Genomic DNA, 124,037 nt, shown 5'->3' with positions numbered 1-124,037 from the left:
TATATATATATATATATATATAAACCTAACCCTATACCTAAACCCTAACAAATAAAATACAACCTAACAACTAAAATAAGCTTAAAGCTCAACCCTAGCCACTAGAATAAACCCTAACCACTAACCCTACCCCTACATATCTATCATTTCTAAAACTCTCAATAACATACCAACATAAATATTAAACCCTAACGACTAAACTAAACCATTAGCTCAACCATAACCACTAAAATAAACCCTAACCCAAAACCCCAAGCTCAACCCTTGGCACTAGAATAAATCCTAACCACCAACCCTACCCATTTGCATATCTACCATTTCTAAAACTACCTACCAACAACATACCACAACATATATTAAACCCTAAGCCCCACACCAAACCCTAATGTCACCCCTAACAACTAAACTAAACCCTAACAACCAACCCTAACTACATACCATCATATATATTAAACCCTAACATCTCAACTAACACATACGCTCAACCCTAACCCTAACATAAACACTCCTCTATCCCCTACGCCCTACGCCCTACGCCCTAACCATACAGTCAGTCCTAGGCACCCTTAAATAAACCCTAGCCACTAACCCTAATTTCTATTTTGATGCAAATATATTAAACATCAAAAACAAAAATGTTACCTAATATATACTATTTTCATGCAAATATATTAAACATCAAAATTTATTTCATACACCATGCAATCATACATATTTTTTTCATTAAAAAACAAAACATACCTATTTTTAATACAAAACAAACAAATACAATTAAATTTTAAAAAAATTAACTAAATTATTAAAAAAAATTCAAATGTTCATACGGAAGAACTTCTTCCGTATGCACATTAACAACTCAACAACACATACGGAAGAAGTTCTTCCATATGTGTTGAACCTATTCATATTCCACAAAATCGTATCTCTTCTAACCTCAATGTCGTCTACCCTACAACCAAAATTCAACGAAAAATGCCATTACTAGGTGAGAAAGGGAACTAACCTCGACGATGGAGTCCAACCACACAAATGCAGCTCCAAAAACGCAGGAAGAAGGAGTTGCGCGAGGAAGGAAATGGCGGAAGAAGGAGATGCGCGAGGAAGGAGAAGAAGACGAAGTGGAAGAAGTGGGGTGCTGGATGCGCCTTTTTTATTTAAAATAAAACCAAGGACAATTTTGTCCATTCATCCTAATTGTTGGGTGCACCTAGCAATACCTTTTCTGCCTAGTTTTACGTTTTGGGCTAAATGAAGAATTTGAGCAGTAAATATGGCATTGATATTGACACTCCAAATTGCTATTAAAACCCCCCACTTTTTAGAAATATGTTTTCTGACAAAAGTACTTTTGACATTTGAGACAACCCCACAGTGCAATGAAATTTTCATTATGTATCTTAATTTAATTAGATACACGACAGAAACATGTGAAGAATTTAGTTAATTTAGTTAGCAACATTAAATTTGTTAATAATTGATATATATCTATAGTATTACCATCGAGGCTGTAAAAAAAAGTATTACCATCGAGATTTCTCTCTCTTAAATCCTTATATCCTTCTATCTAATTAACTAATCCATCTGTACTTTTTTTAGGTGCAGAATCCATCTATACTTACAAGTGTTTTTGTAAAAGAAATAATTAATGTAGTACATAATTTGAATGGAGATTTGTAAAAAAAAATTAAGACAGCCAGACATTCTAAAAAGTTTCTATAAAAAAGGATGAGAGGTAATATATAACTTTTCTACTTACATTCACATTTCAGAGTTTCACACCATGCTAAAGATCAACCCTTTTTCTGGATGAAAATCTCAACAATTGAAGTTTACCATGAAACCATGCCATGACAGCAAATCATCCATCTTACAAAAACTACCATTTTACATCAATCCATCAAAATATCATTCCAGGAAACCCAAATCCAATGACACTGACACTTATGTACATAATAGAGGATGTTCTCATCCAATCATAAGTTTCTCAAAAGAACACTTCACGCTAGTCATTCACCACTTTAATTTTCGCTAAGCCAAACGTTGTGATTAAATATAATTGTTTCCCTAAAGTCACCTTCCCGCAGTAACACAATTTCCTACTCAAAACTTAGCTATATAGAGTCCACTACCACTTCACCCTGCTGTTTGGCCAGGTATCTTTCCCTCCTCTCTTTCTGGAAACAAAATCAGAGATGTAGATGAAGACGTGAAGCATTTGTCAAAAAAGTGACATATTAAAATTTACAAGGAAACTTTTCCAATAAAAAACTAAGTAAACATACTCACCCATTCATCTACGACGAGCCCTTCTCCGAGAATCTTAGGACCTGCATCTTCTGGGGCTCTCTTACGTGCCTCAACAGCAGCATCAGCCTCAACCAGCTGAAGCTTCAGTTTTTCCAAAGCCTTAATAATACAATCATACGTAGGCAATTAGATAATGTATATATTATGAGTAGCAAGCTTACAAACATGTACATCAAAATAAGAAAATACTTTTTAACAAAGAAAAGTACTTAATGTCTCAAAAATAGTATGTTTGGTTGAAAAAAAGAGAAAGGAGGTAAGGGGAGGGTGATAAGAAAGTCAAAATCCATCTCCTCCCATTTTTTCCTCCCGTCCAATAATGAGAGGATTCAGAAGGGAAAGAAAATGCTCAGAATTTGAGGATTGTACTGACCAAATTATCCCAAGTTTGAATATTAAAGATAATGGTTTTACTTGTCTACTTATGGGTATAATGGTAAATTTACTCATTTTCACCTTACCCAAACTGCCAAACCAAACAAGGAGCCCCTTCAGATAAAATAAACTGTTAAGCAACAAATACTTGAGCGAATGCGTTTGGAATAGTTTATTTACATTTTAATTGGACCTATAGGTACTAAGGTAGTAAGAGAGAATAGATAGGGACAAGCAAAAGGTAACAATTAACATGCACGAATATTGCCACAAAGTACAATTGAAAACTTAAAAATTCAGCACTTACAGGACAGTTACGCTCTGGATCAAGAAAAACAACCTGCAAAATCTGCTCCACTGTTACTTGATCCTTCAGCTCATCAAACTGTTTACAGGAAAAACATACGCCCATGATTCAAAACAATGCTAAATAAGATTCTGCAAGGTGACAGCACCATCAATACTTCAAAGAAAAGCAGAAAATTGGGGACACTTAGTGGTTGATATATGAAGACAAAAACCAAGCAAATACAACAGAACTTATTTTGATTGTGTTCGAGACAGGGGAGAGAGAAACAAATTGAGACAACCGTAAGCTTGTATTGAAGTTGAAATAACTAACCATTTCAGGGACATAATCAATTGGTCCTTTGACCTTCAAGCTCGTGATTTTGAATTTGAGTCCAGTTTTTTCTGGCTTTTCATTATTCAATGGATGTTCTATAAACTTGAACACTAGCAAACCAAATACAGACTAGTGAGATAACTTGGCATTATAAACAATCTTATGGTCCACACAAAGGAACATGAAGAAATGAGACATTAATTTTTACCAGTTGCAATTATACTCTCGCCCGGTGCCAGAATGCCCCCAGGAGGGCGCATGAAACAACTCTTGGGTGCATTTGTTTGAAACTAAATACACACAAAAAGATAGAGAATAACAAATAAGTATTATTAAAAAAGATAGAGAATAACAAATAAGTATTATTAAAATAGACAGTTAAGTTCAGTACTGGTTCAGAATCAGAGACCAAAAAATGAAAATTCATTCATTCATTTGTACAGATGAATTGCTCTCTTGCAAAAACTGTGACAAAGTAATGTTCAACATAATAGACCCTTGGTTGAAAGTGCCTCAGTAACATGAATATGCAAAACAAAGGCATAGATAACGAGGTGGATATGTTTGTTTGAGTATACCTTGAAAGCTACGTTGGATTTGCTGGTGTTTTTAATCCTGATGGCACTCCTACCCTGCTTGCCCGGCTCATCTACACATGACAAGAAAGGATGAGACTTTCAAGCAATCATATGCATTTATATAATAATTTTTCTTATAGATTACTAGTAATTAATACAAGGATGCATTAGGAGGGTATATAGTTACTAAAAGAAGGTGCTTATCGTTATCCAAAAACAAAAAGAGAAAATAGTCTATTAGTAAAACAATTTTACAATGTGATCCAATTATAAATTCTATATATAATAAGCTTGTTGACTTTTAAAATAATTATCTAAAAAATCATGTTTTTGATTAGTTGATAATGTAAATAAATAAAAAAATTACATTGACAATGCATAATGGTTAAAATTAATTTTGAAGTGATATAATTTATATTTGGATGCAAGTTAGAAGTAAAATTCAATGCAAAATTTTGGATCGAACACAAAAGTAACTCAAAATTGCTTCAATTCAGAACTCTGGATCCAAAATCAATTCTAAACTCTTCCCCATGTATAATCAAACATGTCAAAATTGATCCAAAAATCTATGCTCAGAATTATTCTCCAACATGAAACCAAACAAGTAAAAGCCACAAATAAAATTGGATCATATATAATCATATCCCAGCAGATGCAAAGTAGTACAGTGAAAGATAGAAGACTGGATAAAAGAAGAATTGGAAGAAGAGGGAAGCATACAAGGGAAGTAGAGCTTGTTGGAAGGATCAAGCTTAAGACGACGAGGTGAGGGGAGGAGCGATTTGGCAAAGGAAGAAACAGAATTGGAGGTGGAAACTTGATTGTGATTGTGAGGAGTTGAAGTTGAATGGCGAAAGGGAAGCTTGAACAAATTCCACACTTTGCCTTCAGATTGTTGTGGCTGATTCTCATTACCAATAGCCATGAATTCCAACTCAAGTCTCAAATACAATAAGATCACCATTCACCGCGCACGGAATGGAACAAATATATAGTAAAGAAAAATACAAAGGTTTTGTTTTTGGTTTATCAAAAAGGTTGAGTGTCGGGTCCCACAGTTGGGGTGTTCATGGTGGGAAAACTTAACTAATTCTAACAACTCAAGTCCGCGGATTCTTAGTCTTCGTATTCAAATGCTACCCATTTCGTGCTTTCACATCCCAACTTTTTATTTTTGTCCTTTTCTTATTTTTCCATTTTTATATATTCAATTTTGATTTTTTATAAGGGTGGGTGATTATGTTTTTAGTGAATTCTTTATACATATAAATTGTTTTAAATGAAAATATCAATGTCTTTTAGTGCATGTTTCCTTGTTTAGTTTGATTTACCTTTTTATTAAAGTTTTTGACTCTTCTTGTGTTAAACATTTCATATTTATCACTTTTTTTTTAAAAAAAATATTTAATTTAAGGAGTAAGATTAAATGTAAAATTGTCAATTGTAAGTTTTAAAATAATATATCAAATTAATAATTAGTTTATGTAATTTCACCTTTATAACTTATTCCGTAACTTTTAAACTCTTATTTTGTAGTTTTTAATAAAAAAATTCTTTAATTTATTAATATATCACAAAATAAATTTTCTATTTCAAATAATAATAATAGTGCTTTTCATTATAGTTGGTTCTTTATTAAAACACATAACTTCTCTATTAATTAACAATGGTATTATTTTCTTTTATATATTTCTATTTCAAATTTTACTTAATTTTTGAAATTCTTAAAGAAAATATTGTTAGTTTAGCATAAAAACATAAGGTAAGATATAAATTACGGATACAATTCTTCGTTTTATTATTTATTTTTTTTGTCTACAGCGTATCCTTAAATGGATACAATTGCAATGAAACTGGACACGATTACATGGGTGATAAAACTCATCGTTTCAACTTTTAACGCAGTTAATACTAAGACTCAATACAAGACCATTGATTAATCTTAATCGACTTAAAAGAGATGTCTAATTCAACTTATTTTACATCCATAGTATTTGGTACAATCACCGTCTCTCATGTGATACATGTACATTATTCTTGGTAAAATTTTAATTACCACCCCATCAAATTAGAATCTTTTTCTCGTGGAAAGGTTAAGACAAAAACAAAAATACTTGTACACGCGTGGTTACATTATTACAATAAATTAGCAGACGGGGATGGGTGCGTTAATGTCATAAGAGTATTGCTATTTATACAATAATAATTCATATGATAATATGTTTTCTATTATATTTTATATTTCTATTTTTTTCTTATTCTTTCCCCTCATAATTATACAACTTATTTATTATAAAATTTGCTGTGTATGTTTGAAAACGTGATTGCCTTAAAAAAAAAAAAAAAAACACACGATTGGTGTGAGGAATAGCGTCTAGTGACGTGAGAAATCATTTATATTGATTGGCGGGGTATGCGCAACAAGATAAGTACCAAGCAATTGACATTTCCAAATTGACTTTCAGCTTTAGACGGTGGAAAATGAGAGAATAAGCAGTTAGATTTGGCTATTAGTAAAGAGAGAGAAAAATAAATGTTTATTGTCATTTTAATTTTTTTTAAATTAAAATTAATAATAAATTTATTTGGATTCTCTAATGTTCTTGAGTAATATGATATGCTTATGTTGATTTCCTCGGGAAATACTCAAGCTATTCAAGCATTACGAGTGACGAATCTATTGGGGAAAAGGCACTTTGATTTTCAAAAACTATTCCAGGCAAGATACGTTCGAGCCTATTAGCAAGTGTATCATATTACTAAACAACAATAAAGTGAACCCGGGTCCTCTCTCCTCTGAATCCTCTCCATTTAGAATTTTAGAACCGTATGAGTGACATCTTGCCCAACCACAATATCTTTTATAAAATAAAACATATATTCAAAAGAGTGTGTGTTGTATTGTTAACATTTTTCAATTAAAATATCCCTACAGAGTATAACTTTATATGCATTTAGTAAAGTTTTTCTTTTTGGGTGCATTCATGTTCAGTAATTTAATGCTAAAGAAAGTAAGAAACCTTGACAGGAATGATTAGATTTTGGAAACCCAATGGCATGAAACCAGGAAAGGTCCTTCAAATTACAACAGTTGTAATTAATTCAATACCTATGAAGAGGAGAAAATACTCTAAAAAGGGAACCTGAGCAGCATCAACAATCCGAATCATATACGATAAGAATTTTAGAATCGAATACCGAAAAAAAGTGTCACCCCTTTCTCGATAAACATAATCCCAAAAAACTCATGACTTAGAAAGAAAAAAGTATTAAATAGATAATTAAAATTGGAACTCTGAATCATCCCACTGAAGAACCGCAGAGCCTAAGTTCTGTTCTCTTTTGAGCTTATCTTTGAGGAACCAATCACATATCTTGGCAGCATTGAGCTCCTCAATTGGACATCCTTCTTGCTCTGATATCACTCTTAGCAAGTTCAGGGACGATATCTATAGTATAAACAGACAAATAAGAGTTTAATAATTATGTTATGTTAATGTAAATTTTTTTATATTGTGAACTAGTTAGAAATGTTTTACATTGTCAATTAATTAAAAATGTCGGTTGTTATGAGAAGAGAGGTACGTACCGTTAAACGGCATAGAAAGCGTTCATGTGTGCTCAAACCTGATATCTCAACCAAACCAGCTTCTTCCAGTGTCAAAAACGTTCGTCTCTCACCCTTGTTTTCTGCACCACTGCATTTCACTTGTATTCTACGTGATGTCTTCCTTGGTGCTATCAAGCATGTTTGTGTAGAGATTCCAAGCTTTGAAGGGTTGAAGAGAAACTTTGTTGTTTCAAGACATGTGTTATAGGGTCGTAGTGAAATCATTAGTTTTTCTCTGGGTACTAAGGTGCAGTACTGAGAGCAAAAGAGTATCAATGTTATGGATGAGGTATTTGGGGCTGAAAGATTAGAACGCGGGAATGGAGGCTTATCTGTTATTCTCTTTTCTTTCTATATTTTCGCTTCTAATATCTGTTTTCTTTTATTCTTTGTTTCTTTTATGTCATTTTAATGTTCTTCCCTCCTTGTTTTTTATTGGTAGAAAAATGCAAAAATATAGTTTTTTTCATAATAAAATTAAGAAATATAATTAAATTTTTAATCAATTTGTTCTCTATTTTTTTATTTACTACTAAAAAACTACTTTCTATTTAATTTTACGATAAAAATATAAAATAAGTGAAAGAAGGAATTCAATTAATATAATAACTATTAATGTTATCTTAAAATTTTAAAATTAAAATTAAAATTATTTTTTTAAAGAAAAATAACTTTTAAAAACAATAAAATAAGTGTTTTTATTTTTTAAGCGGAAGAAAACTACAGGAATTTCAAGCATCGGCCTTATCCCATTTATATTTGGACAAACTTCAATCCAAACTGGTACATAATTGAGCCTTGAACTTTATATAGGTAGCCCAAATCAGACTACACCTGATAAGTTTCTCCTTCATTCTTCTTTTTTCTTGAAAAAAAATTATGTAAAGTTTTCCATTGCATATTTAATTAGTGTTTTTTTTTAAAAGTCATAAGTTTAAAAACTCTGATTTGATACGTTAATGAATGAATTTTATTACTTATAAAGTGAAAGTTACACAGTATTATATTTTTCAATTGTATACATGTTAAATTTAAAAAAACAATAATCTTTTTTACTCTTCTCTAATTATGTCCATATTTTCTATAAATTACATGTGAATATTTGATTTATTTACTTTACCTAATAATGATAAATTTATTTAATTTTTAATTATTATATATACAGACAAATATATACATAACACATATTTTTTAATGTTATTTTATGTGTATCAATTATTTTAACAGTTAATCTTACCAACTTCAGTTAAAAACTTTTTCAATGCTGATCTTCTTACATGTTTTCAACAAAATTTGCATGATCAACTAACTTTTCAATCAATTTATGTTAAGCATGGCCATTGTCTAGACATATATGTTCGGATTTTTTTTATTTTTTTTTTATGATGGTGGCAATAAGAATTGAACGTGTTCCCGATTAGTTAATTTTTCAAATTAATCTTAATTTTTTTTAAAAAATAATATCAGTGCTTTCTGCATAAATCCCGGTGTCTCTAATTTCTGTCAAATTATTTGTGTTGTGTGGTGCTGAAATATTGAGAAAAAATGTTTAATCGAGTCATGTTAGCAGTAGCGAAAAATGAGAAAAGCTAGCTACAGAAATGGAGAGCAGTGTGTATATGTAATATATAGGCACTTGAATTATGGATGTAATCACGATCTGCAAATATTTATACATGGATAACATAGGTATATAATTAAACTAGTGGCTGTGTGTTTGTGGCTACTAACTCTGTGGGCGCCTTGGGCAGGATTCAAAAGGAATATTCAAGTAGGATTAATGAGAAGATATTTTGGGTCAAAACTTAGGGTTCAGGAACTTTGGTTATGTCTTTTTCTAGAACAATAACAGATTCACATAAGAGATATAAGAAAAAGATGTGAAAGAATCCTCAAAAGGGGCTTTCATGGTCATTCTCTTTGTTGTGTCATAGATTTCCAAAAAACCATTAGTCGTATTCATTGAGAATCCCTTCTCCAAGAGCTGACCCATAGTGATCACGTTACTCTTCATTCCAGAAACATAAAGCATATCTGAGATCATTGTTTGTCTTCCATCTTGTCTTGTGACTAACACATTCCCAGCACCCTCAGTCTGAATGACTCTATTGTCCGCACATCTTATTGTGCTCTTCTTCTTTGCATCAAAATTAACAAGCCAATCACGATGTCCTGTCATATGATTTGAACACCTAAAATCTATGTACCAAATTTCATTGTTATGAGATTCTGAATTGGTGATCATCATCAGCATCAAAGATTGTTTTTTAGGATTTGCTTCATTCTCTTCTTTGGCCATGTTTTCCTCATGATCACTATGTGACTGACTCCCCCGATGATCTATGTGACTTGGTGCAACTACACATTCTATGGAAAAATGTTCAATCCGATTACAGTTAAAACATTGAATTTTTTTTCCTGTCAATTACCTTTTTCTTTCCTCCTCGCCAATTACTGAAACTCCCTCTTCTACTGGAGCTTTCTGGTTGATCTTGATCAATCTTTCCTTAATCTTGGCTTCAAGTGTTTCTTCCAAAGCCACCTTTGGAATTTCTCCCATGGCCTCAACCTCGAAAATTTCCTTTGAAGTTATGGCCTCCTCTTCCTAATGTATGAGCCTGGAGTGCTTGATGATCACCAGACTTCTCTGAACCTCTTTCAATGAGTCTATGCTCATGTGCCTCAAGAGAACCTTGAAGTTCTTCTACCTGTAATTCCTCGAGCTTCTTTGATTCTTCAATGGCTACAACAATGTGGTCGAATTTGGGATTGAGTGTTCTCAAAATCTTTTCTATAATTGATTGATCTGAAATTTTCTCACCATAATTCTTCATGGCATTTGTGTGAGTAATGATTCTGTTGAAAAATTCAACTATCTTTTCATTATTCTTCATTTGCATCAATTCGTATTGACGCCTCATCGTCTGTAACCTCACCTTCTTCAATTGCTTTGCGCCTTCATTGCATTTCTCCAGGATCTTCCACACTTCTTGTGAAGTTGCAGTGCCTGCAATCTTCTCAAAGTGCGCCTCATCAACACATTGATGAATCGGGAAGGTCGCTTTACGATCTTTCTTCTTGTTTTCTTTGTGAAGCGCCTTCTATGCATCTGTGGAATCTTCAGTGAGCGTTGGATAACCTTTTTCAACGATTTCTGCAACTTCTTGATAGCCCAGGAATGCCTTCATCTGCACACGCCACCGATCCCAGTTCTTTCCAATGAGAACGAGAAGATTTGTTGAAAAAATCACGCTAGTTGATCTCATCGTGTGTGTCACAAGGATCCCTTAATCAAAACCTTAGCTCTTGATACCAATTTGTTAGAACAATAACAGATTCACACATGAAATATGAGAAAAAGATGTAAAAGAATTAAAATTTTGTTATTCAAAATCAGTACTGCATAATGAAAGAATCAAAGGTTATTTATGTAGTATATTCACTAAAACTAGCTTATTCACTTTCTAATAACAACCCACAATTCACTTTCTAATTGCTAGTTATTATAATCACATTCTAACATTTTTTCCCTTCTAATTATTTTAATCACATTCTAACATTTTTTTCCTTCTAATTAATCGCTGTAAGCAAATTTTTTATCCAATTAGTCTCGAGGAAGATTCTTTATTTTATAATAAAATAATACCATGTACTGCATATATATTATACTAATGCAAATCCAAATCTTGCCCTTTATTTTAATATCGGGCTCATCATTCGTTATTTATTTAATTGTTATATATTAAGACTGGTACACATGAGAGGTTTATGTTGCAGTGGGCTATATGTGTAATGCATGCTTCTGTTGTCGTGTGGTGTAATCTAGAATACCATGTCTGGAGTACGTCGCTCATTGGAGTTGACCTTTAGATAAATGGAGATTTAATTTGTTAATATGCGAAATCCTAAGTATTATTTGAGTGAGTGAGTTAGTACGTGACTTTTGCAATGAGCACAGGTTTCAAAAGAATTAAGGTTGGCCTTGTTCCTTGTCTAGTTCAATCTCTTTACTAGATGAAATACCGCCCGTTCACCAAATTATTTGAATATGAAAGGATATCATTTGTGTCTACTAAATTATTTATTAATGTAGATAATGTTTTTAAAATCATGTGTAATTTTTTTTTGCTAGAATTAACAATATTATTTGTCAACACTTTAAAGGGATTATGATTAATAAAATGATATTATAATTTAAAATCACTTAGGATGTAGTCTAACCGTCACATAATTATTTCAGTTTAATTTAGGGTATTTAGTTAAAAAATATTTGTAATCTCTAAAAAAAAATACATTTTTAATGAAATTTACATATTTCTCATTTTGCACAACATGATAAGAATTATAACTCCTTTATTGATGTAAGTTTTACCGATACAACATATAGAATTAATTGTATAATAAAAATAGAGGTAATGTTACTAGTTTCTATTTTTTAAAACCCCCGTCATCCATTCCTATATATATATATAACTTAAATTTTGGAATTAATTATTTTTTTAATAAAAAATTCATTTAAAAAGTTAGTGGAAAAAATTATTATATTTAAAAATAATCTAAATTATATACTTTTATATTTTATTTGTTTAAGCAATTTATGGATATTAAACTTTAAAAAAAAATGTAATTTAAATTCATTTTCATTACCAACCAGGCATCTCCTTGGCACTATTTTGTGTTTCTCCTCTCCTCAACGCTCGACAGTCGACACTGATGGCGATGGATATCCTGCGTTCACCTGTCTCCGCCGTCCGATTATTTAACGGTGGCGCAACTCGTAGTCGTCGCTTCAACGTAAGGTCTCTTCAATCAATTTTGTTTTCCATAAAATGAAAACTCTTCCATTTTCTCTCAAAGTCAAAGCCTGAATTTCCCCTCGTTTCGATTTACAATCCATTAGGGCGACCCTGCCATTTCCGCAGCAAAACGCAAAGCATTACAAAGAGCTTCAAGCCGCTATTGACGTTGTTCAGAGGGCTTGCCGTCTCTGTCTTAATGTAATAACCTTCTTTCTCTCCTTTTTTTTTTGTTGGTCTGTAGTTGTTCTTAATTTTTTGTGTGTATGGGGAATCGTCAGAATTGATTCTGCTACAATTGGATTTTATGCGCATTGTGACTTTAGTGAAGTGTCCGCACTCTGCAGGTCAAATCATCCTTGTTCTCAACTGATGGAAAGGTTCTTGAGAAAAATGACCAGACTCCTGTTACTGTGGCAGATTTTGGAGTTCAAGCACTCATAAGTTTCGGTATTAACTTAGTCTCATGTCAAATATAACAAGTAGCTTAACATTTTTCTTAATTGTGATGCCTATATAAATCAAACCAATATGGTGTAATTGTAATGTTTGGATAAACTTCTTCATAAGCACTTGTAAGAAAATACGAAGGAAACAAGAAATAAGCTTCTCCATAAGATAATTTGTAGAAGCTCTCTCATATTAGCTTTTTCAAAAAATTATTTTTAACTTACATAAGCTAATTTTAGTTTATGGGGAAGCTTGTTTGATTTTTCTTTCCTATTTTCTTCTACAAATACTTATGGAGAAGTTTATCTAAGCAGGCCCTTAATGTGGTCAATTGTAGTTCTACTTAAGTTTCTCTTCTATATGGGGATATAACAACAATATGATGAACGTTAATTTAAAGGACTCGGTGAAACTTAAAAACTGCTAATGAACTCTGATTAATCCTCATAATTTCTTGTCAACGTGAGTCATCTAAAGTGTAATTGTAAACACTAGTTTGCTACAGTATATTTTCCTTGTACTAAACTACTAATGTAATTAGCGTAGTATTAGGATTAGCATGTAGCCTTGAAAATGATTTGTCAAGTTATTATTCGTTCACAGGGATTGAAAATTTTGGTTTTATATCTTATGTGGTTGTCAAAACAGAGTTAAATAAGCTGTTCCCTTCTATACCTTTGGTGGCTGAAGAGGACTCTGCTTTCTTGCGAACAAGAAACTTGGCAGGTACTGTGCTTGATGCAGTAACTGATACAGCTAGCTCCACTTGTAAACCATTGACACAAGATGATGTACTCGAAGCAATTGATAGAGGGGGCAAGGATGCTTTCGTATTTGGATCAAAGCCGGCCACATATTGGGTGGGCATATCTAAGCCGTTCAATTAAATGCTGTAAAATGATGCAGTATAGCTTCTTAAAAATTTGATTCATGGCTTCATTTTCTATGTTGTTGTATGAGATGTTTGTTCACATTGCATTCCTGGAGATGAGAAAATGGTGGTAATTATTTTGGCTGTTTTATGAAAACTACATACTTCTACAAGTTGATTTCTATTAGCCATTAGGACATTATCTATTTAAAGGTTAATATTGGATATTTATATAGTTATTTCTCATGTTTGGTTTTTCCCATCATAACTTATGGGAAGTTCACTCCATTGAATAAATACAGGTGCTTGACCCAATTGATGGCACACGTGGTTTTCTAAAGGCTGGCAAAGCCTTATATGTGGTAAGTCATAATGTAGGTTATACCTTTTGAAGTTCTTTTCATATAGTAGTATATAACAGAGAGAAATCTTAGAGGTTTCATCTGGAAGAGCTCTTTGTTGTATGGTAAACCGTGTGATAGTGCTTGAGTTATGATGTAATTTCCTCTCGAGGAGTGGGTAAATAAGCTGTGCATGTATGTCTTTGGATAAGGAATTCTTGCAGCGAATGTTATTTTCTTCACAGTGCATCATATGTTGATCTGACTTGGTAATTATTATCTTGAAATTTGTCTAAGGCATTTCCAAAAATTACAGGTTGGTTTGGCTCTTGTGGTTGAAGGAGAGATTGTAATTGGTGTTATGGGCTGCCCTAACTGGGAGGAAGATTTATCTGAGAAATCCTCTGTTGAGATTGAGGAGGGTTGGGATTCTCTTGGTGGATCAGGAACTGTAATGATTGCTCATAAAGGCTGTGGAACATGGATGAAAAGTTTGAATAGCCAACTCAAATCATCTGGTGTATGGACCAGATGTTTTGTTGATGGATCTGACATAATACATAAAGCACGCTTCTGTATTCCAGATAGTCAAACATGGGAATCACTGCCCCTGACTTCTTTATTTAATGCCACAAGCAATGCTGACAATGTAGGGAGCAACCAAATTCTTCTTTTGGGGGCATGTTGTGGAAGGTCTCAAATATTATCTATATATGTGTTTTTACTTGATTACACTCAATCAACTTTTCTGATAATTGATGTTCTATGAAGTAATGTGTGGAGTAGCTGGCAAAATCCAAAGCAATCATTAGTTTGTGTTATTTCTTATTCTAATTTTACTGCTTACATTTCCTGAGGTTTGTTTTTTTTAGTAGAATTGTAGTCTGCTCTTTGAAAGGAAGTCTTTGTTAATATCTTATATTTGAAGTTTAAACAGAGAAGTTATTGCTCTAATCAGTAATTACTAATTCAATTAACTGGGATAACTATTTTGCAATTCGTTGATAGTTTCATCTCATGGTGATAATATCACCAATAACTTTTAGCTTCATTGATTTTTAATCTTTTCTTTCTTTCATTTGCTCATTTCTTGACATTGTTATGGATCGATGCAGTTTATGCAAGTATTTGATGGTGGCCTCTGGTAGAGCATCTATTTTCATTCTCCGAGCAAAAGAGAAGACTATTATAAAGGTATCCTATCAATATTTTAAGTTTATAGTTGGATGGATAATTTACGTAGTGATATTTTTTAATTTGGTCTTGTGTAGGCATGGGACCATGCTGTTGGCATTATATGTGTTCATGAAGCTGGTGGGAAGGTAATTTTTTTTCCTACCATTTTTGTGTCTGTTAAATTATCTCATACTATCATCTTGTATTGTTGCGCATTTTCGTTTTCTTTTAGACATGTTGAAGGTATGACCGCATGAATAATTTCTTCCAAATATTTCCACCGAAACTATTACTACTGTAGATAATTGTTGTGCCCCCTATAACTGATGGCAGGTAGTTTAAATTACGTTTTTCATCTAATTAAACAAGCGTTGGTTTGCTATTTGATGTACATTGGCATAGTGCATTTCTTAGTGCTGCAAAGGAATTCTCATAGTGATAAACCGATAATGAGGTGTAGTGGGTTGTGCATAGCGGTGCAAACCTTTTAATTCTGCCCTGTTACTCTGTCCAGTCTTGGAATTTGTGAAATGCCTGTCAGTTTGTTTTAGCAGAGATTTATAATTCGTGAACACTAGTATATGGTTCCAGACATTACTGTATGAATAAGTGTACTTTTTTAAGATGACCATTTTTTTTTTCCTTTCTTTTTAACTGTTTCATTTGATAATAACCAATTTGATCAGGTAACAGACTGGAAAGGCAGCGACATAGATCTTGCAGCGGATCATGTTGGCCGGCGGATTATATTTCCCTCTGGCGGTGTCCTTGTTGCCAACGGCAATTTACATAATAAGATTTTGCAGATTATCAATCAGACTTCAAGAGTTTGATGTTCGGGGAATTGCTCATTCATCCTCATTATTTTGTGAAATGATTTGTACCTTTTGATTAATTTTGTTTAACCTTTGTCACATGTATTCTTAAATTTTCATTTATATGAAATATAATTGATATCCGCCATTTTGTAGCAACATCAAACCCACTGCCTAATTCTTCCTGTTTATTAAATAAAAGAAAATGCTAGTTTTATATTTTATTTTGGGTTTCAAGATGCAAGGGTGAACTTTGGGTTTCACTGTTTCAGCCTGTGGCCCAGTTCAAAGTCACTACCTGGCCTTTGCTTCCTGCACCCCATAGGAAACTAATGAACAAAAATACCCTTTGTTTTTTTTTTTTTACGGATCTAGTTATAATTCCGGATTGGAGAGTCCAGAATAGACGAAAAAATTGAGCACTTTCGAATTACTCATTCCGGAATTATGTACACAATTCCAGAAACATTTGTTTATACATGTAAAAGCTTTGATTTCGAATTATGAATGCTTACACAAGTTTGTCAATTTGAGTTGAAATAACTCTTCTAAATAAATTGGATTTCGGCAGAATCCTACCAATTATTACCTTCTATATATGCAAAAGCCTTGATTTTCTTGAGAGATATACTACACTAAATTGTTTGAGCTTCTTATTCAGATGATAGTTGTGGCGTTGAATCAAATTGCAAACGGATTTTTCTGAATACTTAGTTCTAGAGTTTGCATTCCGTATCCAGAAATCATTTTTGGCATTCAACTATTGGCTACTCGATCGTTACCTATTTCATAATATTTATACGATTATTAAGTATATAATTAAACCCCAATTCATGCAGGAAAGTTCTCGAGCTCCATCAAGGGCCAGGTGTTCTTTATAAATTCAATAGCATTGTAGTTTGCTTATCTTTCACCAATTAATTGGATTTATATGTGATCGTAATCAATTAAATATTTATACTGGAATATAGTTCTTACCAATAGAAGTAGCTAGCCGAAGACGATGATGTGTGCGTGATTACCTTAAAATAGTAGTGCTAGTTCTTTATTCGCGCAAGCTTCGGATCTCGTATCTGGAAATAATGCCATAAAACAAATAAAATAAATTTTCAAAGTTTGTTGGAGCTATTGAACAGCTCATAACAAATATTAACAAATTCTGAGACAGCAGTCCACCAAATCTTTGTACACGAATGCCTGTTTACTACACGTGGACACCTTCTTGTGGATGGTTACGAGCTAAAAAATAAGATAAATGCTCTCTTTAGGCATAGGGAAGAAAAAAATAAAATGGAGACAAAATGTATTTAATAATTCACGCAATAAACTATATGATGATTGCGTTACATGACATGACAACGTCTCTAGGCTATCAAGCACGAAAACTTTATCAACGTATCATAATCTTTAGTAGATTGCAGAGATCGAAGTTGGGTTTAATTAATAAGCATACATGATTTAACAATGGCTCCCACACCATCAAATATTTAAGAACTTTTTAATATAAAATCTTTAACATTTTCTAGAGGGAGGTAAACTGTAGCGACCAAGCCGAAAAGAGTAGAGTTAGGTTTATATAAATGGTGGCTATCTGATAGGAGAAATGTTAAAAGAAAACATAAGGGGAAACAAATCATGGGAGGAAATCTCAGTACTTGATTAAATTAACGTTTGACTTTTACTTTCTGTGCAGTAGGCAGAGTTGGGTGAGACGCTTTAAAGACAATGTATCCGCAGTAACCAATAGTAATTTCACACCTTACCATCATTTCAATTCATGAATCTTGAAAAGTATGACAAAAAAACAAAAGTATCAATATCCATGAAAGCATCACAATTTTTTAGCAAACATGTATGAACGAAGAACACCAATTATTACATAAAAAACCCAATTATATGTATAACGTGTATTAGGTGAAAAATGACTGTGAAAACCGAAAAGACTAAATATTGGTCACATTCAAAATACATGGTTAAAATTAAACTTAAAAAATAATTAATAAATAAAAAATGCGAAATAAAATCTTATAATAGGGATAAAAAAATTATTAACTATATCTTATAAATAGGAACCGATGTAATATTTAATTAAAATAATGTTAGCATCTATATATATGACAATCAAGACTAACTCTTGTTAGCTTTCATATTTGTACAGACTATAGATCACCTCCTATATGTGTAAGTATGTGTTGACTGTTGAGAAAATTATTTTTATATAAGAATATAAGAAAAAATATTGATTATTAAAAGTATAAAAAATATATAGACTCCATGGTTTAGCAACATTCACGGCGGTGAGCTTCCAAAACATTTTATAATAGCCTAGTTAACAAAAATAAATAAATAGTAAAACTCAACTCATGAAATACAAGACTATAATGTTCACATCAATCCAATATAAAATTTAATTTCTTCTAAACATAATATGTTAAAAATGTCACAAAATAAGTAAAAGTATCTTTTGAAATTAGCAACAAATTAAAAAGATATATGAAAAGTATAGGAGTATGTAGGTCCCAATGAGATAAAAATGTCTGTTTGTTGGAGAAATCATGATGTGGTCGAAATCATTATAGTCCTTATTAATCTCCTGAACATAATAAAAAAATTTCCTAATTTCTTTTTGTAAATTTAAAAAGTTAAAAATATGAAACGTAAAAACTAGTTGGGATGGTAAACAAGTGGTAATCCTAAACTACTTAATAACTTCTTCTCCGGTGATAATCATCTAAAATTAGGCTTCATGATCAAGACCTTTTATTTTTTTTCCTTTTCCTCCAGCTCTGGCTAACTTTTCCATGTCGGACAATATGGACTCATATGGTGTCTCTATCGCTTTCGTTTTCTGTACGTAAAACTCATTTATATCAATAATATGGGAGAAGTATAAATAGACATTTGACTTGTAATTTGTTGTATAGCTAGCTAACTGTATTCTGAGACGAAGGTTTATGCCTACAAATACATTAGGACCAAATTAATTAGTTATTAAAGAGATAAGATGCTATAAATACTTAAAATATTAACAAATAATGATGTCGATCTTTAAGAAGGCTGGGTTTTTTTAATAAGTTTTAAACCATAATCATTACTTCAGCTATAAATTATAGTCTTGTTCGGATGAAAAATGTACCATATACCGCAAACTCCAAGATGGTTTATTCCTTTTTCATAATTAAAAAGTAAGCCTTGCATGTGACTTAAATAGCTTAAGCAGCTGAGAAACTGAAATTAGATGGTTTCTAGCATGCGAGAGGAATATAGGTCCTTCACGGTGGCAAAGTTTTGTGGATCGTCGGATAAGAGAGTTGTACTTGAGAGAAGGTTCAGATTATGTGGGAATGACAACACCTGATTACAATTTACTTTTTTTAAAAAAATTAATGTGAATTTCCAGGTGAACTGTAGCAATACGAGAGGAGCAATGCATGCAATTGCTTTGGAGAAAAAAGTCTGCATGCGGTTTCTCCTTTTTTTCGTTTTCATTCTTTTTGCTCTTCCATGACTACCTTCAACATAAGCATCAATTACAACGTGAGGTTATGATACAAAACAAAAAGAACTAAATAATATAATTCCAGTAATTATGAATAACTCTTTTGACACCCTTGCCTCGTTGCTGCTGGTAGAGTGAGAATCAGAGATTTTGCGGTGATCCACTGCATTTCCTCCTAGAGAATCTCCACCTTATGTTATGTGACTCCAATATCCGACGGTCCACAAAACTTTCACACGATGCAGGACCTGTACTTCTCTCGCATGCTAGAAGCCGTCTTGGAATTAGTATTTTGAATTTGAAACACTCACACTATGTATAGGGAGAAGTCAAAATAAAGTTTCGAAAGTTCACTCTCGTGTTTTCGCAACACAAGCTAAAGAGGAAATGAGCAAATTGGTTATGTTTTTCAGCTGGTTTTTTTATGGGAGTTTCATAAAAGTGTTTAATTTTCATTGACTATTAGTACAAAGGTTTTTATATTATTAATTTGTTTTTATTGTTATTTTTTTGTGTAAAATATTGTCAGATCAAATGATAATTAGGAGTTGTTTTAATATTAATTGCTAAATATGACTTTAATAATAAGTTAAAGGAGACAGTATCAGAAACAGATCATGAACATATATATATATATCAGAAACAGATAACGGATTGCAAAAGGCTGATAAGAGGTGTAGCATATATATAGAAACGTAAGAAAATGATAAAAGATTTTGCTGACAAATAATAAACAACTAAAAAGAAAAAATATTTATTATGAAAATTATAAAAATAAAAATAAAAAGTAACATAATTTTTTTTATTTTTTAATAAAAATACTTATACTTTAAGTTCTTTAACTAATTCTCTTAATATACTGGTTAACATTTTCTAATAATAAAAACCCATTTTTTTCATAATAATTTAGATAAATGAATCTTATCCCATATCATGCCTAATAAATGTTCGTACAGGAGTATATATTTTATATTTCGGTAAGCACCGAACTCTATTATTGCCATGGTGTATATTAAATGCCCATCCTCAATCTTCTTGACATTTATTATGTACATACATTTGCTCAGATGGTGCTGACTAAAACAGTACATACATTTGCTCAAATGTCTTTCTTGAAATAACACGATAAATATTTGGGGTGAACATTTGCTTAACTTAAAAGCCCAACAATTAACCTAATAAGTTAGTTTCTATATTTCCCTAAAAGAAAGCTAATTATGTATCCGAAACAAACATATCACAATATTATCATAAATTTATATTAACCACAAGAATATCATAAATTATCAATTTATCACCGATTCATGAAGAAAAAACAGTTGACAAAAAAATAATAAATTATTCATACAAGACAAAAAATCATTGCCTTATTATTGATAATATATATATATATATATATATATATATATATATATATATATGTAAAATTGTGCCACATACAAAACATCATGATAATGACATGCATATAGATTCACAAATCGCACACAATGACTTTATATAAAAATATAAGTTCCTGAGGTTTTGTATTTGACGTAAAGAATTTTCGAAAATCTTATATGTATAAAACAAAAAAAAAATCTTGCTCACAATATATATATTGTTCAAAAAAATCAATGCCGGATAGGTAGAACCTTTATTCCAAATAGAATAACATATAAGTACACACGACACAAACAAAAACTGTATACAAACCCGTAAATCAAATACATTTGAAAAAAAAAAGGAAAAACTTTACGACCATACCACAGAAATTTACTGGTTTTACATATTTTATTGATCGAAATAGTATCTTCCCAAAATAAAATTATGATTCATATAACTAAAACGATCCATATATAATACATATCAAACCACTTTAAATCCCAATAATCTAACAATAATGGTGGCTCTGATACCACTTGTTGGAATTTTTAATAAACCTTATAAAATACCAAATGAGCACCAAAACACATTATGTTAGATTATCAAAAGATTTTAAGAAATACCTAGATCCATAAAACTTGATCAACACGCAATAGAATCTTACAACGGTCACGAACAATATGATCTTTCTCAACCAAATCATCTTCTTCCTTATGGGACCTTCGTTTTCTCTTCAGATGAGGAGAAGAGAAATTGTTTCTTGATTTGATGTCTTGAGGACAATAATCATGCTCTAGATTTTAACCTATTAGGATTTTCATTATTTCCTAATGAGTTAAATTGATTTTTGCTCATTAAGCTTAATTTTTTGTTGGCAGTCTAATGAACTTATTGAATTTAATTAAATCACTTTATATTAAACTCATTTAAATATAAATAACTAATATAAATGTTATAATATAATACGTAACACATATTAATTAATTAAGAATTATAAAAATTCCAGACATAGTTAACCTAATTAACCTCATTTCAATTGATACATGTATTTGATGTTATAAAATTTTCTTATGATAAACATCATGTTTATATTAATAAAATCCTTTAATGTTATAGTTCTAGTAATTGATTTAGTATTATGTTATATTAACTAAACTCAAGTTTCGATATCAAACATACGTAATATAAAATGACCACAATGATGTAATTTAAAGATTTTTTTTCTACAATAACATTAACAATAGTTTAATAAGTGATCGAGATGTGCATGATTAGATACATAGAAAAAAAAATTCGTAGATTAGATGAGACACGTAGCCAATGCCCACAGAGATAACAGGAGGACGGTACCGAATCAATTTGACTTGCCTTGTTTCTTAACCTTAACTTTCTTCCTATTTATACCTCAAGCAAGTAGTACGTCCCACTACGGACCCTACTATCATAACTCCATTTTTGTCCCTCTCTTCTCTTTCTTTACCTATTCTCTCCCGTCTCAAACATTTTCTCCTCCATCTCTCGTCAGATTCAAGATATAACTCATTGAGCAAAGTAGCTTATAAAATTTGCTCAACATTTATTAGCTCATCAAACAGAACTACTTAATTAGCTAGCTAGCAGTATGGGAAGAGCACCTTGTTGTGACAAGAATGGTCTCAAGAAAGGGCCATGGACAACCGAGGAGGACCAGAAACTCATTGATTACATTCAGAAAAATGGATATGGCAATTGGAGGACACTCCCAAAGAATGCTGGTATATCACGAAATTAAACTAAATAAAATAAATTTAGAAAAATGGGCCTATTTTTTTATATATTATATGTATAAATTTCAACTAATGGTTTTGGCTCATTACATTGAATAGGGTTGCAAAGATGTGGAAAGAGTTGCCGTCTCCGTTGGACAAACTATCTCCGGCCAGATATAAAGCGAGGTCGGTTTTCATTTGAGGAGGAAGAGACAATAATTCAACTACATAGCATTCTTGGAAACAAGTGAGTTATTATTTCTTTCTATTTTTTCTTTATAGTTTTTAGTCATCAAGTTAACTATTAAATAAGAGACAACAAACTTGATCAGTCAACTAAATTTGAGACAAAACTTACATACAGTTTAAGTGCTTTTCAATGTTTTTTTTAATATTAAAATAGAAATTTTATTTCAGTAATTTATGTAATAATTGTTTGTACATAAATTAACTAGATAAAGCTCTAACTCTGATTAGAGAAAAGCACTAAAAATACCTATGAGACAAGCCATAGGTTTTGTGCATAAATTTGTTATATTAATCTTATTACACTAATGAATAGTTATTATTTGTTATTGGATTTATGTGTAGGTGGTCTGCGATTGCATCTCGCTTACCAGGAAGAACAGACAATGAAATAAAGAACTATTGGAACACTCACATTAGAAAAAGGCTTCTGAGAATGGGAATTGACCCTGTGACACACAGTCCTCGACTTGATCTATTGGACATCAATTCCATTCTAAACGCATCTTTCTATGGTTCATCACAAATCAACATCCAAAGGCTCCTTGGCATGCACCAGTACATGGTGAACCCTGAGCTTTTAAAATTGGCTTCTTCACTCTTCTCCACCTCACAGCAGCAACACAATGACCCTGATGACATGCCTGCTCAAAAAGGTCAATTACAGAACCAGCTTTGTGATCCTCAAATTCAGAATCATGTTCCACACTTTGCCCAATTTCAAGATCCGGTTCAAGAGGTGCCTGCATGCAGCACCATGTTCAGCACCCCTTGTGTTTCAATTCCTCTAACTCAACCACAGTTGGTTGAGCCAAATAATGTGGACCAGTATCCATCGTCAACTTTCACAGACTTCAGTTACCAACAACTAAGTGATTGGCAACTATCAAGCTTAACAGATGATTATGTCCCTCAATTATCAAGCTATAATTATTATAGTTCTGATGGTCAAAATCTCATGTATGATCCATTGTCCGAGCCTTCAAATTTTCATTCCAATAACAGCAATCAGAACTTCAGGTTCGCTTCAGTTCTATCGACACCTTCGTCAAGCCCTACACCGCTGAATTCGAACTCCACGATAATCAATGGGAGCAACACAGAAGACGAGAGAGATCAAAGCTATGACAGTAGTAACATGTTGAAATTTGAAATCCCAGATATTTTAGATGTGAATGAGTTCATGTAATTAATGTGATCAGACAGATCTTCAACGATCAAATCAACCGAAACGTTGATTGATTATATCACATGCATGTCTCCCAATTGTTTTTCTGGGATAGCTTCATTATGGATCCATGGTGTTGATAACTGTAACATTTCCTAATTAATTTTCATTATTGATTGATTGTTTAAATTTCTTAATTAATTGAGCTATGACTTTATTAGCAAGTACCAACGTCCTTATCTATTTTTTAATCATATAAAGTTTCTATTATTGCTACAGAGTACAGGCCTATAGTACTATATATGCATGTCTGCTAGTGCTTTCCCTTTCCCTCCATAGATTAGATTACTTTAAGAAAAAGCGCTAAATTAAAGACAAGTATATCACTCCAAGTCACGACCTGTGTTTTCCGAAATAGAAAAGCCAAAATTAATAATGTAACGTACATATCTTTTGTTTTATTCCATGGCAAAACCATAGAAAAATCGGAAAAGTGGTTGGTATTAATATATTTAAATTCTTAAAATGTATTGTTGTCAGTTGCATGTTTCACAGGATGCTTAACATAATATTCAATATTCTCTAGGTAGAGCAACTAACTAATTGTCTACTTAATCTTATATATATATTTTTCCTTTGAAATCGTATGCTTAGTATTAATAATATTCTGATGAGCCTTTCTCCAAGTAGAAATTATTACCCAAAAATAGAAGAAAAAAAAGTAAAAAAAATGGAGAGAGGAAATCTTTGGGAAGGAAACAATTAATGATGAGCTAGGGTTTCAGATATCCCGACAATGAGTCCAAGACACTGGCGAGGAGACCGGCGACGGCACGCCGGAGCACGTGTGATTGACACGTGACCCGGACACCTGCAATGGATAAAGTAATATGATTTGCATGAAGATTATGGGTAATTGGAGCGAAGGAAGGATTGACTTAAAGACATAGGGCACGTGTCCATGCTACGGCGGTGACACCGTAGTGTGTGGGGCTCACATGTTGCTTTTGAAATCACAACACAAGGCGAGACGTGCTTCTTGTGCTGTTCTTTTTAGCATTTGAGACACGTGGATTCAATAAAGAAGGAGTGAAACCGGTCCAAGTTTTGTTGAACCGGGAACGGCGTTACTGTAAAGTGTAAACTGAAATGAAACACTCGCCGTTTTTTACGGATAACAGGAATCCAATTGGGTTGCGTGCAATAATGTGTTCATGATTGCGTTGAAAAGGTACGCTGTTGCAGACTTGCATTGCTGGCAGTAAAAGTTGAATACAACACTGGAGCTATTCAAAGTGTTATATTACGCATAGAGCATATATATTTATATTTATCCCGTATTGTTCAATTGGTAATTTTAAAACCAGCAACTAATTAAGGATTCAAGTTTAGAGAACTTAAAATTAAACTAACACATCCATTTATCTTAGGTTGTGCTTGATGAGGAGAGGAGGAAAAAAATAGAGAAAAATTGTGTGAATTGTAAGTGGATCTTATAATTTTTATATTCTACTTTGATTTATTTTATATTTTTATCTTTTAAACTAATTAAACACAACATGAGAAGATATAAATTTGATTGGATAATTAAAAAAAAGGAAAGGAAAAAACATCAGGTTCAATCCTTTTATTATAAAAAATTAACAAAACTAATAATTAAGATTTATCGATAAGAAATTTAATATGATTTTACATTTTAATTATGCAACTTATTATCTTCTAAAAAAATAGTCGTGTTTCATGATTAATTGGGAATCTGCCTCCACGATAACGTAAATTTTGAATTTTATTTTGGTTGGCAGTAAAATGATATTATGTAGAGTACAACATGTACTCCTATCCTTATACTAAAGCATTAGAAATCTAATTAGAACATCTAGTTGTGATACAGCGCACTGGATTTATATGTATACCAAATTCAAAAATGAAAAAAAAAAATATTACCTACATATATGCTTCGATCTAAGTCAAGATTGAAGACTTAATTATAAGGTTTATCATATAAATAAAATCAAAAGAATTTTGGCAGAAAGTAATTTTATTCCGCATTAAAGATAATGACCAAACCAAGGCATGTCATATAGAAAGACCTCTTTATCTTCTTATCTCTTAATTTTGAATTAAGGTGGTAGAAAAATCTGCAAATGTACGGAATTGATAGAGAAAGAAATAGTGGGTCCAGATCCTTTTGATTTTTCTTTGAGTGCAACATGTGATTTTTTATAATATTTTTTTATTTAACATTTAATAAAAATATTGTTAAAAATAGTTGAAATATTTAAAAAATATTATCAAATTATGGATAAATGTTACTGATATATTTCTGCATATAATTCATGTTGTTAAAACTTTTTGTTATATTTTTAAGCTTTAATAACATGACCTATACATAAAATTTAATAAAATATCATAAAAATATATTAATAATATTTATTTATAATTTAGTGATATTTTTTGAATGTTGTTAAAGTTTTTTGGTAATATTTTTATTAAGTATTAGACAAAAAAATATTGTTAATGATATGTATAGTAGTGACTACATGATGTAAATAAATAGAAATTAAGGCCTAGAATTAACAAATTCTTGCTCAAATAAAAAATCTATAATTCAACTACGTATAAATAATATAATTATATGGCATGGAAATTATTACTAAAGTTTGTTGATCCAACCAGAAATGAGCTGTTGGAAGCAAATGAAAATTGAAGTAACAATAGATTGTGATGATATTGTCAATATTTTCAATAATTCATACTTTTTTTAGGATTAAATTCTGTCGTCACTGTAAGAAATAGAGATAAAGGGTTTACAAGAAACAGAAATCCTTAGCAGACATACTTATTTATCAAATAAATAATACTTAACTATTCATTTATGTCTAAAAGAAGTATAAAAATTGAAATTAATTATTTGGTAATATAATTAATGTGAAACAACTCATGAATCATTTAGGAGTGCTGGGAACCACGAATATGATGACATTCTATTTAGTAGATGCATTATTATTCATCACATTATCACACTTGGGTACCTCCGATGACTATCCTTGCAGGAAAGTTGGACATTTTTTTGTCAACTCCATGTTTTCGACCACATACTACCTTTCAAGCATAGTTTTGCATTAAATAGCCATGATAATTGAGCTGCTAAGTCACCATGTTTGTTTCTCTAGGCTTGCTTTGTCCCACACACACGTTAATTATGAAGATCCATAATCTAGGGTTACTGGTTGCATTGGCTAAGACCTTACCCTTTATCTTACGCATGTAAGATGTTCGTCACGATTACGTCAAGAAAAAAATGATTGACTTTGCAAAATGTGTATACGAAGTCGTAACGAAGTGAATCAGTTAACGTGTCCAACAATAGGGACGTACATGTCCATCCGTAACAATATTATTAAGGAAAGGATATTGGTGTATTATATATGGTTAGTCCTTGACTCGCATCTATGTAATGTAATGTGACCCTCGCTTTCTATCTCGACCGACCAAAGAAAAACGGTTTCGAACTTCAAAGTTTTTGAATAAGTAAACACTACTACTTAAAGTGGATCCATGTCTTATTGTCTTCGCTTCGTTTGAGTTTCGATCCCTTTTTTTCTTATCTCTAGTTTTTGTCAATGTTCTCTTTGTTGATTATGAGTTTGTTTGAGATAACATGACTACATATAAACACACCTCCTAATTAACCAGGAAAATGTGCAATACGTACGCCTAAACATGTACAAGGGTGTGGAGAAAAAGATAGTGGGCCAGAGTTTTCTATTGTTCATTAGGCCATATTGACTAATGGTATTATATTTTTGTATGTAATTAATTTGGCTCTTCGGCCTCTTATTATGTACAACATTCTAACTCATCAAATTGTTTAAAGCTCTAGCTAGCTATATTAAGTCTCTAATTAAGTCGAGATTCGTGAAATTAACGGTAAACTGTTATGTTAAAGTTTACTACCGCGGTTTCTTCCTTTAATTTGTGGGAAATATTAAAGCAACGTTTTTTCTTCTGCTTTGAGGCTACGTACGGATAAGAGATGGCAACTACTTATATATTGTAGTAAAAATTAAGTTTAAAAATGATAATTACTAAATGGTGTTTTGATGAAATTATATGTAAACTAATTAGGGTCTTGATGGCAATCAAAATGAGAATTTGAAAGGAAAGTTTCATCATTATTCATAATAATATTACTTGATTCGAGTAAAATTATGGAATTTTTACTTCTGTAGAAAATACATATAATCTTTTTTTAAAAAAATAATATATTAAGTATATTTTAATTCCTGAAAATATAAATTTTTTATTTTAATCTATATTTAAATTTATGTGTTTATTCTCTGCATTTAATAATAACAAAATATGTTTTATCTCCCTACAAATTCTTATTAAAAAACATATTTTTAAATTTCTATATATTAAAAAACTAAAACTTAAAAATGTTTTTAAACCCTTTAATTAATACAGGATAAATTTGCTTAACTTTCCTGAGTTGAAGTTTTGCAGCGTCCAACCGACCATAGACCTTGTCCAGTCCCACCATATATCCATTTCCTTGAAATATTCAACACACTTTTAAGACTTTTTTCTTTTGAACTCCATGGTCCAAATAGAAACGCTTACCAGAATTTAGAGCATGGCTATGATTAACCCAATACCTCATTGAATTGAAAATGGTTTGAAATAGATTAAACTACCACATGAAATGTCAAATGTTTCCATAAATAAAGAGTGCACCAAATGTGTACTCTTCAGCATGTCTAATATGATAATGGCAATCTTTCTCTCACTTAATTATTTCAACTATAATTTTTTTATGAAGAGATTTCAAATATAAGTATTTACTTAATAATAGTAATGAACACTGTTATTATAATAATAATAATAATAATAATAATTTATTATTATTATTATTATTATTATTATTATTATTATTATTGCAGTCCCTATATTTATCGCTGCTAAACAAAAAAGATTATTAATAAAGAAACTTATAAGTGCATGCTTGTATGGCTCATTTAATCGTGTTGAGATGTGACCCAAAGAAATCAAAAGCTTCTCGAAAAATATAATTGAAGGTTCAAGTGCAGTTTTCAACGCCATACATGTTAATACAAGTGACTGCATGTGCGGAGATATATCTTGAAACTATGGGCGGAGAAAAAGAAATTGAATTGGCTATTGGAAACCTTGGAACTACTCTGGTTGCAATATAGTCAACCAAAATGCGATTTATAGTTTCATCGGTCAAAAGATAGCTTAATGATGTGATTCGACTCATAAATTTGATAATTAGGTTAAGAATGACAGCAATTAGATCTGTAGTGTCCTCAAAAGTACACCTGTCACCTAATTTCTCTACCAGTAATCATTATCATTATCAAAGAGTTAAAACAAAATGGAGGTTCAATAATTCTTACATGGGTATTGATTCTTCTCCGGAGGATGTTTTGAATTTTTTTTTTCAATTTTGGTGTGACTTTCAAATAATTTATGTAGATCTTTGTTATATATAAACCGATTATCAAATGCTATATGTATCATATAATCATGAGTCAATCAAAATTTGAATTTGTTTTTACAGTTCAAACTTGAGAATTTCATAGAAAATTTTATATTTTTTGGTTTTTAATTTTTGTTTTATAATTGAAAGATTACTTTATTCTTAATCTTCTTCGTTCAATCCCTAATTTTTTAATTCTGAGTTCGTGCCGCTTCCGCCGTGGCTCTTACAATTATAGTTCATCAAGGTGAATAAGTTTTAGCAAAATACATTTTAATATAAGAATCGTGAATTTAATAAGGATCAATTCTGACACATTATTTCCACATAAGATCTCTCAGAATAAAGAAAGACTCATAAAATGAAGAAGCCATAATAATCTACATTGTTTCCCACAGTGCTATTTATCTATGACTCTACGGCGTGCTATTATTTATGACTTCAAAAATCTCTTAATAAAACATATTCCTTGTAACTTATTCACCATGACGGGCTATAATCGTAAGAGTCACAATGAATACCTAGGTCCCTCACAGTGGGAGGTAATGAGAGTCAAATGCTACTAAGGCTAGCATTGAATTAGGAAATTGGGAATTGAATTAGGAAGATTAGAGATAGAGTTGTTTTTTTTTAATAAAATATTAAATATAAAAATATAAAAATTATTATAAAGTCTTTAGGTTTGAATTACAAAAATAAATTTTTTAAATTTGATTATCTGATGTATTTATACAATTTATATGGTGTTCCATAACTAAACTATACCTAATAAATACTAATATAATTTATTTTAAAATCACAACTAAGTAACGACTTTCTTATATTGTTAAGATAATAATTGAGATCATTGTTAAAGTCTAATCTTTATAGTTCTGTGATTCTTTTTTCCTTCATTCTAACATTTATACACACTTTAATTTATATTTTCTTAATTTTTCCTTTCGCTATAATTTTGTTTATTATATTTGTTATTTTTTCTTTTTTATCTCACTCTTTCTAAGATTAAGGTTATTTATTTAAAATAGCACACTGCAAAAAAAAAATCAAATTAAATAAATATATAAATTAAAATACATAATTTGAAGAGTAAAACTTTCATTCTTCTTATTCTTTCATTTAAATATTCTCAATATCTTTACCTTTTTTTCTTTTAGCAGGGCATTTCATAAACTACTCTTCTAACCAATAAAAAATGTCTCTTTCAAACCTCTCATACTACCCTCCTTTTATATTTATATGTATAATTGACTTTCTAAATTGTTTATGTGTTTCAGTTTGTGTTTTTTTTTGCTATTATAATTGACAAAGCCCTCAAGATTCATAACACCTGTCTCACTTTTTTTTATAAAAAAAAATAGGTGGACATTATTGAATATTTGTGAGATTTGTTAACCTCACACTAACTTTTTTTAAAATAAATACTTTGGTAAATTATAATTTTAATTTACTTAGAATGTACTTAACGTGTAACATATAAACATATTCATTCTAAAAAATTAATATTTGTACATTATCAAATCATATATATATAATTTATGAAAAATCCTTAAAATTTCAAAATGGGTTGGCAATAGATTGGTCTATGAACCCACGGCCAGAGAGTGACAGAGTCACAGACTTATCAGTTACACACACTTAATAGATAAAAAAAATAAAAAATAAAGATCATTAAACTGTGGGCTCACACAACTTAGCCCATTTATCTACAGACCTATGTCTATAGGGCCTTACGGTACAAAACGGGCTGACTTACTCTATTAGTTACACACTCGAAATCTTAAAATTTAAAAAAAATAATTATTTAAGACTTTTAAATTGAAAATGTTTAAAGGGAAGATAATTTTTTTAAAGGGAATGATTTTAAAATATCTCCAGTATGAATAATTATTTTTTTCATCAGTTCAGTATCAATAATTATTAGATTAAGCAAAAACTACAAAAAAATTAAGGATGAAAATTAATCTATTCTTCTGTATAAAAGGAGAGTCAAACATATCAACCCCCAAAAATAAAAGATTATACGTTACAAACACATTTCATTGGGCTGAGCTATTTAATAACCATTTAACAGATCTGTTTGGCTACGAATTGTTTTCACTTGCTCTCCTTACATGATCTATAGAAATTATAAAATTAAAATGGATTATTACAGTAACCCTTGCATGTAATGGAATTAAATGTAAACCAAAATTAAATAAACGTCTCAAAAAATTTAAATTTTTATATAAAAAAACATATTTTTCACTAAACATTAGTGATTAGTAATAAGTCAACAAAATTTTCAACTAGTTAAAAAAAAACTAGAAGTTAACTAGAACTCTCAAAGTAAATTATAACCTATGAGCTTGGATTGGTAAAAATTAATTTACCTCGATTACAGGCAAAACGTGAGTTGACTCACTTAAACCGCAGGAAGACTGGATTGTGATGAGTTTAGTTTAACGAAGTTGTCTTTTTCTTTACTCACCCAAAAGTTAATAGGGTTGGATGGGTTTACTTTTTGAGCAACTCCAAGTCAATCCGAAAGTTGAATTGATCAACTTTAACAACTCTAAAGTTATTTGAAAGTATTTGGTCAATATTCAATATTTTTTATATATATGCATAAGATAATTTTAATGTTGATATATATATATATATATATATATATATATATGTATGTATATATATATATTATATGGTGTATATCCTTTTAAAGAATATATCTTATATATATACATATTTTTGTCTCACATTCTAATTAAATTAAATAGAAATATTTTGTTTTTATGAAGTATATTTTTTTCTGTTAATATTTTGGTCAAATAGTAACACAAAAAATCATATATCGTACCATATTAGTCATTAAAAATAGTTAATAAATTAGTTTTTACAATTTGAAATGATCATATTATCATTCTTTTAAAAGATTTACACTAAATCAACTGTTTAAAAATTTAATCTTTCTCTGAATTAAATATTTAAACCATTGTTAAATTATTTTTTTATTTTTTATAAAGAACAAAAGTAAAGATTTTTTATTTAAAAAAGATATAAAGAATTTTAAGATAATTTCCTGGGCAAGTGGAATATTTTTTATATAAGAATGAAAATAATAATCTTAATAATATAATTATATAGCTTAATTATTATGAATTATCAGTGTAAATTTATTATATATGATAATTTATAATTGAATAATAGTATAAAAATAAATACTTTTCAAATGCATGCTCTAATTTTTTTAGTAAACTTTTTTATTTTTTTATTTTGAGAGACATGCATCTTACTTTACCTACCAGTAAACCGATCATATTGGTTGTCTAAAAAAAAACCCCGATCATATAGGATTAACAAAAAAAACTTATTTTAAAGTTTTATGACCATTTATTTAAAAATGTTACATAAAAACTTTGTTTTAATCTCACCCCTTTATGATAAATTTTAACAGATGATATTTTCAGGTGTGAAAGTGATGGATCTATCTTTTGTATTATTTATTTAAAAAATATTGGTTTCCATTTTGGGAGAGAAATGAAATGAATTTCTTGGGCCTTAGGGTTTGTATTGGTTATGACCGCCTCAAAGACAAGACAGACGGACCGTGTTCTCACAATCGCACAACAAAACTGAGGCTCACCTCCTTAATCGCGTCTTCCATTCCATTTCCTCACCTTCTTCAAACTACCATACCATACCATACCATACCATAGCATGTTCTCTTCCTTCTCAGGTCCTCTCACTCTCTCTCCATTCCTTTTTCTTTCACTCTTTACTTCGCTTTTTTCTTTTCTCTCAATTTTCGTTCGCCTCCGCGTTTTGTGGAATTGAATTGTTTTCTTTTTTCGTACTAGATTTTATGGCTATTGCATACATGCTGGTGTGTTTATTTGATTAAAAGATAAAATCTTTAGCGTGTTTTCTTTCTGGGGTTGAGTTTTAGACCTGGGATCTCTGATGTGGGAAATGCATCTGGACTCAGAGTGTGAATCGTTGATCCTTTTCAATTCTGGGCTACCCAAAACAGCATTAAAGGTCTAATTGTTGATTCTTCAACAATTTGGAGACTTTAATCTCATGTACATGTACAATTTGAGCTGGGTGTGTGGTGCTCAGACTAATGAGAATTTCATCTATGTTTCTATTTGATTGCCTTCACCACGATCTTGAAGAGCTAGAGATCTATTCTACCAAAGGAAATGTATAGAAACATCAACTCTTACTTCTAATTGAAATGTCTTACCTCATTAAGTTCTCTATGTATCCCTTCTTGGAGTGTAACATAATGTATTATAATTGTTTTAAGCATTTTTTCCTTTTTAATATTTAAAGCAGGCAGTACCTGAGTGGAAACAAGAGGTAATACCCGCAAAGTAGGAATGAATTGGGACTCCAAAAAATGAGGAATTTATAGTGGGACATATTATAAACCTGGATCAACTGAGTTTTCATCTTGTTGATGCCTCTTAGAGGAATGGACATTGTGTACACTCATGTAAAATTTAACGCTCATCTATCGTGGTCATGAGTGAAGAGAAGTCACTGTAGGTTGCATTTCCAAAGTAATGTTTTACTTGTGTACAATTATTTGTGGATAGAATAGCGGGAAACATAGTTGAACTTGAATTATGTGATTGAAATATTGTTGTATTGACATAGTTTATTGTTTTGCACGTTTGCAGATATTTGATGCTTAGAAATATAAGGAGAGCCGCCCAATCTGTTTGTAGAATCAATAGAAGATACTTGGAGGTGAGTGAAAATGGGGCAGTTGCCTTAGTTGGACCGAATATCCACCACTGCCGGTTGTACATGCATTATAAGTTTCCAAGTGAAGCACGTAGTTCATTCTTGTGGCATGGGACAAGGGAAGGCTTTCGTAAATGTGGTTCTTTCAGGAACTTTTCCGTAACCTCAGCAAGTAATGCAGTCACACATCATTCCCAGATTGCTTGGAAAAGGCTGTACAGAAAGTATTGTTCCAGTGGTGATGGTACATTTCCTCCCACCGTAAATATGATTGCTCAGGCAGTAAGCTTGGCTTTGGCTCGTTCTTATTTTCTAGTTCCTGGTATTTTGGCATTTACATGGGGAGAGCTTGCATTAGCTCAGCGAAATTGGGCAGAAGCAGAACGTTACCCATCACAAAATGGTTTGTATATGCGCGCACAAGATGGGTATAATTACATGTTTACATTTACATTCATAATAGTTGAAGGACTTATCTTATTAATGAGGGCTCTCTATCTAGCAATATTATTCTCTCCTAGCATTGTGATGGCACCATTTGCTGATTGTTTTGGACCAAACTTTAGGAAACTGTGGCTCCATGTAGTTCATCGCACACTAGAAAAATCAGGTCCAGCATTCATAAAATGGGGTCAGTGGGCAGCTACACGGCCCGATCTCTTTCCTCGAGATCTGTGCACTAAGCTTTCAGAACTTCATACCAAAGCTCCTGAGCATAGTTTCAGCTACACAAAGAAAACTATAGAAAGAGCATTTGGTCGAAAAATTTCAGAAATTTTTGACAATTTTGAAGAACTTCCTGTTGCATCTGGAAGTATTGCTCAAGTGCACCGTGCTTCATTAAAATGTCGTTATCCTGGTCAGCAAGCAAAGCCACTATTGGTTGCAGTTAAGGTTAGACATCCTGGCGTGGGAGAGTCAATCAGACGGGATTTTGCTATTATTAATTTGGCGGCAAAAATTTCAAAGTTCATTCCTGCTCTTAATTGGTTACGATTAGATGAGAGTGTACAACAATTTGCGGTTTTCATGATGTCTCAAGTTGACCTTGCTAGGGAAGCTGCCCATTTGAGTCGCTTCATTTATAATTTCCGCAGATGGAAGGATGTTTCTTTTCCCAAGCCTGTCTATCCACTTGTGCACCCGGCTGTTCTGGTGGAAACATATGAAAAGGGTGAAAGTGTCTCATATTATGTTGATGATCTTCAAGGACATGAACGGGTTAAATCCGCTCTTGCTCACATTGGGACTCATGCACTTTTGAAAATGCTTCTGGTAAAAATAAAATATCTCTCATTTGCAGTTTTGCTACCATTATCTTGCGGTTAGGGATAGTAGCATTTCCATTGCTTTTATTCTGGGCATTCTTGATTTATTATGCACCATAAAGCATAAAACATCACGGCTGATGACCTCAAATCTCACATATCCTTGATTTGTTATGATGCTTGTTTTTATTTTATAAAATCACAAAGCATTTCTTTTAATAATTATCATCTCTTTCTAGAAACTGTCTTTACTGTGGGATGAACTGGTTTTTCAGATCATTACAGTATTTTAGATTTGGAGGGCTTTCTTTGTTGGATATTCATAATAGGTTTTCTTTGTGTTAGTTATACTGAATTTTCTTTAACCAAAATAATAGTTTGTTTTTTGAATGAGCATTTTGATCTATTAATAATATTCATATTATCAATTATGTCCTAATCCTTTGTATTAACTAAAAGAAACATGGGGTCCCATAATAGTTTTAAACTTGAACATCATAAAGTTTTAGCTTCCAAGACATTGCAATGTCTTCTTTCAGGTGGACAACTTCATTCATGCAGATATGCATCCTGGAAATATCCTTGTTCGAGTGTCTCAGAGCAAGTCTCGCAAACGGCTCTTCAAATCAAAGCCTCATGTAGTTTTCCTTGATGTAGGCATGACTGCTGAACTCTCTGGTAGTGATAGAGTAAATTTACTGGAATTTTTTAAAGCTGTTGCCCGCCGAGATGGCCGGACTGCTGCAGAATGTGCCCTCAACTTGTCAAAGCAACAGAACTGTCCAAATCCGGAGGCCTTCATAGAGGTATTTTTCCCTTCAACTTGAATTCATTTGTTATTCAATCTACAATTGCTTAATTAATTAATTCCATTGGAAGACTTAGGTCTTGTTTGAAATGATTCTCTCTTTTCTAAAAGAACTTATTTCAACAGTTTTCAAAATTTGTTTTCAGTATAATTTTTGAAAACAAAAACAAAACCAAAAAAAATGATTTATTTAAAAGAATTGTGCATGAGACATTACCATCTGTCAAGTATACATTGTACGAGGTAAAAAATATGCTTTATTTATCATGAGAATATCATCAAATTTAAAAAGAAACAAACCAAAACAACTCCAAGTTGTTTCTGTAGTCTTGTTTTTAGAACTGCAATTTTGGGAACAATGTAGAAAACAATTATCCAAACATGTTTTTCTATTCTTTTCTTTTTAAAAACTGAAAATAGTTTTTGAAAACTACAATCGAAGTATCAAACAAGACCCTACTATTATGGTCTTGTTCTGTGATATCCAAGTGTATGATATTATATTCTATTATTAAAGTTTTGCAAGTAGCAAGTAGCAACCTGACACTGGTTTTTTCTAAAGATAAATGCATTTTATTTTCTTCTTTAAGTCCATATATGGTCTCCAACGACATCACACATTGTCTCTATTTGTTTTCCAACAGGAGGTGGAAGAGTCGTTTACTTTTTGGGGCACCCCAGAAGGTGATATTGTTCATCCTGCAGAGTGCATGGAGCAATTACTTGAGAAAGTTAGGCGTCATAGAGTTAATATTGATGGCAATGTTTGTACTGTTATGGTGACAACCTTGGTTCTTGAGGTAATTACTTTTCTTCATTTTATCATGTTCACTAAATATGTGAATGTGACCAATGTGATTATTACAACAAAGGATAAACACCTTCCTATTCCTTTCCCATATACAGTACTATGTGATTCACCTGATATTGGTAATTGTTTAATTTGTAGGGTTGGCAGAGAAAGCTTGATCCTGGGTACAATGTGATGCAGACACTGCAGACATTGCTACTTAGAGCTGATTGGGCAAAGTCTCTTTCTTACACAATTGACGGACTCATGGCCCCTTAGGGAGGAAGTTCCTTTCTTTGTTGAGGCTCTTGAGAAACAATTTTGACTAACATAAAACCCAAACACAAACATATGTCCTAAGGGCTCTCCCACATCTGTTTTTTTTTTTTTTTTTAAGATTTATCCCTTGTATTTATCTTGGTTAATTTCCAAGTTATTTTTGTGAGCATCACAGTTAACTACAAAAATGGACACAATAAAGCGGTGAATATATTCTCCTCTCCCTTCTTTACCCGCAGGATGAATGAACGGTATAGTTAGACCCTACTGACGTGAGAATGCGTTTAAAGTTTCTGCTTATTTCTTAGTTAAAGTTAAATTACGAAAAATATGGCCTTAAATTGACAGTTGATTTTTTAAAAAGAAAATTATTTTATTCTTTCCTTGAATATTAGATGTAAAATTTTTAAACTAATATTTTTCTTTCATAATTTTGTTGCTTTCTTATTTTCATACACGAGACAAATGACATGAAAACTACGAAAACGTCTCATCTATGAGAATTATTATTATAAAATTATGAGAATCTCTACATGATTGTATATTTTTTTTACACTGTATATTCCAATTGAATTCTCAATAATAAAAAAAAGATGTAAAAGAATGTTACATAACATTGCTCTTAAATTTTATGGCATTACATGAATCATGGTTGTTTTATAGCATTTCAAAATGTCAACGAACATAGACAACGGATCTGTTTGCCATACTTCATGGAAGCTAAGCCCTACTTAAGTACGTTAGAGGTGCAGCAGAAATGATTGAAGAGTTTGAAGCATATGCACAATCCGATACATAACGTTGTTGGTTGTTTTAGACTTTTAGTTGTATTAACTTTTTCCGTGTCACTCCAGCTTAAACACATTCGAACAGATTATACCCAATGTCTTACACCAATTCCATAAACATTGTTTTTTTAAACTGGTGGCTAAACAAATTTAAGAAAACAGAGCAAATGAAGTTCAAAAACAGGGGAAGCAAATAGATGGTAATGCTGAAACTGAATAAGTTTTTCTCTCTCACTATTTAAATTTCGCTCCAAAAAATAAACAATAGAGAAACATATACAGACCATGTAATTTTTATTTCAGATTCAGGTAAGGCATAAATGTAACAAAAAAAAAATCTGGAAGTAACCAATTTAAGTACCTTGCTATATCTTAATGAGTTTAAGAACTAATCTATACAAAAAGAATACATGGTATGGAGCCTGTGACATGAGCGAGGTTCAGATGCATCTTAAGAATATATATATTTTAGCTCGTGCAATCATGTTTTGCAGGTAAGCTCACGTATTTCTTCTATTGCTGTACTCATGCTATAAAGGGCCATTTTTTTCACCTGTTTTCATGAAATAAAAAAAAGAAACAAAGCTTGTCAATTCAGGTGTACATCTAATATAAGAACTAAAGAAAATATAAATTGGTAAATAGGATTATTATTAAAATGAAGTCTACCTCCAGCTTTTCTCCTTTTGCTTTATGGTCTTCTGGAAGCAGCCGGACCTCATCAATCAATTGGATACACTCAGAGACATTCTCAGGGGACACAAATTCCAATTCCACATGTACACAACACTGCAGATCAATAATCAAATAATTGTCATGCACTAAAAAATTTAAGAAAAAAAGTGCAACATAAATCAATGCTGAGATAATATCCTCTGTCAGCAACAGCAATCATGTGCAAAGAACATTAATAGTGTGATCATCCTTCATATTTCTTAGACGTAACTTCAAATTTGACTTTGTCAGTAAATTTAAAAATGTAAAAATCATGTTCAACAAGAATTTATAATTTATATCCAGTTAAGAGTAGTTTAAAGTTTTTGTTATTTAAATTGTCTCAAAAAGAGAAAAATAGGGCAAGAAATCTTTTATACAATTGTAACAGAGACCTTAGGATTCCTAATCTGGTATGGACATCCAGAAGGAATGATGACAGCTTCTCCAACATGTTGCTCAAAAGTCCATGGTTCAATTTCTGGCAACAGTGACAGGTGAGTCAAATTTAGTTATGCAGGATTATAATTATAATATATGATAAAAACACGGGTATACTTACTAAACTCCTCCTTAAGTCTCATCTTGTGAGTATTGTCAAGAAAGAAGCTCTGATCCAGAATTGGATGAACCATCTGCATACGAGAGAGAATATTTATCATCACCAACACAGACAGCATCATGTTTAGGGATTGTATTCTTCTAAACTTACCTTCTCGTGACATTCACTATTATAAGAAAATTCATCAGAGTGTCTTTTGAGGTATTCTAAGAGCTTGGGCACATCCTGTCTTCGAAAGACATCCCAATGAGCACCAGAATTCTCAGTAAACTTCTTCCTTTTATCACTGTTTGAGTTTTCAAAGGGATTTCTAGGATTATGATCTGGAGACATTTCAGTGCTTAGAACTCTCCTTTGGAAAGGTAAAGAGCTTTGTGCCTTTTCAGTTTCAGAATCGGAACCACATTCTTCATCATCAGAAATATTGGTGTCTAACTTCTGATTAGATATCGGTTTGGCTTCAGTAGAGATGGAAGCTGTTCTATTGACTCTCCTTAGAAAGTCAGTTCCTTCTCTTACCATACCATGCATTTCATTTTGTTCCCTGTCTTCTGAATGCTCACTAGTAGTTTTAGATGATGACACCTTCTGACATAGAGTTTTGTGTTTTTTCAACAACTTACTTATTTTAGCAAGCTGATCTGTAGAGAGAGGGATGTCCATGGTATGTGCCATAATATTAACCTGGAATTACAAATCAGACATAGTGAATGGCACGTTTGGCTATGTTTTGGTTGTAATACCTACTTTTTGACATAGTTTAGTAATCTATTCACCATAACTATGAAGACCATGGCTATTAAAACCAAAAACAATGGAAAAATTTGAACAATTATAGGAATATAAGATGCAAGCCTGAATTGTATTGAAAAACATTTCATGCCTTACTCAGACACCTGAAAGCAAACATATATGCAAGGAACAGTCCAAGCATACAAGGACACAAGTCTTCCTCAATAGAAAGCATTTCAAGAGGACTTGTTTTACTTCAGAAGATAAGATCATCTCTAAAGTTATCATGCCAGGATACATGCATAAAAGATGAAAATAGCAATTTCTCAAAAAGCAAATATCAAAAGATGAAGCATATAATATTTGAAGTAACCTTTCCATGGTAAGTTTTAATTAAATAAACTAAAAGTTCAGGAAATATTACTCTAGATATATTAAAAAACTGAAGTATAACTAGGGAACACACCATATCATATGAGTCGTAACAAAGATTTGTCACGGAATCAGCTTCTTCATCAGCACAGCCATATGAAATATAAACATGAGGTCCTATGTCATGTTTTGTACTCCCCTGTGGCAAATTTGCAGCTAAATTCAGAAGACCAGACCAGGGATTCATGTATTCTTGAATTGGAAGAGAATCAATTACTTCAGCAAAATGAGCTGGAAATTGTTCTTTGAATAGTTGGGAAGACAACCATCCTTTAAGTTTCAGCATCTCATGCCAATTATTTTTCTGAGGTTGACATTTAAGAGACCCAGTAAAGTACTGACTAACGTTAATCTCCACCTGCCAGAGTAAGAGTTACAAAATTAATATTATACTTTTAATGGTCTTCTGGTTCAAGACTCAACATCAGATCCATCATTCGTTCATGTTTCACGGATCCGAGCATATGATGTGTATATGCACCAATGCATGCCAGCTACAAATAGCAAGAACTATGGACATTAAAATGTAGTTTATATTACCAAGTACACTAATTGCAATAAATAATTATTTAACATATACAACATGTTGATAAACTGACCTCAAACCAATCCAAACAAGCTTCAAGTAAGTCCTTATTATTCTCATATCTTGTCATGCTCCTCTCAAGATAAGTACAGAACATGACCAGTGGATCCCAACTAAGGTTTGGCATACTTTGGAGCACATCTCGCACTACTACAGGATGGCCTATTCCCCAGTGTTTCCGAAAGTGTTCAAAATGATTGCAACTGATGTCCAAAATTGTAGGATAAAACAAGAAATTATCATTAGAATCTTCTCTTTGAGCTGCTTCTGGTAACTGCTTGTATCTGCTAGTTTTATGATCTTTGTCAACACACAGTGAGCAGCTTGAACTTCTATCCAAAGTTTCAGGAAAGTCATAGCTGCAAACTATTTCTTCTGCCTTTACTTCCATTTCTTTGATCCAACTTAAGGGAAAGACATATTTCAAATCAAGGTGGCTATCACCACAATCACCAAGCTTTGTAGGTGGGCATGACACAATGTCAGCACCATTACAATTTGTCCACTCAACTAATGTTGAGGTATCAGTTAAATTGCCATTAGAAATGACCTTATCATCCAAAAGGTGACCTTCACTAAAAATGCATGCATTTATTTTGTCAGGTAGGTTGGATATAGAAGAGTTGATTTCTTCAGAGGTGCTTCCTTGACTTAATGCCTGAGAACAGCTTAAGCAAAGACTGTAGGAACAACTAAGGCAGCTTCTATGAAGATCCAAAATGGGTGTTTTGCAGTAATTGCTGGGACAGTGTTTAACAGATACATACATTTGTTAGCGAGCAACACTAGAGAATCATTTGAATTTTCCTAATAACATCAACAGAAGAGAACTTACCAGTAATTTTTCTCGTTGCAGACAAAATCGACAGGCTTGATGATAATATCAGAAGTTCTTTTCCCTGTCATGCACAAAATCATCTAAGATAACCAGGTTGTAATCTAGAAGCCATCATATCAGAAGAACCATAGTTACCACCTTTGATTTTTGCTGTTTTTTCTACGCCTACATGATGGTCTTCTTTTATTTGTTTTAGTACAGGAAGGAGCATACACACCAAATAATGAAAATGCAATATCCTATCAACTCTGTTTTTACCAGCCAAATATTCCTGAAAAAATATAGCATAAAATCAAACTGTCAGCAAGTGCTGCTAAAGAAAAACTGTTGTAGAAGTGAAGCATCCATCTTTGATGTCAGACCTTACTTTCACTCTCTTCGTATTGACTTGACAAGCAATCTTTACAGGTGCAAGTTCCTCGACAAACTGGACATGCCATCTTAACCTCATTTTGAGTAGCAAAATACCTAAAGTTTTTTCAACAAATAAATTGGGAAATGTCTCATATTTTGATCATAAGCATAAAAAGTTCAGGCAAAAGAAGTTATGTCAGTACTAAATATCCTAGTTCTAGTCACTATTGATCATTGAAGTATTACTAATTCCAAAAGTGGTACAAAAGAACAGGACAAGAAAGTGGTGTGGAATTGCATGTACACAAACATGAAAGCCTTTTCTTCTTCCCTTAATCTTCTATTCTTATTAAACTCTCTTCACATGGACAATCATTCCACACATCTCTATGAACCAATGTTAACAATGGCAGTTATGGTGAAAGGCCAAAATTCTGCCATATAAACACGCCATTGCAGCCTATGGCACCACCATAACAGGCCTCCCTTCACAAATGGACTATGGCTGAATGATAAGAAAACACCACATTATAGTGTTATGGTGGTGCTATAACCATAATTAAACGAGTTTGCTATGAACTACTTCGAAGGGGGTATCTAATCCTTTCATCTAAGATGTTCTAGAACTGCATCAGAAATAATCTACAGCTAGGCGATCAACTGATCAAACCACACTTGACAGCATTGTCCAAAATGTACCATAGTCTATATTGTCGACAATAATTAAGAAAGCACCATGTAGGCAAGGATAACAATGAAGCCAGAAATTCACAGTGAAAAAAAGAAACTTATAACCGGTGGTAAATGAACGCGATAAGTTCCAAGTTCCAACCGTTGTTTAATGCACTCCATGCAGAAAAACTCTCTCTGGCAGCTTGAACACATTACAAGACTCCAAGAATCACTTCTCTGACACCAATGACACTTCTTCCTCCTCCCCTTCTTTATGCTTTGTCCACACTGCACAACCTTAAAAATAAAAATCAAACAAACAATTCCAACCACAATAAAAAAAAAAAAAAAAAAAGTAGAGGAAAACAAAAAGTCAAAAGTCAAAACCCACCTGCAACTTACTAACAGAGCCCCTCTCAGCATTCTTGGACCTGAAGTAACGAGAAGATGCCATATTGGACGCAATAGCCATAACCCCATTCGGCAGTTCCTTCTTCAACTCGTGATTGAAATGCAAATGCAAATTCAAATTCAATTGCGATTGCTTCTTCTTCTTCTTCTCAACCTCCCTCTGCAGAACCATCCTTATGAGCTCCAATTGGTTCCTCCTATTGACCAATGCCTCTCTCGATTTTCGGTCCCGCTTGGCCCCAATCTGAACCTCAACGGCGTCGTTTTGCCTCTTTCTCTTAAGCTTCAGCGTCTTCTTGTGCTGCCGACGCCGAGCTTGCACGTAGTGAATCTCGCACAGCTTTAGGTTTTCCTTCACTCGCCGCCGGCACCGCCATTGCCGCCCGTCCGTACGGCTGCACCGCAGATGCTCCGGCACCGCTTCTTCCCCCTCCGCCGGACTCGATTTTTTCCCCATAAAAAAAATAACAATTCGATTTATTCTTTATTTTATTTTGTGGCGGAATTGGGATTTTTTGCTGGGGAAAGTGGAAGCGAAGCACGCAGAACAGAACAGAACAGAACAGAACAGAGGAAAGGAATAAAAGAAAAGAGGTTAAGGCTAAAAGAGTAGTGTATTTATTGGGGAAGAAAAGAAAAGAAAATTCTAAATTTCTAATAGCATGGCGTGGCACATTCCCGTAATTATTGGAAACTAGAGCGTCCTGTTTAGTCTCGTAATTCGAAATGTATGATCATGATTTGATCGCTACACTTTCAAAAATCCAAATCTATTCTTATCTTTTGGTTACTCACCTGATACACTGCAAGCTCTTCTGTGAAAAAAATATACTATGAACTATGAATTTTGATTTTGATTTCACTTTATCTTTTTATTTTTTTCCGTTGGAGTTGGTTTTATATGGTTGAGAATTGTGTCACTGCAAAATTCAGGTTGCTTATTGAGGAATTTGTCTGAGTAAGTTTGCTATTCTTGGTGTTATTGGGCTGAAATCAATTCAGGGTCGTACTTTTCTAATTTAGCATTGGACTTTTGATTAAGCAATTGAGATTGAGGTAAGAGTTGATAAAATAAAATACATGATTGGCCAATGCCATGTGGTTTGATTGAATTAGATTTGTTATTTTATTTATTTCTATCATATAATAGTGCTTGTTTTTTATCTCATGTCTTAGAAGTTAGATCAAAGTCAATGCTTTTTATATATGCTACTTCTGTGCAATCTATGTCCACGAAACTGATGTTTGATTAAACAGGATGCCTCACACTTTTGTACTATTGTATATTCTTCTTTGTGCAAATTACTTGTTTGATAGAGATAAAATTGGAAAGCTTTCCAGAATCAAATTGTCAGATGTTTTGATTTTCATGTTAATTTCTAGTTTTAGATAACAGGGATTTACCAAAAGGATGATCAATAAACCTACTAACTGCACAGTTTTTCTTTTCCTATAGGAGATCATATGTAACTTACATGCAAAGCAAAGCAAAGAAGTTTGAGTTATATAAAACCATGACAAGTAACAAAATTTTCTCAAGTACTTGAAGTAACTCTATCCACACATTTATTATTACTGTGTATGCAGTCTAAAGCAATCAAATATACAATAACTTCTTCGTGTCTATTGATGCATATGCTCAATATCACTTCATAGACAGTTTAAAAGCAACACAGTAGTAGTGCATGGTATATATGGGATATTTCCCTAATTAGCAGGAGACTAGTTTATTTTTTTTTGCGGTTCAGTTGAGTAAATTAGAGTACCAAATGGGCCGAAAAGTAATTAAGTGTTGTTTGATGAAGTCCAGTTTTCTCGTGTTGAAATTTTGGGCTTATAATTAAATGCAGAGTATACAGTTATCCGCTGCATACATTTGATAAAAAAAATTCTCTTATCATGACAGATAGGGACACTAATAACTTAAATTGTTTTGTTTTGTTTTGTTAAAACTTCGCAATCTGCTTAAGCATTTGAAAAGAGAATGATTCTAATATATAATCACAGTCTTCAAAGCTGAAATTGCTATATTTATTTGTTTATTTTGTCAATACGTATATGCCAAATGAACTTTAGAAATGTGGATCGATCACGAGTCTTTTACCTTTATAGAAGATCCTGAATAAATAAATCATGTGTGCAAGTGCGGGATTACTTGTTTGAAAGTTTAATGAATTTATATATAGCATAAATTGATAAATACGAGCTTCTTAACGTTTTATGTTTGGTAAGTAAATTCTTAATTACCTTTATCACGAATGTCTTTGAAGCACTTACGCATTAGTTGTTGCCACCCCTTAAATTCAAAGATGAGCTCTTATTTGGGTTATTCTATGCATATATTTTTCTTCTAATTTTTTATTTTTAAGATTTGTTCCCCTGAGCCAATTAAGGAGTTGAGTACAAATGGTATAGTTGCGCTTTTTTAATTTGGCGTAGAATAAGATAACCGATATGCTACTCGCTAATTTGGTTATGATTCTCAATTTGAGAAATTTAAACTAAAGAAGTAGGAAACGTATTAGTAAATTCCTAACAAGTTGAAATTATGCATGCAATATACAAAATTCCAAGCGAGCGAGCGAGAGTACAAAAGAGAAAAATTACGTTTACATTTATTTTTCTTGAGGGGCTAAATTGAAGAAATCGAGGAAGAACTTCTGTGGCTACCAAAGACCCAATATCCGAGTATTTTTTGTTCCAAAGATGGATCATGACATATATATATTCAACAAAACCATGAGTTGCAGCTTGAACTTTTTATTTCTCGAGTTGCATCCGATGCGCGCTGCAAGAAAAATTGAGAAATTCCAAAAATGGATTGCATTGCTATTTTCGTCAAAACAAATTAATATTAATTCAATCAAACATTCCTAGTGATCGACACCGTCAAACAAATGAGTCATTGTCATGATGCAGCACTCTTGAATTTCGGCAATTACAATAGTTGGAAAGTGTATAATTGCTCAATTTTTATGCCAATTTTTTTTTATAAAAAAAAGTAATAAAATGCAAGATTTCACATGCACTAAACATCCGACCAAGTAAAAGGGTAAATTAAAGAAATAGAGAAGCATAACCTATCTCGTTAAATATGTGGTTTGATCCTAAGTCTATACATGAAAGCAAAAACAAACCTCTAAATAAATTTAAACACCTCAAAAGATTAGTTTCTAACTCTCGAGGAAACCCTAGCTAAGTTAGAAAAAAGAAGAAGCATAAACACCTTCCACTAAGCGCCACGATATAAAACCATTTAAGCATCTACCAGTGAGACACAAGGTAGTTGCTACGTACAACTTAGGACTTCATCAAAGCTGCACTAAATGATCGATGTTTCTCCAATATTGGGGGGTTTACGCTCACAGTACTCTATGGGATCCATATTTCTCTTCTGCCTAATGCATCTCTTATATAAATATCATGTGATATCACGTGAACAGCGAGCTTAGGCAAAGCACTAAACATTATGCCAATACCAACCTTCATTCATTTGTACTACTTTTTCAGTACTTGACTAGTTGTTAGCCGTTACTACTCCTTCTCAAAATTGTACTAGAATGGTATCATGTACTGCTATTTCATCTATTTTTGTCTAGAATTATATTATTCATATAACTTGTTTTTTTGCTGAATTTTGCATGTAATAATCAATAATAATATTGAACAATATTTTTATTTTTTTTTTATCTCATTTTATTTCTCTATTGTTATATTACATTATTATGTATCTATCATATTTTACTTTCTTTTTCCCTTTCCATTTTTTACACTCCAAAATGGCAAAATGGAGTGCACCAATAACGCATATTATTCTATGATAATTAGAGGTAATTTTAAAAGACACTTTGATTAGCTGATTTATTATGCCAGATATGAACAGAAAACAATATACTCCATAATTTAAAATTAATTATCTGTGGCATATGCAGCTGCGCATGCATGTTGCAACTTCAAACGTGGAAAGAGCGGTTTCTGAACGTAGCCTACTTTGCCTTTGGATAATATGATCCACCAGTGTCCGAAACCCATTCTCTACATTGTGCAAAATAGAAACTTCAAAAAGATGAAGACATAAAGTGTAAAATCAATTAAAGTAAGAAATGATCAATCTTGCATATCACTTCCAGCGCAAGTCACTTTCATTTAACTCATTATAAAGTGAATAGACAGAACAAATTCCTATAGGGCCGTGTCTACATAAATTTGAGCCTAAGACAAATTTTATAAAAATAAATAGTGAAATATAAATTTCAAAATTTTAAATTAATCTTCCTTCTAGTGTTAACTGCATACACATCCTTTGTCCAAAAAAAAAAAAAAAATTGCACACACAACAACTTGCATATTCATATAGTATTAATTCAAAATATGCAAATAAAAAACCGCCTTTTTTTGTCCTAAGAAATTGGAAATTGGAAAGAGGCGCTGCAATATAATTAAAATTTTAATTAGAATAAAATTGACAATATAAAGATTTTTTTAACTCTGTTATTTAATTATAACTTTTCATATGGACTTTAAAAACTCATCATAAAAAAAATATGGACTTTAATATATAATTACTTTTAAAATTATATTTAAGATAATTTCTAATTAGTTAAAAGTTATAATTAATCCAAAAATATTAATTTGATCTAAGTGAAATTGATTTCTCTTAAGTCTTAAGTTCAAGTAATGAAAAAAAAAACATAATTAAAAGAAAGATTTCATGACAAAGATTACTTATAGATGAAATTAATAAATATATACTTCACAGTTATAGCGTGGTTACAATTATCTTACAATTAATTCACTTAATAATGTTCTATTACATATATACCGTGTACTATATAGAATTTACAGCATGGAATGACAATATAACAGTTAAATCATTATTCCAGTGACAAAAGATGCGGCTAGTTAATATCTTAAGGAGATTATTGTTCACAAAATAAAAAGTTTATTTTTACAGCTCACAAAATAAAACAGTTAAAACTTAAAATAAAGTGTGTGTGTTTTTCACTGTGTCGAATATTATTTAGCCACCGTGAGCGGCGAGCAAATTTTATTTCCTGGTCTTGCCTTTGGGCTCGTGCTTGAACCAACCTTTGGTTTGGATCATCCGTTTGACCACATAACATTAGCGGTGTCGTGTTGTCTAACATTTCGTGTTGGACGCTAATTAGTGTGCTTCATGCTTCCTCAACTTCTCATTCGCTCAAAACAAATCTTATTTTTCTCACAGCAATATTCTTATGGTAAGTATCTTTCCATCACATGGCTTTTATTTTAACGATGCCTTCGTGTACGATGAATGTTTGTTATGATGTATGTTTTAGTTTTTGTTTCTTTAATTAAAAAGTCGTAATTCAGTAAACAAAAATAAAAGTCAGGGAAAATACTATTTTTATAGAGTTTTTTAGAGGGAGAGAGATACTAGAAATGATGATTTCAATCCGTGCTTATGATATATATTTGATTTTTAGGAATAAGTTTTCTATTATTTCAGTTCTATATTATCTCACTTTGGCCACATATTTAACATTGGAAACTATCTGGTACGGGTTTGGTAACTTACGTTTACGTTGAGAACTCCTTCAAGTGGTTGTATATATCAAGGACAAATAAAAAAATTTACCTTATGGATTTTTGAAAAGTAGGAAAAAGAATAAAAATATTTTTATTAGAAATACCTTTACCATGAGATATTTTTCAGACCTTCATTTCCATAATACTGCTAGTTAATCATTCTTCTCATGACAGTTAATTCACAAGTTTCCTTTTATTCTTCATTTTGAAAGTGAAAAAAAATACTGTAGTGAACATTACAAGGAGTGAATCATGAGCAATGCATGATTTTTAAGTAAAAAAATAAGAGTGAAATCTTAAAAAATAAAAAAGAGTAGAACCATCCCCCTGTTAACGCGTGACGATGGTGGAACAGTTTTCATAGGAAGAGAATTGAAAAATCCATCAAGAAGATTTAAAAATATTATTTAATTTATCGTTTTTTTACAAACTCTTCAATTTATCGTTAGTTATTATATCTAAATTTATATTAAAAGTTTATTAAATCAATATACATGTTATTTTGTTCAATATATAAATAACACCAAAAAAACTTATAAGATTCACTTGATTGTTGGAGAGAGAAGAAAAAAAAAAGAGATTGTAAATGTGAACATCAAGATAAAAAACAATCTTGAACATTTTCCTAGAGATGTAACTTAGCACGATTTTTTTATACATTGACTGCGAAACTATAATCACACATTCAACATATAGCTAAACAATAATTAAAACCATTCAATACCAGCCACCAATATAAATTAATTTATGAAGATTCAAAACACAAAGATCAAAGAAACTGACCGAAGGTTCGTCAATAACAATCAATATACATTTGGTATATGTTCAGAATGTTCCTTTACCTATGATCCACAACCAATCAAGAACAGCCCCAGCAAATATGCCGCTCAATAGACACAGGACAAGCAAATTACCCAAAGCATTCTGCTCAGGACCCTGCAGCAACACCACAGACTCCAAAGTCATTTATTTGATGTTACTAATATTTTAAAGAGAAATTATTATATACGTAGAATGTATTTGTATAACGAAAGCCTTGTAACTTGCCTTGTAACCTCTTGGTGCCACAGTGAGAACACACACTGTGAGATAGCCATTGGTGAGTCCCAAGAAGGAGGTGAGTAGAATCATCCATCCTTGGTCACCATATTTTGCTGTAAAGTAGAATGCTGGGATCAGCAAGAATCGAGAAAACACTGCTATTAGTAGACCCTTTCTGGATTCCAACTTTAGCCATGGCACAAGGGGAATATATCTTGCTATGAAATCCACCACATTATACATAGCAATCAAAACAACTGGGTACCTGCAAACATCACCACCAGTTCCAAAATAAAGTCCTTTAACTTTTTTTTACTATCAGTTTCATCAGTCATCAGAGGGACCAAACAGACAAACACAAAATCAAAGGATCTAATAAAAGTTTTTTAGGCCATGGTCATGTATTTAAGCATATACTTAATTAATTTGCATTTTTTCCCTTGGGGATGGGGAATGTTATATCTACATTTTTTAATTACATTAAGTGGAGAATGTTTGCTCCAAAACTGTGCAGAAAACAGATTAAAATCATGCATCATGCATGTCAAAAGGCAATTGGATTAAAGACTAAACATAAAACACTTACCATGTGCCTAACTGATGTGTTCCAGTATTTTCATACAAAAATCCAGGGAAGATTGACAGTGTTACCACATATATAAGAAATAAATCAACTGCATAATCAAGGTTCTCAACAAATAATTGTTTGTTGCTCAACCGCTCTTCTTTTTTGCTATCATATCCACCCTACAAAAGTTCCAAATCTTTTAGGAGATAATAAAATATTATTTCCACGTGAGTAAAGTTTTATTGTTTTAGGATAATTATATTACTTGATCATTAGTCTTTGTTTGAATGCCAGCAGCAGCAAGGTCAGCTGCAACAGTTTTTGATCCCTCTAACGCTGCTTTTGAACGGTAATATTTCACTATGGGCAATTTGGTGAAGCAGATTGCATACAGAATGATACAAACTAACTCAATGAATGTGGAGATTGCCAAGAATAGTACTGCAAAAATAACAAACCAACTCCTTTATATTAAAGAAAACTTCTACAGCACTAAGGATCATTATACTGATTGGGAATTGACAGAATCTTTATACATGACAAAATAATTTAGTAACAAAATCAAATAATCAAGACAAATTTGATTTTGTTGCACAATAAGAATAACAATCATCACACCAATATAAATGAACATTGTAAAATAAGAATAACAACATACTTGCTCCCTTGCGAAGTCCATTATTAGATTTCTCGAAAGCTACCTTGGTCAGCATTCTCAGAATAGAAATTAGAGCCCCTGATGCTGCCAAACCAGCAAGGTAGGACTGCACAACATCATGTAATTATTTAAGCAAAAAAGATAGCAGAAGACCTCAAACTGCAAGTTTGTTAACCCCTGCCTCCAATATATAGGAATTACAACTAAAAAAGGCTATCACTGAAAGATATTGAATAAATTATATGGAAGACAAACCTGGATAAACTCAGGGCACATAAAACACAACTCTCCTATAATGCCACCTTCGACTTGAGCATCTGCTATTCCAAAACAAGCAGCAAGCACACATATACCAATATAAGGTCCAAGTCCACCTTTCCCTGATGATGCTAGATCCACCTGTCACAACAGATAGTTGAAGCTTCATGAGTCAAGGAAAATAGGTCACTATGGAATTAAAAATTCAGATGCTGCAAATTGTGGAATTGGAAATGGTGTACTTACAACAAGAACAAAGAAAGTGCTAAAAAAGAAAAGAGTGAATCCAGCCAAATTCCGCATTCTAGTATTGATCTTCGACTCATAGTATGCCAGTATTAACATTGTTCCAATTGCAAATGGTTGATAAACCAGGGTAAGTACCCTTGCAGGATGATATTTCTTCACAGAGGAAACAAAGCTTCTTTAGAAAGGCTTATGCAACCAATATTTGAGTTAGTATCAGTCAATCACAAATAGCATTTTTCTATTTCTCATTCTTTGTAGGACAAGCATTTATTCTTGAGAAAAAAACCTTTGCACAATGATGTCAAGTCCTATCAGAAACTGAAAGCACCATGAATTACTTACGGGGAACAATATGTAGTAGTAATCTCCTATTGTCAACATGCTGTTCCAGGAAACAAGGGACCCAATTCCAAGAATGAAACAAATTGCCATTGCTTTGTATTTTCCCTGGTTGCATTGAAAACAAACAGACAAGGTAACAAATTCCATTATGCATGTTAGCAATAAGTTCTTAAGTTGAAAATAAGACTCTGCACTTACCTCAGGTTGTCTCGGTGCTCCACTGTCATCATTGGCATCCATGACCACTCCTCTTACAAAAAAGAAAAAAAAAACGTACCTGTTACTCCACAGAAATTTGAGTCCTTGAATAAGAATCTACGTGTTGATTGAATAAGTGAATAAATAGGAGAGATAAAGAACAAGTATATATGAGCAAAACTATTGGCGCAGTTTAAATCTTCAACTTAAAGCACAAAGAATTTTAATTATATGGTTGCCCCAATTAATTTCGCTGCACCAGCTATTATGCTACTTTTTGCAGGTGGGATTGAATAACTGGTAACTATTATGGAGGAAAGTGATGGACCCACAACAAAAATACCAGCTCAAACAATGTGGAAGTATAAGAATAAATGACAAGCTAGAAACCAACTACATGCTATGTTTGGATGTCAATGAGTTTAAAAATACTTTTACTCATAAAGCAACGGAATTTTCCTTCTTTATTTTGTATCTTGGAATTGGAATTCTCAAAAGCGCATTTTCAACTTTGATCCAAACATATCCTAATTAGTTCAGGTTATGGCACATGTTGATGCTGGTTAATGCAACAACCAAATTTCATTAAAGGAATAAAAATCTCAGAAATTTCACTTGTTGTACCTTTCATGCAGATGTACTGTGTGCTATAAACTTCAATTGGTTAAGAAAATGCATGAATGGGCAGCATCTTCTTCAGTGATTTCATATCAATGACTTGCTATAAAAAAATGAATGAAGTGAAGGAAGATTTAAAAGGCAAAGAAAATGAATAATTAAGGAGAAGAGAGTAAGATTAACTTGGGTGACTCACCAAATATTTGATGCATTAGCAGATCATGGGGATAGATTAGAAAGAGCGAATGCAAATATGGTGTGAAGATTTAATTATTTGATGCTTCGTTTCCATTTGAAATTGTATTTTGATGATGTCGGTGGTGATATATTTGTATTGCGCCTTGTCACCGAACAACCTCGTAACATGCTTAGCCCAGGCCAGATCTTCTTTCTTCGCAAATGACCATGTTTATTATTTCTTATAAACAACTTGTCCTTAATCCTTGTATTCTGAGTTCTATTAATAAAAATAATCATATACGTACGACTCAATCAATGATTTAAGCCCCTTCGCGACAAAAATTGAATCAGTTGTGGATTTACTTTTAGCCTTTTAATAAAAGCCACGAGGATAACACAATGATAAAGTTGGCTCATTTATTTAATACTAACTAATCTTATGTGTCTTGAAGTGAACTATGTATTTTTAATGAATTAGTCTGAAATTATATATATATATATATTAATTTATTTAGAAATACAGAAATTTTTTATTTTTAAAATTATCAATGAATACATTTTTACTTTTTGACAATCTTGCTTAATTTTTCTTTTGATAGAAATGGTTAAAAGGAAGTAGACCTATGTTTATAGGAACTAAAAACAAATAAATTTATATTTATAAGAACTAAATTAAATGGACTGATATTTATAGAGAATGACTTTCATGTGATTGATTTGGTGAAAGATTATAAAAGAAAATGACACTGATTAAAGTGGCTAACAAAAATACCTCAGATCAGGGACTAAAGTATATTTAAGCTAAGACAATTCAATGTTGAATTTGTAGAGGCTTTGAATTTTTTTAAAAGAATGAGAAATTGAAATTACAAGAGGACTAGAATTGCTTCATTTAAAAAATAGAGAAACTTAATTAGCTTAAAAAATTTAAAGAAAAATTCATCCATAATATAAACTAAAGAGATAAAAAAAATATAAGATAAATATTTGCAACACATTTTTTTAACACATTCTTTCTTACACATTTTCTTTTATTCAGTGAAATTTATGAAAGTTTTATTAAATACATGAATGCTATTCCCAAACTAGTATGAATCCACAAAGATTTTACTAATAAGAATAAAATGTGTTAAAAAAACAGTATTATAGAGGGTGGTGATTTCAGATTTTGATTGGATTAATTTTGAAAAAAATGATATTAAAATAAAAGGTAAAATATGTTTTAAATCCCTTAAAATTTAATTAAAATTAGTTTCAATTCCCATGTTTTAAAAATGATAATTTTAATCCTGGTATTTTTAAAATGTGATAAACTTCATCCTTAATCTTATATTTCCTTTTAATTTGATTGACCAAGGATGAAGTCTACTATATTTCAAACATATATGGACCAAAATTACAAATTTTAAACGTAAGAACTAAAACTAGTTTTTATTAAACCTTGAAAGGCCTAAAATACATTTCACCTTAAGATAAATTGGTTTTAAAAGAATTAAAGTCAAAATTATTTTATATCTAAATATATTTTGAAAATAAATTTAGAATAATTATTTTTATATAAATTAAAAGTAAAAAAAAATTTAGAGTATACTTATAAATATATTTTGTAACTCAAATCTATAAAATTCAATTCTATTTGACAAAAAAAGTTGAAAATTTTTATTTCTCCAAAAATGATTATATAACCAAACACCTTAACAACTTCTATACGGACAAACTGATTTCGTTGCTACTTTTGAACCCAATCAATAGGAGTTTTCAAATTCAACACACGAATTTATGCTTTGATTCTATTCAATCAGAAACGTAACTGCATAAAATCCTAATTATAAAAAATCATTATTAATCAAATAATAAAATATGGGTAACTAGAAGATCTTGCACTTGGTTTTCAAATACAGAGAACTCTGGCTCCAAAATTCTTGTTCATGGTCAAATATTCAATTATTCTTATTTGTAAGTGTGACACAAATGACAAGAAAGAAATAAAAAGCGTAGCACACATCAAATTGAACCCATCGCCAAAAAACTTGGCAGTGGCAAGGCAAAAGCATCAACAAATTTGTTGATAAAAAACCGTTACAAGTAAGATCACAACAACGTTTCGTCCAAAAGCACATCACAAAAGGTACATTACACGTAAACAACACATGACGCAAGGTTAGGTGAGATTAATCAATCCATTTACAACAGCACTATTTTCCATTATGCATTGAAAACAAAACAAAAGAAAGATGGGGTTTAGGTATTTACCAGAAACAGAATTCTCGAGTTATGAGCAAGGTAAAGGCAGAAGATAAGACAACAAAATCCCAGAGTTTGGATCTTCTCACCCTCCCCTTTTCTTTACGTGTGCTCTCGCTCTTTTTTTCATGACCTATGTTGTTGTTCCTGCCTTTCCATTTTAAACACCTCACCTGAGTCAAATTAATATTTATTAATTTTTACAATGTTAATTAATCAATTTTCACCGAGTCTAATTAATATTTATTATTTTTTAAAATGTTATTAATTAATTAATCAATCTCAACAAATCTTTAACTATTTTATTTTCCTTTAATCACAAAATAAAAACGCATGCTAAAAGCGGATTCTATAAACAAGAACTTTTGTTTCTATGAACCACTTGTATGACATCATAAATCTAAATGATTTATTATACAGTTTTAAAAAAATTACACATAACTATTTTATCAAAATCATAGTAAGTTATTGAACTATTAATATGACTATTTTGTCATCAATTAATGTTATTATTTGGTAACATGAATTATAACAATTAACAAAAAAAAATTTATAGGAACCAAAAATATATTAAAAAAAATTGTTTAGAGACTAAAAGTAAAATTTGTAACAAATGTAGAGAATAAAAATACAATTAACCCCATATTTTAATTTGAAAAAAAAATATTCTTAATTTGAGAGTGAGAAAAGGTTCATCCAAATTAACCGAGGTATTAGTAATGATATTTTAAATTCATGCTAAATTGAAGTTTCAACTAATCAATTGTAGATTTTTTATGTCTCAAAATTTGACCACATATTCAAGTCTTCAAATATGTGATGAAGATGTTAGGTGTATGATCAATGCTTTCAAACAACAATTATTGGTGCGCTTGAGCTATATGTTGATGTTGACTATTTAGTTCTTCATCATTACCAATTGAGTCAAATCACATGCATCCTTAGATGTCAATTGGTGATGAAGATAGGGGTATCAATGTGTTTAATAGTGCAAGGGTGCAAGCTTATGCATATGTTGGTGTTTCTTAAGACTTGCATTACGACAATGTTGATTTGAGCAAACATTTAAGTGAAGATGATTATGTTAGTAAAAGTCAAATTTCGAATGGAAGTTCATCTGACACAGATGTGGAAGGCGATTTAATGCTAATATTAAACCTTGCAACATTGCTACTACCATTGTGGCAACAAGTTCAACCAGGTAGTACTCACCAAAAAAAAAGTACAACCAGGTAGTTGGTATGACAATGTATTTTGTTTTTGTATGTAACAATCTAGTACCATGTATCTTAATTATATGCGGTTTTTTTATATATATAAATTTATCTCCAAATTAGAGTGATATCAATTTAGAAACACTCTAATCAAGAGGCGAATTTTCTTGGGTTGGATGTTCTTGGTAGCTAGCGTGTTGAAGATAAATTCCACTTTGGTTTACGTTTTGATAGCAAACGCGATCGATGTGTAGATGTGTGTGAAGCATTATTCAACGAAGATGCATCAAACGTTTTGTGGTGTTGAAACTAAGCAAACAATTTTTTTAATGAGATGCACAAATAACGCAAAAGGTTACCCTTGGAGGATGAGATCAATACTGTCAAAGAAGTCAAATAATGGTCATTTCTAAATAGGGAGGTCAACACTAGTATATGAAAACAATCTTATGTCAAGATCATAATAAATTAGACTCTTAATTTGCTCGCTCATGCATATTAGGTACAGTGCTCGAAGTTAATTTTTATATGTGAGTTTTTCAAGTAAATAATATGCCTTTTAAACTGTATATGAAATGTAGATTTCAATGTGTTTTTTAGGTATGGTGAACGAATACCCCATTGGTCTCTATTTCATTGATACAAGAGCGAATTAATGATCAATTTGGTTTAAAAATCGCGTATAGAAAGGCTTAGAACTTAGAAGGCTAAGCAGAAAGCAATAACATGGGTCTTCTAGATTGGGATGAGCCTTATGAACTATTGCTTAGTTGGTTAGAGAGAATGATGGAGTATTCTCCTAGATGTACGTATAAACTTGAGACAGACAACTTTGTTTTTAATAATCAAGTTGACAATCAATTTCGCAAGTTTCATAGTGTATTTTGGATGTTCAGGCCAACTTGTGATGCAATCAACTTTTGCAAACCCATTATACAAATTGATGACATGTTCTCTTTTATGGCAAGTATTGAGGATGATGTTAACTGCTACAACACAAGATGAAAATGGTTGTGTTGTCAAGTGCAAGGTATACAATGTGCAAACACCATTTTGAAAGAAAACTAAAAAGATTTCCTGAAACTAGCCCGAATATACTTCGATGAATTAATGACATATCGAAAGAGAAACTGAGTTGTGCATGACCATGAAGGGTGCATATATGTCTGTATGGAGATTATAAATATAATCTTAAAAGGTGTTCACAATTTACCCATAATTATTTTTGTGAAGTCTACAAACGACAGATTGATCAAGTATTTCGTGAGAAAAGGTATTCAAGAAAAGAAATGGAGTACTGAGAATTTCTAATTCAAATAAAATGAAGGAAAAAGTGAAAGTTTCACTTTCAAAATTAGAGATTCTATATTAATCTATTTGTTTTTTGAAGTAGAGATTCTAAATGATCTATATTATATGAGTAAATAATAAAAGAGAACATACTGCTATATTCAATGCTTTTCTCCCCTATCTATAACATGGGTCAAAGATATGAATCTCTCACTGGCTATTTATTTTATACACATGCTTAAGCAAAGAGAAGCTGCCTGAATTTTTAGTCTTTACATATACTGTTTCATTTTAGAATCCTGATTTTCCTATGAGCCACAACCAATCAAGAGCAACCCCAGAAAATATGCCGATTAAAAGAAACAGCACGAGCAAATTACCCAATGCATTCTGTTCAGGGCCCTACAAAAACCATGAAAAGATGAAGAGAAATACAACCAATTGATATACTTAGTTCATCTTGATTCTTGACATGATAATTTATGAACCTTCAGGTTGAAAATAAAAAATATTTACCTTGTAACCTTGGGGTGCCACGGTAAATACACAAACAGTGAGATAACCATTGGTTAGTCCCAAGAAAGACACAAGAAGGATCATCCATCCCTGGTCACCATATTTTGCTGTGAAGTAAAATGCTGGGACCAAAAGGAATCTAGAAAGCACTGCAATGAGTAAGCCCTTTCTGGATTCCAACTTCAGGCATTTGATGAGGGGAATATATCTGGATATTAGATCCAATAGGTTGTACATTGCAATCAAAACAAGTGGGTACCTAAAAAGAACACCAGATCAGATGATGAGTCATGTGAAAACACACTTAGATGACCAAAAGATTTGGAATTAATATATAAACTCTTACCATGTTCCTAGCTGGTGAGATCCAGTATTTTCAAACAGGAATCCAGGGAAAATTGACAGTGTCAATACATATATCAGAAACAAATCAGCTGCATAATCCATGTTCTGAAGAATTAGCTGTTTATTGCTCAACCGTTCTTGCTGTTTAGCATCAAATCCAACCTGCAATAGTGCCAAAGTCTGTCAGGTTATTGAAATATACTTCCTAGAGGTTAGTGTATAAATCAGTTTAACACTAAGTTACATTACTTGCAGGTTGGTGTCATTGTGAATGCCGGCAGCTGCAAGATCAGCTGACACAGTTTTTGATCCTTCTGAAGCTGCCTTTGAACGGTAATACTTTACTATGGACAACTTAGGGAAGTATATTGCGTAGAGAATTACGCAGAAGAATTCAAAAAGTGTAGAGATTGCAAAGAATAGCACTGCAAAATGAGGAAATAACCAATCTTGTATAAAATATAGCCGCTTTTAGAGTTAATGGGTGATTACCAAGTCTACCATGTTGTATAAAACTGCTATGATGGAAAACAAGTGTGTAAGTAAAACTGATTAGTGTCGGTGTCCATTAGTGAATAAGAGTAACATACTAGCCCCTTTTCGAAGACCATGATCAGATTTCTCAAAACCCACTTTGGTGAGAAGTCTCAAACCAGAAGCTAGAGCTCCTGAGGCAGCCAAACCAGCAAAGAAGGACTGCACAACATTAAATTATTGGTATGATTAGGTTAACAAGTCAAAACAAGACTACTATTACAAGACAGTAGATGCCGTTTTTCTATCATGTGCAACCTTATAAATGTGAAGCTCTATTATTAGACTAATTAAAATAATTAATTTATTATTCTCTCTCAATAACAACAATTATTTTTTTCTTTCTCTTCCATTGTTATCCTATAATCTCTTTCCCTGTAATCTCTCTCCCTTGTCTTCTCTTTTTGAAAAAAATGATTAAATTTTTTCTCCCCATCAAAAATATTTTTTACTGTTAAGCATTACAAAATGAATCGCCATCCTTGCTGTTAGCCTATCCATCACCCTGGATAAAGATGTTTCATCCACTCCCCAAGTGCATAATCAAAATATAGAATACACGAGCAATAAAGAAATTATGAGGAAGACCAACCTGGATGAACTCAGGACACATAAAAGACAAATCTCCAACCATGCCACCTTGGACATGAGCATCTGCGACTCCAAAACAAGCAGAAAGTGCACACAAACCAATGTAAGGTCCAATTCCCCCTTTCCCTGATGTTGCTAGATCTAACTGTTAACAAGAAATATTCTGAAGCCATTATGCACAAAGCAGATTAGATGAAAGTAACAATCATATAAATTAACTAGATGCAGCAAAGTTCAAGCGCTATAAAGATCATATATTTTATCTTTTCTAAACCAAAAAAGAAAAAGAAAAAACAGTGAATTGGAGAAGTTGTACTTACAACAAGAACTAGCAAAGTACTAATGGAGAAAAGAGTGTAGCCAATTAAGTTCCGCTTCCTAGTGTTGATCCTTGACTCATTATACGCCAGTATTGCCATAGTTACAAGTGCAAATGGTTGATAAATGAGAGTGAGTACACGCGAAGGATGGTATGTCTATAGAAAAAACTTGTTAGATAAACCAATAAACCTCATAATTTTTTCACAATGAATTTCAAGTATACAACACAGAAAGAAGAATAAGTCATTTTTGGTTCATGAGATACTCACAGGGAACAGATTGTAGTAATAATCTCCTACTGTCAACATACTGTTCCATGCAACAAGGGACCCCAATCCAAGAATGAAACACACCACCGTTGCTTGAAATTTCCCCTGATTGAAATACATTAATCCAATTATTGCAGGCAAGCAGAGCAACATTGGTGGATGAAAAGTATAAAAAGAAGAAACAAATAACAATAACATACCTCCAACCTTCTCGGTGCTTTATTTTCATTAGAAATAGTCATGACTAGTACGCTGTTAGAAGCAATTTATCATAACAATAGACTGGTCGATGTTCAGTAAAACATTCTCAAGGAGATGATACATTAACAACCGTTTGGAATTGGAAGAAAAAAAAATGAAGAAAAGAGAAACAACATACACGAATGAAAAAACCAGATGTGCCTCTTGAACCCAATTAGAACTTTGTACGAAAAGAACAGAAAGTTCGCTACAAGATTTTTAATAAACAGTGATCCCTACCAATGTTACATTTGAACCTTGTCAAACCATAATTTATGGTATAGTATATTCTCCTTATACAATGAATTAAAAAATATCTTAAAATGTTTGTACCATAAATGTTATAGCTTATTTTCTTTATAAATTTAATTAAATAATTTTTTATTAATACTTATTTAATTCATTAGATAAAATGAACCAGAAAAATACATTAATCCTAATGAAATTAAGTTTCAATTTATTAAGCAAGATCTTTGTTTGAAGCCTTTAAGCGTAAGAAAAAATATGTGATTAAGAAAAAAATCTAATAAAAAATGACTAATTAGATCCTTTGTCAGATATCAATCATCGATGAAATAAAAAAAAAAAGATATTCTACATTAAAGATGATACCTAAACCACAACGTCAATTAATTAAAATAACATAATTAATTATTGAGAATATGCATAATATTTTTAGTTTAAAAAAATAATATAATTTAGTTTTAAGAATTTTTTATTTGTTTATAATCTTGAGGATATTATTTAGACTTAAACATATCATAAATTAGTTAAGAATATTTTAGAATTTGTTTTTATAAGGATAGGATTTTATGAGTATTTCAATCTTGTATTACCATTTAGTTTTATATATAAAGCTGATGAGCAAAAGTTTAACAACCTCCTCTACATAAAATATCTTGTTTTAGAAATATATCTTAAAAAAACAACAACTGAGATGCCGTATCGATTGGGAAATAAAAATGCTATTGAAGTCTGAAGAAGCTTATTTTCATGATTGTATTTTCAGGGCTTGATTCTATCTTAAAGTTCAATCTCATCTCATAAAAGAGCGCCAGTAACGGTAGCTATTGTCTTTTAAATATATTCATAAACAGATTAATTTTTAAAGAATACGTACGATGTCACACTAGACTCTGAATATTTTGCTTCGACATCAAACTCATACTCCATCCGTTCCAAAATACCAGTTGTTTTAAAGAAACTAAAAATAATAATTTTATAAAATTAATTTTATATTACCATTAATTTATTTGTAAATTTTATTATCCACTATTAATATTATAAAAAATTAAAATAATAATTATTTTAAGAATTTGTTTCTTTTACACAACAATTATAATGGAACCGGAAGAGTTGCACTTTGTTAATTCGAACTTCAGACAGTGTTGTTGAGTGTAGAACCTAATTAATTATAGAAGTTAAAGTTAAAGAAGAAACAAAGAAGACGTCAATTAGTGGGTTTTCTTTGTCAAAATTTGTAATGTCGATTTCTATCCCTTACTCACGAATAATGTATTAGTGAGATTTGGATTTTCTGAATGTTATTTACGAACAAGATAAGGGCTAGTTATGGGAGAAAAAGTATATAAAAGTAATTAAAATATTTATAATTATTGATGAGTAATACAAAAAAAAGGTCAAATTAGTATAACTAATTTTTAAAAACAATTGACCGACTAAATATTTTAAGATTTAATTTTTATGCACCATTAATATAAAAGAATTTACATTGTCAATTCATTAAATTTATTTTAGTTATAAAGTTAAATAACTACTTTTTTTTACAACATTTAAATAATTATTAAAAAGTCAATCTACCATAATAATATGAAATTCAATGATAATATAGAACAAAAATCTTTATGCAGTGAATGCATTATAATTGAATTCATGTTTTAAACATTTTCCAATATGAAATTTCTTTTCTTTTTTTCGATACAATTCCAATATGAATTTTAAAGAAGACTTCAATAGTCCTTGTTAAATGGGTCATGTCGGTTTCCCATCTCTGCCGCACGAATTACTAGAGAATATATACATTATCAAAACTAACTAAGGAAAAAATATATTCCACGTGCCTCTTTATATTTTTTTAAAAATAAAAGAGAGATAATAGTAGAAGTTAAATAGAAAAACACTATTTTGAATAAGTTCATAATTTCTCCGACTAGTACAAACGAGAGCAAAACAGATTCAGATATTTAACTCTTTGACTCGATCTCGTCCCGCTATGAATAAGAATTTTAGGTTCACTCCTTCCACAAAAAATAGGATTTTATTTTCAAATTCTTATTTTTTAATAAAGTTGAAATTATACATTTAATTTTAAATATGATCTCATTCTTAAGGTTTATTTATTTATTTTTGAGATCCTGTTATTTTAAACATGTAAGCAAATTAGACTTCTTAAAAAAATGTGAAGTGGGTTCTGCATAGGTTTTTGCAAACTCAACAAATTGTCCAACATAGATAAGGTTAGAGTAGAAGCTTTTTTAACCCTACCTTTGAAATCCGTCCTATCTTTTTAAGAAATGGAGACATCGAGAATTAAATTAAATCTGCCATGATCCCGCGGGAAGTCATGCCTAGTCAAATAAAATGAAACAGAAAGAGTGGATAAATTAATTTAGACCCATAAACAAATCCATCAACCACTTATAACATCTTTGGGGTGACGGTCAGTTGGACCAAAATTAATTGTGGAACAAAATATAATTGTTTTAGAAAAATTATGGTCACATCATGATTTTAAAAAGTAACCATCATAATTTTAAAAGGTATTCAAACCTGCTCTTATAATCATTAACCACGCAAATAAAGAAATTAATAAATTAATATGCAACCCCGAAGCACGACGCAGTAATCTGGTTATGCTCAACACATTATCACCGTAAACAAAACATCAGAAGCAAAACAATGGGATGCAAATGCCTTAGAACTCACCGAACACTTTGGAAAAAGGGTTTTGGTCCCAAAATATTGCAAGACAGGGCCAACTCAACCCAAAGACAAGAATGAGTTTTGCTAATAATGGAGAGGATATACGTGAATGAGAGAATCATGCTGTGCTTAGTGACGAAGAATTTTTCCAATAAACAAATATGATTGTTTCTCTTTTAATTTTTTGTCGTATTGTTTCTTTGTTTATGTGCTTTTTCTTGAATTTTTTTTTAATATGATATTAGTACATAATATTTTACAGTTTTATTGATGAAAAATATTTACGGTCAAAAAACTTGGATAGTCACTTTTATTGTGATTTCCTCTTCCATTAAAGTTTTTTTTATATTAATAAAGAAAATAAGAAATAATTTTAGGTAAATGAAAACATAATTCACAAAACAGTCCTAAATAAATGAGAAAAATACTAAAAAATAATTTTAGGTAAATGAAGAAATAAGTCACAAATATTAGGGAAAAAAAGAGAAAACAAGTCATAAAATCTTGAGAAAACAAAATGAAACAACCTTTTTTTTTACATGAAAATAAAATGAAACTTTATTTGTCATTATATATTTTATTTTGTCTCACTTATTTAGGTGAAGAGGGAACAGATTAAAGAGATAGACAGATTTTCGCATACCCACGAGAAAACATTTTTTAGATTATAATTGTGGATCTATTCACGGTTGGATTGAGGACAACAAGTTCTACACACGTGACACTTCAAATTTTCTGGTTGAATTGTGAAAAAGATATCTAGAGAGAGATAAGTGTTTCACATCCTATGTTTTATATTTTGGGGGTTTCATCTTCTTGTCGTCTCTTTTGTACCAATTTAGGGTTTGTCTTGATTTGGTTGTTTGTAGCATATTTTAGTATACTTGTTGAAGACTCTCTTGTATCTTCATGGATTATACTGAAATTATTTCTTTGCCCTGGACAATATGTGATTTTTACCCTTACATTGAAGGGTTTTTTCAAGTTAAACAAAGTGTGTCTCTGTTTTTTTAATTTCTATTTTGTGATCTATACTTTATTGATGCTCTTAACAGGTTCTTACAAATTTTGGATAATTTATTTCCGCAAATTATTATTCTATTATAGAGTTTGTTATTGTGTTGGTTGGTCTATTTTCCCATGATATTATTCTACATCTATTCATCAATTACCTTTTTAGTAAATACTTGAGGCAATCCATAAAAAGCATATATACATCGTGTGAATTTGATCTTTTGTGTAATCGAAATATCAATTAAATCTTTTTTTTAAATAACATCAATTTAATCTTTACATCATGTAAAGCATGATTTATATTAATTCAAATTTTTAATCTATGTAAAACTAAATGTTAGCACAGTCGTATAAAATTTTGTTGCATTACATGTGAGAGAACAATTTAATTAATGACAGGAGAATTTATATCCGATACTTATGTTAACTTCTTAGTCATGATCTTTGATACAAAACAAAAAAAAAAAACATTGTTGAAAAAGAAAAAAAAAACTTAAATATGTAGCTTGTATTAAAAAGACTTGAGTTCCTAACTTATATATAAATATTAAAAAGAAAAAATGTATTGTCCCTAATAATTAGGAGTGTTTCACGGATAATCCGATCCAAATTGGGTTTTTTAAGTACTTGTATTAAACCTGACGCAATCTAATTAAATTCACTATTGAACTAATTGGGTAATTGAGTTTTGTATTTTAGACCTCTAACCCAACCCAACCCGACACATATATATTATTTTAATAATAATATACACAATCAAAATTCAGTTATGTCCAATAAATTACATTATTGCTTTCCATTTATATTATATCACTATTGTTGAATATGTGAAGTACTTCAAGTGAGAAACACCCTCAAAGTGGAGAGATAAATTAGATCTTCGACAAATTGACTAGGATATGAAGGATATTAATAGGTCATAAGACACAAAACAATTCAAAATTTAAAAAAGTACATCAAAGACTAGTATATACTTATTATTCAATTTATTTTAGTTTTTGCATAATTTATTCAAATTTAAATTTTGCAAAATAAAATCATTTTTAAAATATTGTGATCTAATTAATCCATCCCAACTTAATTCATTCATAACTAGATTGATTTGGGTTGGATTTGGTAAAAAAAAATTCAAACTCAATCCAATGTAATCCAATTTTTTTTTATTGAATTAAACAATAGATTTAGTCGAATCCAACCCAACTCAATTGATGTACATCCTTAATAATAATTGTATCATACCAAAGGAACATTTAAAAACCTATGATTTTACTTCCAGTACTCTAATACCTATAAACACCACCCATCTAAGTTATAAAGTGGATTTCCATTTTCCAAATCTTTATGAAATTGTGGGTTTACTCGAAAGTATTTTTCCTATTTTTTTTAGAGACAGTGTATTTTTTCTATCAACTCAAAAGTGCCAACCTTTAACCTTTTATCCTCATAGGTGTAAAGGATTTAGGATGGTAATGTAAGAAAACGAAGGAAAGTGACGGAAGAAGTAATTGTAGAATGAGACATTTTGGGGAGTTTCGTTTGTGGCTTACAGTGCTTATGACTGATATGAGGAACTATTCCATGTAAAACTGCAAAAGTGTCTCCCTATCTATATTTTTTTCAATTTGCCTTGAGCAAAACAGGGAATTTCACCAACACTTTTTAATCTGACCAAACAACTAAAGTTTATCAATAGACTAATTTTTTCCACGAAATTAATTCAAAAACATTTTACATACTCCCCGATTAAGTTTACGTGACTTGTATAATTTTTGAAAAATATAGATGTAAACGTTGTGATCTTTACCTCATCATCTTGAACTAGTTAATTATAGCCATAAATTTAAGTGGGAAATGTTGAAATTCAAAGATATCCTTTTCTTTCTATAGCAAATTAAGCTGGAGAATAAACTATAATCTTTTGTTATTATACATTTGAAGTCAACCCTTTTCCTCCTTTTCTTGTCTTGCATAAATGGACAAGCCCCACCCCATTGCCAAATCCAAAATCCACAATTGTGGCACAACAAACTGCACACAAAAGCTTCAAAGGGTGACCACTTTCCATGAGCATCTATCACCGCACTTCAACGGTAGTATGCTCTTATGAGACTCTGGCACGAACTGTACATGCATAGCGTTGGGCTAATTTGGAAAGATTTACATTAACATGTACATATCCACCCTTGTGTTTGATTTGTACTTGTTTTTGTCCCTCTTGATTACGTGTAACAAGAAAACCTCAAAAAAGGAAACATTATAAAAGAGACTGCCCCATTCCCATTGGCATTGTATATCTTTGCATGTTTTGTTGTTGTTTCATGTTATGGTAGTGTTCACTTGTTTGCCATGGTCTTTCAACCACAAAATTTTCCTCCCCATCTGGGCCTTGCCCAACATATTGATGCATCACCAACACTGAAGCTGTTGTTTCAAAGTCTGAAGAAGCTAGCAAATCCCCAATGGCTCCTAACTCAGGACACTCACTCCAATCTGTTAGGCCATCTGTTAGTGGTGACATTGTACCTTGCCCTCTCCCAACTATGAACAAGTCATTGACATTGTTTATTGATCTTATTGCTGCAACGGTTTCCTCCCCATTATTCACAACCTTGTCTATGTAAACAACTGAATCATCATTTGTAATCATCTTTTTGAACTCACTTATATACTCCTCATCTAGTGTGTGTTCCCTCCCATTTTTTATAATGGTGAAACTTCGATCAATATTAGCCCACAAGTGATCTGTTTCCGGAGTTTGAGTTGGATGCTTGCTTGGAGTGAAATGCATGACAGTAAGGTGAACCCTTGGATGCCTTGACATTCTCCATCCATAAGCTAGTGCCTCTCTATCATCTGGCCCTCCGAAATATAATACAGCCACCTTATGAGATGCTAGATTTCCGATCAAGCGGTTAGATCCGTTAAGGCCTCTATCCACAAGTATCCCAACTGAGCAAGGTGAATTTTGTAATAGATTGTGGTTAATCATTCTGAATGCTGGAATAGTGTCATGCATTTCTCCATCAACTGTTTGTTGCTTATGGAAAGGAATGATGATTAGGGATACCCTTTTATCCTCAGCTAGATTGCATATGTCTTCATGCATGGTAGAGTAAGGGGAAATAGCTGTTAAGGGTTGGACTTGAGTATGACCAACATGTTCCTCAAAGTTCTGAAATGCAGTGATGATGTGGTCAGTTTGTGCTTGTGTTTTGTTGAGGGCTGGACCTCCTGATTGTCTATTAGCATGGACAACGAGCATGGCAGAAGCTCTACCAGTGAGTTCAACTAAGTGGAGCACATAAGCACATATGGGAGACCTTTTGTGGGGATGAGTTGCTTCAAGGAGATTAACTAGTGTGGGGACATTTCTAGGGGTGTGAATACACACCAGCACCCGTAACTCTGCATCAAGTCTTGAATTCTGTATTGTTCTCCTTTTATAAGGTATGAGCCTTTTTCTTGGCTTGTAAATTAATGTTACAATGGGTGAAACGACTGCTGTCATTACGAGTGTTACAATTACCATAACTGAGAATATTTTATCTCCTAAGACCTGCATATGCAAAGTTAATTTGTCATATTCATATGTTGATCAACTACGGAGGTATAATTAGATTACCAAAGAAAGTGAGTGCTGTACCTTTTGTTCCCTCCCAACATTTAGCACAATCATTTCAATAAGGCCTTTAGAGTTCATGAGTAAACCAAGAACAACTCCATCACGGTTTGGTATCTGGAAAATGAGTGAAATAAAGAAAGTCCCCAAAATCTTGCCAAAACAAGTGAGAGGAATCACCGTGAGTACAAAAGTCCATGTACTAGCTCCACTGATCAACTTGATATCAGTCTTAAGCCCACAAATGGCATAAAAGAGAGGAAGCAAAAGCCCGGAAACAAAGTCTTCAAGCTTTTCTAGTATAGCAGCTCCTAGTGGGCCATTTGGAATTACTAGGCCATACACAAAAGCTCCAAAAGCACAATGTGTTCCAAGGACATCTGTAATGAAGGCTGAGATCATAACACCAGTAAGTACAATGCATAATTGGAACTCACTGAAGGGTTTTCCCTCTGGGGTTCTCTCTATCAACCAAGACACTGCTGGTCTAACAATAACAAAGCAGAAGGAAACAAAAACAAGGTTTGATATTACAACCAAGACAGAGGCCCATGTGCCAGTATTTGCCTCTGATAAAGCAATAGCTAGAGCAAGCAATATCCATGCAAACACATCGTTGATCAGAGAAATTGAGAGAGCAAGCTTCCCTAAGTCTGTGCTGATGAGTTTGAGATCAGCAAGCATGCGAGCAAGCACCGGGAAAGCAGTGACAGATAGAACAATACCAATGTAGAGCACATAGCTGGCTTGGTTCATGCTATTGTCTTTGTCTTCTATTAAATGGGAGACACAAACCGCAATCAAAAAGGGCAATATCATACCAGCAAAGGCTATGGACACCGTCTTTTTTCCGGTGCGTTTGATGATCGAAATGTCCATCTCTAACCCCACCAAGAAGACGAAGTATATGAGACCCATGTTTGCCATTGTCTCCAGCACCATCACACTCTTCAGAGGGAACACGGCATTGGCAAATTTTAGATTTCTACCAAATATTGATGGACCCAATAGCAATCCACCCTACAAATATTATCACATGATTCCACCCAGTTACAAAATATTTAAAAGCAACAAAATCAATTCACACCTACAATATTATGGCTGCAAATTAAGGTTACCAACTTTAGTTTAATTTCCTGTTGGTATATGCTCTCTACATATGGTTACAACACAGTTTCTTGATGTTATGAATCATAGCTCATGTAACAACTTGTTGAAACTATAATTCATAACCAGGAGTTAATGTATATTAAATTTGGCTGATTTGCATGCATTTTGCCAAAGTTGGAAGAGAGGCAATAAATAATAAAGAATAAAAGTTGGAAGAGAAAAGAAGTTACCAAAATTTCAGCAATTACACGCGGTTGGTGAAGGGGCTTGAGGATGAAAACAAAGAAACGTGTGGCACAAACAACCATCGTTAATTGCAAGATGAAGAGAGGAAGGGAGTAATCTAAAGGGTTATCGCCTTGCCATAAACCATTTGTTGTTGTCATGAGTGGCGTGTAGCAAATTAGAGATCTATCTGACATATTATACGGTGCCATGGTTGCGTTGTTCATTTTATCTTTGTCCAGACAAAATGAACAACACAACCAACAAACACCACTTGCTTAATTTCTTATGTTGTTATGATCAAGGCGTGATTGTTATCTTCCCTTTCCAATAAGTTAGGCTGAAAAAGAAAGGGGCAGGTACCCCTTGGTTGAGTTTTTCTGGGAAGATGAACACAATCAAGCCTTGGTGCCTCCTTGCCCTGGAAGAGATGTTATCTAAGGTAATGTATTGAATGTATATACCTATTTTTGTAAACTCAATATTACACCCCATGATCTCTGCTAAAATGAGGTCATTGGTGTGCATGCCACTTGGACTTGGGTAAACATTATAATTACTATTAACCATCTAAGATCACGTATTAAATGTATCTAATTATCTAATTATCTATCGACGTGAACCATGTTTTCTCTTTTTTGGTTCACGCCCCGCTTCGAGTGCGGCTCGATCAGGAATGGAAAAAAAAGTTTCCAATTATAATATAAAGTTATTTTTAACTATCCATAAATACTTTTAAAAAATTTGTAGGTTAAAAGGAATAGACAACTAGGAAAAAAACTAAATATACAAATAAAAAAAAACAGTAGTTTGTAATGATTGAGAGAGACAACTTTTTATTAATTGCGGAGATAACACGTGAAATATATATCTAAAAAAAAAAGAAAGTTAGAATATTAAAATATATAATTAAGAGAGTGAAAATATTAAAAACCTAACTCTTTAAATTATGTAAGAATATATTGTTTCATTCAAGATGAGGGGGCAACTTATTCACGAGGAAATTTCCTAGAATGTGATTAGAAAAGCACAGTAACATATATAGGTCCGTTCCTGGGTCACAATTCATAAATGTGAGACTCAAAGATATACTAAACAATTGACTGATACGAAGATCCTCATACAGCAAACTTACCTTACAACAACATTGCGACATGGCCACTGAAATGTAGTTAGGTGTCAAGAGTAAATATGAAAGGGTTTTTAATTCTAACATCAGAAGATTAAGTCATTAAAATAAAAATTTTGAACTTCAATTGTAAAGTTGTTTTTTTATTTAAAATTAATATATTAAATATGTGCGAGTATGGGATGGATTGGATAATAAAATTCTTATGCACACAGTCTCACACTCACTCGTAATTTTTTAGGGATAAATACATATATCCAAATCTAAACCAATTTAGCGAGTAATTTCTCTTTCCATAATGAGTATTTTTTACATATACTTATTTAGCCCGGGTTTAGTTGTCTTCCCTTTTCTATTTATCTTTACCTGAAATTCATGAAATTTTTATAAGATTTGACACTTAGACAAGTACTAAATTAGATCTATTATCTATGTCTAACACAAGTCACATGTAATGTGGTACATCTTGTTGGTGGAGGCAATTTAATGTCCCTCAAGACCCCAATAGCCAAAACGTTACAGATAATCCCCAACCCAGACCACGGTCCATTCAAGCGAGACGTATCTGACACATTCTCGTCTTGATCATCATCATGTGAACAACTCTGCATTAATGTCTCGAACACAAATGCCGAATCAGTGCTCCATGATGAGCTATGGGAACTGTTTAATATTCTGCAACATTATTAATTTCACTATCACAGTGGTGGGGGATTACCCGGATAAAAATAATAAAAGCATTATCATAATCATAGTGAGTCTAACAAAAATAGTAAAGAATATCAAATCGAGTCAAAGTTATTATTATTATTATTGAGGATGTCCTAGTAAAAGAGGATTCCTTTTTGTTCTTGTTGGGATTCAGATAGGGAACGAGTCAAAGGGAATAAGGTAAAGATTTCATAGCTATCATTGAAGAGAATAAGAGTTTTCTTGCTTTTTCCCTTTATTTTTCCAGGCAAAAGGGGTGTGACTCGTATCAAAAGCCGAAACTAAAAATGGCTACGCATTACGACATAATTAACTAGAATGCCATGAAACATTGTTTAGCTGTTAATAAGCTCAATTTGTTCCTCAAATAAACACAATAAGGGGTACTCATGTTCACATTACAAAGGGTGTGACAACAAGTCCCAATAGGACAACTTGGTTTTCCAGCTGCTACTAGCTTGTACTTAGCGATGGATTTAACAGCGTGTTGCAATGTTTAGCAGCGCTTTTCTCGGTCAAGAGGGTGAATGCATACCACAACTGTCTCTACCATGCTCATATAATTGCCAGATCAAGCAGAGGACCACTTACACTTGATGGTGATATTATTAGACATGTTTTTCAAGTAACCCTCAAATATTCTTACCTTATGTAACGCAAACTACTAAGGTGTAACTACATTATACAATAGCATGCATTCCATTTTAAAAGTAAGGCTAATTAGAGGTTTTAAATTAATTAAAACTCACTAAACAGAAATGTAGATATCTTCTATAGTGAAATACTAAAACACAAAAGATGGCATCCACAACCACAGAAACAAAAGGGAATTACAAGTATATGCAATTTTTCCTAGAATATGTAAGCACGCATGGTAGAATTTAAAATTTTATGAACGTCATGATAGCAGTGGGACATGATGATTCAACCATTTGTATGTGGAGGGTGAAAGTAACGGTGACACTCCTAATGTTAACCAAAACATTGTCACTTCCATCTCAGATCAAACGCACATGCTACATTATTATATTCTCTTTCCTGAATTTCCATACCTGTAGAACTTTTCTTATCTTGGCGAGGTGGTAGAAAATGTAATCCTACTATGTCAAAACTTATTGAACTCTTTAGGCACTTCTCTGTGCTTTTCCTTATTTCTATGTCTATAGATGAGAAAGAGTGAGGAGCAAAGAGTCCATATTCCATAATATGTATTTGTAAATGCTACTACTGCCAATAAAGAAGGCAAACACAATCACTTTATCAACACAGAAAGCCAAGCTTCTCTTTCTTTTCCATCAACACAGTTACCATCTTGAAACTTTTTGTCTCTTTGTCTTTCTCATGCATTGAATTCCTCAATAACAATGCACAGAATGTAGAAAACAGACTAGGTTATCAGGAAAGGGAAGATGGAGTTTGATCTTGAAGACCCACTAGTCAGCTTGGAAGAAGAGCAAACCTTTACTATATCAGAACTCTTTGCCTCCGAATCTGAACACGTGCCTTCACCAAACTGCTTAACTTCAACACATTTTCGCGTTTTCTGTTGTGAAGCTATATCTCTCATTCTTCAGGTGAAATTTATGTCTATGTAATAGGTTCAGTTCCCCCTCTTTCATGCCACATTTGTTACATTAAGTTATGTTTCTTCAGGTTCAGGTTTCTTGCAAATTGGACCCATTTGTAGCTTATCTTGCTATAAATTACTTGCACCGTTTCATGTCAAGCCAAGAAATTCCGGTAACCATATACCTAATGAGTAACGGTTCCTCTTTAAGCATATATGTTCACTTCATAGAAAAGTAAAGAAACCTTTGAACAATTGTACCTTAATAGCATTCCACAATTTCCAATTTTTTACCCTTATGCCATTAGTCCTCTGAGTTTGCAGCAAGGGAAGCCGTGGTTTCTCAGGCTTGTTGTCATATCATGTCTTTCTCTTGCTTCAAAGATGAAGAACACAACTTTATCATTTTTGGTTATACAAGTAAGTCTTCAAATTCACGTAATTGCAATCATTTTAATAGCAAGACAGCCTCTAACCATGCCATAGTAACTTGAACATGTGATATTTACAATCAATGAAACAGAAAGAAGGTTGCTACTTTAAGGCTCAGAGTATTCAGAGAATGGAACTTCTTATTCTCGGGGCTCTGAAATGGCGTATGAGGTCGATTACACCTTTTTCTTTCCTTCATTTCTTTATCTCTTTAGCTGAAATTAAAGACCAATCACTAAAGCAAGCACTTAAAAGTAGAGCTTCAGAGATAATCTTCAATGCTCAAAATGGTAAGTACTTGTTTCTATTCACATCTAACTTGATTTTATCTTCAATTTCAACCAGCACAAACTCTGAATTGCATCTCTCTTATGGCTGCAGACATTAAGCTTTTAGAGTATAAACCTTCAACTGTTGCAGCAACTGCCCTTATCTTTGCATCTCATGAACTATTCCCACAGCAATATTCTATTCTGAGAGCTTCAATTACAGCCAGCGAGTACCTAGATGGGGTAAGTTTACATTCAATCAATACCCTTTAAAGCAAATGTTTTGATTATTTGTAGTTATAGCGTCTAGATACTGATGGTGGTTGTTTTAGGAGACGTTGTCCAAGTGCTTTGACTTGATGCAAGACATGATGAGAATGGAAGCAAAGGAGTTAATGATAGATACAAGCTTTTTAAGCACAGAAACTCCAGTGAGTATGTTGGAGAGAAACACTAAACGACAAAGAATTTAGTGGTTTATATATGTTGCAGAAGAAAAATCCAATTTTCTCAAACTTAAGAAGAAGAAAGCTGAGGGAAAAGGAAAACAATCATGTTTGGTCCATATGTTCTGTGTCACTGTTTCCACTCAGTCCAAAACAAGAGAGGACGCAAGGCCTTGATTTGGAATGAGAGTTGAGATATCCATACACTCCTGAGTGTTGTTCACCATAAAGAAATTATTACTGTAATCTAGTGCATAAAATGAAAATCAGGAGTTATTAAATCAAATGGAAGTTGTAAGGTGGCATGGACCAATGCAATGAAATAAAAAGGCTGATATATATATAGGGGTTAATTTGAATCCGATTGAGCCTTTATTAAGGTCGTGAAGCCAGACATATTTCCACAAAAGGAAATGGTAAAATTTTAATCCCAAGACAATTAGTAAATCAAGCCTTCAATCTCACACAAGATCTATAAACTGTGGTTTAGCGTGAGTGTTACTGTTTTAGGCTTGGCTGTGGCTGTAAACGAATACATGTCACTGAATATATATGTTCCCCTATGTTGCATTGTTACTTGACCGATAGAGAAGCCAAAACATTGTTCGATTTCTAGATGGATGATGGTGTCCATTGCTTTAAGAAAGGAGATCAATATCATGCATGTCTTTTGCCTTTTCTAATATTAATCATGTGTTCTCTGAATCTCTGGTCAAAAGCACCATGCCATATATCATTGTTCCAACTTCCAACAGCTTTATATAACAACTAGGTGTAATAATCCATACCCTGTACAGATATTAATTTTTTTATAATTTTTATATTATTATTATTATTTTTAATGTATTTATCAATTTTTTAATTTTATATAAATATATCTATATATATATATAGACATATAATTAAAATATATAAAAAATATGAATATTGACATATATATAGTCTTATATCCATGCATGTTTTATATAATTTTTAATTTGTATAACCATGTGTTTTAAAAATATTATGATGTATAATATAATATATTTGCATTTATATATAACTTAAATTAGATAACAAAATTTTAACAAGAGATACTAATGATTAATAACGAAAAATATTCTAAATTATAATTTATAATTATTTTGGTATGTCAAAAAATCCTACATTGAGACACCTATTTAGAACAAAAACCTTCACAGAACCACTAAGCACAAATGCGAATAATATCTCGGATGGATAACCCGAAGTTCAAAATTTTTAAACACATTACTTTGTTCCCATTGAACTTTGTTTCAAGCACAAACATTTACATTTAATAGACCCAGAATGCTACAAACAAAATGAGTATATATATATATAAAAGAAATAGAGAGAAGTGAGCTTGAGAATACCAAGGAAGGAATGATATTAGTTTTTACATTTTTTTTAATTGCTGAATGATAGTAACCTATGCTTTATGAAAAAGGAAATGGATTTCTTGAACTGAAATAAGAGAAATAATGAATTTCTGGACCTTAAAAGAAGAGAGAAAGGTAGAGAGACGGGAAGCAAAACGAAAAAAAAATATTAATTATGTTTTAGTTCCTAAATTTTTTTAAAATTTTTATTTTTAAGTTCCTAAACAAAATATTTATTATTCTTTGTCTCTAGTTTTTACTTTGGTGTTTCTTTTTGTCCTTTTCGTTTAAAATCTCTATTATGCATTGAGTTGCTAGTTGATTTTTAATTATTTTTTTACGGTAAAAAAATTGCTAAAAATACTTAGTTTAAGTGTTTTACATGTATTAAATCATTTTTGCCAGATATAAATTGCCAAAAATTGCTTAAGTGAGATCTCAAAACTTCAATAAGATTTAATGTCTGCTTTTGATTCAAATTTATCTGAACCAAACAAATCATTCATTATTGTTCTGTTCCTTCGATCGTTCAATCCTAAATATAGACTTTGAGTTTCAACACCACAATGCGGTCACCGTTGCAAAAGAAACGTCCAAAACATTTACTCCAACAACGTGGTCAGTTATAACATTGTTTCCCCACTGCTGCTGCGTCGGGTTCCATAATGCGTCTTCAGGGTTAGATTTATTGCATGATTAGATTTCAGTTTAAAATAAGGCTTACAATTTTTAAATAAATCTAATGATTCACAAACTCAATTAATTGTAAAAGAAAGAATCAAAATATTTTTACAAATTTCATTTTTCTCCAAACATACGCTTAGTGTGCAAGAGCCATTTTGTGGCCTTAAAATTAAAATAGCTTAAAAGTCCTATCAAATACACTAAAAAAAAAAATACATAAAAATAGACTTTAAAATTACAAATATAAATTAATGAAGTTTTAAAATAAATAAATATCGTTTTAATTCTTGAATTTATCAAAGAACGGTTATTTCAGTCTTTAAAATTACATAATAATAATTGAGTCGACTAAAATTATCACTCTTAGATGTGTTTGGTCCATCTTATTTTTAGTTTAAAAGTTATTTTTAAGTTAAAATTAAATTTAAAAATAAGAACTTAAAAAAAATAACAAAGTTGTTAGTCATTTTTGTTTTTTCTTTAGCTTAGAAGCTCCTTTCCCAAGTTAGAAGTTGTTTGATAAAAATTTAAAATTTTTAATTTTCTTTAAAAATAATTACCTCACCCAACGAGAAAGTATATTCATAAAATGAAAAAGTTGTGAAAATTTAATTTCTCATATAAAATTATTTTAATGATAATAAAAATTAAAATATTTAAATTATAATTTTTAAATATGTAGAAAATTAGTTTAATTAATATTTTTAGGCCATAAAATAATTTATTGTATGTAATATTAATTGAATAAATTTAGATATTAATTACAAAATATATAAATGTTTAAAAACATTGATGCTGTTTGGAAAAAATATGAATGAAGTTATAATATATATATTAAAATAACGTTATTAATTATTATTATATACTTGTATAGCAGGGTCTATTGTCATTAAAGAACTTGCAAAGATCGGATTGTTTAAAAATTAAAATGTGGGTCTATCTATGAAAGAATTGTAATTCGTAGAATTGATAACCGGATTCTTGTACCAGTCAAGGATCAAAGTGTGGTTTTAAAAAAAAGCTCCAGATAAGTAAAAAAAGCTCCTCAAGATAGCTTTTTTAAAGCTCCTTAATTAATATTTGTGTTCTTCCTAATTAAGTAGCTTATATATTTTTTATGAACTTATTTTAAAATCAGTTTGGCCCAACTTCTCCTTTTAAAAACGAAATAAATTGTTACTTGTAGAGTAAAAGTTCTTTTAAACTTTTCCAGTGTGTTTAACATGCAGATGACGTGCACTTCAATACAAATCCAAACAAAATAAATACAAAAACAAAAGTCTTAATCCGTTAACAAAATTACTTTTACCTTAAATATAACTTTACAATAAATTTCCAAACATGCTCTAAATCCCAACAAGCACTTTGCTTTTATTAATAGATGTAAATGTAAATATTAACATACATTTATATTCTCTTTGGTGTGCCTTCGCGTTATGGTCATAAAGGAATGGTCCTCATATCTTAAGCCTTGTAATATCTCAATAAAAGTCGATTAAAGTTTGATGAAAGAGCACGGTTCACTATAATACACAATTACGATGGCATTCTTCCCACACTATAATCAAACTATACTACAGGGGTTTCGTAAAAATAAGACCCCGCTAGTTGAGAATGGCATACCCTGCATGCACATTTGCAAACTAACACACTAACATCTTCCCCCGGAATAATTTTACAATTAACATAGTTAAGCATTCCTATTTCCTAGAGGGATCATCATCACACAACGGCTTGTGTCCCCGTGACTATTATCACCTTGTCCTAGTCTGAACCTGTGTTCCAGCCTCCATTACATTCATCTCTTAGCCATGAAACTTGATGAGAGCTTGGAATGAAATATGCACTGCAGATACTAGGGATAGAATTCAGAAGATGAAGAGCCATTGTTTCAAAGCTTTCCCACTACCTTGACTCAAGATCCATTGCTAACATCTGTGCTCTTTTCCATGCAATTTTCATCAGTAGACTTGATGGACACAATAGAAGGAGGACGTAACTCATAGAGAGCTTTATTTTCTCTAATGTCACCTATACATATTATGTCACCCCGACCATGCCATGTGCCGTTTTGAACATTGTTAATCTCAAGTGTTCTTGACTCCTGGAATATATATTACAAAGATACAAATATTCAACATAATAAATAACTCTGATTATAAATATGTACCACTTTGGTTATGATCACCACTAATATGATAGATATTCAATTATCAACAGCTTTATTTCAGAATACAGTTAAATCAATCAACATAACCATAGTTACAAAAGAGAGAAATTTGAAATGACCTGACATAATGTACAACAAGGACAGACAAAATGGTAAATGCAATCGTCCAACGAACTATCACTACCCTGAAAAAATACCAACCGATAGCATGTAAGATATACAAACACAACCAAAATTTATCAAAGTTAGTCAACATACATAAACAGACAAATAAAAGCACATGACCGATAAAAATAAACATGCATTACGGTCCACAGATTAGAAAGTCAGTCGCTCAAAGTATCAATTTTAGACATTCATGTCCTGACACATCCACATGCAGGAAAAATGCAAAATAAAATTTGCCACAATAGTCTAAGTCAAATATGAACTACAAAAGGATAAAGGAGACAACAAAATAGATTTGTCATTTGATCACACATTAGAGAGGCCCTCATAGAGTCAAACTAAAGTGAATACGCTGTTAGCCATCAAGATAAATAAATGATCCCATCCAGCTCAAAATGTTGTCAAATCATATCTAGCCTTTTAACATGATAAATTGTCGTTCAAGTCAGCAGCTTATATGCAATGTGATAAAAATTTATATAATTACAGTACATTTGCAGGAAGCCACAGAACATGGTATTCTCCCAAGTGTGCTATCCTTAAACAGACAAATTAAAACTACACATTCCATTCTCCAGTCCATCTATGTGAATAGTCATATTTACACTAGAGTCAGTATTAATGCTCCATTATGAATAATTTATGTTACAAATATTTGGAGAATATGTATAATGTGTAATGCAACATTATCTTTACTAGTTTTGTAGACAAAGAAAACATGATGGAAAAAGCTCCTATAAAGTGAGATTGTCTCCACAAAGTCTAAAATGAGCAAGGATAATCCGCCTTAAATTTTAGAGGGTTAAGATCAAGATACACATAAAATCTTAAAATTAAATGAAGGGTTGATACATCCTTACTAATAAACAATTACAGTACAGGAAGAAAAAATCTCACCTTGATGTTGAATTTCTTTCGCATACGAGTTCGGTAGAATCCTAGATATGCTCCAACAACAATGATGAGTGCAACTGCTGGGTATAGGAAGTAGTGAGTCCTCGTGATAGTATAGGCAATGAAAGTAACAAAGGCACCGATAGCAAGGAGAAAATAAACTATAGCCTGCAATATAAAACATGGAAATTTAAACTTCAGAGAACTATACCAAAAACTAAAAGAAAAACTGATACAGGAATTCCCAATTCTAGAAGTGTTTCCCCTTTTGTGGGAGTTATGATTTTAACACTTTAAGCAACATATGCTCTTCAAATTTCCAAGAACTCCAAATATACCTGAATGTAGCAAGAACCAAAACCAGCTAGCTTCATGTTCTTCCCAAATCGGTAGCAAGGACAACTGGAACACAAAATGAGCTACTATTTACACACATGATATACCATAACAAGTCCTTGTAAATGACCACAAAGCCTCAGCACGTTATCAATGTTTGTGTGTAATTTCAGTTTAATTAGTCTTTCATTGGCCAGAAAGGCATTCACATCAATACATGTATAAATGAGTAGGCAAAGTGGCCAGACATATAATTGAGCAGGCGAAACTAATTGAACTAACTTAATCTGTCAGAACCCAACCAAATATATTAGTAACTCAAAAATAATAACTATCAATGTCACAAATCCAACCATAATTCATATTCCTTACATAGTTATATTTGGAACCTAATGACCAAAAAGAACATCTTACAGAACTAAAATTATAACCTCATAATGATTTCAACCGGAAATGATGGATGAATAATTACAATAACCGAACTATTCCCCCTCATTCCTTTCAAAATTAGCCTTTAGCTTTAGACAACAACTAACGCTATCTATCGTCGTCCAAAACATTTATTTTTCTAAAAACACAACTTCACATCTACAGAATATCAAATAACATCTCAAAACACAATTTTACTTAAAAAATAACATCATTAAACCTTACAACGCAGATTCAAAAGCGATGCGGCGATCATCAAAGCAATCGAGGAGTTCACCCTCCCACATCCTCAAAACCCCACCTTGTTGTTCCTCATCCCCACCCCCAAGCTTTCCCCAACTCCCATGTGCACTTTGCAACGCCACAGAGGAACAAAGCATGTCAAAATCTAAAACAGGCATACCCTCCAAAAGCCTCTCATTCTCTCCCACCCTCTCCTGCTTCTCCAAATCCCCCATTGCCCCAAAACAAAGCTTACCCCTTTCTCTTATCTTTCTCCCTAAAGATCCCTGCTTTTTAATGAAACCCTCCTTTTCCAAGGACACCCTTTACGATTTCGCTTTATGGGGTTTTAGCAAAAAGAAGAAAGAATAACTTCTTTTTTTCTCTAAAAAAAAAAACACAAGGACAGTGAGAAATGAGAATTGAGGATTCTTCTGTTGTGTTGGCTTTGTGCGTAGGTTATGTAATGAAAGCAAGCAAGTGGGACGATGTTAGTTTGTTGGGCGATAATAATAATATAATAATACCAACAGTGTGATCCCTGGGTTGGCGTGTGGGACCCATAACCCTAAAAGTGTCTCAATTTGGATGTCACGGGAATATAGCTATGATTTTATTTTTCCCATGCTAATTAGGATTACTTAACAGCCTACTAATTTTGATTTTGGTTCTTTTCAATTCGGGTAATTTTGCTAATAATAAACGTGATCTTGATAAGATCGGAATCAAAGATGTCAAACGCACATGCGGCATGCCAAAATTAACTTCTCCACTGAGACTTGCACTATGAGAAGAGTCAAAAGCTGAAATTGGAGAAAGAGGACAAGGTCTTTTACAAGTTGTATTATAAAAAGATACTCTTAACCAATCTCTTGAGAGTATTAGTTAAAAAATATATATAAATAATATAATTTTCTGACTTTCAATAAAAATATTATCTTAATTAGTGTATTTAGTATTTGCCTTATTATAATACTACTAGTTGGAATCGGTATTTAGTAAAAAAGTGAGAGAAAAAAATATAATCGAGTAAAATAAAAATACAAATTGTCCCTCCGTCGACTCGTGGCAACCACTGAACAGTTTATATAATATATATAGATTACAATTCAATGGTTTAAATTGAATGGGCCCAATATGAAGCTAATTTTACTGTCAAAGTAGTTACTTGCGTTTTCTAATTATAGGTTTTGACTGCTAATTGGAATATAGTAATGACAATAGAGATCATTAGAATAAAAAAAATTAATTAGATATCTTTCTTTTAAAAGTTGAAATGTTGTTATATTAAAAAAGGGCTAAAAGTTGATCGGGAGGCTATAACTATAATAATTGTACTAGTGTATTACAGAATTTGAAAAGTTAAATATAACTGTTTGTTCTGACCAAATTTAACGTTAATTTAAAAGAGATTGTAAAGTTAATAATAACATTACCTAGATTTGAAATAATTAATATACCCAATTAACTGTTTATACAAACCCTTAAAAAAGACTGTGTTGTACAAATTGTAATTACAAGTTATGAATAAAAAAAATTGTAATTACAAATTTGGTTAAACAGTATCGCTAAATATTTGAATTGTCGTGATTTGTGACTATTTACAAAGTAACTAGTTGAAGGAACAAAATAGAGGATGGACAAAGGGGGGAAAATTTCTTAACAAAGAATATTTTTGCCTGTTTACAAATAACTGAAGCTTCCATCATATTTTTCCAATTTTTAAAATTAAAAAAAAATTGAAAAAATCAGTGTGCAAGTTTGCATCGTCTAAAACTTAAAAGGTTGGAAACTTACCTTCCATATCCATGTCATCTTTATATAAAGAAAGAGGTAGGGACAAAATATAATAAAAAAATAAAAAGGGCAAATATAAAAAGGATAGGATAAGTGATGAATTGTAGATATGAATAAAGAACACCGTGCCGTCTAGTGCCATTGCCCCCGAATACAAGCCAGATTCAGCTATATTTTGTGCCTTAGGAATTGAATGTTTGTTTTTTATATATATATATATAAAAAGTGCCTTAGAAATTGAATGTTTTCCAAGAAAAAGTACGCGTGTAAAAAATTTAAAATGATTTATCCATGTAAAAAAATATGTAAAAAATAGGCAAAAGAGTATAAATATTAAAAATTGGAATAAACTATACTTTTATCGCCCAAAACATTTTAAAATGTTTATTTAATTATATAAAAACATTATCATTTTAATTCTTATACGGAAAAACATGTTTTTAATCTTTAACGAAAGACTAAAATCACTATCTCTTTAAATAAAATATAAAGATTAAAAATATAATTTTTTATAAAAATTAAAATTAACACTTCAAAACATATTTTACCCTAAAAATAATGAATTGTTAGATCTACTATCCCTGTTAGATACTCGCGCTGAGACAAATTTGTCAGGACGTGACTATTGCGAGTCCTGGTCAGACCAAAATGGTAATTATAAGCAGTAATCAAAGTCAGTATTACTATTAAAAAACAAAAATATCCCAACAAAGTTGGGAAACAACTATCAATCAAAATTTTATAGTCGTCTCTCAATAATTTCAAGTTAACAAACCCCATAACCATGGTAGATGATTTCTCGCCCACCAACCTTCAGCGTTGACAGCCAGCATCTATGAAGCTTCACCGATACGATAAATTTTTTAAAATTAAAGATATAACATGTTTTGGATAAGTTAATAAAAATTATAAATGTGAAATAGAATCCAATAATACTAGTGTTAAAATGTAGATGTTAGAGTGCTGTTAACACATTGTAAATATGAAAATTTTGTTTTAGCAAAATTTGTAAAAGCTTGCCAGAAAAAAAATAAACTTCCTCATCGAAAAAAGTCCAGAACTTGCCGAAAAAGAATTGTCATACTTGAAAAAGATGGAAGGAGTATGTTTTTATTTATGTCTTGAGAAGAGAAAAAGAATTGTGTTTTTATATATCTAAACCTTTTGTCTTTTATTTTAAAAATCATAAAGTTAAAATAATAATATTGAAAACAAATTCAAAAATAACTCAAGCCATCAGAGCCTTGTCTAGCCCTCTTTAGTCATATGGGAGCCATATTCCAATCATGTTCTACATTTTTCTTAAAAACAAAAAAACAAAGAATTGGATACTTCTTGGATATATATCTGTGTCTACATTTTCATTTTTTTAAGTATCGGGACTTCATATGCCAGCATCCTTTCACAACAAATAAGAATACGGCAGAGAATGCATCCATTTACATTTAACATTGCCAATCGCTAGTCATTAATGGATCAAGCTGATTTTTCACGTTAAGTTTATCTCGGGTAAACAAAAAAAAGTAAAAATAAAATAAACGAAGTAGAACATCATATCATAGATAAGATAGATAATGATGTTTACCACGGTAACAAGGTAACTTCATCAAGAGAAGTTAAAGCACAATTTTCTTCTCCTGAAAGAACCTAAATAAAGCATCAAGTTTTCATTGCAGGTCTAACCAGCCCTAAACCACTACCGCTTCCCAAATGCTTGAAGTCTGTGGCTTCAAGATGATCTCCATGACCAGCAAAACCTGTCCCTCCCTTCTCCAAATTCACCAAATTTCTCTCTTTACACGCCTTGTTGCAAACAAGACAAACTTTATCAACAGCCATAAATCTGTCAGCACATTTCTTGCAAAAGACATGCCCACATGTACTAAGGGCCACAAGCGACATTGTGTTAGTGAGAGTAACTTTGCAGCTAGGGCAAATGTAGGTCTTGTCAAGAGCCTTGAATTTTTTCTGCTCACTAGTATCCTCAGTAAACTGCACAGGGAAAAGTGTCTTTAACTTCAGTTTCTCCTTGCCTTCCGGACAGATAGTACTTGTAGAAGGTGCATCTACTTTAACAGAAGCTTCTGGCGTAGCAGAAGGCAACCAAAATGCCTTCATTGTCCGAAGGGCTTCCTCCTCATAGGAAGTGACCTTCACACTGTTTGCCCCATGGAAACCATTCTTATCATGGCTATAAGTTTTGTCGCTGTATTGTGGTACAGCACCATGATTTTGTTGATCAAATGCATCAAGCTCTTTAGCCTTTTGTAACATCAACTTCTCTTCTTCCTCCTCTTTTTCTTGCTTCTGCTGAGCAGCATGGGCTGCAAGCTTCCTATTTTATTCACAACCAAATTGTTAAGGTTCACAACATAACAGTCATTATATCCTATCTACACCAAGGAAAAACATATTATAAACAAAGACAATATAGATTTAAAAGTTCTGAGCAATCAGTGGAAGTTACTCAGCATAAGAACTCAAACCAGCAATCACGGAGAATAGCAACTTCTTAATAGGACTGGTGAAATCATTTTCTTTATTATAAGAAAAATTACAAACGTTCAGCAATGGTTGATAGAATACATAAATTTTCAAGATAACTCCAGGCAACATCCAAAACAAAGTAGGGATCTTAAGGTACTAGAGAAAAAATATTAAGAAAATTCTCTGAATCATTATAATGTACTTATCAACATTGACGACAAAGGAAAGTTAAATCAAACAAGCCAATGGAAAAGCTCATGGATAAGTGGTAATGATGGTCAACTGGAAACAAAAATGCAAGTACATGTAACAAAGTATTGAAGTTCAGTGGCACACAGAAATGGCCAATCATGATATGACATTTATCAAATAAACAGGAACCCAAGGTAAATGATATGTTTGTGACTTATGAGAGAAAGTAACAAAATTTTTTCTTGTTAGTTGATTTACTCAACTATGGAAGAATCCCCTCAATCATCATTTCATTAACAAACAGAAAAACCCATCTAAAATTGTGGATATCATCCTTTTTTCAGCACAATCCTGTAGTATCCTTTCAAAAGAACCCAACTAAATCCATATTCAGAGAGAGCAAGTTAAGGAATCAAATCCTATTGAACAAGTAAACTTATTAAACAAAAAGATAAAAATTGACTAAAACTTTCCATAAACCTAATTCCAAATTAGGTTCAAGGGTGTCCTGCTCAAAATTTGAAAAATAAATAGCTCTTTAAACTTGTTAATGTCATCATGCGCATTAATTTCTATTATTCATATTTAATCATCATATAGCATACAAACATGAATATATATCCATTCTATATCCCAATAAGCACATGTATACATTATACAGTATGACATTTTTACTTAAAAAAAGTGGAGCTATTGCCACCACCAGGCATCGGGAAACCGGCCAGATTCCATAACCTAATTCCAAAATCATGAAAAAGGATATTCTTATTTGCCAAGTTTTTCTTAGGCTGTATCTATCAAATCAAGTCTCAACTCTTAAATTTCAAAGCGGACGCACAATTGAATAAAACCTTCAATCAGCAGTTTGCATAAAGGATTGCTGAGACAGAGACGTGTAACATTCACAGGCATGGCATCACCTTTCAGTGCCTAGTAATAATTACGTATTCCCAATTTCTACACGTGAATCACTTCGACTTCAATCATAGGCTTTGCAATTTCAGACGCAGAATTTGAAACTCAATTAGCAGAATAAAAAAGGCATAAATGATGGAGAGAAAGTGTTGTTACCTTTGAATGTCTTTCTTCTGAGACAAGAGGCACTGGAGAATGCACTCTTTGCAAAAGAGATGGCCCTTCTGGCAGCTCATAGGGTCGATTAGGGATTTGAGGCAGAGAGAGCAAGCATCGAAGGGCTTAATGGAGTCCTTTCCCAACCTCTCCTTCTGGGTACCATAACCTAGTTTCCGCTTCTCGTCGTACGTGAAGAACGCGAGATCGTTGTTGTTCTTCGAGTGCCTCTGAGGCATCTTTTCCCACAATCACAAATGAAACCTCGAGAAATAACGATAGATAGGGTTTCAGGTCTTCGACTTCGCTTTCCTTCCGTCCACAAGAGACAACGACAAAGGAATGGGGGCCGTTAATGGGCTGGGCCTCTGTTTTCATGGATTTTTCCTTTTTCTTGACATATAGGGTCAAACAAAACAAGATAGCTTTGTTAGTTATTCTTTAACTTAAAATTTTAATTCTAGTTTTATATAAAGAAATATTTTGTATTTTCAATCTTTTTTAAAAAATGAACTAGAATTCAATAAATGTAGAATGATCTCTGGTCCATGTTTTGTTAAATTTGAAGCCAAAAAGTTCTTTAAATCACTATTTTAAAAGTCAAGTTAGTCTTAGTCAAGTTTCACATTAAATATTTGGTATATATCATAGGTATTATCCATGGGAGGCAATCATATTCAAATGCATACTTCAATTTGAGATTTCTGATTAAGTTAGACTAATTTTATACTAATTTATTTATGCATTTAATGATAATTTTACGTAAAATATATCATTTAAGTAGAGTTATAATTAAACTAAGCAAAAACAAAATTCAAACTCAACCCATACATTTTAAACTCAAACCCTAAAAAGAGTTTATCTATCAGGTTCCAATGTATTTTGAAAATTCTAATATAGGTTTCGTCAAAAAATAATTCTAATATAGGTAATGTGTGTTTGGAACCACCTCCTTCACTATTTAGATACGTACACATCAAGTTTAATGTTATTTAGAATAATTTTCCCGTTTTCTTTCATTTTGACTTGAAAATGTGCTCATACGTAAATTGATAAAGTTGTTCAAGACACAATAGTAGTCAATGCAACATTAGATAATTTTTAACAAAAATTTCGACTCAAACTTCCTTTAAAGTTTGACATTTTTTTTATAATTTGATCAATACAACTATTTGCAAATTTTAAAGTTCGTGTTTAATATAAAATATAAAAACTGATTAATTAGTTCCTATTTAGTACGATAAAATTGTGAGTATCATGCGTGCTATGAATTGAAAATGGGTGTAAGTTTCTACAAACATATTTCATTTTTTATTATAAAAAGTACTTTTTTAATTGATTAATCAAATTACATGATATTGCTCCTAAGAAGAAGAATAAAAAACTGTTCATACATCTTTTTCTTGGTGTGCGTGTACACATACGCACAACAAAATTGTCGTCTAGTGTACCCTGTGATTACCTCTGAAAGTTCGTCACTTTCATGAATCATGCTAACGGTTGAAACCCTCTAAAGGATTGCCAAGGTGATAATCAGACAAGCATAATAACGTCAAACTTATTTGTTTTTGAATTTTGGTGAGCAAGAAAATTATTTTAGATTGCCATCTTATTTTTTTGTTTTTCCTTTCGTTAATCTGAAACTGCCGAGGATTTGATATAATTTGCATAAGCTTTTCGGACTAACTTTTTTTAAATTGGTGATTTTTAACATACATATAAACTAATTTTAGTTTATTTTATTTTAATAATTTATTTTCCTATATTTGTAGGGAAAAAATCCAAATTAATATCCTCATGTTTCTATCGTTACGTAAAGAAAGCATTTGACCATAAGACCATCTTTGTTCAGAAAAGACATTCGACATTTGCGGGATACCAAAGTGAGAGTAGTGACTATAATTTCAAGATAAAGGATATATATATCCATGATGCAGAATAGTTTCCTCTTGTGGTTCATACATGTATACACATGGTACAATCAGAGACAAATCAGAAAAACCAACGGCTTTGGGGCAGAAAGAATCCAAGGAATAAGCACAGATAACTCAAAGTATATCTCTCTTGTGTCCATGGAGGTAAATTTTGGCAAATTAAAAGCTTACACTGACAGCCACACATAGGTTCCTCTACCATTTCATTTTCACACACAGTCATTGCATATGTAATTTCCTAACCCCCATCCCATGCCCCTTTTGATTGATTCCTTCAAATCTCGTTTGCAAACTTGACATATTAGTTTAATTTAACATTCTTTGGGATTGTACTATCCATGTTCAACTTGGCACTTAAATTCTAAATTATGTTTATGGAAGGCACGTGAAGGTGTCGGATTTGCTTGGTCCCACTTCCTTATTCTCAGGTACAAAACTTAATAAGCCTTATATATTTTATACCGGTGAATCATATTAGAGATGGTTGTTGTTTCCGTTATTTATTTTTAATCCAAGACATGGTCTGCTTTGTGTTCGTACAAATCTATGTGAGGAACGATTTTATTTAATGCCAGGGGATCATCGTGTATGCTATTTTATAAAAATAAGAAAGATTCTAGGCAATATCCTAGATCAGACAATTCTTCAGTTAGGGAAAATCACTGGTTAGAAATCAATTTTCCTCACATTTCGTGCTTGAAGGAGAGCTATGTTATCACATCAAACACAAGTTGAATGCATGAAATGTAATTAAACTACTATAATTAATTAACGAATTCTATTAATTAATGCAAGTGGGCAAAATCTTTGATTAGAACAGCAAGTTGAATGCTAACATGTTGTGAGGGGACTCAAATCTCACAAATCAAGCAATCAGATAAAACAAACGGAGAAGGAATGAAAGATTAACTCAAAAACTAGTGGTTCATGAATGAATGGATTTGGTATTTGGTAATAAGCACAAGAATCAAGGTTCATGAGCAACTAGAGACACTGGCATTATTCTTACCTTCTGTATTCAGCTATGTTGCATATTCTGATATTTGCCAACATTAACAAACATATCGATGGCAGCATTTACTACAAGAGAAAGTGGATTCATAATTATTACCGCACAAAAACTAGCAACTGACTTGGTTACCTGTGGAAACGTAAAGAAAGAAAAAAAAAAAAAACCTTGCAGTTGATCGAATATCTTAGTAACTTTATGAACAGACGTGACAAGTAAAAAATCCTCAAGATTAGAAAGGGAAAGAAAAAAGAACAGAGGAAGAAACCAGGACAAAATAGAACTTGGATATTGTTCCACATGTGTTGTTTACACTGTTCTTTAGTCGGAATTAGAGTTTTATATCGATAAATCTTGATTAGATTATCGAGATAAAACTCTAATTCTGATTAGAAAACAGCACAAAAAACACCTAAAAAACTGTATCTAAGTTTTTATCGATCACGATATTGGAAGCATTAATCGGAGCCACCTTCTTCAACATTAGAGAACCTGGTAGAACTAGTTGTAACACTATTTGAAGAAGTGGAAGCTGGGGGTGGTGGTGTAGATGTCCATGGAACAACTTGATTTTCTTCATCATCTTCAGACACACCACCATCATGGTTTTCTACATGATCCTCTCCCGTGCCATCATCATGATTGTCGTCGTGGTCCTCAACATGATTCTGTTGGCTGCAGGTCTCACTATTGTTGTTGACACAAGTGTTGCAAACGGACATGGTGGGTACAAACTTGGGTCCCGTGCCGTGCCAGGCCGTTAGTGATTGACAAACATGGCAGAGAAGAATCCTGGGATGTTTGGTGACGAGGAAGTTTGCACTGTGAACCTTAGCATCGCATTCCCAACAGAGGCTGGCTTGATCTGATTCACAGAACAACTTTGCGGGACTGTTACAGAGTTCACACTTCCTCATCTCAACCTTAAATTAAAGTGTGTTCTCTCTGTTGTTATGGCCACACCACAGGCTAGATACCATATATTAAATTCTGAACAAAAATATGGTGTAGGCCAGTTGCAAGTTGTTGTTATTGTTGTAACTGTAACTATTGAAATCCTTCCCTTGTTGTTGTCTTTCACAGATTTTTCTTTCTCGCTCTTAGGTGGAAAATTTTGCAGAAGAGAGAAGAAAAGAAAAACCGTGTAGTCACTGTAGTGTAAACCCTGAAATTAGCCATTTAAAAATATAAAGTATTTCTCCCTGAATGATCGGAAATTAAAGAATCTTGAATGATGGCAACTTATAAGCTTATGTATCTGTAAAGTCAAATTAGTCCTAAAGATTAATTTAATTGATGGATTACATATTTAAAGACTAATTTATCGGTTACATAGACTTTTGGAGACCGTAATTATATTTAAAGACTAATATAATCACGTTGTATATTTTAGGAATTAATTTAATTGTTTACTCGAGAAAAAAATAAAGAAGTAGGTCACCCAGTTAGTTTTCAACACATTAATGATTCGCATTTCCAGTTTTAGTCATATGTTAGCATCCGTGTTTGAACTTTGAACTTGATGTAGTCAATTAAGTTTTTTAGGTGGATTTGGTCAAGGAAAATACAATGAGGTCATTAAGACAAATTTCAACCGGTACAGTACTTGAGACTAAAGAGTTGAAATTTCGTAATATATGGTATATGTATTTACGGAAAGTGGTTTTCGGACACACAAAAATTTGCTCAAATTTTTAAGTTAATTCTTTAATGGTTTAACCTAAAAGCAAAAAATAGTAAGGTCGCTTTCAATTTTATTGGTGCAGGTATGCAATAATTATGGCTATGATATGTTGGAGAAATTTTGGACTAATTTGCTTAAAATGCATGCACATGACAGAATATTGGATGGGATTTTCACAAATTGCAAATCCGACTAATTTTAGTCCTAACTAGTGCGAAACCCATTGACATAATGATTTTGATGCCATAAATTCCATAATATATGGCCAACTGTGGGGATTTAAATTTCTTAGATAAGTGGCTAACTCGCTAAGCACCACCCAGAGCATGCCACATCAGATGGCACTAATATAAATTTTAATTATCCTCATTGCTGACATTATGGAGCTTTAGGTGTTACTCCTTCTCAATGTGCGGTTGCTCCGTTGATGATAGTGTACGGATGCACTTAATTCTGTCCCTCCGAATGTGAACAGAAAAATTGCATAGGTACACACCATGACAACACTTAATGACCAAATATTTAGCTTTGATTTTTAGGATGAAAAAAAAAAACTTAACATAGCGCAGCCTCCGAATAGGACACGCGTCAATACAATGATCGGTGAATTCTGTGGGCTTCTGTGTGAGGTTTGCCTCAATTTTCTCTAGGAGTAGGTGGTTTTGGCACAGAGGTTGGCTATTTGGCATGTTCTCTGGTCGCATTGCACACACCATCTTTGTGCTTTTTGGATACGCCCGTTCAACAATATTCAATTCGAGCAAATTAGGAGTCATACATTATACTACTATAGGATTTTCGTCAAGAGGCTTGTGTCATGCTTGGGAACAATTAAAAGTTACTTTTAGACAAACATACTTTAAATATTCTCCTTGATGCGAATTTAAACATTCACTTTGAGATGACCAACAACATTTATGGTCATGTAAAAAACCTAAGTTGTTAGTAGATATGCCATTCTTAATACTCCTAGCTGTATATCAAACAAATTTGTTTTTTTTTCTATTTAAGCCATGTTTGATAAAATTAGTTAAAAAGTTAAATTAAAAGGTTAACTGAAAATTAAAAATTTAATTTATTAAATTATAAGTGTTTGATAAAATTATCGAATAACTACTTAAAATAATAATTTATTTAATAAAATAATAAAATCTTGGTTTATTTAAAAAGGATAATAAAAAAAATTAAATAAATATATTAAAAATAAAAATAAAATAAAATATAAAAAATTTAAAACTACTTAAAATAATTATTTATAAAATATCTAAATAAGTTTTTCAATTAGTAAAATAAATAATTAATTAACTTAAATATATCTTGTTGATGATTTTTTTAAGTTGAAATATCTCACAAATATATCATCACTATCTTTTTTATTTTTTTATTTTTTACTCAAAGGGGCTTATATCATTTCATTTATAAGAATAGAATTGATACAAACATATAAATAATCAAAAGAATCTAAACGCCCTAGCAAAAGAGTGAGTGACTTGATTCAATTGCTTGGCGATGAAACTCACTGAGGAATTTGTGTCTACACTCCGATATTACTGGGTCCTTTTTCTATCGCCCAATCAATCACAACTAACATTGTAGAAGCTTCTACTTCTGGTGCATGAGTAGTACCAGCTTGGGTAGTGGTTAAAGCTGAGAGACAAAACCACCATTTGAGTTCCTGAGGACTAAACCCGTGCCAATGAGATTGCTGGTGTTGAATAGCGAAGCATGAAGCATCATCTACACTGTATTTAAGCATGTTCTCTGCTGGTTTGGTCCAACGCGCCAATGGAGCTGTTATTTGTTGGGGGCAGTTCTTTAAGGCATTTTATTTCGTCCCTCTTAGAAAAGCTTCATCCTCAAACTTTAAAATAATTGGAAATATGTTCATCCAAAAAACTTGAGATAATTGAAAATAGAAAAAAGAACTACTTAGTTAAAGAACAATTCTTTTAAGATCTAATAATTGTAACAAGTAAGTAATTTTATTTATTAGATTTCAAATAAATGAATGATAAAAATAAACTTGAAATAATTACATCCCTCGTCTTGGAATATATATTTAACTTCATATTCAAACTGATGTTGTCTTTGATATCAATTAAATTAATATGACAAAAAAAAACACTTATCATCATATATACCTGGAATTATCACATGAGCCAATTTGCCTCCCTATGAGTTCATGTTGGGTTGATAAAAAATTGACTCACCAAGACTTCCAATCAAAACTAAACCAATTCCTGTGCTTCACTTGGCATGAATTTGTAGTGAGCGGATTTGACTCGCTGGTAAAATATACACACAAACATACACATATTAGAAAAGAAAATAACATGTACATACATATATTGTAAGCTCGCAACGGGTTAACATGTTACATATTCTCTACTATTAAACCTTGCATGGTGACATTGACGGGTTGATTCCATTCACCTTATACCTTTTTAAAAAAATGATAAATTACCTTTTTATGTGCACACGGAAACTAATCTTTTATTTTTCAGTGTATTATTTTCCCTAGTGTGGACTTTTAATTATGACTTAAATTGTATTACTATAATTAGGTTTTCTACTTTTTAGATTTTAGATTTTTTATTGTTCCATATTTTTTTTAGATAAGTCAGCTCATATAACTTACCAATCACGACGAGTTAAATTTGATTGATTATTTCTTAACTCATCAAAGTATGTTAGGTTAAGTTGACTAACTTTTTAGTCAACATGTGATACAGTGATAGGAAAACTAAAGAGAGTGAAGTTGGCTCACTTGACTACTCTAATATTTATACCATAGGCTTGAACTACTAGCAGAGACACCACCCTTCACATATAACACTTTGCATCATACTCAAATCATTCCTTATACAAGGCATTGAAACTACTAGTAAACACTACAAGTTTTTGACAATATAAAATTGCTAAAAAATATAGATTTAAGAGACTATGGAAAAAATGTAAATCCTTAAAATTGCTAAAAAATGATTTTGAACTAATAATATTTTATCAGATGATCATTATATCATACTAATAGTTCATTGACAAGTCACATGATTCTCAACGATAATACTTGATGAGAAAAACTAAAATCAATGACGAATAAAAGTTGAGGAATGATGATTTGTAAAAAAAAATGTTGAGGAACAAAATTTGAAAAATTATTTAGAAAGTGAAAGTGAATTTTGTAAAAAGGTGAGAGACTAAAAACATAATTTATCTAACAGTTTAACATGTGGCTTGTGATGAATTAAAAACATATTTTATACAAAATATAATTTTTATTCTTTTTAATTATAAAAAGTCACTTTTTTTATTTCTAATAGAAAAATGCCGCTCTATATTCATCTTAGCTTTTGTTTGAACAATTCCTTTCATCACTTTGTTTATACTTTGATAGCTTGAATATATTTGAGAACCTGATGATTAGTTTTTATTTTTTATCCTTACTAATTTTGTATTACATTAAATTCTTAATATATTAAAATTTTTATTTTAAATTTCTATTTTGAGTTAAATAATTAGGTGACATCTTTCATAACACTTATCAATATCTCTAAATTTTTCATGCAATACAACACTAATTTTTCTTCTCTACGTGGTTACGGCAATAGGTAACATTCAGAGAATATATAATCACTTAATTATAGCCCAGTGTGTTACATAAACAAAATCAAAAACTAGATTACTATATCACATTACATATCAAATCATAATAGAAAGTACCATATCAGATTACCATATCCAAACTAAATTCAGACAAATTTGTAGAACAAACATATTGATTAATAATTTGATAATTACGATTTATTGATTTTTAATCATACAGGTTAATAGTGTTTACTCATCTTCATCAAAATTGAAAGAAGATTAAAATCTCCTTAAATCAACTTAATTAATTGATTGTACAAGTTTTTTTTAGGGGAATTGATTGTACAAGTTAAATGCATAAATTACAATTACATAAGTTTCATTTCTCATGATCACTGGAAAATATGATAAATGATGTTAAAATAAAATAAAATATATAATAAATAATGTGATTAGAAAGAAAGAAAAAGACAAAAGATGAAAAAAAGAAGTAAATATCTACATTTTATTATATATTTTATCTCCTTTTTATATAATTTTAATCATAGAGACTTTATTTTTTATTTTTCTTTTATAAGATTCATAATAAATTATGAAATTGAAGACGTATGGTTAGAATTATATATGTTTCCAGGGCATAATTTACATTTTACAACTTTTAAAACCTTAAAAATTAACGAAATTATTTTATTTGAAATAAAACATAGTTTCAATCTAAATATTTTTCTCTTTGGTGTCTTGAAATATTAATTCTATTAAAAAATATTATCTCACTATTATCCGAAATTAAAATTCCTACAAAAAATATTTATGTACGATTAATTATAAATTATAGTAGTAAACATCTTGGAATTAATTAACCCGTCAGCGCCGTGCACTATAAAACAACAACGCCGTTGTGTTTCGTATCTGTTGGGAATTTAGGGATTTGCGTTTACTGATCTCAAGTCTTCCACCTCACTGTCGTAGCGTAGTGATTGTGGGGTTTCTCTTCTCAGTTCTCATCGTGACGATCGTAGGTTCCGTTAAACCTTCCCTATGTCGTGTTCTTCTTCTTCTTTTTTTTTTTTTTTTCATTTCTCAATGCGAAATGAAGCAGATTTTACTGTGGTTTCTTATTCTCTTTTTTATTTGCAGTTGCTGCTCCGAAAAAGGGTTTTCCTAACATCGCCCATTCAATTTCCGGTTAGTCTCTATTCAGTTTTCATACTTTGTATGTTAATGTTGCCGCCTGCGTCAATTTATCCATTTTGTGATGTGACAGAAAGAAACAATTGCTAGATTTTCATTCCCATTATATTCAATTTTTAATGTTGTTGCTGTAGTTTATAATCGCTAGGTTATTGTTGCCGCCTGGGTATGAGTTTACTTGAATCTCGTTAGTGAAATGTTAATTGTGTTTCAGAGACTAACATGAACAGATATTATTTTTTGGCAGGGCTGTTCAGTTCGTGAATAGACTGTTGTTTGTTCTAAAAAGTAGTGGATAGTAAAAATTATCGAACTTTTTTAAGAGAAAAATGCAGAGTAAAGAAGCAGTTGTGGAAGATGGGGAAATAAAGAGTGTGACTGCTGTAGGGTCTGAAATTGATGGGTGGACCAATTTTGGGGATGATGACATAATGCAACAGCAGTATACAATTCAGGCTGAGGAAGCCAAGAAGGTTCCATTTGTGGGTGACAAGGCAAGTCTTAGTGCATAACTCTTTGAAACTTCTCTCATTTATTATCTAGTGATTTAGGTTTAGTTGGTTTACCGGGTATAGTTCTAATAACTTCCCTCTCTTTGAAGATCTGAATTTGATCTATTTGAATACGAGCTTGAGGAAAGTACCACAATTCATTACATTGAAATTGCATTACTTTGTGTCCCCTATTGTTGTTCTTTTTATTCTCTGTGACTTCTTTTCTGGATGGAGGGGGTGGACTATAATTTCAATAATGAGTGTATGGACAATGATCTCATGTGACAAATTGGCAGGAACCACTGAGTAGCTTAGCTGCTGAATATAAATTAGGCAGTCCTATCTTGCTGGAGAAAATAAAGGTTTGCTAACCTCTAAGCTCTGTTTAATTTTTTGCTTTATTTTCTCCTTTCATGTTATCATGTTTGATTGTTTGTTGAGTTCTCTTCTTTTTCCCCTTAATGCAGGTGCTTGATGAGCAATATGCTGCCATTCGTCGTACTCGGGGAGATGGAAACTGCTTCTTTCGAAGCTTTATGTTTTCATATCTTGTATGTCTTAGTTTATCTAGCTTAAAAGCATATCCTTTAGTTACATTGGATGACTATTTTGGGGTCTATGGGGTATGAAATTAAATATTCCAATAATTTTGTTCAATGATTAGATTGTCATAAACTTTTTGTTTTTTTCTCAGGAGCATATTATGGAATGTCAAGACCAAGCAGAAATTGATCGTATCCAAGCCAATGTTGAAAAAAGTAGAAAGGCGCTGCAGACCTTGGGTTATGCAGACTTGACTTTTGAAGATTTTTTTGCGGTAACTTTTCTACTGCAATTCCTTATCCTTGTGGGATATAAATGCCTGCTTATTTATTAACATTTTAATATTCTCTTGGCAAAATGGACTACACCCCACTAACATTTGAAAAATACTTTTGATTGCCATTTTTTTTTACAATTTTTTATTACTATTTTTGGAAATAGGGATATTGCACTGTGTACGAACTAATCTCTCCTAAACATTGTGGTAGTTGAAAGTAGCTATCAAATACTTTTTATATCTACAAATTAAGTCCTTAAACAATGGGAAATGTTTGAATAGATTTTTCATCTTTTCAGTTTTAATTCCTTAACAGTCTTGTTAGTCGTATGAGAATTGGGTGATTACTTCTATTCATGTCTTCAGAATTAACCACATTATATGTTGGAATAAATTTGAGCTCATTTTTTCCCCAAAATTAAACTAAAATGAAGTAGATTGGCTTAATTATCATGTGATGGCTAGTTACCATCTTCGATAATCATCACTGCCTTTTCTTTATTCTTTTCTCTTTCCCTTTCAAATCACTGTGAGCTTGATATTGTATAAAATCATATATGAAAAAAATAAACCAACTTCAATAGAAGCTGCAAAGTCTGGGCCCTGAACAGATATGCCTATGGACCTGACAAAGTGCTTTACAGTTTACACAGATTGGAGCTATGGTCTGTTTTTTCATTTGTTGCACTGGATGCTATTCTCAACTTCTTGCTTTTCTTTTAAGTTATAATTTTCCAATGAATGAAAATTGACTAAAGAGGGAAATAAAAACTTCTGGTTCAAATAAATGGGGAAATCATACAATATGTTGTGTTCAGTCTATAGAAAAATTTCTACTGAGGAAGAATTTGGAAATATTTTTGGCATATTGTTCTTCTGTTTGTCTTGGTGAAACTGAAGTATAGTCAATGCCATAAATACATGTTTACTATTTTTAAGAAAATGGTTTGAAGTGGTGGTCTGGACCCTAGGAGGTTGTACTAATTCATCATCTAAGGATATATACATATAAATTTACTTCTGATTAATTCAACTGTTGTAAAAAAATTTCAGTTATTCCTTGAGCAGCTGGAATCTGTTATTCAAGGGAAAGAGACTTCCATAAGGTGTTAACTTTTTCCTTCACCAAGAATTTGCCTTGACAATCATGAACCAGAAGCATGATATGCATAATATTTAATTATCACAACTTGCTGTTTATCTAATTTTCTTATTCTTTTTCTATCTGCCCTGGGGTTTTATTTGAATGACCTTTTTATTAATCTGATCACAGTCATGAAGAGCTTGTTCTTAGAAGCCGAGATCAGTCAATATCTGATTATGGTTAGTGACTTAAAACCCACCCTAAATGCCTTGATCTCGTTTCTTCCACATGTCCTGACAAATTTGTTTTGTCAGTCGTTATGTTCTTCAGATTTGTTACCTCTGCTGAAATACAAAAGCGTGCAGAATTTTTTGAACCATTCATACTGGGCTTAACTAATACAACAGTCGAGCAGGTTTGTTCAATGTCGAGAATTTTTATAATCCTTCCAAAAGTTGCTTGTTAGTTGTAAAGTTAATATCTGGCAAAATGAAAACAACCATTAGTTCTATTGTTGAAAAACTGTCCACGGTCTGTGTTTTGATTTTAGTACCATGTTATTTAATATCTGGCAATATCATGTTATTTATTTTTTAGTTTTGCAAATCATCTGTTGAACCAATGGGTGAAGAGAGCGACCACATGCACATTACTGCCCTTTCGGACGCATTGGGCATTCCAATCCGTGTTGTGTACCTTGACCGCAGCTCATGTGATACTGGCGGTGTCAGTGTAAATCATCATGATTTCATGCCAGTGGCTGGTGATCTCCCAAATGCTAGTTGCAGCTCTGAAAAGAACATTCCTTTCATCACGCTGCTATATCGTCCTGGTCACTATGATATCCTCTATACAAAATGATGACCTTTTTGGGGGGAAAAGACCTTTGTTTGTTAACTTTTTTGGTGGTAGTGGGAGCCGAGCAGAGCTGTTGCTGTAGGACATATGTGGTCTGTATCTTGTTAATGTTGAATGGTCAATTTTCTTGAACGTTACCTGTTTAGAAGAGATTGATCAACAAAGTACGTCAACATTAACGCACTAATAATTTAAAACTCAGTTTGATTTTGCTGCTTTACATGTTAGCCATGATTTCATTGTTCTCAATTTCTCTCCATCGGGGTTTAGTGACTAGTGTGATAGCATGGCTCCTTGTAGCTTCTGTAGAAAGAAGCACATGCATTATCTCACTCTGGCAGTTTCTGTTTTGCATGTGTGCTCATTTGTTACAATAATATTGAAAAAATAGTCTTTTTATCAATACCGTGTAGAAATTATGGATAATATGGCTCTTTGTGGACTATAGGGGACTTGTATAGTGAGAGGTAAATAGAATTAATCTTGACTTAATTATATATAGATGGTTAAGATTGTTTTATTTGAATCCAATCTTGACAAAAAAAAAAAGGATTATAGAAAAGAGTCCACTTCAAACTAACGGAAAAGTGTGGTGAACTTTCAGTTATTTAAAACAGTCACCATAGTTCACAGAGGCATATACTTAGTGCATCCCTGCTCAAATGGGACTCTGGTCATTTGTTAACTTGTTAGTTTCATGTTCATCCAGCGTCCCAAACTCTCAGCCTCAACTTGATCATGCAGTGAAGCGTATTTAAGACGCTTCTATGTTCAACTGATATTTATGGCGATGGCGAAGCCAATTATCTTCGGCTTATTTGGCAAGTCCGTTTTTGTCTTTTACGACGGGATCCTCATTTTAAATGTTTTTGTTCGTGTATCAATAATATTATAATATTTTTAAATATTATCACGGAAAGAAAAGATTGTTATGACGACATTTACGTCATTTGTTAAGGTAGTAAGGTATACATTAATAAAATAAAATAGGATAAACTACATTTATGCATTTTTTTAAGATTTGATAAAATTATACTTGATATTCTTTTTTTCTCTCATTATTTTAACCTTATTCAATTAAAAGTTTGATTTTTTTTATATGTGGAAAGTGAAGATAATGTCAGAAATTTTTATAATAACTCATATTTTGTTCAACTAATTGAATTAGAAATTTTTATAATAATTCATATTTTATTCCATCGACTGAATTAAATTTAATATTTAAAGTTTGTTATAACTAGAAGGATATGTGATGAAACATAATTATATAAATTAAAAAGTTTATATAGGATAAAAAATGGAGGGTATTAAGTGCAATTTTGTTAAAGACTTAAACCTCAAAAGATGTAATCATAAAAAAAACCTCATATGTCGGTATAATTTGTCCATTAAAATACAAGGGAAAATTGGATTTCGTCCAAGTTTTATATTGTTTTAGTAATTCCATATTTAAAATTGGTTTTAATTAAAATGATTCAAATAGAAGGATAAGAAAAAAAAGGAAAAATATATTCTAAGATGAGTGAAGTAATTAAAAGATATAAAAAGAAAACATAATATTGTGAAAAAGTATTATAACAAATATTGTATGTGCAATATAATTCTATATTGGACTATATGACTATTTGTCATTTTGTGTGCCTTCTAGATCCAGGGGAGAATATGAAAAATGAATCAGTTACCGTCGTTGGGGAGGGGGGGGGGGGCTCTATAAGGCCTACACTAAAATATCTCTGGTTTGAAATTTAGATTACTGTTTGTCCATGTATGCAATTTTTAATTTTTCCCAGCACATAAATTAGACTGTTTTTTACTTGTAGTCAACAACAAATTGCTTATTAAAGGTCGGCATGATTTAGAGCATCTACATTACTGTTCCAATGCTTAAAACTTTTTTTTTTTTTTATATTATGGTGCCTATTGATGCATAGCTGCATATATAGCTTACCGCATATGGTAGGAGACAACCTGATACACAAAAATAAAGAGTAATATAACAACTTAATAAGTGGCATGGCATGGCATTGTTGAATAAGACTTCAACCAACTAACCAGAAATCCGCAATTACACACTGCAGAACAGCTCCATAAAAAACAATACGAAAAAAGAAACTAAAAAAGAAATGAAAAGCACCGTAGAACACACAAGATGAAGAAGGAGCTGAGTGAGAGTGAAAAGAGGACATAGAAAGAAAAAGAGACTAATGAAAAGGGTAAATGGCTTCCTCCAAAAGCTCCTTGGAATTGTTCATCAAAGCAGGACTCAACCTGAACATGAGGGTGCAGAATTCCATCTCGTCAAGTGCGTCATCACCATCAAGATCACCTTCTCTCAGCATGCATCTTAACTCATCATCGCTCATCCCTTCCAACCCAAGCAATGCAGAGTTCTTCTTCAAGCTCTCGAACGTTATCACCTTCTTCTCTCTGTCCATCAGCAACTGAAATCCGTTTGTCAGCTCCTTCATGAACCCCTCAGTGCCCAGTTTCTCCATCATTGCAGGGAAGTAGTCCTCAAAAACAACCGTGTTCCTCTTGGATGCCATTGGTGCTTCTAGTCCTAGTTTCTCAATGAAGCAACACTACACTTGTGACAAAAAAAGAAAGAAAAGAAATGGGGTTTGTGCTCTATAGTGAGAATAATGAGGGAAGCTTTTTGTGTGGGGAAGTTGTTAATCTGGGTATGAGCATTTATATAGTTAATTAGATGAAGAATGGAAGGAAGGAGTGATGGATAGGTTGATGAGAAGTTGACAATTTCTGGTACAGAGAAGAATGTTTTGTTAAAGGAAAAATAAGTGTTTTTTTTTTTTTGTAAAGGGTCGAAGAGACGGGAAGGGTGGTTGTTGCTTGCCACTGTTTTTGCTTGCACAAATTGGAGGCTGATTTTTCTTGTCTAAAGGGGTTACTCTTTCGTGGAAGGTGCGTGGGAACCTCTTGTAGTGTGACCAAAGAAGGTACAAAACGGTCTTAATAATTGACTCATGAGGTTAGCATTTTCCTCTCTTTCAAGAGACATAAAATTTGGTACTTTCTTCGGTTTTGGACTGCTGAATGCCACTGACAAATCCAAACACGAAAAGGTATGTAACAAACAACGAAAGCAAGAAGATGCCGTGAGGTAGCCATGTAGTCCAAAGAGTTGACCCACACACACACATAATTAAAACGAGAGGCAAGTTGGAAAATCAATTAGGTGTTTAACGATTATCCTTGTACTCTAATTTGGATCTTATAATAAATTTTGAGATATTTTGAATTGGGGTGCTAGAGTGCATGTTTCCAATGGATCATAATAATCGATACATGCATACACGCACAATTATTACATCTTTTTTTTGTCTTACAAAGACCATAGGTTTGTTATATTACATTACATGTTTATAACCGTGACTTCAAGTGGTTACTCAAGTTAATATTGTTTTCCACAAGGCCACAACTTTGATTTCGTAGTGGAATAATGCATCTTGGATTGGAAAAAAAGACTGAGGCATTTACTTTGTAGGTTTCCTTCTGACAAGTCCTCTTCTTTTCATGGCTATAGAAGGCAGAAAAGTGGCCTAGGGAAGCTGCCGAATTCCTATAAAGAGAAGAAACAAAGGAGTCAAATCATAGAAATTTCATGTAGTTTTCGAAAGCTTGGATTTAACTTTGTGTTTGCTCAGATTCTGTCTTAGTGGGTTTGAAGTGCTACAGTTACGTGGCTTCTATGAAAGATGGTTTGTGCAAAAGTAGGCATTGTGTACGGCTTGTATGTGACAGGACTTGGGCCTACCATGGCTTCTCGATAATACCAACTAAAATTATCTTGCTAAAGAAAACCGTTATATCCTATAAACTAATGTCCCGAAAATTACTATCAATCAAATCATTGATGATTGTTATTGATCCAAAATATTGGGAAAAGCTTCTTGTTCACGGACAAATAAAAATAAATCTCCTTTTTGTTATATATCAGTCATTTTAGATTTCTATAGTTTTTTTTCTAAAACAAAACATTAACTTTAAAAATGTGAAATATGTTTTAGCATGTTTGGTAATAAATTTATAAAGGAAAAATAGCCATTTTCAAAAAGATATTAAAATATTAATAAAAATAAATTATTATTTCTTTAATGAGCTGAGTTAAATAAAAATTTAATTTTTAATTTTTGATGAATTAATTAAAAATTAAAGATTGATGTGAACGATATTTTTAAAGTCAATTAAAATAAAATTTTAATCATATTAGGAGTATTATTAATTAGCTGCAATTCCTATAAAAAATTGAGTAAAATGAATTAGTTACAGACAATTAATCAGCTTCTCCCCTTGTACGGCCGAAATTGAGTTGAACGAAAATAGAGCAATCCCCACATTCAATTTTAATCGTATTAGGAGCATTATTAACTAGCTATATTTTCAAGGAAGATAGTCTCTCTTTTCTCTCTTTCTCTCACTAGGTATTTTTTTTACTGAACCTCTCACTAGGTGTTAAATAACATTTAAGATGTTAAGTATATTTTTCCTTATCAAAATGAGAATTTTATTTGCAAAAAATAGACTAAACTACACGTCAATGCCAAGTTTCAAGCAGGGTTCTGCAAAACTTCTTATCCTGTTATGAAGCTATATAAGTAAACTAAGATACAATCAATAATCATACGAGCTATTACTCTTGATCAGTATGCCAACCTAGCTAACTTCATGAAGTAAATAAATTTGAATCTTAATTTTTTTCCTTAAGATTTTTGTAACTATCAATCATTATTTTGGCAATATTACATATTCTAATTAACATGCGTAACATGAGTAGTCTCGGAAAAATAAATTCTAATCTAACATATCCTCCTTCCATGTTCCATCACATGATTCACACCTTACCACCTAGGCACATCGTCAGCATGACTCATGGGGTTCTAATCTACTACTTCTCCTTGCATGCAATTGGATAACATGCAACATTTTTGGCCTCAGATAGTTTTTGCACTCCTTGGAAGTTGGTACCGTTAATGTTTATAGTATTTTCACGATGGAATATATATGTTTAGGTGTGAAAAAAATTGATTCGGATCTAATCGGATTGTAACTGAACCAATTTTTACCCAAATTAGTTTGAAAATATAAATGCACTGTTTTACAAAATTAGTTTGATTAATCGAATTGTTTATACAAAACCTATTTGATTAACCGAATTGATTTTTACTTGAATCAATATTTTTTATTTGAAAAACCAGTTCGAACCCGTTTGATCTTTAGAACCGGTTTACAACTTATTCAAAATCAATTTAATTTTAAATCAGTTCGATTATTTGGATATAAAATCAAACTGACTAAAACAGTTGAAATTAGAATGATTGGATTTTTTTCAAACCGATTTTTGCACACACACCTTTAATGCTGGCAAAAATGGCCCAATCCTGCAAATAGGGGCATGGCTGGGCTCTTAAAAAGACAACCCAAATAAAAGCGAGACGTTTCGGCCCAGCCTGAGCCGGTGTGTACTTTCTGAGTTCTGTAAGCATACAGCATGGTGGGGGGCTATTAATTGTATCTTTTGTTTGAGGTTGGGGGTTGGGCACACCTTGTGCAGCAACCTTGACCCCTTTATCATCAATATGTTTTTTATTGCTTTTAAAAAAAAATAATGGAAACCATTATTTTGTAGATTAGAAACTCTAATTCTGAACGGAAGACAATTCTCATTGAAGAATAGCACCAAAGTTACGTGTAGAATTGAATCTAAAATTTCTCCTATTAATTATGACAAGCATGCAACTACCCATTAAATGATTGTCCAATGTAATTTGGATGATAGCTAATAGTAGACAACACGTATAAGCCGATAAAGTAAGAAAATGAGGCCTAAGGCCTTAACTTAAAGGAAGTGGGGACCACAGGCCTTCAATCAAATAAAGTGTAGTTTTCCTCCAATCTAACAAAGCAGCATAATCTGAACATATAACATGTTGGCTTACTGAATAAACATTCAGCACTGTTCTACCAAAGATAAAGAATTCGCCAGGATTATGGATTTCACAAGTCTGATACTTGCTCTGATCATAGTTTGCTGTTTTTGTCAGTGCTTAAGCTCTGCTAACGATACTATTACATCAGGCCAATTCATCAGAGACCCTCTCACACTCTTGTATCAGCTAACATTGTCTTCAAATCTGTTCCTACTTTTGATATATTTGCAAGTCTGTTATTCCTGTTAATTGCTAAATTAGCTATAATAAAGCAGCTAGTAAAAGGAAGAGTGAAGGGTTCTTTGTATTCAACGGTAGTGAAATTAAAGAACCAACTACAAATATAAGTGAAATAAGAGAACTCTAGCTAGGAGCTATTGTTATTTAATGTTGAAAAGCTTGCAGATTACACAACCTACTTCCACCTGTACTGTTTAATGTTTTCTAATTTTTTATTCTATAGATATAAAAATATCATATCAACAAAATTCATGTCATTGACAATTTATATTTTTTTTAAAAAATGTTATCGACAATTTATTTTCCACGTTAATCCTTTGACAGACACTAGTACATTTAAATAATATTACTTTGTCAAAATTTAATGGAAACCTTATTTTGTAGATTAGAAATTCAAGTTCTGACGGAAGACAACTCTCATTGAAGAATAACATCAAAAAATAGAAAGGAACTATCATGGTTCTTTTGAATAATATGAAATGCTTAAATATGTGTTTTGTTCTCTAAATTTCAGTTATTTTTGCTTTTGGTCTCACAAATTTAAATTTGTCTTTTTTATTTCTAAATTTTGAAGAATGGTCTTTTAGCTCCTGTCTACAGTGTTGGTTTGATGGGAAATAATGAATTTATAATTTGTGATGATTTTTTTACTGTTAGAAATCAACTTTTTATTTTAAATATTTCGGGCAACAATAAATAAATAAATAAATATGTACCAAAAATCATCATAAACAAGGATTTAATGATGCAACTACTTCTGATAGGAATATTGATTGGCTTCGTTTCTATTTTATAAGAAGAAATTATTTTTATACAATAATTTTTTAATGATGCAACTACTTCTGCTAGGAGCTATTGTTATTTGATGTTGAAAAGCTTGCAGATTACACAAACTACTTCCACCTGTACTGTTTAATGTTTTCTAATTTTTTATTCTATAGATATAAAAATATCATATCAACAAAATTCATGTCATTGACAATGTACATATTTTTTTTTTTAAATGTTATCGACAATTTATTTTCCACGTTAATCCTTTGACAGACACTAGTACATTTAAATAATATTACTTTCTCAAAATTTAATGGAAACCTTATTTTGTAGATTAGAAATTCAAGTTCTGACGGAAGACAATTCTCATTGAAGAATAACATCAAAATCTAAACTTTGTCCTATTAATTATGAGTTATGACAATTAATTGACAAGCAACTACCCATCAAATTGAATGATGTCCATTGCAAATTATTGTCCACTCAATCTTCCCCAATGTTCACACTCCTCTTGTCTCTTGTTTCTCTTCCACGCTTCACTATATATCTTCTTCCACTGAATTTTTTTTTTCACATTTTCCTCCTCCATCCTCTCAACCTCTTCATCTCCCACGCTTCACTTTCTCCCTCCCCCTCCCTCTCCCTCTCCCTCTCCCCACCCCGAGACCTCACCCTCCCCTCCTTCTCCCTTTCGCCACCACAACGCCCAACGTCCACATAAGGTAGATATTTTTTTCTTTCCACTTCTGTTCTCAATCTTCCTCTTATCCTTTTAAGTTTTACTATTTTTATTTTTTATTATCATTTTTAATAAAGCTTATAAATATTTTGTTTGAAAAAATATTAGACTTTTTTTTGTCCTGAAAATAATTTCTTGATCTGCCACAACTTATATGTGTGATATGTCATGTTGAGCTAGCTTGTGATAAAAAAAAATTAAAGAATAATGTTGTACAAGTAGCAAAAATTTAAGACTCATTAGCTATGTGACTCATGAAGATTAGGGGTGGGTAAGCGGGCCGGCCCGTCTCGCCTAAGGTCCGCCTGCATTGGCAGCGGACCGAGTCTATCTGTCCTACTTCTTACACGGATCAAATAAATTGGTTTTTCCCCATCCCGCGAATCCTGCGGGTCAAACGGATCGATCCACGGGTCTAGTTTTAAAAGAATTTCAATCTTAATAAAAATACAATACAATCAAATTAAGTTCAATACAAATGTAAATAAAATCTCAATCATTAGTCAATTACATCAATAAAAATAAATAATGTCTTAACAAAAGAAAATCCAAGCAATAAATCTAAAATATGAAATTTAAACATCTCCAACAACAAATGATTTTATATTTGAAGTAGCTTGAGTGTTCTCCATCTCCACAATTAAGATTACAACAATAATGAATCAGCCTCAACAAAAATAGGATAAAAACAAATTCTAGAGAGAGAAGAGATGTACTTTGCGTGGCACGGTGGTGGGCCGAAGCTATGCCGCTATGGTATGTCGCGTGACTGCATGAGTGTGAGTCGCGTTTTGTTTTTCTAGTAAGGGAAAGAGTTGTATGACTTGCGCGCATGCGTGACTGTGTGGTGGAGAAAAAACTGAGGAGAAAAAATATTCTTAGTGTGCTACAATGATAACGGCTAAATATGATGTGAGTTATTTTTTATAATAAAAATATATTTTAAAATATTTATTTAACAATTATTTTTAGCTTAAATAATAAGAATTGATATTTTTATTATTTATGGCCTACAAATATGAAAATGATAGATTAAAAGAAAAAAAGATCGAGAAAATATTAAAAAGAAATTTTTTTAGCATGTTATCACTTATCTTTTTTATCTTAATCTTTTATTTCTATTATCTTCTATTTTTCTTATCTTATCCTTTTTTATCTTTATCATCTTTTAATTTAAATCTTTTATTTTTATCTTTAAATATTTATCGTATCTAATATATTTCTTTATCTGTTATTTTAAAAGAAAAGTTTAAAGTGAAAAAGAGAAAATCAAACCTAATATAATTGTGTTAGGGTTACACAAATCAAACCTATTGCGGACTGCGGACAATCCCCGAATCCTGCGGGCCAAATCGGCATAGTTCGCGAGTTAAGTGGAGCGGGCCCAAAAATATGACATAATCATGGACCGTTTAAAAAAATTGGTCCATAACCCGCGCAGATCACAGGCCCCGCGGGTCAGTCCATGGATCTGGGTCCGTTTACCCACCCCTAATGAAAATACACGTTGAGCTAGCTTGTGTTAAAAAAAAAAATTTATTTCATTTTCGTAGAAATATCTTTGAAAATGAGTGAAGAGCTTTAACAAAACTTCTAAAATCAGTTCTACAGTCGGCCTAGGACCCAAGCTTATAAAATGTTTCATAAGATCCAATCTTATAAAATACTTCATAGCGAAAAGACAAAAATTCCAATTATGTAGTTAAAAAATAGGAATAATTAAAGCCATTTATTTGATAGTTGAAAGCATGCATGCTATCGTCGATTTTGTTGAATACCGTTCATAGACGGACTCATCTCATTGTATAAAGGACAAAGCGTTTGCTTTAGCTAGATGAGATCAATCTGAAGCAAATGGTTATAATTTCAAAATTTTAAGAGTGGAGGACCTGTGTTGTGCACGTTAGAGTGAATCGTTCAAGATTAATCCTTAACAACCTGACCACCAGGTTCATCCTCCTTCTTTTTCTTGTATTTCAATACTATCTTTTCGATTCTTTCCAATGATATTTGATATTTTTTAGATCTTCTTTTGTTGACCTGACTTGTGTTTTGATCAAAGTTAATGGACTTAAAACAAATGAACAAAAAATAGAAAGGAACTATCATGGTTCTTTTGAATAATATGAAATGCTTAAATATGTGTTTTGTTCTCTAAATTTCAGTTATTTTTGCTTTTGGTCTCACAAATTTAAATTTGTCTTTTTTATTTCTAAATTTTGAAGAATGGTCTTTTAGCTCCTGTCTACAGTGTTGGTTTGATGGGAAATAATGAATTTATAATTTGTGATGATTTTTTTACTGTTAGAAATCAACTTTTTATTTTAAATATTTCGGGCAACAATAAATAAATAAATAAATATGTACCAAAAATCATCATAAACAAGGATTTAATGATGCAACTACTTCTGATAGGAATATTGATTGGCTTCGTTTCTATTTTATAAGAAGAAATTATTTTTATACAATAATTTTTTAATGATGCAACTACTTCTGCTAGGAGCTATTGTTATTTGATGTTGAAAAGCTTGCAGATTACACAAACTACTTCCACCTGTACTGTTTAATGTTTTCTAATTTTTTATTCTATAGATATAAAAATATCATATCAACAAAATTCATGTCATTGACAATGTACATATTTTTTTTTTTTAAATGTTATCGACAATTTATTTTTCACGTTAATCCTTTGACAGACACTAGTACATTTAAATAATATTACTTTCTCAAAATTTAATATATATATATATATATATATATATATATATATATATATATATATATATATATATAAAATGACAGCAATGGAATGCCAATCCTCGGGCTTTATTTGTAAAGTCTCAATTCCTTGGTAATCGAAACCCAATGATCTATGAATTAGTTCATGTTTGACTAGCTAAGAAGACAAACTACCTTGCATTTTTTTGCTTCTCCTGAATTTTTTAATGAATTTGGTATTAGTCTTTCCTATTTACATTATGATGAAATTAAAAAAAAAGGAATTGCTATTTCTTATTGTAATTTAAAAAAATGTGTCAGATGGTATCTCTGAAGTAGATGGCAGTTGATAGAATAATTCTTGACCATAATTGCCAGTATGAATACTGTATCCAATATGAAACTTGTGGTTGGTTGTAAAACATCTATTCTCTCGTTGAGAACTCACACCAAAAATCATCATAAACAAGGATTTTAATGATGCAACTACTTCTGATAGGAATATTGATTGGCTTCGTTTCTATTTTATAAGAAGAAACTATTTTTATACAATAATTTTTTATAAATTTTTTTACAATCATGAGAAAAAGAAGAAGAAAAATGTAAGATAATACATAATATAATAAAGAGATAAAAAAAATATAACAGAAAATATTGTAAGAAATTATTTTATGAATAGTATAATTTTTTAAAAGCATACTTATAAGAATATGAGTTTAATGTGCCTGTCTAAAAGCATACTTATAATTATTGCAATATCTCTTTACCAAAATGCCGTCGTACGTCTTTCAAGTCTTGCATGACTCCACAACCTTTGTCTATAAAAAAATAAAAATAACTCCACAACCTTTGCTTTAGTGCCCCAATTATTCTCTTCCTTTCTTTCAATTTCGAAGTTTTATATTATGTTTTGGCTTTATTGCAAACCAAAAAAAAATCCTCCTACATTCTAATAAAAAACATATGTTTTAAATAAATTTTGTGACTACTATTAATTTTGACACACATCCCTTACTTACATTTAATGGTTCAAATAATTCTACTCAACTTTAAAATAAATGAGCCCTTAGATTGTACATATTTATCATGCAGGAACAACCAGCTATCATTTTACATTGAACTAGAAATTCATTTTAGAAGATCAAAGACAAAATTTTCCGATTAAAACGTACTTAAATTGAAGAGGGGTTGTTGGCATTGTGCACCAAAAAGGAAAAAAAATGTGGAGGTTAAAGATAGCAGATGGAGGGAATGATCCCTATATATTTAGCACAAATAATTTTGTGGGAAGGCAAACATGGGAGTTTGATTCTGAGGCAGGTACCGCTGAGGAACGAGCTCAAATTGAAGCAGCTCGTCAAAACTTTTATGAAAATCGCTTCATGGTCAAGGCTTGTGGTGATCGACTTTGGCGGTTTCAGGTACCTGTTATTCTTATAACAAAATTATCTCCATTTGAAATTTAGGCTAAGTATTTTTCAAATCTAGTCCCTCGTACTTTTGTTTTAAGATACTAATGCAAAACTAATAAAAAACAAAGACATACGATTGGGAAAAACTTACTATTATTCCATTAATATGTTGGTTATTTTCATTGATGTGACAATCACATACGAGTGTATGATGTATGTGTACCTAGTTAGCTATCACTCAAACGTTTAACATGTCACTTGTGTAACAGTGTTAGATGATACTAACTAATAATAACAAGATTAAATTAATTGATGATTTTCAAATTCAAGCACAATTTTGTCATCTTTTTAAATTCCAAAGACTAGTTTGGTTGATAAATGATAACTACAATTTCAAATTGATTGATAATTTATAATTTTAGAGATTATTTTACTATTTTATTAATTTTGGCGACCAATATGATCAATCATTATAATTTCATACACTAACTTGGTGATTCACTCCTATGATTATTATTCTTTAGATGATTTGTGACTAAATTTTATTTGCAATTTTATCGAGTGATATTATCATTAAGAAAGTACGAAAATAAATATTCTTATGTGCTATTTCAAAAAAGGAAAGATGTTAAAGAAATCTATAAAATAAATATTATGCATATAAAAAATAAAAAATTGAGTTCTTAAAACTCATTCAAAAGTAATTGGGGGAAATATTTTTTTCTTTAAAGTGTGAATATAATATTTACACCTGTGCGCAGGGGAGGGAGGCGAAGAGTGGTTGGGGAAAAAGATTGTAAAATTGTGATGATACTTGAGCAAGATAAAAGCTAAAAATAATTAAAAATGTATAGATAATATATAGAGGTGTAAGCTTTTGTTTTTGGATACCTTGCTAACGAGAAGTAAAGATTTTGGTAGGTAAGTTTGTTTCTTCCTTTAACAATATAACTTTTATTTTATTTTTGTTTCTGGGGCTTCTACAGATTTTGAGGGAAAATAATTTCAAACAAACAATAAGTGGCGTAAAGATAGAAGATGATGAGAAAATTACATGCGAGAAAATTAGGAGCACCATGAAGAGGGCCACTCATTACCTATCGTCACTACAGACTAGTGATGGTCATTGGCCTGCTCATCTTGGAGGTTCCCTCTTTTTTACTCCACCGTTGGTAAGTTCAACTTATTCAGTAACAAAATTAAATTGGTAATTTATTTGACTTAATTAGAAATTACTCAATAAATATGTTCATTTAGAATGGCTTCATAATCTCGTTATGTTTTCAAATGGGTGAAACTTTCTCAATATTCGATTTTTCGTGAATAACTAAAATTAAAGTCACTTAAAGATGATTAAATGTGTTGGTTTCTAAATTTACTTTGAATAAAGATTTTTTAATGTCTGAAAAATTGAAAAAAAAAATTATAATTCCAAACTGAATTGTATGTTCTCACCGTTGGCCATCGTATAATGCATATGTATAGTACATAACTAAGGAAATAAAGACAGTAAATACTATACTCTTTTTTTTAATATTATACGTTTATAAATTTACTTTTGCATATAAAAACAAGCAGAAAATATATTTATGATCTCTAATAAATATTTGAATCTTATATTTGCTTTTTAATAAAAAATTTTCATTCTTGTAATTATTTTAGTCTTTGGTAACTAAGAAATTCTATATTTGTTTCTTAATAAGTATTTTTCATTTGTTATTAGTCCCTTTGAAAATAAGACTAATAACAAATTAATTTTTTTTATTAGGGAGTAAATACAAAATCTGTTAACTGATCAGAGATTAAAAAGTGTTAAGGAAAAAAATAATTAAATTGTTGTTTTATTAATGACTCAAATACAAAGAAAAATTTATTAGAGAGCGAATATAAAATTTAAATATTTATTAAGGATTGAAAATATATTTTAGTCTAAAAATAAAATATGATAATAATTCTTGCTTGTTTCTAGCATGATAGATGGGCAAAATTTACTTTCCGAGCTTTGCAACAAGAGGACTTTTTCATGATAAAAGACCATTTTGGTTCCTATGTGTAAATTGATAATTTAATTTCTAAAAGAATGAAAATTCTAATTAAGTATTTGAAAATATAAAAAGTGTGATAATAACGTTTTGTTGTTAAATTCGTGGAACCATTTTGTTATTATTTAATATTTAAAAATTAATTTGACATTAAGGTATAAAATTCAATAACTAATTACACATGACCTAATTGTCACACTTTTTACATATTCAATGATTAAATTGGAATTTTTGTTCTTTCAAAAATTAAATTATTACCGATTTACATATTCAAATACCATAATTATTATTTACCCTAGAATTTTATTATAACACATGGAATTTCACTTAAGTTTAATTATAATGTGCTAAGGTTATGAAATCATATTTTATCATATATGATAAAGATGATGTTTCACAAGTCATTTTTAGTTTTTTTACTAACTAGAAAACTTATTTAATTGCTTAGTAAAGAAATTATTTTTAATAACTAGTAGTATTTTTTGAAATATTACTTGAAGTATCATGATTCAAAACGCTAACTTTTAACTTTTTTTATTCCTTTTTTGTCCTTAGCACATATTTATCAATTTACCTTATTATCTTTTTTAAATAAAATAAGTTTTATTATTTTTTTTCACTGGTTCACATTATACTTCACAAAATTGACAATGATAAATGTTAAGTTTATTCTATTTTTCTAATATTTTTTGGAATAACTTTATATTAGACAATTCATTTTACCTATTACACTAATTAACATATAAAAATGTAGAATGTATATTTAAGTTTATTTTTTATTTTATTTTAAACTTGATTAAAAATATTTTAAAATATATTATAAGATTAATAGTAGAATACATTATATGAAGAATATATATAATAATTGAAACTAAAAATGTATTTAAAATAATTTATCTATAAACAAAAAGTTATAATAGTTTAAAATTAATTAAGATCTAAAATTATAACACCTCAAAATATATTTGTATCCATAAAATAAAATTAAAATTTATATAAAAATATCATATAAATATGTCTATTTTTGTCATTTTATATTTTTTTAGTTACTTCAATATATAATTTTATTAAACACTTATAATTCAACAAACTAGTTTAACAACTTTCAACTTCTAGTTAGCAGTTAATTTTATTGAACATAACCTAAGTTATTGAATTTTGTAATAACTACTTTAAATGTCACAACTAAGATAATTTCTTATCGTTGATAATATAGAAGTGGATTTTGGTTCTTTTAAAATTTTTGAAGTTCAACTTTAGTTGCTATAAAACTTTTGTTCATTTTTTGTCTCTCTAATTTTGAAATGTGTCACTTTCGGTCCTTAAGTGTTATCTAAATAACTTTTTTTCCTTTTATAAAATGTTGTCTAAACCTCTTTGATGACAAAATATAGTGCATTTTAAAATTAGAAGGATGGAAAAATATACAATATTTTTTTAAAGAGAGACTAAAGTTGAGCTTCCAAAATTTTAGAAGGTTCAAAACATATATTATCTAATATAAGTCATTATAACGATTATGCATGAAATTTAAATTCTTTCAATTAATAAAGAATAAATTCATATTTGTAAAAAAAATTTAATAATATTGTTTTTTAATGTAATTATTTTTAAGATAAAAATATAAGAATTTTTTAAATATTTTAATTAATAACAAGTACACTACTAGAAAAATATAGAAAGTCACCAAATTTAGCGACCGAAAAGTTCCAGTCTAGCGACCTAATCAATGTCTGAAGTCAAAGATGTTCATATATAGCGACTATATTAGTGACCGATCACAGTAGTAGTAGAATTTTCAGTCGCTAATTCTGTCTCAAAGTGACTATTTTTATATTGATGCCCAGTGACTAATGTTGCAACGGTTATGATGTATAGTTTGCGATCATTCACGTCGGTTGCAAAAACATTATTGGAAGTGCTTCACATACTAAATAATTTTGTCCCTGAAGACTTTAAAATTAGCGACTGATTATCAAATCAATTGCTGGATGTCCAAAAAGAATAGCTACTAGAAAAATTCAGTCGCTAATTTACCAAAATCTAAACACCAACAAAATTGTCTTATAAATATTAAAACAATAACATCCTTGTAATTTAAAAATAAAAATATTAGATAATTATTATTATCACAATTTAAAGATTAAATACGTATTTTTTTCAACATTGTTATTAATTTAATATGTCAACCGGTAAATGACATTCAATACCATAATTTTGTATGATGAACATGAGTTTGAAAGAGTAAATTGACTTTTTTCCCTCTATAACTAAAGAAATACACTATTAATTGTTTTGTATGGATGATTGATGGATTAATTTAAATTTTTTTATTTATAAAATTAGTGTCAATTTTTTGGATGAACAAAGACATATTATTAATGACTGTGAACTAAATTAATATTAAAATTGCTAGAATGAACAAAATAATAATACATGCTTACTCATTAATATAAAATATTTCAATTAATCTTTTCAAGTCATATATTGGACCTTTAATATTAGGAAATAAACATAGAAATTTCAATTTTATAAATTTTATTTAATTATTTATGAAACTGAAAAAGAAATTCTAAATACTATCAACTAAGTACGAATACAAATTATTTTCCATAATATTTTAGCATAAGTACCTAATTTTATAAATAATCACGAAACTATAAAATCTCCTAAGATGTATTGTAAGCACTATAGAGAGAGAAAGAAAAAGAAGGCACAATACAATAAGGAAAGGAAAATGGATGATAACAAAATAGGAATTAAAAAGGATGAATTTCATTACAGGAAATAAAACTTGCACATTTTAATCAAGAAATTCTAACTCAATTAATTGAGTAAGGTGTGAGTTATTATAAACTCTTCATATCTATCTTTGATTCTTATATATAAAAAAAACTCAAATTTATAATGTATGTTATGCAAGTTAATCAATTATACTAATTCAAAAGAACTATATTTGCAATTTGGAATTCATAAGATTATCTATATAACATTACTCCTCCACGTGTTTAAAATATTGCAGGTCATTTGTTTATATATTACAGGACATATTGATTCTATATTTTCAGAAGAGTATCGTAAAGAGATTCTTCGTTACATATATTACCACCAGGTATACTTATTAAATAATTTCAATATATATACCAAATTGATCATGATCTGAAAAAAGACAATATAACTATATATAATGTTATTTATACCTTTTTTTTTAAAATTATTGTATGTTTAAGTTATATAAAACTTTTTCAGTGTTTCCCATAGCCATTAAATCTGATTTTTTTTCCCATGGCAATGAGCATCTAATATTAATTGGTAAACACTTGAAGAACAAAGATGGAGGTTGGGGACTACACATAGAAGGTCACAGTATCATGTTTTGCACTACACTCAATTATATATGCATGCGAATTCTTGGAGAAGGACCTAATGGAGGTCATAACAATGCTTGTGCTAAAGCAAGAAAGTGGATTCATGATCATGGTGGTGTAACACATATACCTTCATGGGGGAAATTTTGGCTTTCGGTATACATATTTTTTTTCCCTGACATTTAAATACACAAATATATTTATGTATATTACTAATTTGAATAATCTTATACTTGCAGGTACTTGGTATAGTTGATTGGTGTGGAAGCAACCCAATGCCGCCTGAATTTTGGATCCTTCCTTCTTTTCTCCCTATGCATCCGGGTTAAATTAAATAACTTTGATTTGTTACTCTTAATTTGTGGAATATATATATATATATATATATATATATATTAACTAATTCAATTATACATAATGAATTAGTTAATATAAAATATATAATCATTAAATTAAATATTTATTGCGCGCATCTCATATTCACCTTAAATAATGCAGGTAAAATGTGGTGTTATTGTCGGTTGGTATACATGCCCATGTCTTATTTGTATGGGAAGAAATTTACGGGTCCAATCACACCGTTAGTTGTAAATTTGAGAGAAGAACTTTTTATTCAACCTTATGATGAAAATAGTTGGAAGAAAGCACGTCATAAATGTGCAAATGTAAGAGATACTCAATTATTAACTATTAAATGTAATGTGCATTGTTTATATACTTTTAATTTTAGGGAAATATAAAAATAAGAATATCTAAAAAATATAATTGAAATTATATAAAATGCACATAATTCAAGTTAAATATTTAAAAAATAGATTAAAAAGGAAAAACGTATTTAATATTATAAAGAAAATATGTCAACATAAATAATTTTTAAAAAATGAGAACCACATTTTTCATTATAAGAGTGCATTTGAATAAATTTTTTATTAATTAAAATTCACATATATATGTAATTTTTTTATGATAAAAATGATATTTATTCATTTTATACTTTACAGGAAGATCTTTACTATCCCCATCATTGGATACAAGATCTATTATGGGATAGTTTGTATGTATTCACCGAGCCTCTTCTAAATTGTTGGCCTTTCAACAAGTTGGTTAGAGAAAAGGCACTTCAAGTAACAATGAAACATATTCATTATGAAGACGAAAATAGTCGGTATATTGCCATCGGGTGTGTGGAAAAGGTAGTCATCATAATATTAAAATATATATTACTTTCTAGCATGCACCAATTTGAATGATAAATTTTTTAGTTTTTCTCTATAAAGGAAATTCATTCAAATACAACATTATCATGTTCGCATTTTCTAGGTTCTATGTATGCTTGCTTGTTGGGTTGAAGATCCAAATGGAGATGCTTTCAAGAAGCATCTTGCAAGGATCCCAGATTATTTATGGGTTTCTGAAGATGGAATGACCATGCAGGTATATATATTGGATTGTCTATTTTACTAGTAAAGGCATTGTCATATTTGAATACAAAATAATTAATAACATATTATTATAATTTCTAAAGCACTTTGTAAAAAAATATAAATTGTAAGATAAGTTAATTAATGCATTTGTCTACAATGCAGGGTATTGGTACTCAATCATGGGATGTTGGTTTCATTGTTCAAGCTTTACTTGCTACTAACCTTATAGATGATTTTGGACCTACAATTGCAAAAGCTCACGATTTCATCAAGAAATCTCAGGTCAATTTAAGTTTCACTATAAGTATGCGATAAAATCAAAATTCTCCTTCCCAAGTTAAGGAAGAAAACTTTATGTGAACTAATTAACTTCATTCGGATTGTACAATTCACCTAACAAATTATTTTGGACCCATAATTCTTATTTATATAATGACTTAACCAATCAAATAATGAAGTTTAAGTAACTAATTACATGCTAACTTTTTTTTAACAAGAATTACTTATAGGTTAACTACAACCAATACAACCGCAACTATTTAAATTAGGAAATAAAATTTTAATTAATGTTCAATAGATAAAAAACAATATACGTGTTAGTTTTATATAACAAAAATAATTTGACCTTTTAATTTTTATAGGTAAGAGAAAATCCTTCGGGAGATTTTAAGAGTATGTATCGTCACATTTGTAAAGGCTCATGGACCCTTGCCGATAGAGATCATGCATGGCAAGTTTCTGATACCACTGCAGAATGTTTGAAGGCAAGTGACTTCTTAGGCCACATACATTTTAATTTTTTTTAAAAACTTCATATGGATTTAATTGGTATGCATTGTTGTTTAAATATTTTTTACATTGTCAACTGATCATAAAATTTCATATGGTTTAAAAAAATGAGTCTTAACTCTTTCTATATATATCAAATCTAACCAATTAATTATTCTGTTTCAGTGTTGTCTACTTTTATCAGTGCTGCCACAAGATATTGTGGGAGAAAAAATGGAACTTGAAAAGTTACATGATTCAATCAATTTGATACTGTCACTTCAGGTGAGCTTTATTAAATTTATGTGACTTGCTTTTAATTGATTAATTAGGTAATCAATTGTCCCTCTGTTTAATTGTTTTTTAATTTTGTTTATATCACCCTTATTGTGTTCTATGGAAATGGAAAATAAAGGGTTACACTGTGCACACTAGTTATCCATCCCTACATAATTAAAATAAATAGCATATTTATTATTAGAATAAGATTATTTCTTGTTATACTTTTTGCTTTCTACAGGACATGTCATCTCATTTGTGTTTTATTATAAAACTCTTAAATTTCTTTTGTAACTGTTCTTTTTATGTTAAGACTTCCTTTTTTTCATTTATTTTTCACTCCTTAAATTTTAGAGTAATAATACATCAACCATTCATTATTTACACCTCTCATTTTTCTCAATCTCTTTTTTCCTATCTCTAGATGTTGAATAACATATTGGATGCCCACATACCAAACATTTTCCTAAACTTTAATAGGACAAACTTTTAAATTAATTTATTTTAAAACTTCTTTCTCCTCCAAATCTTAGTTACTATACTTCAATATATTAAATTAGAATAGAATATATTTAGATCGAATATTTAATTTTTTTAGTATCATTCTTAGATTTTTTTTCAATTTAAATTTTTTAATTATGCATATCTTTTTTTGTACTTTAAAATCTTCAATAATTTTTTTTCTTCATTTTATCAAAGTTTACTTGATATTTAAATTTCTTGTATACAATTCTTTTTTACACAACTTCTATTTTAATTAATATAGAGTAAAAATGGAGGTATGACTGCGTGGGAGCCCGCAGGAGCTTATAAATGGTTGGAAGTAAGTGTTACATTAATTAATGTTGCAATGTCTATAAATTCATTATTAACAAAAATCTTTTGTCACCTAATTTAATGGATTAATTAACTTTGTTGTTAATTTCTAGCTACTCAATCCTACGGAATTTTTTGCTGACATAGTAGTTGAGCACGAATATCTTGAATGCACTGCATCAGCAATTCAGGTTTTAGTGTTGTTCAAAAAGCTTTACCCAGAGCATAGAAAGGAAGAGATAGAGAACTTCATTGCTAAAGCAGTAACATTCATTGAAGATACACAATTAGAGAATGGTTCTTGGTATGGGAATTGGGCAGTTTGTTTCACTTACAGCTCTTGGTTTGCACTTGGAGGTCTAGTTGCTGCTGGCAAGACTTACACAAATTGTGTTACTATTCGTAAAGCTGTGAAATTTCTACTCAAAATACAAAATAAGGACGGTGGGTGGGGAGAGAGTTATCTTTCTTGCCCAAGGAAGGTTTGTAATTAAATAATCATTTATGGTATAGTTTTCCTTCAACTTTAATGTTAATTATGAGTAATATTATTAACAATGTCTTAATGAATGAATGTGTATAATGAAGATGTACGTACCTCTTGAAGGAAGTCGATCAAATGTTGTACAAACATCATGGGCTCTAATGGCTCTAATTCATGCTGAGCAGGTATTCTTTTGATGTGCACATGCGCGAGAGACTACATGTCCATTTCCTTGTATCTTGGATTTCAACTTGTTTATGTATTACTATTACTATATCCAAAATAAATGTTATATAAATTAATGTTTTTCTTTATCCTTTTCTAAATTTTGCTTATAGGCTGAGAGAGATCCAACTCCCCTTCATCATGCAGCAAAGTTACTCATTAATTCTCAGTTAGAAGATGGCGATTGGCCCCAACAAGTACCTCTTAAATCTCAATCTTTTGAATTTGATAGTATGACTATGTTAATGTATATGCTCAGGTCATAATACTAAGAATTAATTATTTAGTTATATATTAAATACATATACAAGCCAACACTGTATACTAAAATCCCAAAACTTTGTGACTAGGAGAGAGCCATAATTAAAATTTAATTTAGCATCCATCATATACTCTTTTTTTTCAATTTTAGTTCCTATAAATTCATAAACCTTTTATATATATATATATATATATATATATATATATATGTATATTTTATTTTAGTCTATGTTATTTAGGAAACATTAGTTCTATATTCCAACAATTGTTAACCATGCCATCACTGAATAGGAGCTAGAACTAAAATCGAATTAGGTTTATATGTATATTTACATACATACTTACACATAGTGTCAAATACAAATTTTAAGGAATAATGCCGGTTTTACAACATATCTTACATTAAGGAGGAAATTAAAAGAGAAGAAAGACTAGTGTGCGAAATAACATTGTCCAAATTAATTCTTATGTTATAATAATTCTTGTTATGTTTTCTTTTTTATTTGAAATAGATAAACTAGAATTAAGTTTCATTTTTAATTCTTGTTTGTGACTTATTTATGGCAGGAAACTCTTGGAGTATACTTGAGAAATTGCTTGGTTCATTACTCATTCTATAGAAATATTTTTCCAATGTGGGCTTTGGCTGAATACCGCACAAATGTTTTATTGCCTTCCTTTACTATTTAAGTTGAAAAATTGTGAGCTCAAAAAGATAATGTCATACCAATAAAAGTCTAGAAAAAAAAAAGTTGGTAATGAAGTTTAATAGGCTTATTCATATTCCCATACTTTTGTAATTTTGAAACAAATATTTCGTATACATTGTCAGGGACTCCAAAATTTATCATACATAACGAGGGGCTCTTTTTGCACCAATTTGTAAATAAAATATTTTAAAAGTTATAACAATAATAATAATTTTTAACTGATTGACACAGTAATATATAATCATTAGACTTAAGCAAATGCTAAAATAAAAAATGTTTAACTAAGACGTGTTTGAATGTATTCTTACATGATTTTTAATAAAATATTTTCTTTTTCAATTTCTTAACCAAAACTCTAACTCTTAGGAAATTTGTCAACAATACCTTTAATTTATACATATAACTTTCAGATATTTTTAAAAATATTCTTATAAAATATTTCAAATATAAAATGCAGACAAAGTGGGGCAATAATATATGCACCAAATTTATCTGCAGTAAATATTAAATAAGTATAGTCAACTACGATCACTGTCTTTTGCCGTGGATGAGCAGTGAGATGGTTGACGAGTTCAGAAGATATTAACATCTACATTTAATTTTACTCAACTACGATCGCTGTCTTTTGTCCTGGATCACTAGAAAGATGATTCAAGAGTTGCCAGTACATTTAAAGTGCACCTGCTCCCCGTAATACCAACTTATTAAGGATCTACTTCAGTTAATTCATTATGTGAATTATTATAAAGAAAAATCACACTCATACCGTGAACTTTCAACTTTTTTTTTATATAAAAATAATATCATAGTTAACGATGCTATGTTTAGCTTTCAATATTTTTTTTAAAAAAATACTAAAAATAAGCTAATAATGTTAAATTAAGAACAAAATATATCTGCATTGTCCTATAAGTTAACCATTCAGTAGGATAAACAAACATGAATTAATAGATTGATAATGTGAATGTCGCATTGTCCTATAAATTTGAAAATCTTCTATCAACAGGTAAATATTTTTCATCTTCCACTATTCAAATAACTTTTGGATAATTTTACCGGGTTTTCTTAACACAAAAATAGAGTTGCTTATCTTTAAAATTATCATACTTTTAAATAACTTTGTAAAATTTTTATTTTTATAATGTAAGTTGGATTTTTAAAAGCTTCATAATTTAAAATTAATAAGTTGTTAGTCCAAGTGATACCTGTTCGATTTCTTCAAGAAAAATGTAGAGTTCAAATTTGTCTCATGGATGGAAAAATTGATTGGAAGGAAAAAAAATCATTAAAGATGATTAATTAGGTTCTTCGACTAAGATTAATTATTATCAAAACTAAAATATACTTCATACCAATGTTATGGATAAAAAGAAAAAAAAAATCAGAGTCTATCCTTATAACTCTCAAACTTACTTAATACTTATAAAATCTTAGACTAAAATATGTTTTCATCCTTAATAAATACCTTTAAAAGTTGTACTACTTTGTTAGTGTGCCTCAACTAATTGGAACATTGTCAAAAGATTGGATCTCGACATTGTTGATGGATAGACAAGTACACTAATTCGTTTCAAGTAATAAAATTAAAACAAAAATTTGAGTGTTGGATCCATAAAGACTTTATTTGTACTTAGATAAATGAATATTTTATTAATTAAAGAAGTTAAAAAAAATTATTTTGAAAAGGTTAGGAGAAAACAGTTGTTTAAAGTGACAAAAAAAATTAAATCAAATAAGAGAAAAAATTAAGCAAAAATTTAAATTAATTAATAAAAAGAACAGAAAGGAAAAGAAAAATAAATTATTATATAAGTTAAATTCAGAGGAGGAGAATGTTCGAAACTTAGACTATCAGAATTACTCTTTGATATAATGTCAATAGTTTATAATTATTCCAATTACACATGCATCTATTAATTTATTCTAACTTTGCTCCCCGCATAAAGAAAACCTAATTTATTTATTTCTCTCTCGAATCCTTTTCGAGACCTAAAATAGTAAATTGCATAGAGATGTCTCTTCTTCTTTTATATTAATATTAGTTAAGTAGACTTCTCAAGCTAAGTCCATCTTTACTTTTCTAAATTAGTTTACTATTTTATAATCTAGTCTGTTTTTTTTAATTAGTTTGGTTTCATTATTTAGTCTTTTTTTCTTAATTAGCTTGTTTTTCTTAATTATTTTTTTTGCTTTATTTTATTCACCGAGCATCATAAATTCATATTTTTAATATTTTTTTTACAAAAACTTAAAAGATGTTAATTTAACAATTATTTATTAAAAAAGAATTATAAGAAAAAATTTATAAATTTCTATGTAATTTAATCTTAAAATATAATCATAATTAACAGCTATCAAACATATAATTCGATGGTTTACCGAATCAGCATTCCACATAGTTCTACTGATAACTGCTAAATAATTGTGAATTTATAGGAGTTAAATAGTCAAATTTTGGCTTAAAATTAATTATTTAGCAGTTATTTGTAATTAAAAGTGAGAAAATTAATTTAAATTGAATTTCTGGCTGCAGATACGAAAAATAAGGTTGCATTTAGCAAAAGTGGCACAGAAAGGAAGAAAAAAGAAGAAATTCTGAAGCAGGCCCAGTCCAATAGGGGCGCTCAGCGCGCATCAGGCGCTAAGCGAGCAACTAACTGGAGGCGCTGGGCGTGGCGGAAACCGTTACGCGCGCTAAGCCAGCCAGGCGCCCAGCGCCCGATCCAACAGACGCACAGGCGCCCAGCGTCCGATCCAACAGAAGCACAGGCCCAGCGTGCATGGCGCGCCCAGCGCGCGATCTGAACGCGCTAAGCGCGAGGTGTGGCGCTGAGCGCAACTACGAAGGCCCATAAGCCCACTTCAGCCACTATAAATAGAGAGGCAGTCCCAAGGGAATAGCATCCCATCTCAGAGCATCACTCTCAGTACCTCAAGCCTGAGTTTTCTTCCCTCTCTATATTCTTTGTTTTGTTTTGTTAGCCTAGCCTTTCTTTCATCCCCAGTTGTAAGCCCTCAATGGCCATGAGTGGCTAAACCCCTAGCTAGGGCCTGGCAGGCCTAAAAAGCCAACGATGTACACTGAGCTTCAAGAGTTATCAATGCAAAAGAATTTATTCCAGGTTTTTCTGTTCTATTTCTTTTCTTTTATTCTTGCATTCATTCTTAAATCTCTTTTTGGGTTTTAATCGCTCGGG

At 31.3% G+C, this 124,037-nt stretch overlaps 16 protein-coding genes across 27 annotated transcripts; 6 read left to right on the top strand and 10 right to left on the bottom strand.

The window, feature by feature from the left end:
* Window positions 1-1,700: 1,700 nt before the first annotated feature.
* On the bottom strand, window positions 1,701-4,882 carry LOC114386719 (vesicle-associated protein 4-2-like). The gene is made up of 7 exons (XM_028346759.1): window positions 4,609-4,882; window positions 3,886-3,956; window positions 3,516-3,597; window positions 3,305-3,417; window positions 2,990-3,067; window positions 2,287-2,406; window positions 1,701-2,174 (listed from the first exon to the last, which is right to left on the bottom strand). The coding sequence occupies exons 1-7, from the start codon at window positions 4,850-4,852 to the stop codon at window positions 2,112-2,114; spliced, it is 771 nt and encodes a 256-aa protein (XP_028202560.1). The 5' UTR covers window positions 4,853-4,882; the 3' UTR covers window positions 1,701-2,111.
* A 2,018-nt stretch (window positions 4,883-6,900) lies between these two features.
* Window positions 6,901-7,842, bottom strand: LOC114387226. Its single transcript, XM_028347369.1, has 2 exons — window positions 7,478-7,842; window positions 6,901-7,337 (listed from the first exon to the last, which is right to left on the bottom strand). Exons 1-2 carry the CDS (start codon window positions 7,721-7,723, stop codon window positions 7,170-7,172), a joined length of 414 nt encoding a protein of 137 aa, XP_028203170.1. The 5' UTR covers window positions 7,724-7,842; the 3' UTR covers window positions 6,901-7,169.
* Window positions 7,843-12,140: 4,298 nt separating this feature from the next.
* Window positions 12,141-16,113, top strand: LOC114386516 (putative PAP-specific phosphatase, mitochondrial). Its single transcript, XM_028346525.1, has 9 exons — window positions 12,141-12,297; window positions 12,399-12,495; window positions 12,642-12,744; window positions 13,393-13,604; window positions 13,918-13,977; window positions 14,273-14,649; window positions 15,072-15,150; window positions 15,228-15,278; window positions 15,819-16,113. Exons 1-9 carry the CDS (start codon window positions 12,212-12,214, stop codon window positions 15,963-15,965), a joined length of 1,212 nt encoding a protein of 403 aa, XP_028202326.1. The 5' UTR covers window positions 12,141-12,211; the 3' UTR covers window positions 15,966-16,113.
* A 6,141-nt stretch (window positions 16,114-22,254) lies between these two features.
* On the top strand, window positions 22,255-24,201 carry LOC114387691 (transcription factor MYB102-like). The gene is made up of 3 exons (XM_028347897.1): window positions 22,255-22,562; window positions 22,674-22,803; window positions 23,148-24,201. The coding sequence occupies exons 1-3, from the start codon at window positions 22,430-22,432 to the stop codon at window positions 23,989-23,991; spliced, it is 1,107 nt and encodes a 368-aa protein (XP_028203698.1). The 5' UTR covers window positions 22,255-22,429; the 3' UTR covers window positions 23,992-24,201.
* An 8,776-nt stretch (window positions 24,202-32,977) lies between these two features.
* LOC114388340 (probable serine/threonine-protein kinase abkC) lies at window positions 32,978-37,584 on the top strand. 4 transcript variants are annotated; one of them, XM_028348764.1, is made up of 6 exons: window positions 32,992-33,185; window positions 33,788-33,996; window positions 34,135-35,476; window positions 36,009-36,275; window positions 36,922-37,077; window positions 37,227-37,584. In XM_028348764.1, exons 2-6 carry the CDS (start codon window positions 33,977-33,979, stop codon window positions 37,344-37,346), a joined length of 1,905 nt encoding a protein of 634 aa, XP_028204565.1. In that variant the 5' UTR covers window positions 32,992-33,185; window positions 33,788-33,976; the 3' UTR covers window positions 37,347-37,584. The 4 variants fall into 4 exon arrangements, with proteins under 4 accessions (XP_028204567.1, XP_028204565.1, XP_028204568.1 ...); XM_028348767.1 differs by having other exon boundaries at window positions 33,788-34,014; XM_028348765.1 differs by lacking the exon at window positions 32,992-33,185 and adding an exon at window positions 33,231-33,653.
* A 757-nt stretch (window positions 37,585-38,341) lies between these two features.
* On the bottom strand, window positions 38,342-44,056 carry LOC114385667 (lysine-specific demethylase JMJ25-like). 2 transcript variants are annotated; one of them, XM_028345675.1, is made up of 12 exons: window positions 43,416-44,056; window positions 43,185-43,321; window positions 42,361-42,466; window positions 42,137-42,269; window positions 41,996-42,059; window positions 41,174-41,900; window positions 40,609-40,932; window positions 39,561-40,094; window positions 39,411-39,483; window positions 39,244-39,329; window positions 38,804-38,923; window positions 38,342-38,687 (listed from the first exon to the last, which is right to left on the bottom strand). In XM_028345675.1, the coding sequence occupies exons 1-12, from the start codon at window positions 43,890-43,892 to the stop codon at window positions 38,616-38,618; spliced, it is 2,853 nt and encodes a 950-aa protein (XP_028201476.1). In that variant the 5' UTR covers window positions 43,893-44,056; the 3' UTR covers window positions 38,342-38,615. The 2 variants fall into 2 exon arrangements, with proteins under 2 accessions (XP_028201476.1, XP_028201477.1); XM_028345676.1 differs by having other exon boundaries at window positions 43,185-43,312; window positions 43,416-44,055.
* Window positions 44,057-49,634: 5,578 nt separating this feature from the next.
* Window positions 49,635-53,363, bottom strand: LOC114386979 (equilibrative nucleotide transporter 3-like). Of its 3 annotated transcripts, none has more exons than XM_028347066.1 (11): window positions 53,135-53,363; window positions 52,945-53,041; window positions 52,321-52,437; window positions 52,123-52,227; window positions 51,778-51,933; window positions 51,529-51,672; window positions 51,274-51,379; window positions 50,881-51,056; window positions 50,634-50,794; window positions 50,054-50,312; window positions 49,635-49,942 (listed from the first exon to the last, which is right to left on the bottom strand). In XM_028347066.1, exons 3-11 carry the CDS (start codon window positions 52,360-52,362, stop codon window positions 49,832-49,834), a joined length of 1,260 nt encoding a protein of 419 aa, XP_028202867.1. In that variant the 5' UTR covers window positions 52,363-52,437; window positions 52,945-53,041; window positions 53,135-53,363; the 3' UTR covers window positions 49,635-49,831. The 3 variants fall into 3 exon arrangements, with proteins under 3 accessions (XP_028202867.1, XP_028202868.1, XP_028202869.1); XM_028347067.1 differs by having other exon boundaries at window positions 52,321-52,399; XM_028347068.1 differs by having other exon boundaries at window positions 52,321-52,372.
* A 4,508-nt stretch (window positions 53,364-57,871) lies between these two features.
* Window positions 57,872-60,912, bottom strand: LOC114387376 (equilibrative nucleotide transporter 3-like). Its single transcript, XM_028347552.1, has 10 exons — window positions 60,822-60,912; window positions 60,643-60,694; window positions 60,443-60,547; window positions 60,173-60,328; window positions 59,854-59,997; window positions 59,318-59,423; window positions 58,977-59,152; window positions 58,729-58,889; window positions 58,383-58,641; window positions 57,872-58,268 (listed from the first exon to the last, which is right to left on the bottom strand). The coding sequence occupies exons 2-10, from the start codon at window positions 60,682-60,684 to the stop codon at window positions 58,158-58,160; spliced, it is 1,260 nt and encodes a 419-aa protein (XP_028203353.1). The 5' UTR covers window positions 60,685-60,694; window positions 60,822-60,912; the 3' UTR covers window positions 57,872-58,157.
* A 5,587-nt stretch (window positions 60,913-66,499) lies between these two features.
* LOC114387712 (cation/H(+) antiporter 15-like) lies at window positions 66,500-70,005 on the bottom strand. Its single transcript, XM_028347919.1, has 3 exons — window positions 69,599-70,005; window positions 68,283-69,278; window positions 66,500-68,195 (listed from the first exon to the last, which is right to left on the bottom strand). Exons 1-3 carry the CDS (start codon window positions 69,818-69,820, stop codon window positions 66,894-66,896), a joined length of 2,520 nt encoding a protein of 839 aa, XP_028203720.1. The 5' UTR covers window positions 69,821-70,005; the 3' UTR covers window positions 66,500-66,893.
* Window positions 70,006-72,280: 2,275 nt separating this feature from the next.
* On the top strand, window positions 72,281-74,504 carry LOC114387664 (putative cyclin-D6-1). The gene is made up of 6 exons (XM_028347868.1): window positions 72,281-73,007; window positions 73,087-73,173; window positions 73,325-73,420; window positions 73,524-73,722; window positions 73,814-73,944; window positions 74,034-74,504. The coding sequence occupies exons 1-6, from the start codon at window positions 72,843-72,845 to the stop codon at window positions 74,172-74,174; spliced, it is 819 nt and encodes a 272-aa protein (XP_028203669.1). The 5' UTR covers window positions 72,281-72,842; the 3' UTR covers window positions 74,175-74,504.
* A 3,053-nt stretch (window positions 74,505-77,557) lies between these two features.
* Window positions 77,558-80,917, bottom strand: LOC114385655 (protein PLANT CADMIUM RESISTANCE 10-like). Of its 2 annotated transcripts, XM_028345656.1 has the most exons (5): window positions 80,433-80,910; window positions 79,781-79,844; window positions 79,446-79,610; window positions 78,500-78,565; window positions 77,558-78,314 (listed from the first exon to the last, which is right to left on the bottom strand). In XM_028345656.1, exons 1-5 carry the CDS (start codon window positions 80,663-80,665, stop codon window positions 78,126-78,128), a joined length of 717 nt encoding a protein of 238 aa, XP_028201457.1. In that variant the 5' UTR covers window positions 80,666-80,910; the 3' UTR covers window positions 77,558-78,125. The 2 variants fall into 2 exon arrangements, with proteins under 2 accessions (XP_028201457.1, XP_028201458.1); XM_028345657.1 differs by lacking the exon at window positions 78,500-78,565 and having other exon boundaries at window positions 80,433-80,917.
* A 2,631-nt stretch (window positions 80,918-83,548) lies between these two features.
* Window positions 83,549-86,294, bottom strand: LOC114388441 (E3 ubiquitin-protein ligase CSU1-like). Its single transcript, XM_028348936.1, has 2 exons — window positions 85,977-86,294; window positions 83,549-84,561 (listed from the first exon to the last, which is right to left on the bottom strand). The coding sequence occupies exons 1-2, from the start codon at window positions 86,213-86,215 to the stop codon at window positions 83,886-83,888; spliced, it is 915 nt and encodes a 304-aa protein (XP_028204737.1). The 5' UTR covers window positions 86,216-86,294; the 3' UTR covers window positions 83,549-83,885.
* Window positions 86,295-89,076: 2,782 nt separating this feature from the next.
* LOC114387515 (B-box domain protein 31-like) lies at window positions 89,077-90,131 on the bottom strand. The gene has a single exon (XM_028347717.1). The coding sequence runs from the start codon at window positions 89,834-89,836 to the stop codon at window positions 89,378-89,380; it is 459 nt and encodes a 152-aa protein (XP_028203518.1). The 5' UTR covers window positions 89,837-90,131; the 3' UTR covers window positions 89,077-89,377.
* A 4,923-nt stretch (window positions 90,132-95,054) lies between these two features.
* On the top strand, window positions 95,055-98,862 carry LOC114388486 (ubiquitin thioesterase otubain-like). 3 transcript variants are annotated; one of them, XM_028348995.1, is made up of 10 exons: window positions 95,055-95,203; window positions 95,326-95,373; window positions 95,627-95,873; window positions 96,170-96,235; window positions 96,341-96,424; window positions 96,568-96,690; window positions 97,747-97,799; window positions 97,967-98,016; window positions 98,092-98,192; window positions 98,375-98,862. In XM_028348995.1, exons 3-10 carry the CDS (start codon window positions 95,709-95,711, stop codon window positions 98,636-98,638), a joined length of 906 nt encoding a protein of 301 aa, XP_028204796.1. In that variant the 5' UTR covers window positions 95,055-95,203; window positions 95,326-95,373; window positions 95,627-95,708; the 3' UTR covers window positions 98,639-98,862. The 3 variants fall into 3 exon arrangements, with proteins under 3 accessions (XP_028204796.1, XP_028204798.1, XP_028204797.1); XM_028348997.1 differs by having other exon boundaries at window positions 95,610-95,873; XM_028348996.1 differs by having other exon boundaries at window positions 95,086-95,207.
* Window positions 98,863-100,619: 1,757 nt separating this feature from the next.
* On the bottom strand, window positions 100,620-101,690 carry LOC114387611 (calcium-binding protein KRP1-like). Its single transcript, XM_028347812.1, has one exon. It carries the CDS (start codon window positions 101,179-101,181, stop codon window positions 100,837-100,839), a length of 345 nt encoding a protein of 114 aa, XP_028203613.1. The 5' UTR covers window positions 101,182-101,690; the 3' UTR covers window positions 100,620-100,836.
* Window positions 101,691-106,167: 4,477 nt separating this feature from the next.
* Window positions 106,168-121,009, top strand: LOC114388269 (beta-amyrin synthase-like). Of its 3 annotated transcripts, XM_028348681.1 has the most exons (18): window positions 106,204-106,316; window positions 108,145-108,282; window positions 110,144-110,472; window positions 111,450-111,635; window positions 115,528-115,617; window positions 115,832-116,029; window positions 116,113-116,197; window positions 116,372-116,538; window positions 116,875-117,066; window positions 117,194-117,307; window positions 117,460-117,579; window positions 117,939-118,061; window positions 118,252-118,350; window positions 119,111-119,167; window positions 119,274-119,642; window positions 119,749-119,829; window positions 119,983-120,066; window positions 120,698-121,009. In XM_028348681.1, exons 3-18 carry the CDS (start codon window positions 110,272-110,274, stop codon window positions 120,818-120,820), a joined length of 2,289 nt encoding a protein of 762 aa, XP_028204482.1. In that variant the 5' UTR covers window positions 106,204-106,316; window positions 108,145-108,282; window positions 110,144-110,271; the 3' UTR covers window positions 120,821-121,009. The 3 variants fall into 3 exon arrangements, with proteins under 3 accessions (XP_028204481.1, XP_028204483.1, XP_028204482.1); XM_028348680.1 differs by lacking the exon at window positions 108,145-108,282 and having other exon boundaries at window positions 106,168-106,316; XM_028348682.1 differs by lacking the exons at window positions 108,145-108,282; window positions 110,144-110,472 and having other exon boundaries at window positions 106,173-106,316.
* The last annotated feature ends 3,028 nt before the right edge of the window (window positions 121,010-124,037 follow it).

This window comes from Glycine soja, chromosome 15 (assembly GCF_004193775.1).
Source record: "Glycine soja cultivar W05 chromosome 15, ASM419377v2, whole genome shotgun sequence".
NCBI lineage: Eukaryota > Viridiplantae > Streptophyta > Magnoliopsida > Fabales > Fabaceae > Glycine > Glycine soja.
The sequence above is the reverse complement of the archived record's forward strand: the minus strand, read 5'-3'. Positions and strand labels throughout refer to the sequence as shown.

What these genes read in the sequence shown, in the direction of transcription:
- LOC114386719 (XM_028346759.1), bottom strand. Translation starts at nt 4,852, where the DNA reads ATGGTGATCTTATTGTATTTGAGACTTGAGTTGGAATTCATGGCTATT. An exon ending in AATCCAACGTAGCTTTCAAG is followed by an intron (nt 3,598 to 3,885) that starts GTATACTCAAAC and finishes GTGTGTATTTAG; the next exon opens with TTTCAAACAAATGCACCCAA. An exon ending in GGCTCGTCGTAGATGAATGG is followed by an intron (nt 2,175 to 2,286) that starts GTGAGTATGTTT and finishes TTTTGTTTCCAG; the next exon opens with AAAGAGAGGAGGGAAAGATA.
- LOC114387226 (XM_028347369.1), bottom strand. Translation starts at nt 7,723, where the DNA reads ATGATTTCACTACGACCCTATAACACATGTCTTGAAACAACAAAGTTT. An exon ending in GCTTTCTATGCCGTTTAACG is followed by an intron (nt 7,338 to 7,477) that starts GTACGTACCTCT and finishes TTTATACTATAG; the next exon opens with ATATCGTCCCTGAACTTGCT.
- LOC114386516 (XM_028346525.1), top strand. Translation starts at nt 12,212, where the DNA reads ATGGCGATGGATATCCTGCGTTCACCTGTCTCCGCCGTCCGATTATTT. An exon ending in AGTCGTCGCTTCAACGTAAG is followed by an intron (nt 12,298 to 12,398) that starts GTCTCTTCAATC and finishes ACAATCCATTAG; the next exon opens with GGCGACCCTGCCATTTCCGC. An exon ending in CTTGCCGTCTCTGTCTTAAT is followed by an intron (nt 12,496 to 12,641) that starts GTAATAACCTTC and finishes CGCACTCTGCAG; the next exon opens with GTCAAATCATCCTTGTTCTC.
- LOC114387691 (XM_028347897.1), top strand. Translation starts at nt 22,430, where the DNA reads ATGGGAAGAGCACCTTGTTGTGACAAGAATGGTCTCAAGAAAGGGCCA. An exon ending in GACACTCCCAAAGAATGCTG is followed by an intron (nt 22,563 to 22,673) that starts GTATATCACGAA and finishes TACATTGAATAG; the next exon opens with GGTTGCAAAGATGTGGAAAG. An exon ending in CATAGCATTCTTGGAAACAA is followed by an intron (nt 22,804 to 23,147) that starts GTGAGTTATTAT and finishes ATTTATGTGTAG; the next exon opens with GTGGTCTGCGATTGCATCTC.
- LOC114388340 (XM_028348764.1), top strand. Translation starts at nt 33,977, where the DNA reads ATGAGTGAAGAGAAGTCACT. An exon ending in ATGAGTGAAGAGAAGTCACT is followed by an intron (nt 33,997 to 34,134) that starts GTAGGTTGCATT and finishes GCACGTTTGCAG; the next exon opens with ATATTTGATGCTTAGAAATA. An exon ending in CACTTTTGAAAATGCTTCTG is followed by an intron (nt 35,477 to 36,008) that starts GTAAAAATAAAA and finishes GTCTTCTTTCAG; the next exon opens with GTGGACAACTTCATTCATGC.
- LOC114385667 (XM_028345675.1), bottom strand. Translation starts at nt 43,892, where the DNA reads ATGGGGAAAAAATCGAGTCCGGCGGAGGGGGAAGAAGCGGTGCCGGAG. An exon ending in ACGAAGAGAGTGAAAGTAAG is followed by an intron (nt 42,270 to 42,360) that starts GTCTGACATCAA and finishes ATATTTTTTCAG; the next exon opens with GAATATTTGGCTGGTAAAAA. An exon ending in AAAAACAGCAAAAATCAAAG is followed by an intron (nt 42,060 to 42,136) that starts GTGGTAACTATG and finishes TGTGCATGACAG; the next exon opens with GGAAAAGAACTTCTGATATT.
- LOC114386979 (XM_028347066.1), bottom strand. Translation starts at nt 52,362, where the DNA reads ATGGATGCCAATGATGACAGTGGAGCACCGAGACAACCTGAG. An exon ending in AAACAAAGACTAATGATCAA is followed by an intron (nt 50,795 to 50,880) that starts GTAATATAATTA and finishes GAACTTTTGTAG; the next exon opens with GGTGGATATGATAGCAAAAA. An exon ending in TGGCACCAAGAGGTTACAAG is followed by an intron (nt 49,943 to 50,053) that starts GCAAGTTACAAG and finishes GTGTTGCTGCAG; the next exon opens with GGTCCTGAGCAGAATGCTTT.
- LOC114387376 (XM_028347552.1), bottom strand. Translation starts at nt 60,684, where the DNA reads ATGACTATTTCTAATGAAAATAAAGCACCGAGAAGGTTGGAG. An exon ending in ATTACTACAATCTGTTCCCT is followed by an intron (nt 60,329 to 60,442) that starts GTGAGTATCTCA and finishes TTTTTTCTATAG; the next exon opens with ACATACCATCCTTCGCGTGT. An exon ending in TGGTCTTCGAAAAGGGGCTA is followed by an intron (nt 59,153 to 59,317) that starts GTATGTTACTCT and finishes CTCATTTTGCAG; the next exon opens with TGCTATTCTTTGCAATCTCT.
- LOC114387712 (XM_028347919.1), bottom strand. Translation starts at nt 69,820, where the DNA reads ATGAACAACGCAACCATGGCACCGTATAATATGTCAGATAGATCTCTA. An exon ending in GTGTAATTGCTGAAATTTTG is followed by an intron (nt 69,279 to 69,598) that starts GTAACTTCTTTT and finishes TAATATTTGTAG; the next exon opens with GGTGGATTGCTATTGGGTCC. An exon ending in ATGTTGGGAGGGAACAAAAG is followed by an intron (nt 68,196 to 68,282) that starts GTACAGCACTCA and finishes TTGCATATGCAG; the next exon opens with GTCTTAGGAGATAAAATATT.
- LOC114387664 (XM_028347868.1), top strand. Translation starts at nt 72,843, where the DNA reads ATGGAGTTTGATCTTGAAGACCCACTAGTCAGCTTGGAAGAAGAGCAA. An exon ending in TGTCAAGCCAAGAAATTCCG is followed by an intron (nt 73,174 to 73,324) that starts GTAACCATATAC and finishes CTGAGTTTGCAG; the next exon opens with CAAGGGAAGCCGTGGTTTCT. An exon ending in TATCATTTTTGGTTATACAA is followed by an intron (nt 73,421 to 73,523) that starts GTAAGTCTTCAA and finishes TCAATGAAACAG; the next exon opens with AAAGAAGGTTGCTACTTTAA.
- LOC114385655 (XM_028345656.1), bottom strand. Translation starts at nt 80,665, where the DNA reads ATGGGGGATTTGGAGAAGCAGGAGAGGGTGGGAGAGAATGAGAGGCTT. An exon ending in ATCGCTTTTGAATCTGCGTT is followed by an intron (nt 79,845 to 80,432) that starts GTAAGGTTTAAT and finishes TTTGTGTTCCAG; the next exon opens with TTGTCCTTGCTACCGATTTG. An exon ending in TTGGTTCTTGCTACATTCAG is followed by an intron (nt 79,611 to 79,780) that starts GTATATTTGGAG and finishes TTTATATTGCAG; the next exon opens with GCTATAGTTTATTTTCTCCT.
- LOC114388441 (XM_028348936.1), bottom strand. Translation starts at nt 86,215, where the DNA reads ATGCCTCAGAGGCACTCGAAGAACAACAACGATCTCGCGTTCTTCACG. An exon ending in CAGAAGAAAGACATTCAAAG is followed by an intron (nt 84,562 to 85,976) that starts GTAACAACACTT and finishes TGAATAAAATAG; the next exon opens with GAAGCTTGCAGCCCATGCTG.
- LOC114387515 (XM_028347717.1), bottom strand. Translation starts at nt 89,836, where the DNA reads ATGAGGAAGTGTGAACTCTGTAACAGTCCCGCAAAGTTGTTCTGTGAA.
- LOC114388486 (XM_028348995.1), top strand. Translation starts at nt 95,709, where the DNA reads ATGCAGAGTAAAGAAGCAGTTGTGGAAGATGGGGAAATAAAGAGTGTG. An exon ending in CTTTTGAAGATTTTTTTGCG is followed by an intron (nt 96,691 to 97,746) that starts GTAACTTTTCTA and finishes AAAAAATTTCAG; the next exon opens with TTATTCCTTGAGCAGCTGGA. An exon ending in CTAATACAACAGTCGAGCAG is followed by an intron (nt 98,193 to 98,374) that starts GTTTGTTCAATG and finishes TTTATTTTTTAG; the next exon opens with TTTTGCAAATCATCTGTTGA.
- LOC114387611 (XM_028347812.1), bottom strand. Translation starts at nt 101,181, where the DNA reads ATGGCATCCAAGAGGAACACGGTTGTTTTTGAGGACTACTTCCCTGCA.
- LOC114388269 (XM_028348680.1), top strand. Translation starts at nt 110,272, where the DNA reads ATGTGGAGGTTAAAGATAGCAGATGGAGGGAATGATCCCTATATATTT. An exon ending in CACGTCATAAATGTGCAAAT is followed by an intron (nt 116,539 to 116,874) that starts GTAAGAGATACT and finishes TATACTTTACAG; the next exon opens with GAAGATCTTTACTATCCCCA. An exon ending in ATTTGATACTGTCACTTCAG is followed by an intron (nt 118,351 to 119,110) that starts GTGAGCTTTATT and finishes TAATTAATATAG; the next exon opens with AGTAAAAATGGAGGTATGAC.